The 141,824-nt window shown below is 52.0% G+C and overlaps 2 protein-coding genes across 2 annotated transcripts; one reads left to right on the forward strand and one right to left on the reverse strand.

Moving 5' to 3' along the window:
- Positions 1-2,389: 2,389 nt before the first annotated feature.
- On the forward strand, positions 2,390-115,751 carry ADAMTS14 (ADAM metallopeptidase with thrombospondin type 1 motif 14; the record flags this gene model as incomplete). The annotated part of the gene is made up of 24 exons (XM_082642868.1): positions 2,390-2,430; positions 2,988-3,102; positions 22,300-22,833; positions 24,482-24,970; positions 47,968-48,124; positions 53,595-53,785; positions 84,161-84,244; positions 84,948-85,095; positions 87,079-87,184; positions 88,900-89,043; positions 89,701-89,833; positions 91,251-91,364; positions 93,641-93,789; positions 95,721-95,896; positions 98,170-98,303; positions 98,666-98,789; positions 99,775-99,855; positions 103,304-103,467; positions 106,024-106,192; positions 106,641-106,773; positions 108,624-108,831; positions 111,654-111,783; positions 111,892-112,002; positions 113,726-115,751. The coding sequence occupies 24 exons, from the start codon at positions 2,390-2,392 to the stop codon at positions 114,217-114,219; spliced, it is 4,329 nt and encodes a 1,442-aa protein (XP_082498994.1). The 3' UTR covers positions 114,220-115,751.
- Positions 115,752-129,363: 13,612 nt separating this feature from the next.
- TBATA (thymus, brain and testes associated) lies at positions 129,364-141,708 on the reverse strand (the record flags this gene model as incomplete). Its single annotated transcript, XM_082610431.1, has 9 exons — positions 129,364-129,558; positions 130,932-130,984; positions 132,578-132,722; positions 133,525-133,606; positions 135,552-135,728; positions 136,890-136,969; positions 138,064-138,219; positions 140,168-140,403; positions 141,662-141,708. 9 exons carry the CDS (start codon positions 141,706-141,708, stop codon positions 129,473-129,475), a joined length of 1,062 nt encoding a protein of 353 aa, XP_082466557.1. The 3' UTR covers positions 129,364-129,472.
- Positions 141,709-141,824: the final 116 nt, after the last annotated feature.

Raw genomic sequence — 141,824 nt, forward strand, 5'->3', positions numbered from 1 at the left:
GGCAGTGTGTATGTGTTAATCCCAAACTCCTAATTTATCTTCCCCCCTGCCCCTTTCCCGTTTGGTAACCATAAGTTTTTGTTTTCTGTGTGTGTGTGAGTCCATTTCTGTTTTGTAAATAAGTTCATTTGTATCATTTTTTTTTAGATTCCACATATAAGTGATATCATATGATGTTTGTGTTTCTCTGTCTGACTTCACTTAGTACGATAATCTCTAGGTCCATCCACGTTGCTGCAAATTGCATTATTGTATTCTTTTTTATGGCTGAGTAATATTCCACTGTATATATGTACCACATCTTCTTTATCCATTCCTCTGTCAATGGACATTTAGGTTGCTTCCATGTCTTGGCTATTGTAAATAGTGCTGCAATGAACCTTGAGGTACATGTATCTTTTTGAATTAGAGTTTCCATCTTTTCTGGATATGGGCCCAGGAGTGGGGTTGCAGGTTCATATGGTAACTCCATTTTTAGTTTTTTAAGCAATGTCTGTACTGTTTTCCATAGTGGCTACACCAACTTACATTCCCACCAACAGTGTAGGAGGGTTCCCTTTTCTCCACACCCCCTCCAGCATTTATTATTTGTAGACTTTTTGATGTTAGCTATTCTGATCAGTGTGTACCAGCAGATTTTTTTGTTTGTCTTCATTTGGTTTGGGGAAGAGCTAAAAGATAGAATTTATCTTTAGGTTAAAGATGAAGCTTTGGTTAAAAATAAAAACCACTTTTGGGCTTCCCTGGTGGCGCAGTGGTTGAGAGTCCGCCTGCCGATGCAGGGGACATGGGTTTGTGCCCCGGTCCGGGAAGATTCCACATGCCGCGGAGCAGCTGGGCCTGTGAGCCATGGCCGCTGAGTCTGCGCATCTGGAGCCTGTGCTCCGCAACGGGAGAGGCCACAACAGTGAGAGGCCCGTGTACTGCAAAAAAAACAAAAAAACAAAACAAAAAAACAAAAAAACCACTTTAAAATGGGCCTTTGGAGAAGAGGAAGAGAATAGACAAGATCCTGAGGGGCCTTGGGGTCAAGCCTGTGGGTCTGAGGTAGGCAGTGAGAGACAGAGTTGTCTTCCCTGTGACTGGGTCCCACAAGAGTCTTCAGGGCCTGGCCTCTGGGGGTGGAGTGGGGACTGTGATTGTGTCCTGTTCCACCCAGGGTGGGTAACACGCAACATGTCAGCAAGCGGAGGACATCTGGGGATAGCGAGTCAGGAGCCTCTGTAGAGGTGGGCCGCCAGCAGACTCCACGGGCTTCAGATCCAGGGTCCCGTTGAAAGCGTTCTTTGCTGTGGCATAAGGCCCTCTTGAGGATTATAGGAAGGTTTTTGTTGAATGTCATAGTCGAGTGGCTGGTACACCTCTTTCTTCAATTTCCACCAAGAGAGAAATATACTCACGACAGGCATTTTTGTTATTCCTTGGAACCCCAGAGCAGCTTACTAATTTCAGAGGGACCCGGGACTTTTCCATGAGTAGACCCACCCGGAGAGGGTTATCAGGACTGAGGTGGGTGACAGGGAGGCCAGGACAGCTCTGTTTGGTTCCCAGTGCAGGATGGGGAGGATGGAAGGAAGGCCCCTAAGTGGTCTCAGGAGATTTGGGATTAGAGCAAAGTCAAGTTCATTGCAGCCCCTTCACTCCCTGAACAGCAAGGGGCTCTGAGCAGGACAGGCCGGGGCTGAGAGCCACCCAAAGCCCACATCACAGGATTCAGATACTTAGCAGCAGGCTGTCCTCATTCTCAGAGCCCAGAAGCTCTAAGAATAAACCCCGTGGTTCTCAGTGCCCAGCACAGCATCGGAGGGACCAGTTACGGGTTGTATAAGGATTCGTGAATTCACTGCCCAGCCAGGGCATCTGGGGAAAGCACCTTTACAGAGCACCTGGTGGAATAAAAAGCAGGGGAGGTCCCATCCCCATCCCACCTCCTCCCAGTAGCCCTTGATCTGCCCCATCAGTCACCTCCTATCCCTTTATTTCCCTGGACGAAGGGCCTCAGCGGAGCTGTGTCCCTTGCATTTCAGCTTCCTGGGAACCCAGATGTCTCTGGTTGCTCTTGGGGAAGGCAGCAGGCCCAGCCTTTTGGTGGGATGAGCCCTCCCCGCAAGCCCCACTGCAGTTCCTGAGAGCTCCCCCAAGACTTCCTGAGGGCTGTAGTGCAGGCACCCGGCTCCTCTCAGGTGTGGGGCACCAGTCACCTTGTGCACGAACTCCAGAGTCCCTTCACTGAGGGAACAGGTGTCTTTGACCTCCGACTTCTGTGCAGTAAGTTTGGGGTCACAAGAGCCAAGGTAGTCATCGTCCCAGCCAGAGTCCTGCACCCTCAGGTCCCCCCACACCATGGGCAGGGCGTGTCGTCCACCTGGGGTGATCGTTGTACCACACCATGCCGGTCCTCAACTCCTGGCCACCAAAGAAGACCTTCAGGTAGGCATCCGTGGCAGTGGTCCAGTCTCCCCACAGACCTGTCACCAGGAAGTTCATGACCTCCAGGCGGGCCAGCCCCCTCTGCTGGGACAGCAGTCCTGGCTGGTGGCCGCCGAGCCATGGCACATGCACTGGCACAGGTCACAGGGGCTCTTTCACTGTCCCCCCAAGGAGCCAGGAAAAACTTTGTGGAAGTAACATAGAAAATGGATATGGATGAGCCTATAGGTTTGACTTTGTTTAATGTTGCCCCCTGATTATGAAAGCAATACTTACTCATGTTGAAAGTTTGGAAAGTATAGAAAAATCATTTAAATAACATAGTAAATGCTCTCTCAGCCTAATTCTCCATCAGTATCACCAACCACATCACTGACCCCCTGTTAGTAAACTAGCACTGCGGGATCAGTCCTATCCCAGGAAGGCTCCCGTGAGGCATCCTGGGCGGCCTCTGCTCCCTGTCTCCGTCTCTATGCTTCTCATTGCAAATAGAACATTTGCTACTTTTCCCTCCTTCCCAGCATTACATTCTCCTTGACCTTTCCCCCACCCAGCAGGCCTCACCCCTGCAAGAAGCAACACTCCACCAAGTTTGTGCTGAAACTGTACTGGTTCTGGAACATTGGCCAACTTCCTCGGGAGTGTGGGAGAGCTGGATTTGGCCCTGGCCAGGTAACACTGGGAGCTGAAGCTCTAGGTGGGCCAGTTGGTGGGGGCCAAGGGCAGGTGCTGGAGAGAGCCCCACTGCAGGCATCGTGTCAGAGGGTGCAAGTGCCGTTGGGCCACAGAAAGTGCTATGTGTCCTCCAGGAAGGATCCCAAGTGCCATAGGCTGGTCACATCCATGGGCTCCCCCGCCAGCCACAAGCAGGGCAAATGGGCCGCAGTAGGAGGAGGATGCCTGGGAGGAGCTGTGGAGACAGGAGCACCAGCTCACATGGAGCTGAGCCCGAGAAGGAAGTATAAGAGCAGGTCTCTTCAGCTTCTCACCTCCTTCCCTCCTCAGCCTCTCCACACACGCTGACTCAGCCACACCTGCCCTCTTTCTAGCACCTCCACCTCCAGCACGGGCAGGTCTCCTTGGCAACAGTGGAGTGAGTGTGGGGTGTGAAGCAGGAGCTGAGAATGGCTTCTCTGAGGGTACTCAGGGGCTCTCTGGAAGGGAATAGGCCCCATTCTGAAGCCAGTGGCTCCTGGTCACTGTTAACTGAACTGAACTTGGGTCTGCTCGCCCGACATGAAGCAAAACCAATCTGCTGACACTGGGTTGTGGTGAAGGAAAGTGCAGTGTTTTTGCAGAGTGCCAAGCAAGGAGAATGGGCAGCTAATGCTCAAAAGACCCAACTACCTGATGGCTTGCAGGCAAGGGTTTCTATAGGCACATTAGGGGTGAGGGTTGCAGGGTACATGATCAGCTTGTGGACATTCTTCTGATTGGTTGGTGGTGAGATAACAGGGTGGTATTTCAGGAATCTCAATCATCAATTTTCTCGTTCCAGCCTGTCTGGGGTCTATGTTCTGGTGGTCGTCACACAGTTAACTTCTTCTACCTGGTGGGGGGGCGGGTCTTAGTTTCTGCAAAACAACTCAAGGATATGTGTTAGGATATTATCTATAGCCCTTGAGGAGGAACTAAGTGTCCTTGACTTTGTTTTATGGCTAAGCTATTATTATTTTGTTTTGTTTGACTGCTTTCCTTTGTTTTCCTCTAATTATTAACTGATTACGTTTGCTCTTTGGAACTCGGGGAATGCCTAGGAGGCTAAAGCTTTTCAAAATATAAGCAAGAAGCGGGGGACATGGGAGGTCTGACCCAAGAAGTTGCCCTCAGGGCCTGCTCAGTTTCATGACCAACCATCCCAGTTTGCCTAACAGGGACTTTGAATGCTACAACTGGAAAAGTCCTGGGCAAACCAGGATGAGTTGCTCACCCTTGTCACGCACCCAGCCAACGCTTAATCTGATCTGTGAGAAATAGGACAGAGGCCCTCTACATGCTGTAGACCCACCTGGCTCTGGCCCCACTGTGGTCCCTACATCTTTGGGACCTTGGGTGTTCTGTTGAATGGGTTCCAGTGCTGGCTCTCTGACCATGGGCCAGAACCTCTGTTTTCACATCTATAAACAGGAGTATTGATACCCACTTGCCCAGCGAAGCACACAGGATCATTGTGGATATGAAAGGACCTAGTGGAGACCTCTGACAGGTGACTGCTGGCATTGCGGTCGTCTTCACCCCTGTTCTCATTCTAGTGTAGGGAGCTTAGAAAACTGAGCCCAGCCTGTGGTCACCATGTCCTTACCCTGTTGCAGCTCTATTTACTTGCTCTGCTTCCAGGCCTTTCTGATGGAAGCACGTTTCTGGGCCATTTAATCATTGCCTCTCTCACCTGCACAGCTTAGTATAGTTTAAAAGGGCTTTCACATCCATGCACAATCTTATTTGGTAATTTCTCAATTTCTCATTTACAGAGCACAGAATATACCAAAGCCCCCAGACCTGTGTGTCTGAGTATTTTGTCATCTTCATTTAGAGCAAGAATACTAAATGCAGTCAGAATAACAGCTGACATTTGTCGAGTTCTTACGACGTGCCAGGCACTCTGCTAAGTACTTTGTATACAGTAACAGTCTGATAAACCAGCTCTGTGATTTTCCCACTTTACAGATGGGGAAACTGAGACTTGGTGGGGCAGTTGTTTAAGAAACATTCTGTAAATCACAGAGCTGGTAAGTGGCGAGCCAGCGTTGCTTATTTTCCTTAAGCCCTTTGGGATCCTGCATCTGACAGGGACAAACCAGGAGCAGTGCATGGAGTCCCCCTGCCACAGTATCTACTGCCCGAGTTGGGGGTATCAGGCTGCTGAGGCTGGAGAGACGATGGAAAGAAGGAGGTAGAGTTGGTCGATAGGGCACCCCCTGTTGGTGTGGGCACCCTGGGCAGGATGTTGGGGAACCTGGGTTGGAATATTAGAGCTTGTGTTCTCTTGCAGTGTGACTTTGGCCAATTCACCTACACTTTCTGCCTTCAGTTTTCCCACCAGAGAAATTGTGGGCATACTAGCGCTCATCATTCACAGCATTGCTACTTTGCGATAGCTTAGCCTTTCCCATGGGTTATCGGGTTAATCTTTGCAAGATCCCTCATGAGTGGGTACCTTTTTTCTTTTCATTTTACGGAGAAGGAAAGTGAGACACTTGAGAGGTGCAGTGACTTGTACCAGGTCACTCAGGTGGTTGGTTAGGCTTGGACCTGGGCTTGAACCTGGGTTAGTCTGGTTCCAGAGCCCAAAGTTTTAACCTCTGGGCTAAATTTGTAGAGCCCTCAGGTTCCTACCATCTGGATGAGATCTGGGTTCCACTGGGGCTTTCTGTCTTGTTAGGGTCAGGGAAGTAACATGGATCGCAGGAAGAAGTCCCAAGGGTAGGGGTCCTCTGTGGGCAGTCACATCTAAGTCAAAGGCTGCACCCCGGGGGGACCTCCGTATCAGTTTGCTGTGGTCCTGGAAGTCCCCACCCTGTCCCCAGCCTCCTTCCCTCTCCTGGACTCCAGTTACCTGGCTCTACCACCAGCCCTCACCTGTTTCGTCTTGGATTCTGCTTCTAGATGCTCTAGTCCAAGGCAGAGCTCAGCCAAGGGAAGAAAAGGATGTGGCTCACAGCTTGCTCTTGTATTTATGGAGGCAGGTAGCCTCTCCTGCTTAGCTTACAGGCTTGCATTGCCCCCACAGTATCTTTTGGGAGATGTCTATGGCCTTCTGTACAGAACTATCTCTTTGAGGATTTTTGCATAACAAATGGCCCTGCAAGGTGAAGATCTTATCTCTCCCCAAGGCAGAGGGCAGATTTTTTTGCTGTGCCCCCAGGGCAATGATTGGGCAGGCTTGCTAGTAGCCCCTTATAAGATTGGAATTTCCTAAACTCAGGGTTCCTCAGCTGTGACCTAAACCCACCGAGGGCATGGCATCCACCCAGGCCCGCCTCCAACTTGGTGGAACTTGGAGGCAAGGGAATGTGAAGTTCATGCTGCTAAGAATGCTGTGAGCCAAAGGTCCTTGATCTCCGACCCGGGAGTTTAGTGTCTTCTGTCAGGGAACTGGGGATTGGTGTACAAATAGGGTGACATCTCAGACCCTTCGCAGCTTCACAGGTTTGGTGACAAGGATGGGTGCTGCTGGAGACATGTCTTTCTGGAAGAGGAGAGGATAAGAGCCCGACAGAGGCAGCTGTTGGGGGGGGATATACCCCATGACGTGGTAGCAAGGGGTTTTGGGGGCATAAAGGTTCCCCCCTGTCCTTCCTGGTAATGAGGCTGTGGGGCTCGAGGGAGGAGGGAAGTGCGCTGCCCGCCTGTCACTTCGGCTGCTGTTTGCACTGCTGCAGCCAGGAGGAGGAGGAAGGACCAGGCGTCCCCGAGGCTGACAGACAGCGCTGGGTGGATCCAATCTGAGCCCAGGCTGTTGCAGGGCTGCTTGAAACCCAGAGCGCAGGATGGACCGCAGCTGTGGACATTTCTTCCGGTGACGGCTAAATCCACCTGCCTTCTGGGCCATTTGCCCCTTGACAGCGGTGCACCTTCCAAAAGCCGCTCCCTCGGGACTGAGGGAGGGCTCTCCCCCGGGTAAGGCAGTTAGGTCACCTGGTGTGGCTGCCTCCAGAGAGGGCTCATCTCTCAGCAGCTCTCCGGGCCATGGGGCTGCAGGGGTATGTGGACCTATTTTGATCACTCAGTGGAGGTCACTTGCTTCCGAGTAGGAGGAAGCTTCCTCTGGGCCAGCTGGAGCGGACTCAGGGAAGCACACGGCTCAGGAGCCCTGGTTTTGCAGTTTGTACTGTGCAGTCTAGTTTGTACTGTGCAATCTTAGCCTATTTCACATTTGGGTCTTCACTGTGTACCTCAATTCTCCCTGCACTTTGCTCTCTCCATGACCTTGTCTTCTGCGGCTCTCTACCGCTCCGCCCAAGGCTCAGCTCCACTGACCCTAAGTAACCATTCGGTGACTGAGTCAGGGGCCCTGGGAGGGATTTCTGGCCTGGTTCCCACCCACACAAGCCTCCCAGTTTCCAAGGCTGACTTGGCTAATTGATCTGGAGGCCTTGCCAAAAATCATATGCTGGAGGCTTGTGGAGCGTAAATGTGCACGGCTGGCTGTAGGGCTCAGCTGGCCTCAGCTGCTTGGAGTTATAAAAAGAACAGAAGTGCTGGTGGCGGTTGGGTGACTAATGGTGACCACTGGAGGTGTTGCCATCAGCTGTTGGATGAGATGGTGTGTATCCAGACTCACCGAGTTCCCAAGGCCTGAGTATCCCTGGAGCCTGATAGCCTTTCTCACCTTCCAGCCGGGGCTGTGGGGATTGTTTCTATCAAGAGCTTAATCAGTGCACAGAACTCAATCAGGCACACAGCTTGATCAGTACCCTGCAGTCTCCTGAGAGCTGGCTGTGGATCCAGCCCAGTTCCAGGCACCATGGGGAGCCATGTGCTATGAGGAACCATTATGAAGCTAACAGTTTGGTGAGAAATGATGTGCTTGCAGACCCTCCAGGAGCTTGGAGAGCGTGGATTTTGGAGTCTGATGAGCCGACTCCAAGTCCCAACTCTGCTGCTTACTTGAGCTGGTTATTAACTTCTCTGGACCTCAGTTTGTCTCATCTGTAAATGGGGACAATCCCTAACCCACGGGGATTAAATGAATCAAGGTGGTAAAATCAATTTTAACTTGACATTGGGTCCTAAGGGAAGGAGACGTTATCCTTGGCTGGGTCACACTTAGAACATCCAACCCCCCCTGCCCCCACCCCTGGCCGAAGGCTGAGCTGACCTAGCCCAGCCCTTAACAGCAGTCTGTGGTACCTGCACTTCGCTCCACAAATGTATCATTATCACTATTATTTAGTAACAGGAGATAGGAGAGCTTCTCTCCTTGGTGACTTTTTTTTTTTTTTTTTTTTTTTTTTCGCGGTACGCGGGCCTCTCACTGTTGTGGCCTCTCCCGTTGCGGAGCACAGGCTCCGGACGCGCAGGCTCAGCGGCCATGGCTCACGGGCCCAGCCGCTCCGCGGCATGTGGGATCTTCCCGGACCGGGACACAAACCCGTGTCCCCTGCATCGGCAGGCGGACTCTCAACCACTGCGCCACTAGGGAAGCCCCTTGGTGACCTTTTACTTAAGCCCGGGTCCATAAACCATGGTGGTGATGGTCATCTTGGGCACGCTGCAGGAGCCGGCGGGCTTTTCTTTGTGATTACCACCCTGCCAATGGGAGCCTGACCTGCAGCTCCCCACACTGGTGTCAGCGTAGATATTTTCTATCCTAATCTAATCCCTAATCCACACGCCCTTCATGGCAATGAGTTCAAACTCTTAGAGGAATCACTGAGCCCCCTGGAGAGAGTGGCTCACCCAGTATGGAGGCGTCCCCGAGGGGACCTTGATGCTGGTCCCTGAAACACACATCCATTGAGCACCTACTGGGTGCCAAGCTCTGGTGAGACAAAACCTGAGCCAAGAATGGCCCCTGTCCTTAAGAAGTTGATAAGAAATGCTTCAACAGGAAGTATGTGTCTTTCTCCGGACCACAACAGGAACCTCCTAACACTGCAGCAGACTTAAGAAACCACAAATGATTAATTGATGTATTCATTCGTTGATTCACCCAACATTTACAAAGCATTTACTGTGTTCCAGACTATATGCTAGGCAGTAAGTAAAGGTGGAATGAGACCTTTAGTTCACAGTTATTAAACAGATGGATGATTTCAGCACAGGAAGTCCTACGGACTTGTCCAAGGTATAGACGTGGAGCAGAAGAGGGAGTGATTGGATGATGTGCTGGCTGGGGGAGTGGGAGTAGTTCTATGTCTGGGAGCGTTTCTTGGAGGAGGTGACCACTGACAAAGGATTTGAAGGAAGAGTATTGGCCTGCCGGATGGAGTTCTGGGGCAGAGGCACCCGGGCTGAGGGATGCAAAGCCCTGGGGGCTGAGTCATGGATGGTCGGGGCTCAGAGGCACCACAGAGATGATCTCATCTACCCACTCCTGGTGCAGAGGGCAGCAGGGGCTGCCCAGAACTACCCAGTCAATCAGCAGCAGAGTTCGGACCAGAGCCTGGCTTCCTCACTTCCCAGCCAAGGTTTTTTTCTTGCTGAGCAAACGCTAGACATCACACAAAACATCATCTTCCCACTTGAATCACAAGCAGGTATGCGTTCAGGTCATCTGAATTTAGCTCAAAGTTTGTAAATGGAGAGCAGAGCTGGAGGGGGCTGACATTTACTGGGGTCTCTGCAGTGCTTTCCACCGTGCCCAGTACAGAGTTGACGCTCAATAAACGTCTGCAGCCTTCTCCATGGCTAGATGGCAGGTGACAGCCTCTCCCTCTTTTGGAGGTTGCACACATGACAGTTTTCGACTCACGATGACTTGAAGCTAGGGCTTATGAAAGCTCTGTGCACTGGAAGGCAAGAATTTCACAGGCAAAACGTGAGCACCTGGGTTGCCCTCAGTTTGAAAAGGGGCAGGTCATCCTGGAAATGAGTGAACGTAGATTCACCTCCAACCACTCTGCCCTTTGCGTGGTGCAGAGGGCAGGGTCTTCTAAGTCACTCAGGGCTTTCAGTTTTAGGGGCTAAGAAGGAAGCGGAAGTGCCAATAATATTATGCCTTCTCTGTGCTTGTTCTTAAAGAGCTTTCAGACATGGCTGGTGTAGTTTGTGTCTGTTCTTTTTTTTTCTTTTTTTTTTTTTTTTTGCGGTACGCGGGCCTCCCACTGTTGTGGCCTCTCCCGTTGCGGAGCACAGGCTTCGGATGCGCAGGCTCAGCGGCCATGGCTCACGGGCCCAGCCGCTCCGCGGCATGTGGGATCCTCCCGGACCGGGGCACGAACCCGTGTCCCCTGCATCGGCAGGCGGACTCTCAACCACTGCGCCACCAGGGAAGCCCTGTGTCTGTTCTTGATGGGAGACAGGTACTTGGAGTCTCATTATCCAGATTTAGAAAACTGAGGCTCAAAGAGGGGCGCAGCCCAGGGCAGCCTATTGGAGCAAAGTTGGCCTTGAGTAAAGAGAAGTCACCACCACCTGAATTGCATTTCAAAGACTCAGTTTCACCACCAGACTGCTACTCCACCGTGTTGACAATATATAGAAACCAAGTAGTGTTCTCTGTCCTTCTGAAGTATATCAAATATGTATATAAGGCAAATATCTTTTTCTGGACGATTTATTATTTATTTATTTATTGGCTGCGTTGTGTCTTAGTCGTGGCACGTGGGATCTTCATTGAGGCACGCGGGATCTTTCATCGCTGCATGTGGGTTTTTCTCTTCTCTAGTTGTGGCATGTGAGCTCCAGGGTGCGTGGGCTCTGTAGTTGTGGCATGCGGGTTCCAGAGTGCATGGGCTCTGTAGTTTGCGGCACGCGGGCTCTCTAGTTGAGGCATGGGAGCTCAGTAGTTGTGGCATGCGGGATCAGTTGCCCCACGGCATGTGGGATCTTAGTTCCCTGACCAGGGATCGAATCCACGTCCCCTGCATTGGAAGGCGGATTCTTTACCACTGGGCAACCAGGGGAGTCCCAAAGGTATATATCTTTATATTATAGTTTATATCGATACATAATTATATAACACATTATATAGTTACTAAAGTATGTATATTATATATAAAATGTGTTATACATTTATATGTCATAATATAAATATACATTTACTTATATTTATATACATTATATATAATATTTGTAATATACATTTATAGTATGTATTATATAAATTATATATTTAGATATAAACTATAACACAAAGATCTACATCTTAATATATGTATATCTGCTGTATTTCAGAAAGACAGACAATACTGTGATAAGCACCCCCTCCCACTATATCTTAACATTTTCACCCCTTCGGGCTCTAAACCCTCAAGTACCCAGTACCACAGTGTGAGTGAGGAATTTGAGAGCAGTTTTTACATCTCACTAGCTTTCCAAATCCTAACACTGCTCCTGCCCACTCATAGAAGCTTCTGGTGGCTGCCGAGAGCCCTCCGGATGGGCCAGAGCCCTGGACATGGCCTTTTAGGCACCTCAAGGTCGGATCCTGCCCACTTCTCTCCACCAGCCACAGGGCATGTCCTCCAGGAAGCATCTTCCATCGATTCACCTATAGGTTTGGAGTCCCTGCTCTGTGCCCTCAAGCACCTGTGCCTATGCCCCTCCCAGCAGGTCACCGCCACCACCGGAGCCCCCTTGTCTGTGACCCTCACTATGTTGCAGGAAAGAGAGTGAGGCTCAAGAGGATGGTCACGTCCCAGGTCTCAGCCGAGTCCCTGGGACAGCCACCAAGTGTGGGTCCTTGGCTTTGCGCAGGAAAGAATTCAAGAACGAGCCATAGTAAAGTGAAGGAAGGTTTATTTAGGGAGATAACACACTCCATAGACAGAGTGTGGGCCATCTCAGAAGGCGAGAGTGGCACCAGGGTATGGGGTTGTCAGTGTTTATAGGGGTGGGTAATTTCATTGACTAATGAGTGGGGGGAGTATTCCAGCTATTTTGGGGAAGGGGTGGAGATTTCCAGAAATTGGGCCACCACCCACTTTTTGACCTTTATGGTCGGCCTTGGGACTGTCATGGCACCTGTGGGTGTGTCATTTAGCTTGCTGATGTGTTACAGTGAGCGTATACTGAGGCTCAGGGTCTAGTGGAAGTTGACTCGTCTGCCATCTTGGACCTATTTGGTTCTTTTTTTAAAAATAAATTTATTTATTTATTCTTGGCTGCATTCAGTCTTCGTTGCTGCACACGGTCTTTCTTTCGTTGCGTCGAACAGGGGCTGCTCTTCGTTGCGGTGTGCAGGCTTCTCATTGCGGTGGCTTCTCTTGTTGCAGGGCACGGGCTCTAGGCACGCAGGCTTCAGTAGTTGCAGCACACAGGCTCAGTAGTTGTGGCTCGGGGGCTCTAGAGCGCAGGCTCAGTAGTTGTGGCGCGTGGGCTTAGTTGCTCCGTGGCATATGGGATCTTCGCAGACCAGGGATCAAACCCATGTCCCCTGCACTGGCAGGCGGATTCTTAACCACTGTGCCACCAGGGGAACCCGACCTACTTGGTTCTAATCAGTTTGTTTTGTCCTCGGGCTATGTCATTCTTTCATTCTTTTAAAGGTTGTGCCCTGCCCCCTTCCCTCCTGTTTCAACTAGACGGTGAGTGCAGAACACACAGACTGGTCTGCCACGGTCACCTCTGACTCCTGGTGTCCAGCACAGAGCTGCGACAGGGGCATGCCAGGAGTTTGTTAGATGTTGGCCACGAGTTGGAAGCCAGAGCAGGGAGAATCTGTGTCCTGGGAGTGAGGGGGCCACCCTGACCATTAGAGCCGCAGAGGGAGACAGGACCGGCTGTGGCATTTTGCTGAGTTGGCTCATTTTGGAAAGTTGGAATCAATCTGGGTTTCCCACATAGTAACCATTCACTGCCCTCCCTCCTTTCTCATAGAAACATGATTTGTTCATCTTCTTCAGAGCAGCTATGGCTGCATAGGAGGGCCTTGGCCCTTGTTGGGGACTGGCTGAGGAATGGGCTGAGGGAAATTCTGGACCCTGAGGGCAAACTGCTGCAAGGGGGCCTCTGGAAGCCTTTACCTTGTTCTTCAAAAGGGGCACAAGAAAATGCACAATTCTGTAGGACAAATGTCCTGGTTTCTTCAATCAAAAAATGGAGAGGAAAAAAAGAGGAGGAAATTGTTTAGATTAGGGGTCAGCAAACCTTCTCTGGAAAGACCAAGTAATACATATTTCAGTCTTTGTGGGCCATGCTGGCTCTGGAGAAACTACTCCACTCTCTTTGTAGTAAGAAATGAGCCAAAGAACATGAAAACAAGTGGATGTGGGTGGGAGTGTTTACAGGGCGGTCCTAGGTGTAGTTTGCCCACCCCTGGTTTAGATGAAAAGACTCTTCTGTGACACATCAGCCAAATGCAATGTGTGGACTTTGTTTGGACCCTGATTTGAACAAACCAAGTCTTAAAAACAAAAAAATTTGTGACAGTTGGGGCAATTTTAACAATGATGGGATATAAGATGATTTGAAGGAATTGTGGTTAATTTTGTTAGGTGTGACAGAGACATTATGGTTTTTGTTGTTGATGTTGTTTTGTTTTTGTTTTTAAAGAAGAGAGAGTCTTTATCTATTAACTACTGATACTAAGTGGGAGATAACGCCTGAGATTTGCTTTCAAATAACCCAGGGTGTGGAGGCGAGGAAGTAAAGAAAACAAGATCGGCCATGGGCTGATAATGATTGAAGCTGGGTTATGGGTGAAAGTGGGGAGAGGCTGGTCTTCATACTATTCTGTCTTCTTTTGTGTATGTATGAAAATTTGCATAGTAAAATTTTTTAAAAGTGGGGACAAGAAAGAACTCCCTCTTCATTGCCTCTGGTGATCTTCGCATCTGGTGAACATATGTTGCCTGGCACTAATGCAGCCATCTTGTGACTCAGAAGGGACAAGCCTGAGGATGAGACTAACCACCAAACATGGCAGAGTGGAAAGAGGAAGGAACTGGGGTGTCAGATGATTCTTTGGGTTGCCAAATTAACCAGGCCAGAATGGGCCTGCTTCAGTATTCCATATTACGTGGGGTATAAATTAAGCTATATTTAATTTTGTTGTTGTTACATGTAACTCAACTGATCTGGAGAAAGGAACAGAATGGAGGCCTGGCTCTTCCCTGCTACAGGGTGCCACCATGGCATCTGAGGGGACACCAGGATTGGAAGAAAGGCTTGTGAGAAATGGGTCCTTGCCAAATCTCTCCGAGTCCTTCTGTCATACCCAAGGGGCTCCAGGAAATGGAAGTGGTCTCTGCTTTCTGCCTACTGATGCCGAAAACTTGGCCTCTGTGCACTGGTGCCAAATCAAATCTCAGAGACAGAGTTTTGGGTTAAGTAGAAAAGAATAGGTTTATTGCTTGGACAGGCAAAGGGGGACACAGTGAGCTCATGCCCTCAAAATCTGTGTGTCCCAACCTGGGGGATTTGGTGCGGAGTTTTATAGCACTGGTTCAAAGGTGGGGTTGCTGCTAAGGATCAGGGTGTGTGCAGGGCCTGCATTCCTTTAATCTGGCCTCAGGTAGTCTCCTGATGAGCTTCTGTGGTTCTCGAGGTTATCAAACTGTGACCTTCTCTCTGGAATGAAGAATGCTTCATCAAGTACTATAGTTAACATCTTCCATTTGTTGGGGTTTTAGTTCTGCAGAAGAGCTCAAAGATACTGTTATGTGTATCCTTTGAGGTGGAACCAGGATCCTGCCCCAAGGCTGCACTATTGTTTCTTTCTTTTTTTCTTTAATAAATATATTTTTGAAAATTAATTAGTTAATTTTATTTTTTGGCTGCGTTGGGTCTTTGTTGCTGTGCGCGGGCTTTCTCTAGTTGCGGCGAGTGGGGGCTACTCTTCCTTGTGGTGTGTGGGCTTCTTATTGCGGTAGCTTCTCTTGTTGCAGAGCATGGGCTCTAGGTGTGTGGGCTTCAGTAGTTGTGGCACATGGGCTCAGTAGTTGTGGCTCATGGGCTCTAGAGCGCAGGCTCAGTAGTTGTGGTGCACGGGCTTAGTTACTCTGCAGCATGTGGGATCTTCCCAGCCTAGGGCTTAAACTCGTGTCCCCTGCATTGGCAGGCAGATTCATAACCACCACGCCACCAGGGAAGCCCTGCACTATTGTTTCTTGATTGCTCCTTCCTTGTCTCTGCATCCCCTCACTTCCCTGATTAGCAACCCGTTGAACCTGCCCTTTGGAACTCAGGGAATGTAATGGAGGCTGAAGCCTATTCCCTACAAACAAGAAACAGGGGACACAGGGTCCTGCTTGGTTTCACTACCTCTCTTGAACCCCAAAGGGCCAATGTCAGGGGCTGCACTGGACTTTGGCTAGAGGCATGCTGATATTGTAATTGTAGACCGACAGTTTGGGGAGAGGAAATGGCAGAAGCAGAGTTCCTGAAGGACAGCTGGCCTTTCTGGCATCCTTCCTTCCAAGGACAGGGAGACCTCCTCTCCCTGAACCCTCAACACACAGTAACCACAACCACAGAAGGTCTACACACAGGGCACGACAGCATTGTTTCTAACTGATCTCATGGTTCAGCTGGTCTCGGGGGTATCAGCTGTTCTGTAATGCATGACAAATCACTGTGGTTAACTTAGTCCATCCGGGTCTCCTAGATACGGTCATTAGACATTTGCCAAAAAATGTGCAGAGGGAATGCTGGGGGGAAAAGGGAGAAGGGTGATGTGGAGAAAGGCCGCAGCCACGGTCTATTGTTCCTCTGGATGTCCTGGAGCTCTGCCAAGGACTCAGAGTTCACATAAACTCAAGCTCAGGTTTTGGAGGCGGGATGGGAGGTGAGGGGGGGCAGCCATCAAAAAGGAACAGGTCACAAATCCTCAGTGAGTTTGTTCTCAGTCCCACTTTTGCCCCTATTTTCAAGGCTCTGCTTACAATAGTGATTCTTAAATAGGAGCATGCATCAGAATGCCCTGGAGGACTTGTTAAAATACAGATTACTGGGCCCCTCCTCTGAGTTCCTGATTAAGCAGGTCTGGGGAGGGGCTTGAGAATATGCATTGATGACAGACACTGAAGTGATGCCGATATTCTGTTGCTCCGGGAAACCCTGATTTGAGAACCACTGGCCTAGAACTTCTTGACAGGACAGTGGCTCTCAGGTATCAGGAAGAAGAGATCCAAACTTTTCTTCGTCTTCACTTTGGGCTGAGTTGGGAACCAATGATGAACGTCCAGAGAGGCCTGGTCCTGGGTGGGAGGAGCCTAGAGTGGTGATGCTCTAAGATCGCCTGACCAGGAACCAGGAGTCTTGGGGTATTATTTTGCTCCTGAGTGATCTCACTGTGTGGCCTTGAAAAGGTCACCTCTGCTCTCTGGGCCTCAGTTTAGCCCTTTATAAAATGAGCAGATGGCACTTTTCTGTATGTGTTATAGTTTTCACAACAAAAAGGTTTTTTGAAAATAAAAAGGAAGACAAAATGGACTAGGTGACCTCTAAGGGGATGAGGGTGGAGGAATCTCATGCAGGAACCTTGGTGTACAGAAGCTGGTGGGCTGGAATCCAACTTGGGAGTGAATATGACTGATATTAAGTAGCTGCAAGTACTGCCTGGGGCAGTCGCCTAACCTTGCAGAGCCTGGAAGGGGGATGAGGATACTCATGCCTAGGGCTGTTGTGGGAACTGATGCAAATATGCAAAGTGCCTGGTCAGTAAGTGGCTGCTGTGATGATTGCTTTGTTATTTTCAATATCTCTTCAAGAGTTGGGGGGGACACAAAGGCGACTCTTCTCCCCCATCTCTGCCTGACCGTGGAGCCTGTTGACCTTCTTGTTGATGATGGAATCAGAACTTGCAGGTATATGTCTCAGGTTTTCCCCTGGAACGATTATTCTGGGAAATGCTTAACTCCCCAAATTTTCTTTCTTCCTTTCTTCCTTTCTTTCTTCCTCCCTCCCTCCCTTCCTTCCTTCTTTCTTTTTTAAAAATTTTTATTAGAGGGCTTCCCTGGTGGCGCGGTGGTTGAGAGTCCGCCTGCCGATGCAGGGGACGCGGGTTCGTGCCCCGGTCTGGGAGGATCTCACGTGCCGCGGAGCGGCTGGGCCCGTGAGCCATGGCCGCTGACCCTGCGCGTCCGGAGCCTGTGCTCCGCAACGGGAGAGGCCACGACGGTGAGAGGCCCGCGTACCGCAAAAAACCAAAACAACAACAACAACAAAAATTTTTATTAGAATATAGTTGATTTACAATGTTTTGTTAGTTTCTGCTGTACAGCAAAGTGAATAGTTAGGCATATACATATATCCACTCTTTTCTGGTCATTACAGAGTATTCAGAAGAGTTCCCTGTGCTATACAGTAGGTCCTTATTAGTTATCTATCCTTATCTATCTATATATAGTAGTGCATATATGTCAATCCCAGTCTCCCACTTTATCCCTCCTCTCCACCCTTTCCCCCTTGGTAACCATAAGTTTGTTTTCTACATCTGTGACTCTATGTCTGTTTTGTAAATAAGTTCATTTGTATCATTTTTTTAGATTCCACATAAGCAATATCATATGATATTTGTCTTTCTCTGTCTGACTTGCTTCACTCAGTATGACAATGTCTAGGTCCATCCATTTTGCTGCAGATGACATTATTTCGTTCTTATTTATGGCTGAGTAGTATTCCATTGTATATTTGTACCACATCTTTACCCATTCATCTGTCGACGGACATTTAGGTTGCTTCCATGACCTGGCTATTGTAAATAGTGCTGCAGTGAACATTGGGGTGCATGTATCTTTTTGAATTATGGTTTTCTTTGGATATATGCCCAGGATTGGGATTGCAGGATCATATGGTAGTTCTATTTTTAGTTTTTTAAGGAAGCTCCATACTGTTCTCCATAATGATTGTACCCAAATTTTCTTTTCTTTTTTTTAACAGCTTTATTGAGATGTAATTCACATACCATAAAATTCATTCTTCCAAAGTGTACAATTCAGTGTTTTTAGTATAGTCACAGAATTATGCAGTCATCACTACTATCTGAATTTAGATCGAAGCCCCACAGCCATTAGCACTCACTCCCTATTCCTTTCCTCCCCAAGCCATGGCAGCCAGTAACCTAATTAGTATCTCTATAGATTTACCTATGCTAGGCAGTTTTTATAAATGGTTAACTCCCCTAATTTTCCGTGAACTTTTCCTTCTCCAGCTTCCATTCATTTGATTATTAGTTTAACTAATATTTATTGAGGGCCCACTAGGTGCCAAACACAGGACAGGCACTGGGGATACAATTTGGAAAAAAAATCCAGACAAGGTCCCTGCTCCCTGTGGAACTTATGGTCCGGGGGGGAAGCAGATGTTAATCTGTGAATCACACAAAATCAGGTGAAACTCAACAGTGAGAAGTACTGTGAAGGAGATGGACAGCGATGGTGTCCCTGGTTGGGAGGGCTGGACAGGCTTCAGGTAGTGACGACTAGAATGCTGTCCAAAGGGTGAGCAGGGATTGACTGGGTGAAGAGGCAGGATAGAGCATTCAGGGCAGAGTGGACAGCCTGTGCAAAGGCCCTGAGGCAAGATGAGCATGGTGCATACAAGAAGCTAGCCTGGAGGGCTGTGAGTGGGGGGACACGGAGGCAGGAAGGACAGCAGGACCACTCTGTGCAGAGCCTCATAGGCTGTGTTAGGGACTCTGGTCTTTATCCCAGGAGTAACAGAGCCTTTGGAGGTTTTAGAGCAAAGGCAGATACATGCTCTAAGGTGTGATTCAAAAATGTCCTCGGGGGCTTCCCTGGTGGCGCAGTGGTTGAGAATCTGCCTGCCGATGCAGGGGACGTGGGTTCGTGCCCCGGTCCGGGAAGATCCCGCATGCCGCGGAGCGGCTGGGCCCGTGAGCCATGGCCGCTGAGCCTGCGCGTCCGGAGCCTGTGCTCCGCAATGGGAGAGGCCACAACAGTGAGAGGCCCGCGTACCGCAAAAAAAAAAAAAAAAAAAATGTCCTCGGATGCAGTTGGAGAAGAGGTGTCAGGGGCCAGAGCTGGAGGGAGGATCTGTTAGGACAAACTTGCCATTGAAGGGATGCTGGTGACCTGGTGGGGCAGGGGACGCATTTGAGATGGAAGTAGCTGTATTTGGGGGTCCTTTGGAGTTGAGTACATAGGGCTTGGAGGTGAGTTGGTGACTAGGATGGCCTGGCTGTCTGGCTTCCTAACTGGGTGGATTGTATGGCTGTCACTGAGCTAAGGGGGAATTCCCTTTCTCCTCGCCTGAGTATGTCAGAGCCCAGAGGGTCACTGGTCACACCAGGAGATACAAGAAAGGAACGCTCTGTGTGTGTTTCAGGGTAACATGTAAAGCACAGCAGCTGGCACTCAACAAATGACAGCCACCTGCTGGGCCCCCAAGCTGTGACAAACCTATGCCACTACTGTGTTGTCTCCCCCATCCACATCCTGCCCAGGGACTTCCTGGCTTCTTGCTGCAGAGACCTGTCTCAGGCTGAGACTCTTACTTCCTTAGGGGCGTCTGTGACTCCCCCTGAGGTGGGGAGATTTTGCTGTCTCAACCTCAAACCCCCTCTTCCTCCTCTTGGAAGGTGGAGCAGGGGAGAGAAAGAGCTGGTGCTTGGGAGAGAGGCTGTGCTCCTGCAAGTGGGAGAGCAGGTACCTGGGTTCTGAAGCCAGGGGTTTAGTCTCACTCTAAACTAGCTGTGTGACCAGAGGCGAGCCCCCTCCCTCTCTAGACAGAACCTGTAAAGTGGGGTTGGGGCACTGGCTTGGAGACTGTCTCAGGGCACCTCCAGCTCCAGTCTCTGGGCTTTTGTCTGTGCTCAAAGGAGAATGCGCCAGTGGTCGGGGCTGCCTTCCTCCTCAGGGGGCGCTCACGGGTGACCCTCCTCCCGCATCTGGTGCGCACTTCTCCGTCCCTGTCTCTCCTGGTTGTCAGGCTTTCTCACGCACCTGTCATGTCTTCCAGGTGGTTGCCGACTGTGTGCAGTGCAAGCTGTTTGCATCTCCCCATCTCCTGCCAGGGCTTTGGACGGGAGGAGTGTTGGACAAGTGTTGGAGGGCTGTGAGCAAGAGAAACATCCAAGCCATTTTCCCCTTGCAGAATCTCAGGTGAGAGACTGGGAACCCAGAACCTCCCGTCGTCGGAGGCTTCCAGCAGATGCCAGGAGATTTCTTTGCTTTGGCTCCGATCATCTCCAGAAACAGGGCCGGCCATGCAGCCATTTCCTCCACCTTCTGGCCCAGGCTCTGAGCTCTGCTCTCATGTCCCCTCTTCCTAACAAAGGCTTCCTCAGTAGAAAAGAGCTTGGACATACAATATTTGCCAACAAAAGCAACCATTGTAGCCCCAGGGAAGGGGGTTGGGGTAGAGAGCCAGGGAAAGGTTTTGCTCTCTGCTTGCTGAGACTGGCTCCAGGGAAGGCCTCAGCCCACAGTTCATGAGTCAGGCTGCTGGGGTCCCAGCTGCAGTCTCTCCCTCTTGACTTACCAAGTCTAAGGCAGGAAGTATGGGGTGGAGTCTAGGGAGAGCATTGCAAGTTCCTCTGGGATGGCCCTGCAGAGGGAGAAAATTAGCAATCACATGCCATGACTTTTCCCTTCTGTCGCCACAGGGCCCCCACTCTGCAGCTGGGAAAACTGAGCCCCTGAGAAGGGAGGCAGGCCATTTAATCCTGAGCTCATCTGGTGGGTTTGCGGAGGGCCAGAAAGGAGACAGTTCACTGCCTCTCCTGAAAGTTCCCACTGACACGTGGACCCCTCACACTCTTGCTTCATCAGCCCTCACACACAAAACCACAGTCTGGCCCTTGACTTCACGGATCTTAAAGAACCAGAAAGAGGAGAAAGAGAACTCTGTTCTTGCCAAACTTAATGTAGATCTGTTTGGTGGTGCCATTTCAAATAATTGGATGCTCTGATGTTGCTTGGAATAGAACACACTCTGCATTTCCACAGGACTTTAAAGTTTACGTCTGTGACTCCTGTGATCCTCACCATTTCCGCTTTGATGGATGAGGTACTGCAGCCCAAAGAGGGAAATGACTTGCCCTTGGTCACTTGGTCTGTACTGGCAGTCTAGCCTACAACAGTCTCCTGACCCCTACCCTTGTCTCTCTCCCCTGCTCAGCACTAGATTCTGGGTCCTGATGGCAGCTCTGCTGCAGATGAGCTGTGTGACCTGGGACACATCATCTCAGCTCTCTGAACCTCCTTCATAAATGTACTGGCCCTCCAAAACCCTGATGTCATTTCATTCATTCCACAAGTGCTGCTTTTCAGGAGGCCCTGAGTCAGGTCCTGGAGCCATGAGGATGAAGATTCCAGCTGTCTGCCCACAAAGTGGGACCATATTCAGAGCCCAGGGAGGGTGTGGACTGGGAAACTTCACATAGAGAGAAGAGGGCAGGAACCCAAGTTCTTTTTCAGGGGACCCAGGGATTCCCAAGAGAAGTCTGGTCAGAGAATTTGCATCCACAAGTTGGCCACCCTTTAAGAAAGCCCTACAACAAAATGTCTGAACTCAAAAGAAAGATTAGGGGTCTTTATACACTTTACAGAAAGGTTCTTTACTCTGCAGTTCTTAAAAACAAAACAAACCAAAAAACCCAAAACTCCTTTCTCCAATTCCCACCTCTGGATTTACAGTGCATTCGAAAATTGTTACGAACACATTCATAGAGTAAAGCAGGAAAGGAAAGCAGGAGTTGGGCTGTTTGCCTGACTACTGAACGGGTCTCAGCAGCATTGCAAAACCAGCAGCCACTCTTATCTCTTAGACTCAGTTTTTCCCACCTTAGGCTGTGTGGTGGGTACATTGGTGCTAGGTGTGGAAGCAGAGAATGGTTATCATTTATTGAACCTTACTATGTGCTATAATTAACACCCATTTCACAGACGAGGAAACTGAGGCTCAGAGCTAGGATTTCAATCAGGTCTGGCTGACTGTAAAGCCAGGGATCTCGGCTCACCTTGCTCAGCCCTGCTCTTGACTAAGACACAGATCAGTCACTGCACTTGGGGGCCCAGGGAGCTGTGGTCTGCAAAATGGGTAGATTCAAGGGGCAGAAGATTACTGGGGGCATCAAGACCATTAGGAGAGAAAGGAGACACTCTCTTGGGGCGGGGGGTGGGGGTGGGGGTGGTGCTCACCATCTCCCCCTCCAAAGGCAGTGGGACATCCCATTGGCCCAGGAGCTCTGGAAACTGGGCCCTGCAGTCAAGTAAAGGGGGGTGGGGCGGAGGAGCCTAGGAAAGTAAGGGCCATCACTCCCGGGGAGCCCATGAGCCTGAGGGGACACTCGCCCAGGGCGCCCGAAGCCCCAGCTCGGGCTCCGCGTGGCACTTCCGATCCGCGCCCTGCGCCCCGCCCACGGGCGCTCTGCGCCCCCAGCTCCGACCCGCGCCCGGCCCCGCCCCGCCAGTGTGCCCACCCCCGGCCCGCCCCGCGGTCCACTTGCCCGGCTCCCGCAGCGTCCCGGAGCGTCAAGGCGCTGGCGGACTGGCCCGCCAGCAGTTGGCAGTGGGGGGGCGCTGGCGCGTCGGCCGCTCCGCTCTCCCGCCGGCAACCTCGGGCTCCCGGAGCCAGCGGTCCAGACGGCGGCGCCGCGCGGGGGGCCGGGATCGGGCGGCTGTAGGCTGCGAGGCGGGAGGCGGCGGAGGAAGCGGAGGCCGGCGGGAGCCCCGAGCGCGCCCCAGTCTCGCTCGCAGCCCGGAGCTCGCGGCTCGGCGCCCTCCCGGCCCGCGTGCCCGCGCGGCCACATGGCTCCTCTCCGCGCGCGGCTGTCCTGCCTGCTGCTCTTGCACTGTGCGCTCTGCGCCAACGCGGGCAGCAGGACCCCAGGTGCGTGCGGGTAGGGCGCGCAGGGGCGCGCGGGGTCCGGGGTGCACGCGGGTCAGGGTGGCCCGAGGGTGCCCGAGGAGCCCGGCAGTTTTCGAGCGGGTGGGAGGCTGTGCACACCCTGGGTCTGAGCTCTCTTTTCTTACCCCAGTGCCACCGACGCTGTCTGGGGATTTCTCTCCCTTTCTGGCACAAGACTAGGGAGAGACCTCAGGAGAGCACTTGAGGATAGGAGCCTTTTCTTAGGGGCTGTGTATCTGTCTCTTGGTCTCTGTGTTTCTCTCTCACTCTCTGTCTCTCGCTCCTGTGTGTCTTTCTCTCAGTGTCTTCTCTGTCTCCAGCTTGTATGCATGTGTGCACATATGTGTGTACGTATGTGCAAGTGTCTGTCACACACACAGAATCAGGCTGGCAGGTGGTTGCCCCACACCCCAGTGAACACCGGGCACTCACACTCTTGCACAGAAACACACATACATCCCTCTCCCCCAGCATTCTCACACTCTGTGCTGTGCAGACAGCCTCTCACACGCAGATCAGACACACTCCACCCTCACTTTGCAGTGTGCGGTGCCCTCCCGGTGGCTCTGAGTATGGGGAGGGGGCTCTGGTCATTTCCAGGCAGGGTGCCTGCTTGTCTTTGAGCTCTGTTCACGTACCCAACAGGATCCCCCTAGCTGAAGTCTTGGGGGTGTTCTGCTGCAAAGGGTAAAACCAGAGGGAAGTTCATCATCTCCCTCCCCGCCCTCCAATAACTGCCTTGGGCAGGAGGGATTTTCAGGGCACATCATTTTCTAGGTTTTATCAGTGCCGTGAAGGGGGCTGGGACACGAGATAGAGCTGTGTGGAAATGAAAATTCCTCCCTAACTCCTATCCATGAATCACTAGGCCTAGAAGCCAGGGAGCTGTCATTCCTGCCCTGCCTGGCTGGGCTTAGCGAGAGCTGTGTGAGGACGGGCTGCTGGCATGCAGCCTGGAGCATGGGGCCATGACCTCACACTTAATTCAGTCCGAGTGGGCAGGTCACCCCTGCGTCTACTTTTATTTTTGAAGATCTATATTTACCCAGCTTGGGGCTGGGCCATGTAGAAATCTCGGCAGCCACTGTGCTGCTTAAAAAAGTTTTCTTTCTAAACTTGGAAAAATGTGGAACCTGTATTCCCTCCCTTCCCTCTCCAGCTCCTCTTTTCTCCTTGACACGTGCCCAGGAGGCCCTGAGTTTCTAGGTGTGTTTGTTTTGCCAGCTGTGTTCCGGGAGCTTGGCGACGAGGGCCCTACCCTGGGGTGGGCTGGTGACTTCAGGGCACTGGGGAGTTTGGGCACATCCAGCCATCCCTCTTTGCCCTGGGGGCTTTCGGGGAATTTCCTCTGTAGTGCCCAAGGTTGGAAGGTTTGTTGCTAGAGTGACAGGACTCTGGCATCATTTGTTTCCCTCTGCCAGCTGTAACAAGGGCCTGGGGGCTATGGGGAGCAACGTGTGTCTAGCAGTTTACAAACTTGAACACCGATCATCCAAGTGCAGAGATCCAAGGGTTCTGGAAGCACTGGATGAGAAATAGATGAACTTGGGCTAAGGGGTTCCTCCAAGGTGACGGTCAAGGTTGCAGAGCCCTTCCTGCCCCCATGGGATTTCCAGCTTCCCCTGCTTAGCTCTGCCCAGACGGCACTGAACTAACTCTTTCTTCATTTCCAACAGAGTTGCGCTTCTCAAGAAAGCTCAGTGACTATGGTGTGACAGTGCCCTGCAGCACAGATTCTCAGGGACGCTTCCTCTCCCACGTGGTATCTGGGCCACCAGCAGCCTCCTCAGGGAGTACAGAGGTGGACAGACCACCCACACCACTGTCACACTCCGGTCACCTGCGGGTGGCTCGAAGCCCACTGCGCCCTAAAGGAGCGACCTTGCAGCCTGGCAGGGGGGGGCGCTCCTCCCTCTACTTCAACGTCACTGTTTCTGGGGAGGAACTGCACTTACACCTGCGGCCCAACCGGCGGCTGGTGGTGCCCGGAGCCTCAGTGGAGTGGCAGGAGGATTTTCGGGAGCTGTTCCGTCAGCCCTTGCAGAGGGAGTGTGTCTACACCGGGGGTGTCACGGGCATGCCAGGGGCAGCTGTCGCCATCAGCAACTGCGACGGATTGGTAAGGGACAAGGCTTTCATCAAGCAGCACCCCCCCATCCTCCCCCTTTCCTCCCCGTCCCCCTCACCGACATGGTTTTCTCCTTGGCTCCCATGTGTTTGGGATTCCTGTGGGCACAGCCTGCAGTCTGGGCCAAGTCAGGGGCTGCGCCGCTTTCCAGAGAGAGCCCTGTGTGCCCCTTTGGCCACCATACTGTGCCAACTGTAAAGTGGCCGAGATAGGATGGTACCTTATTCTGTTCATCCCCTCACCATCTACTGACACACCGGGACCACAGCTCACCTGTCAGGGGTCTGAGTGCAGACACATGCGGGCATGAGGAGGTCAGGCTCTGCTGGGGTTGAGCCCTGGCTGTGCCGCTCACGGGCCGTGTCACTTTGGATAAGTTACTTGCCCTCCTGTGGTCCTTTCTCTTACCCATGAAGTGGGATTTATTCATTCTGCACATACTTACTGTGCGCGCTCCACGTGCCAGTCGGGCGCTGGGAATGTGGCAGTGCCTGAGACAGACACAGTCCCCTGCCCTCCTGGAGCTGATGTGCTGGTGATGAAAATATGACCTACCTCACCAGGCAGCATGGCCAGTGGTTGGCACCTGCTTGGCACATGGTCAAGGCTGTCGGTTATTATTTTTACTGCTGTGTCCTTCCTGGCGGGGGGGGCGGGCAGCCTGATCCCAAAGTCAGCCTGCTCTTCTGTGGCTCTCTGATCTGAGTTCCCTTTCTCAGGACCTGCTCCCTCCTCCCAGGCACAGGGAACCCCCTGCTAGTTGGTTCCATGTTGCAAACCAGAAAGCCACAGGTGGCTTCTCTCCTTTTTTTTTTTTTTTTTTTTTTTTGCAGTACACGGGCCTCTCACTGTTGTGGCCTCTCCCGTTGCGGAGCACAGGCTCCGGATGCGCAGGCTCAGCAGCCATGGCTCACGGGCCCAGCCGCTCCGCGGCATGTGGGATCCTCCCGGACTGGGGCACGAGCCCGCATCTTCTGCATCGGCAGGCGGACTCTCAACCACTGCGCCACCAGGGAAGCCTGGCTTCTCTCCTTCTTGTGCTCAACTCAGGCTGGATCCCATTCCCCTTGCTGCCCTGTCTGCTGTGTATCAGGCCCTCGTGAGCCTGCGTGGCAGCTCCAGGGCCTTGATGGGCACTGTTTTCATGGCCTCTGCTTTGCCAGGCACAAGCTGATATGTCCAGGAAAGGACCTGCTTGCCCATCTGCCTTTGAGCTTTCAGAGAGGGATGAGTCAGATGGGGGGATGGTAAGGGGAGGGGTCTTTCCTTACCGGCAGGGCTGGGAACACTTCTTACCATCTTCCCATCCTTACGAGGTATCTTCCTGCTGAATGTCATGGCTGCCTTTGTCTAGACCAGGGTTTCTCAATCTTTTTTTCGTTATCATCCCCCTGAGGAGCCTTTTAGACATTTTTTCCCTAATTGCTCCCCAATGCAACCTTAATACCACAGCTATACTGAATATCTGTTTTTAAACTCTATGTATATCTGTGCTTTATATATGAAAAGAGTAAATTTTTTGCCTCCCAAAGAACAAATTTTTGCCCCATTGGAGGCACCAGAGCCCCCATTGAGAGGCATGGTCTAGGCAGTGGTTGGTTTTCAGAGTTGAGTGTGCACCACAATCACCTGGAATGCGAGCGTTCTGTGGAGCGGACTTTGAGGAACACAGATTGTACGGATAGCTGGAGAAGGCTGAGACCTTGTCCTGGTGCCAGGGTGAGCCTTGGCCGCCATCCCGCCCTGGCTCAGCAGTCCTGGGACTCTCCTCAGCCTGTGGCTAGCGCTATGCTGTGGCCACAAGTTTCGGTTGAAAATCCAAAGTGACGTGAGGAATCACCTAGAGATCCAGTGTCTGTGCAGATGGAGAGATAGAAAGCACCAGTGCACATCAGTGGCTTGGGCTGAATGACATGGTGACCTGAAGTCATCAGCCAAATGGGCTGTAAGCTGTTCAGTGACAGAGCTGTTCTCCCGTTTCCTCGACTACCTCCATAAATGTCCACGGGGGCCTAAACAAAGGCATGAATGGATGATCATCGCCATTAATAGGTAACTGCCCACACACTTTGCACCCTGGAAATCTTCTTATCATTGAACCAGCTCAGCAGACGTTGACAGGTGGTCACTGGATGCTCAGCTGATGTTGCTGACTTTTGGTGGCCTCTGAGTAAACGTTCTCATTGGCTATGTGACCTGGGCAAGTCACTTCCCCTCTCTGGGCTTTACTCTTCTCATTTGTCCAAAGAGGGGCTGCACTCACTCCTCCCTGGCAGACAGAAATCGATTCTATGTGACATTTGCAGAAGCTGGGTCAGGTCTCCGAGGCTCCATGGATGAGCTTCTGGAAGCCTGTTCTGTGGTGGAACTGAGGCTCCGGGAGTGGCTTGCCTGGTCCCTGCATTTGGTGAGAGGCAGAACTGGACCTCCTGGGCTGGGCCCCTGCTTGTGCCCTGGGCTCCAGAGTCCAGTCCCTAAGGCCAGTTCTCAGGGGTCTCCCTGACCTGGTCCCTGACAAGGACCACAGCCCAGCACAGAGGTTCCCTGTCCAGGGCAGGGATTTCCTCACCTCCAGCCCACTCCATGAGAGCAAGGGCTGTTCACTGTCACCCAGCTGAGCCACCTTTGGATTCAAAGGCCACAGTGCAGCCCTTCTGATGATAAGATTTAACTCTGCATCTTTATGTGGACTCTGGGTTTTAACCCCATCTTCTTCCACGTCTCAAATGCTGAAGTCATTCAGTCCCAAAAAATACGTACTGAGCACTGGCCATGGGCGAGGTCTACAGGGAGCTGTAAGAAAGTGAATGTGACATGAATAATAACAGCAACAGTCATGAGCCATAGCCATAGCCCAGGCACAGCACACATACTATCATGTGCATTCATTAACTTCATCCATCGTGTAAGTGGGGAAACTGAGTCATGGGGAGGAGGTGTGAAGATAATATCAATACATATAGCTTCTATTGGCACAGGACTTTTTAGTTTATAAAGCCTTTCAGTTGTATGAGGTGCGTACACAGATATTGTTGTAACCCTGCTTTGCAGAGAGTCAGGTCTCTGTCCTCAAGGAACTTGGGTGCTAAGCAGGGGGTACCCCACAAATAGTTTCAACAGTAACTTTTTGGTTTTCCGTAGCACAGCAGGGATGGCTACTCGGTAAATGGGAGTGATGATTATCTTTGTCTTAGAGAAGATAATATTTGAACTGGGTCTTGAAGGATGAATAGAAGTTTGTTGGGGCCAGAGGGTGGGTAGGGCGTTCTGGGCAGAGGAAAGAACTTGCCAGTGAGGGAGCACCATGCTGGACGGGGCTTGGGAGGTGATCCTAGAAGACACTGGGAAGGTGGGCCTTGGTCTGACCTTGAAGGAAGGGCAGGATAGGAGAGGGGGCCCAGGGCAGGGAAGCAGCAGTCTGTTATCTGAGAAGAGTCTGGGCTGGGAGTTGGGAGCCATGACTGTGTGACCCTGGGCAAGCTGCCCTCCTTCTCTGAGCCTCCCTTGCCTCCTGGGTGTATCATGGAGCCTGTAATGGGTGAGCTTAGAGCACCTTCTAGCTCTGGCATTGGTACTTTGTGACACAGGGCAGGCCTTGCTGGAGGAGCTTGAAGCCAGGCCACTGTAAACCTGTAGTTGACTGCCCCTTCCTGGCGGGTCCTGGGTCTGCTCCTGCCAGGCCTGGGCGGGGCTGCAGGTGCAGAAAGGAAAGACACCAGTCCTGAGCTTGGCCCTCATGGCTTAGCAGACCTTCCAGTTGGAAGACGGTCTGAACAAACCCTCCTCTGTGTGGACAGACTGCAGCCGTTTGGACTTTAGCTGCTCTGGTGAGGAGTGCTGTGTCTAAACTGATGGCTCGATCCTCCTTTCCAGCTGGAACCTGCAGTGGGAGCAGTGACCATTATCTCTTCCTCTTCTCCTGCCATCCCACAGAGTCAGTCACCATGGGCACCGGGACAGACACTGGGCGGGTTCTGTGCACGGCTGTTAATTCATGCCTGACACTGAGGAATGGGCACTTTATCTCACTTCCCACCTGCTCTGCTGGAAGGCCTGGTGTGTCATAGTTGGGGAGGGGGTCGGGGGGGGGACCAGGAATGAGGAAGCCAGGACCCCTGCCCTAGATGAGTCTGGAGGATAATGGGAAACCAGACATAAAAGCAGACAGATTACAATCCTGTGTGAGGCCGCAGCGGGACGAGCCGTTTGTTTTGGTTCGGGGATCCGGGAGGGCTCCTGGAGGAGGTGGCATTGGCTCCAAATTGTTCAGACATTATAAACATGAAAGAAAGTGCCGGGCCCGTGGCCAGCAGAGAGAACTGCTGACCCAGAGCTGGCTTGTGGGTGTTTCGGGGAAGGAAATAGGCGATGTGGGGAGGCCCAGTCCTACCTGCAGAATGTTTCCTCTGGGGTTGGGGGGAGCTGTCAGACACTGGGGTCCCAGATTGGGAATGCGCCCAGGCAGCAGTGGCAGCCTGCTGGTCTACTCTGCAGAGCCTCCCTTGGGGATCCCGGCCAATCAAAGTGGCAGTCCCCCCAATGCTCCTGTGACCCGAAACCTCAGGGCCTGTGGGCAGGGAGGGCCTGGGTCATCTCAGGTCCCCTGGCTGGGGCCAGATGCAGAACAGACTCTCTGCTAGCAGTTGTGGTTCTGAAGTCCTGAGAGGCACATGGAGGCCTGGGTGGGGGGCCACTACTTTGTGGGTCCTGGAGGGGTTGTGGGGTGCAGGAATGAGATCAGCAGAGTGGGACCCCTGCATACCATCAGGAGCCCAGGCTGCCAGCCTCCTGAAGGCCACTTGCCCCGCTTCTACCTCTGTCTCCCGGGCTCCTGGGCCTCGCTGCCCCTGCACTGGGGTCACGGGGGCTGGGAGGCGTCACATCCCCCCCTCTTTGCCCTCAGTGCCTCTGTGAGTCAGGGGCCTGGCGTGGAAGCAGCCGCACGTGTAAGATTTGTCACCATCTGGTTCTGTTTTCCACCCTCTGCAGAACGTGCATTTTTTTTTTTTTTTTTTGCTGTACGCGGGCCTCTCACTGCTGTGGCCTCTCCCGTTGCGGAGCACAGGCTCCGGACACACAGGCTCCGCGGCCATGGCTCGCGGGCCCAGCCGCTCCGCGGCATGTGGGATCTTCCGGGATCGGGGCACGAACCCGTGTCCCCTGCATCGGCAGGCGGACTCTCAATCACTGCGCCACCAGGGAAGCCCAGAACGTGCATTTTTAACGGGTTACAGAGTAGACCCCTGGCAGGCAGTATGGGGAGAGGGCAGGGGAGGCTGTGTCCCAGCTCTGCTTCCTATCCTCTGCCCAATGGTGTGCAAGGCCCAGCAGCTCTCTGAGCCTCAGTCCTTTTGTCTTTAAAATGGAATTAAGATGCCAGGTGGAGGGCCTGTGTGTTGAGACTGACAGTTTGAATGGCCCGGGGTTTCTCTGTGGGGTGATGAAACGTCCTAAAGTTGATTGCGGTGGTGTTTGCACAGCTCTATGCAGAGACAATACATTCTGCATTTTATTTTTTTTTAATTTAAAAAAGAAATGTTTTTTACTGGAGTAGACTTGATTTACAATGTGTTTCAGGTGTACAGCAAAGTGAATCAGTTATACATACACATATACAAACATTCTGCACTTTTAATGGGTGAAATGTACGGTACATGAATTATGTTTCAGTAAAGCTGTTACCGGTAGGGCCTGGCCCATAGAAAGCCCCGTGACAGGCATTTTTAGTCATAATTAGGAAACAGTCTAGGGTGGCAGAAATTGTGGGAGTCTCTCTACTCTAGTACAGACTAGCTGTGTGACCTTGACTAAGTTTCTAAATCTCTCTGTGCTTGGGATTCCTCATCTGTAAGGAGGAGAGAACAATCATCTATAGGGCTGTTCAGAGGATTAAATAAGAAAATGTGAAAAAGTGAAAGGTCTGGTATATGGTGGGGCCTTTAAAAATGGGGATTATTAATAGTAATATTTATTACTTTTTTATAGTAATTACTACAGTAATTACAGCTATCATTAATGGTGAGAAATACTAAAAGTATTGTTGGAGTCCCTTGTACTGCAACAGTACGTAGATTATCAGTGCTCTCTGATGTGAGCCCGAGGCCACCTCCGGTTCCCGGGCTGGCCAGGCCCTGCCTCCCCTCTGCTGTGGCAGCTTTCTCTGCAGAATGGGCCAAATGGTGCTTGCTCAGTGCACGGGAGTGTATTACGACTGGTCTGTAATAACCCCACATGCCTTCCAGGGCAGGAGGGTACTGAGAGGTGCCAAGTGGAGCATTCTGTTAACAATCTGTAGGCACCTTCCCCCAGCCAGGCCCTTGACCAGCTCCTGGGGGATGCAGGGTTGAAACTCACCCCTCTCTCCCTGTGCTTCAGAACCCATGGTTTAAAGAAGGCCGATATACACAGTAGATAGCATGAAACAAGACTGATCACACTAAACGTCAGTGTTGTGTAGGAATGCAGGGAAATGTAATGCACTTGGTAGGTGGCCTGGAGGTGGTGAGTACTGAGAAGGAGAGGTGCTCAGGGAAGGCTTCCCAGCAGAGGGGACATCTGGGCTGGGTATAAAAGCATCAATAGGAGCTTTTAAAGCCAAGAGCTAGGAATTTTAGGCATTCACAGGGAAGGAAATCCTTTGACTTTGCAGGATTCAGGAAATGGCAAGTCATCTCAGCTGCTCTCCACTGGAAAGGGGGGTGATGAAAATGTAGTTTGGAGGGCTTCCCTGGTGGCGCAGTGGTTGAGAGTCCGCCTGCCGATGCAGGGGACACGGGTTCGTGCCCCGATCCCGGAAGATCCCACATGCCGCGGAGCGGCTGGGCCCGCGAGCCATGGCCGCGGAGCCTGCGTGTCCGGAGCCTGTGCTCCGCAACGGGAGAGGCCACAGCAGTGAGAGGCCCGCGTACAGCAAAAAAAAAAAAAAAAAAAAAAAAGAAAATGTAGTTTGGAGAAGCTTTGCCTCACTGTGGACTTAGATTTGCCCCTGTGCCCATAGGGAGCCATGGGAGGTTTGTAAGCAGGAGTCATTTTAGTATTTGGGGAAGACGCTAATCTTTCCAGCTGCATGCTGGCGCAGTCCTATTGTAGCAGATTTGCCTGGGGCTCATCGGTGTCTGTACCAATATCTGTCCTTGCCCCGGGGTTGCTCCATGATGTCTAGGGAGTGAGTGGGCTTTCCTGGCAGCTCCTTGGCAAGCAACCAGCTCTGCCTTGCTGTCTGTGCCTGCCCTGGGATGTGGAGTGTGAGGCCTGGAGTTTCAGAGGTGCCCTCACCCAACTGCCCGGTAGGCCTGTCCCCATACGTCGTGGCCTGCGGGCTGCCTGCCCTTACACATCTGTGCCGATAACCCTGGGAGGGGCGGGGGATGTCTGGCCCCGCATTGGTGCAGAGCTCATTGCCTTGTTCCACCTGCCTCTCCAGCCCCGATGGTGGATCCTGCCCTGCAGACCCTCACCCCTCCCCAGCCAGCCTGGTGTGTTTGCACCTCACTTTGTAGCCCATGCCTTTGCTCATGCTGTTCACACCTCCCACGGTGTCTTCCCTTCCCTCTGCTTGAGGCATCCCCCATCTTGGCCACCCAGTTCCCAGAAGTCAGGAACTGTCTTAAATTTTTGCATTTCTCTGCATGCCTAGCACAGGGCTGGGTTCGGGGTACACAGGAAGTCGGGACTTCAGCTGCTTCTAGGAGCAGGGATTAGCGCAAGGGAAGAGGGCCAGGTACTAGGGGAGAGGTGGGACAGTGGCAAATTCCTCTTTAAAGGGAGTGCCAATCTGGTATCACATTTGAGAATTTTAAGAGAGAAATCAGAAATATGGATTTTTAAGCAAAGAGTTCTATTTTTAAGATAGTGTGTGGGCCCAATGCAGCAGGGCTCTTAGCTGGAGGCCTCAGCTTGCCAGTGAGCAGTGCAGGGGATGAGAGCTTGACCCCTGCAACCAAACTGCCTGGGTTGAAATCCCAGCCTTGGCTTTTTCATGCTGTGTGGCCTTGGGCAATTACTAAGCCTCTCTGTGCTTCAGTTTCCTCTTCTGCAAAGTGGGGATAATATTAGTCACTTCATAAGAGTTGTCATGTGTGCAAAGGGCTTTATTAGCACAGTACCCGATATGCTTCAACCATCGCTATTAAATGGTGTGGATTTATTGGATTTATTGGTTGAGTCCACCGGGTCTGAGGGGATGGGAGCAGGAAAGAAGACGAGAGGAAGTCTCGTTTTTTGCTTTACAACCCCAGAGTGGTCTCTGGGCCTTTAGCTGGGCAGGCAGAGCCCATTCCTCCCAACCTCCTCCAGGCCTGTTCATTTTTTTCTCAGGCTGCAACTTGCTTCTCACCCCCGTCTACATTCTTCCCCTGGAACATTCCCATTGGGCTCTCAAAGGGCAGGGTCTGAGCTTAGTCACCTGTGGGTCTCTCTGACCTCGGCACCTGCCACAGGGCAGGCCCTCAGGGGATGTTGGCTCCCTTTCAGAGGCGGCATAAAGCTCACATTTGCATCTTCTCACCTCTGTCAGATGGGGAGGGACAGCGGGCCTGTCCTCCTCTCTGTGGCTGTCTGTCTGCTCCTAGGCCAGCAATGGATGACACATGGCACTCGCCTCCTGCACGCCTGGCAAGCCCTGCAGGTCAGCTATGCACACTGCCCCTGAGTGCGTGTCCCAGTGTGTGCTCCAGGCACCCATGCACCCATGCCTGAGCCAGTGGGTGAGGCGAGACTGAATGCTTTCCTGCCCTCAGTGTGCCCTTTACTGGCGAGTTTCTGTCTCCAGAGCTCGCATCCTCTGCGAGGGTGCAACCTGCTTCATCACGTTTGCTATTCGGGTAACCCAGTTCCCTGAGAGGCCCTCAGTCCTTTGTAGAATTTATGTTTCTATAACGAAAACAAGAAATTGTCTTTTTGGAGAAAGAGGGAGCTTCTGACCTGCTACATCAGGGTGACTGTGGGTCTTTAGGTAGAAAGTGGCCTGCAGCCCTTCTTACACTTCATAGAGTATGTCCCCTGTGGTCACTTCCTGCTTGTGGGGCTGTGGTCTGGGGGCTGCAGGCATGGGCAGCAGTCAGCATGGGGTGCCTTGACCCCAACCAAATCCTAGGAGGCGGGAGCATGGGTTTTCCTGGGGAGATAGGCAGTGTGGGGAAACTGAGTGACTGTATCAGTTATCCACAGCTGTGAAACAGACCAGCCTAAAACTGCTGAACTTAAAACAACAGCATATTCTTTCCACAATTCTGTTGGTTGGCTGGGTGATTCCTCTGCCGGTTGCTGCCTGGACAGTTGGCGAGGCTGGAAGGTCCAGGCTGACCTCATTCACACATCCGGCATTGGTGCTGGCTGTTGGCTAGGCAGCCTCAGTTCTCCTGTCTGTGGCCTCACATCCTCCAGTAGGTAAGACCAGCTTCTTTCACAGCAGTCTCAGGGTAGCATTCCAAGAGGGTAAAAGTGGAAGCTGCAAGATCTCGTAAGGAAGATCTTCTAGTCTTGGAAGTTGCATAATGTTGCTTCTGTGCATTCTATTGGTCAAAGCGAGCCACAAGGCCGGACTAGATTTTCCAAGAGTGGAGGAATGGACCCTACCTCATTTCAAAGAGGCATGGGAGCAGAGACAGGAGGCATTGTTGCAGCCATCTTTGCAATCGTTCTCCCATACTGACCCTAGGCAAGTGGCTCGACCTCTCTGAGCCTCAGTTTCTGTATCTGTAAAGTGGGTGTTCCTACCTTGTAGTTTTGTTGATTAGAAGTCAGGCACTTAAAAGTGCGACCACAGTGTCCAGAACAATAAATGGTAGTATTTGCTGTTATTATTGTTGATCTCTTGGAATAAATATAGAAACTGAGGCAGGTTCCACAGTGGGTTTGTTTCCAGACCCCTGGACGCCCATTCTAGTGCTCTTGCTTCCCAGAAGGCCCCATCCCATCAGGGCCTCTGTCTGAGTGGCCAGGGTCTGGATCCTGGGTGGTTTTCTAGTCTTCGAGGCGGTCTGATCTTGCAGTTTCACTTCTCTGGTTTCCCCACGGCTGTGCCTTGCTGTCTGCTCTGGGTTAATAACTTATTTATGATATGGAATAGAAGCCAGACATCACCTCACTGCTGCTCCTTCCGAGCAGAGCCGGCCTCCCATTCCAGGGAGGGCTGGTCTAGGGGCTGGTTTTATTTTACTTCCCTGGCATCTTTGGGCTGGCTGGAGGGAGGGTGGCCTCTGGGCTGCTCCGTGGGCTGGTGAGTGGGGTGGGGGCTGTGCTTGCCTTCCACCTGCCTTCCAGCCTCAGTGCGGTCCAGGCCCAGGGCTGGGCTTTTGGTGAGGACCTGGGGAATTTCCGCATTCCCCGGACCCTGCAGTGGAAAGTTCCCAAATCATCCGCCAGGCCTGGCCTTCTGTTCTCAGCATGTGGGCCTTTTCCTGCCTTTAAAGCCTTGGAAACAACAAGAACAACAATAAGAAGAACAACAGCAGCAGTAATATTTGTAGGCTGCCTCATCCCTGGCAGCTCCAGGGAGCTCCGTATAAGCACAAATAACCCTCCTGTTACGAACACCTCCGGCGGTGAATCTCAGCTCAGCATCACTGCCAAAGTTCACCCTAACTCAGCTATGACTGGAAGAGGCTTTGGGGGCCTCTCGGTCCCCTTCTCACTTTCCAGACAAGGAAGCTGAGGCTCAGGTAAGGGAAAAGACTCACCCAGGTCACGCAGTGGGCGACTGTCAGGGCCAATGGGGTCCAGGTCCCTGACTCCCAGTCCCATGCTCCCCCCACAATTCCACGCAGCTTCTCCTGAGTTAGTAGACGGGAAGCGTTCCTCGAGGTCATAAACCCTGTAAGGCCAGGGCCTCGGTGGCCATGGCAACGACTTCAGAGCGCAAACACTGAAGGGATTAGTCCATCGGTTGCCTCGTGGGGGGCATCCTGGGAGTCCTTGGGCCTGGGTCCCCTGCAAGGTCCCCTCCCCCTGCAAGGGCGGACAGCCAACTTCTGCGGGTCATTGTCCTCCTGAAGACTGGGAAACCTGTTAAGAGAAAACAAATGCCAACCTCCCAGTGAGCAGGATTTGAAGCTCAAAGGAAACCTTCTGGTGCTTCTCAGCTCCAAGTCACCATTGCCGCTGTTTTATCCATTTTCAGAATTTTGCAGGGCAGTGGGTTGCCGTTATGCACACATCACTTGATATGGAACATTAAAACCCTGCACTCTCCTTTTCTTCTGCTTTCCATAGCACGGCTGAGGGGGCAGTAGATCAGACCCTTTTAGAGAAACCTCTGAATGTGGGAGTGTCTGTTAGGACCTGGTCGGTCTGAATGCAAACCCTGTTCCCAACGGGTTGCTTGAAACCCTTTGTCAGTTTTTGCTTTTAAACCAGCCAAATATTTATACCTTTGATCTGTCCAGAAAACATTCGTACCCCCAGGCCACCCCGCCCCACAGCAGAAGTTAATTTCCGTCCCTTGAGGTTGGCAGGAGCCCACACTCTGAATTAGCTCCTCCAGCCCAAAGAGGCCTTGTTGAGTGCTTGATATTTTGTCACCTCATAATTCACAGTCCCGAGGCTGTCCCCTAAACCACAGCCGTGTTTTGTGGGAGAGGACTCTCATTAAGGGTGGTATGCCCAAGGGGGTTCATTTTGGAGACTTGGACATGAGGATGTTGGCCGAAGGTGCCTGGTTCCGAAGTTGGTCCTGTGTTGTGGATCGGTACTTGTCCTCTTGTGGAGAAGCTCGCATCTGGAAGAGGGACAGACAGACATATGTGGGCGGGATAGAGCACCCGCCAGAACCACTGGGGGCGTGGAGGAGGGGGCGGTGATGGGGTGACATGTGAGCTGGGCTGGAAGGGCATCCCGCAGAACTCTCCGCAGGGCTCTCCGCAGGGCACAGGCATGGAGGCCCGCGTGCACAAGTGTGGCTTTCTAGCTAATGTGGTTTTGTCCACTTGTCCCCACTGTGCAGAGGAGGTCAGCGATGCCTGGAGGGGAATGTGTTGTCAGGACCCCCATGTGGGGTTAGACCTGGGCCGGGCACAGGAGTTCAGGCGTCTAGGTCCACTCATCTTTCCATTCTCCTGTGCTCACCTGCCTTCTGCAGGGCCCTCTGGGGGCAGGCTGATGTCAGGATGGATCAGAGGGGAGCCCTGGCTGGGATAAGTGACCTGCTGGGGGCCAGCCCTCCGCTGCAAGTAGGACCGGCCGCACCCTTTCCTGGAGCCACCCTACTGTCCTCTGGCTTGCTTCTGAGCTGTAGGGTTCAGGCCTTGAGGCGGGGAACCATTCCCCAGCTCAGGGCCTGGCAGCTACACCGCCTCCTGGCGTTTGAGGGCTGCTTCCTGTCTCCTTCTCTTGAAGCCTCCGCTGCTGCCAGGACTTTGGGCCAAGCAGGGAGCCAGGTGGAGCTCCCAGCCCAAGCTTGGTGGGCCGTCCATGGTGGTGACTGAGGGGGGAAGCCTCAGAGCCACTTGGCTCCTGGGCGTAGGGAATGGAAATTAATGGTGGCTGCCAGCTGGGCAAGGTCTGCCCTTGACTCTGGCTGGGCTCCAGGGTGGGGACTTGCAGCACAGTGGGACTCTCTGAGCACCTGCATGTGAGGCCCTGCCCTGCCGCTGGGCCAGGACCCCTGTCACTGGGCAGGGAGGGGTGTCATAAAAAGCAAACAACCTTCCTGTAAGAACATTTGCCAAGCCTGAAGAAGAGCTGCAGGAAGATCTAAGCAACTCTGTTCCCTGCAGAGCCAGAGGATAGACTCGGTCGCCACCTGCAGCAGCAGGAGCAGCGTAGAGATGTCGCTGTTAATCGTCCTCACTCTCTGCACTGTGGGCTCCCAGCTGGGAGGGCTGTGACATCATTGACTGGCCACTGGCCGCCCAGTAGATCACAGCCTCCCTCCCCGCCTCTCGGACCCACCCAGCTCAGGGCAATTTTGGCGAATTACGCTTCACTCACAGTGGAGTGGCACCTTAAGGGCAGGGGGTGGCTAGGTTCTAAGATAGCACCTAAGGCACAGATCACGTGTGGTCCAGGTGATCCTTGGTCATGCTCAGCCCGGGGAGATGCTCACAGTGTAAGAGGTGTGCAGTCACCCGGTCTGTCCGGACTCGCCTTCCCCACCCCCGCCCCCCCTTGGTCAGGGTGTATACTCATTGTCCTCTTGTCCCCTCTCTTTCTTGCCCATTTCCTGTATTATGACAGACTAATTCTGGTCGAACACCTGATGCTGATACTGCTCTCTTTGTGAAACATGGATGATCACTTAAACATTCCATTTAGTACCATTACATCATTTGGGAGCTTCTATAATTGAGACCAGGGGTTCCTAGCCCTGGGTGCACGTGAGAATCACCTGGGTAGCTTTGAGACTATACTGATGCTCGCCGCCCCCCCACCACCACCGCCCCATCTCCTTAGATGTGATTCATTTGTCTGGGGTGTGGCCTGGGCGTCAGCCAGTCTGCAGATTCCCCAGGTGATCCTAATGGACATCTACGGGTAAGACCCACTGCTGTAGCCTCCTGGAAAAGTCTACTTTGTGTTTGACAGAAAAGTTGGGGGACCAGGAGAGCCAGTCCGAAGAAGGAAAGAAAGGAAAAGGCCACACACCTGCTGTGGGCCAGGCCTCAACAGGGGGCATGTCCCCTCCATTACATCATTTCATTTCGTTTCAGGCATGGAAACTGAGGCTTGGAGAGTGTCACCCAGCTGGGAAGGGTCCAGGCTGGGACAGAGCCACAGGTATTTCACTCCCAAGTGTAGCTGCTGCATCACTTTGCAGGGAGGTTGGATGACAGAAAAGGAGGGTTACGTTGGGTTTGTTTCCTTCTTTTAAACTTTGTTTTAAAGTCATTGTTATACAATTTTTTCTTGCTCATTGTAGCAGGCAGACATTCTGTGCAGAATCAGGTTTTCTTTTCAGATAGGGGGATCATAGAAAAGTTAGAAAACACCTAAATGTTTAAAGAGAAGGAAATTGCCTACAAGTTCACACCCAGGTGGTGCATTTTCACCAACCTTTGGTTTGCCCATGTTCTTTTACAATTCCTGTGAATCAGTCTTTTCTTGGTAGGGACTTTTCCCTTTAAGGATGCTTAACCACTGGTACTTTTTTCTCAGGGATTTCTTCCCGTGTACAGACGGGATCTGAGCAAGTCAAAGCCAGGTCACAGTGGAGCCAGGACTTAGGGGCAAACCATCCATGGCTCCAGAATGTTGCTCCCAGCACTCCCTTCATGAACCACTGGCACACTTTGAATTTTGGTTGTGATCATCATGGCAGCAAACTCGGACACTTACACGGTCCTTGCTGCCAGCTCTCGGTGCTCTATGTATGTTTCTCCGAGCAACCCACAAGATCAGCGCCCTTATAACCTGAAGCACAGGAATGTTTAGTAACTTGTCCAAGATTCCGTGGTTTGAGAGTAGCAGGACCCAGGGATTCTGGCTTTAGAGTCTCTGCATTTACCCAGCACAAGCCCCATGCTGCTTCTCCCCGAGAAGGATCTTTGCTACAAATGGGCTGGGCCCACCAAGGCCCCAGTAGCCTTTCACCCAGCACCTCCCAGGGTATGGGGCCTGCAGAGGTCATGACCCTGGGAAGTGGGCGGAGCCAGCAAGCATTCATCCCAGGTAAGTGCCTCCAGCTGGTGGAGGCTCTCCCATTTCCTGTGCTTCGTCTGAGCCTCAGGGCCTTCTGGGACTTCCGCTGCGCCCGTGTGGGGCGTGCGTTGCCCTTTGAGGACAAACCTGGCGGTTCTCGGCTCCATCCTCCGAGGGCTCCTTTCTCCTGCCTGTCCCCAAGGCTGCAGCTCGGCATGAATCAGCTTTCAGACTCTCCTTGGCTTGGGCCCAGGCCTTGGCAGCCCAGCCTCCAGCAGAGCTCCTGTGGCTTGGGGCTTCCACATCAGGTTTGAATTATGTGGAATCTCAGCGTCCGCAGGCTTTCATCCCAGCCGTGCTGACTCACGCTTCCATGGTAGCGGGCAGCCTGCGCGCCTCATGCATGTGTGTCGTCTGAGTGCATGTGTGTTGTCTGCCTGCTTGTGTGTTGTCTGTGTGTGTGTCATCCCTTTGTGTGTCATCTGGGTGCATGTGTGTCTCTTGTTCCTGTGCATATGTGTCATCTCTGTGCCTATCTCTTATCTCCCGGTGTGTTTGTCATCTAACAGCTTTATTGAGATGCACATACCATGTAAGTCACCCATTTAGAGTGTACGATTCAGTGGATTTTTATTATATGCCCAGAGTTGTGTAATTATCACCATGTTCAATTTTAGAACATTTTCACTATCTCAGAAAGAAGCTCTGTGGCCTTTAGCTATCGCCGCCCCCTCTCTCCACCCCCTCTCGCCACCCCCGGCTGGGATCCATTACTCCAGCCCCCGGCAACCACTAATCTATCTTCTGTCTCTATTAGATTGCCCTATTCTAGAGTTTCAAATGAATGGAATTGTATAATATGTGGCCTTTTGTGACTGGCTTCTTTCACTTAGCATAATGTTTTCAAGATTCACCTGTGTTGTAGTATTTTTCAGCATTTCTTTGTTATGGCTAAATAACATTCCATTGTATGGATACACTACATTTTGTTTATCCATTCATCTGCCGATGGGCATTTGGGTTGTTTCCACTTCTTGGCTGCTGTAAGTAATGTTGCAGTGAACATTTGTGTAAAGTTTTTTATGTAGACTTATGTTTTCATTTCTCTTGAGTTTATACCAAGTGGAATTGCTGGCTCATATGGAAACTCTGTTTAATATTTTGTGGAACTGCCAGACTGTTTTCCTAAGTAGCTGCATCATTTTACATTCCCACCAGCAATGTATGAGGGTTCCAATTTCTCCACATCCCTGTCAACACTTGTTAGTGTCTGACATTTTGATTCTAGCCATCCTTGTGGGTATGAGGGGTATCTCATTGTGGTTTTGATTTGCATTTCCCTAATGACTGATGATGTTGAGCACCTTTTCATGTGCTTATTGGCCGTTTGTATATCTTCCTTGGAGAAATGTTTACTCAGATTCTTTCCCCATTTTTAAATTGGGTTGTCTTCTTCTTATTGAGCAGTAAGAGTTCTTTACCTATATTAGATGCAAGTCCCTCACTAGGAGATCAGAGGCTGGTTTCATATCTTTTTGCACACCACCCCCCAAGCCCAGCACGCAGTAGATGCTTCGTAGAGACCTACTGAGAGAGAGAACGATGGTCTCAGGCTATGGGGGCATATGGGGTGGCACTGGCCCCCTCACGTTCGTCGTGAATCAGAGGCACTGGCCCAGGATGATCCCTCAGAGGGTCTGGTCCCTGCAGGTTATGTTGGGTGTGTCTTTCAGTTGAACTGACTTAACAGAACCACTGGGGAGGTGGAAGAACTTGAAAAAAACCTAACCCCTGGGCCCACCCCTCCCTTTGATTTTTGGCTTGAGTAACTGGGAAAAAGATAGTGTCATTTGCTGAGATGGGGGAGGCATGGGGAGGAGGAGTAGGTCTGCTTTAAAGTTTGCGGTGCCCAGCGGAAGCCCAGGGTCTCTATCAAGGAGACCGTTGGACAGTCTTACATGGAATTTCGGGAGGGGTCAGAGCTGAGGATGTAATTTTGGAGTTACCTGCAAATACATAATCCCCATAGGATCAGGAGAAATCCCCAGGGAGCATGTGTGTGTGGCTGGAGGAGCTGAGTGAGACCAGGACAAAGAAGTGATTTCTGGCTCTGGCCACATGAGGTCACAGGTGAGTGTGATGAGAGCAGTTTCCAGGAAGTGGTGGTTCTAGAAGCCCCTGTGGTGTGGATAGAGGCGAGGCATGGAGGTGCAGGCGGTGAGTGTGGACAACTCTTTCCACTGTGGAGGGAAGCAGAGACCCTGGCAGTAGCTGGACAGGGCTGGGAGGGAATTTCACAGATGGGAGGTCCTCAAGTGCACTTATCAATACATGTCAACGATTCCAAGGGAGACCAGTGGGCACCGTGTGCGTTTCTCCATCAGTGTGCAGACGTGGAGTGGGTGGCGGCTTGGGTTGAACCACGGCAGAGGCTTCTCTGGGAGAGCAGGATGGAGGGAAAGGCAGGAGAGAGTTATGGGTGTTTGCACAAGAATTATTATGTGTCTGGATCGAGAAGTCCAAGGTGGTGAGAGGAGAAGTGAGGACCTGGAGGGGGGATTGACAGTGGTGAAGTGGTGGGGCCATGTGTTGGATGTCTTGATGAAGTTTAATTGTAGCTGGAGCCAGCGTGCTAGAGTTAGGTGAGCAGGATGGTGGGGGGAGAGAAGGAGACACCCGCAGTCAGGGTTTCTGAGGTTGTAGCAGGTGATGTGATCTCGGAGTCAGCCTGGCTGGCAGTGGCTGGGGATAGAAGTAGGTGGCTCTGTTGGGGACGAGCCTAGTGGAAGCCACTTCTGATTCTCATGGCATTCCCAGTGTGTGCATCATCCAGCCTCCACTTGCTGGATTTACTTTTGTTTCCTCCAGTGGAACAGTTTCAATCTGAATTTGCTGGAAGCCTAGAACCTGAGACAGCATAGCTGGCAGTAAAACCCTCGTAATGGAATTTCCAGAACAAGTTCAGGCCAGAGAATGCACTCTCCTTGGGAGGTGGCAGGATGGTAGGGTTGGGGGTGGCCTGCTCTGCTTTCCCTGCTGCGGGGAGGCCCCACATAGGCCGGCCTTGGAAGGAGAAGGAAGGGGAGACCTGGCCCATACCTCAGCTGGCTCCACTGCGGCCGCCATCTTGAAATGGGCCCTCCTTCTGGGCATTTGACAAAGGTTGGCCAATCTGAGGGGGCAGCAAGGGGGCTCGGGATTCCCCTTTCCCAGACCCAGGCTGGGTCCTTGCTTATTGTCTCTGCACCTGACTCAGCACAGATGGACCCCTGTCCTTGTCCAAGTCTGGACTTCTGCACTGTCCAAGGTGTCCTTTGGGATCTCGATCTCTGGCCTCCCTGATCTGTTTGTTGGCTCATTTTACCTGTGCCTCCCAGTTTACATGCAAGTACATGCAATTTTAGAATAAACATGTTTATATATACACATTCCCACATACATACGAATTTCAAAATAGTATGACTTCAGTTATCTGCTGAAATATTTGGGACCTCACCCTGATGACAGACAGCTGCTGGTAACCAACTGAACTCTTCAATTATGACCCACGGCAGGACACAGGTGATTTCTAAGGCAGCAGTCACCTACCCTGTCGTCACCTGTCTCCTTCAGGTGCCCTGGAATTACACTCTGGATTTGGGTTTTTTTCCTGAGGGGAAGCTGGACTGGAAAACCTTAGTTAGCATGGCCTGAAGGCCTCTGGATGAAGCCGCAGAAGAAGCTGTCACCTTTGCAACCAAAACAGTGTCACAGCCATGTTGGAAAATTCAAACAGGCCCCTCCCTCAGCCACACACCTTCCAGGAAAGAGTCCTCAGGAGCAGCCGTATTAAAGGGTCTAGAGCAGGGCCAAGGGGGCCAGGCTTGCCCACTGGTGGGTTTCCATTTGGAGAAATTACCTGAAGACCTATATAGTATGTGGCTCAATTAGATATAAACAGCTATTTGTTGTTGTTTTTATTGCACGAAGGATCTTTCTGGAATATATTTCCTACTTATTTACTGTTTCCAGAAGAATAAGTTATGGGTGAAAACAGATACAGCTGACATTTATTTTCCATTCCACCAGAACTTATTTTCTCCCCCTTTCTTGATTTCTTATACAGAAATTTGATTTGATTTTAGTGCTTAAAATTAGCCACCACTTGTCAGAAATATAAACATCTCATAAATTGAGAGACGGGAGTAATTTGGTGAGGAGGCAGAGAGCCAGAAGGTTCCCGTTGCCAGTCTGTCTGCCCTGAGCGGTGCCTGGTTTCCTGGCCAGGGCAGCGCTGGAGGGGAGCGTGGGCCAAACCTTTCCTGGTGCAGACGGGGAAACGGAGAGCCGCGGGGAGGAACTGGCCCAGGCCGCCTCCTGATCTGGTGGCCGGGCCTGCCTTGCCATCCCTTCTCCAGGAGGAGGGTCTCAGAGGCCAAGAGGGAACCCAGACGTGGCCCAGAACTGCCGAGGCCTGGACGTGATGCCCTAAATAGATGAGGGTGATCACTAGGGAGGTTCTGATCTGGATGCCAGTGAGGGGGTGGGGTGGAGGTGGGGCTGGTGGGATCTGCAGTTACAAAGAGGTTTGAAACGTATTTCCTAGTTTTAAAACTTATTTCCTAGCCCTTGCATATGACAGGGCTTGGGTCTTTGCCCTAAACAGTTCACTGGGTGGAAAAATAGAGGTTCTTTGAACTCTTCCCTGGGGAGAGGGCTGAGGGTATGGGGGCTAGACCAGTCCCAGGAATCCCAGGGCTTCCATGTCTGGTAGAGGAGAACTGGTGTGTGCAGTGAGAATCCTTTCAGGTGTGTGCGTGGAGGGTGGTCACCAGGCAGTGGGAGGGGTCTGCTCTTCCTAAGGCTGTGTGCTGAAGCCTTGCTCTGCAAGGCCAGACCAGAGGCCCAGGGACTTGCAGTCGGGACTACGAAAGAATGCTCCAAGTGGGCCCCCAGGGCAGGAGCAGGGCCCGAGTGGCCTGAGGTAATAGAGCCTAGTGTTTAAGAGCCACGCAGAGCTGGGCTATTGTTCTAGTGCTGTCCCTTACTTGCTGGGTGACTCTGGGCAAGTTACTTAACCATTCTGAACCTCTGTTTCCTCATCCATGAGATGAGTCTAATATTAGTGCCTATTTCATAGGGTTGTCATAAAGATGAATTAAGATGTGTAAATGTAAGTAGCAGGTACTGTTATTAATAGCAGTGGTAATAAGACTGTTCATAAAGGGTGGAATGTAGAGAAGTGTGTTTCAACTCAGGAAGCCATTATGAGTGACACAGAATAGGTTATATCTTGAGAGAGGGAGCTCCCTGTCACTGGAGGCATCCAAGCAAATGTCAGAGGTCCGCTGACTGGGGATGTTGTCAGGGTATTGAAGCCTCAGACTGGGGCAGGCATGGCCATCTTGAAAGGGAGGGGTGGGCTGGAAGGTAGTACCTTGCAGCCCAGCCCTATGCTGTGCGCATCATTCTGGAACCTGCATCCCTCATGTGAGGCACTGAGGTCTGGTGGCCACAGGGACCCAGTGGGTGATGAGGCAGGGAATGCCAGATTCTGAAGAATCCTCCTGTGTAGTGGGTTAACCAAGTCCCAGAAGTGGGGAGGCTGTGATCAAGTGACCCAGTGTCGGGGGCGGCGGGCGGTAGCTGAATGGAGTCTCCTGCCCCCTGGTCTGGAGAATTCTCCTCTGCCGGGCTGTTTGCAGAGCTGTGATGGGCAGAAAGAAACAGAGAAGCTACAGCCCTCAGTGAGCCTGGGTTTGTGTGAGTTTGGCCTGGATGAAGCACAGGTTGTCTGACTTGTGCTGTGAAGGTCTCTTTTTTTGCTTGGTCCAGGGGGGCTTCGGTGGGGTGGCAACAGTGCCCTTGGGTATCAGACAGGGGTACACAAGTTGGGATGGGATGGATGGGCGTGAGGCTCGGCAGAGAGTCTCTCTTGGCAGCCGAGCTGCACTAGCTTTGGGGGGAATGTCCTGGGCCCTCCCATCCTGCAGCCCTGTGTACCCTGGAAGACGGCTTCCTTCGGCGGGCTCTGCGGGTCCGCAGTGGCAGAGGCCCTTCGACTTGGCCATCACTTATGCAGGTTTGGCTCAGCCTCTGCCCATGAGCCTGAATGCCTCCCCAGCCCCACACTGCCCTTCCTGCTTCCACACCTGTGCCTGGGTCCCCTACCTGCTGTGCCCTTTCCAGCTCACGTAGGTTTCTTTTGCTACCCTGTCAGTTTCTCCCTTCTTCCGATGCACTGATTACCCTGCCGCTGGCTGTGGAGGTCGAGCGGAGACTGCCAGTCCCAGGGTGACCATGTGACTCAGGCCGGACCAACCACAGTCTCCCTTGGGCTGTTCCAGATGGGACTATGCAAGGAAAGCCTGCTTGTCTGTGGTGTCAGAGCCGAGATGTGCCTCTAAGAACATAGCCTTGTCCGGGAGAATGAAGCTGATGCAGAGCGGCCCATGAGGAGGGTGGAGAGGGAGCCGAGGGCACTGGGCCCCTCACTTCCAGTGCCTGCACCTGCCATGGCTTGTCCAGGGGCCAACACGCTCCACTTTGGTCCAAGGGGGTTTAAGTTGAATTTCTGCCCGTTACAACCGAGAGCCTGATGGATACCTGTCCCTCAGGTATATCCGCAGGTGCGCCAAGCCCAACAATTTGGATGCCCTCTGCTCCTCTGTGGGCCCCTCCATCCAGACAATGAGCAACTCACAGCCAGAGGCTGGGCCTTATTTATCTGTTTCTCCCTGCCCTGGGCACATGGCAGGTGCAAAAGTAAAAAAAAGAAAACGCTCTAAATGCAAGGATCAGTGCTTAATATAGAGTTTGATATTGTCATTTTAGTAAGCAGACCAGAACTTTTGCAGACAATTGAGTGTCACCTGATAAAATGGTTACCTTGGGAAACACCAAAGTTATTCGGGTAATGCTGGCTATTTTCCCTAGAACGTTTTTTGGCCTCCTGATTGGAGCAGAAGGCCATCTTGGATTTGATCCAAAATGGTGTTTGCAGTTTGATGGAGAGACATAGCAGGAAGGGACAGGAAGAAGACGGGCTGCTGCTGGGAGTTCCGTGTTGTGTGCTCAGGAAGCCTTGAAGGGGGTTCCCTAAGAAGCCAGCTCAAAGCAGGCTGAGGTGGGACAATTGGTGGAATTTTGTTGCGCACAGTAGTGGCTGCTTTAAAAAGAGGCAGCTCCTATTCAAATGGGAAGGTCTATAAAAATGGTTCCTTCATTCCCTGCTTTGTGTTCACAGCTGCGTTCCCAGTGTCTGGCTCAGGGCTGGTATGTAGTAGGCACTCCAAAGATATTTGTTGAATGAGTGAAGGAATTCAACAAGTATATATCTTTTAAGGATTGCCTCCTATTTTCCAGGCACCATGATGGGTGTCTCTTACTGCTTTATAGAGCTGATGTGTGGGTGGTAGGTAGGGGACCTGTACCACATCTATTCACACACATCCAGTTATATGTTTCATTGGCCCCTGTGAATATTGCCTTCATTGGGACCTAATAACATGTTGGCTGGGCTTGGCCAAGGTTATATATATATATATATATTTTTTTTTTTTTTTTCGCAGTATGCGGGCCTCTCACTGTTGTGGCCTCTCCCGTTGCGGAGCACAGGCTCCGGATGCGCAGGCCCAGCGGCCATGGCTCACGGGCCCAGCCGCTCCGCGGCATATGGGATCCTCCCAGACCGGGGCACGAACCCGTATCCCCTGCATTGGCAGGCGGACTCTCAACCACTGCGCCACCAGGGAGGCCCCAAGGTTATATTTTTATGTTTTTATTTCCAAGGCCAACACTTGATTTTTTTTTTTTTTTTTAAGGGCCTGTTTTGATGCAGGCGAAAAATTAGAGTAAAAACAGAGCACACACTCCTGGGGCACTGTCCTGGCTCGTTTATCGTCAGCAAACATGAGCTGCCTTCCCTGGTGTGTATGCACACATGCTTTAAATCTGAAATAACAGCGCTTTGTACTGGAGTTGGGGTCCAGTGCCCACCTTACGTAGGGATAATTAACCTTTACTGATAGGACTTTCCCTTCTTGTCTGTCTGTAGATAAAGGCAAATCCGCAGGATAGTGATAGTGCTTTGGGGTGCTTTGGTGTGTGTGCCTAGTCCTTGTGACAGTGACCTGCCATTTTAAGCACTGGAACCCTTTGTTTAAGTGAAATGTTACGTGGAACCCCATGAGTGTACAACACAGTGGAAGTGGATCTGCTCTGCTTGCAATGGGCATGGGAGCCCTTGCTTGGCCCCCTGACACCCCCTCCCATGTCCCTGCTGGCATCCCAGGGCCCCCCAAGCCCCTAGAGGAAGAGTCTGTACTCGTTTAGTCACACTCGTTTGCAGTCGCACACACTCACCCGTTCTGCCGTGTGTTCACATCTCTTCTCTCTCCCCCTCTTTCCTCCTGCTCCCTGTGCCCCTGGTTCAGGCGGGCCTCATCCGCACAGACAGCACTGACTACTTCATTGAGCCCCTGGAGCGGGGGCAGCAGGAGACGGAGGCCAGCGGGAGGATGCACGTGGTGTACCGCCGGGAAGTCGTCCAGCAGGCGTGGACAGAGCCTCTCGGGGACCTTCACAATGAAGGTAGGCTGTGGGCGGGGCCCCCAGCTCTACCTCCGTCCGCACCTCCGGGGTGTTTTTAGGTAACTTCTGGCCTGAACTTCTCAACTCCTGGCCTCAGTCTTCTCAGCTGTGTAATGGGACTGGGCCATGTAGACCTACTGCACCAGCAGAGAAATGCCACTGGGTTTTAGGGGCTACCATAACAGGCTGGAGTTGGGGGCCAGAAGGGTACTTGAGTCTCCTGAACTGTAGTCCTTGGGACTCCAGAGTCTCTGAGGGGCTCAGTGTCGCTTTGCAAGGCTGTTTCTCTGCCAAGGCAAGAGGTGAAATGGCTGCAGTTAGCTCTTCCCCGCCCCCCCGCCCCGGGAAAATCATCTCAGCCCCTGGGAACCACGGGAAGGAGGTTCTTAGGGCACTTCTAGGGAGACTGCCTGGGGTCAGGCCACCAGGGTCAGCTCTGTCCAACAGACCATTTAAAAATCCTACCTCCACCACTGTCTACTGTGTGACCCCAACAAGTTACTTAACATCTCTGAGCCTCTTTTTCTAATCTGTAAAGTGGGGGCGATCATTGTTACCTCTAAGGCTGTGTGTATTATAGTGTGTATAGAAATCCCCGCATGGAGCTTAGCACGTTGTAGGTGTTTGATGAATGGTTGCTCTTATCACGTTCTTGTTATTAAGGTAACTGCTGCCATGTTAGGGTGAGAGCCCTGAGAGGGGCGTCTCTGCACCCCAGTGACCAGCACCGGAGCCTGTACCCCGCCCTGCACGCCTACTCAGGACACGTGGTTAAGTGAATGAAGGAGTGGATGCAACCTGTGCTGGTCCTGGGCCCGTGCTGACTTCATAGTCTGACTGAGCTTTGTCTCGAAGCCCCTTTGGCCACTAAGACATGAGACCCTGGGTGGAATCTGGCCATGAGTGACCACACCCTCCTGCCTGGGCCCTGGCAGTGTTGGGCCCAGTGTGAAGGAATGCCTGGAAACCAGTTGTCCCCACATATAATGCCTCCTCTGAAGCCCCAGCTGCTCTCCCCGTTGCTCATAGTGATGCTGCACTTATGTTGCGATGGTGGAGGGCTCTGCAGGCCTGGTGGCGGGGGTGGGGTGGGGGGTGAGCTGAGGGACTGGGCGGAGCCTCGGGGGGGGCTGGGGAGGGTTTCAGGAGCAGATGGTGACCATTCCCACCACCATGGCTGAGAGGAATGACAGATCTCCCTCGGGCTCCATTTTATCTGAGGCCAGTTCTGAATCGTAAGACCATAAGTCCTCCCTTCTAGGGAGAGACCTTGGGGAAGTCCTACTCTAGGGCTGTGAGCCTGGAACCGGCCACACAGTCCACCACCACGGTCGTTGGCTGGGAGGCCGAGACTGCTGAGCTCAGGGTGCGGTTCAGACTCTAATGCTGCTTTGACTCCCTTTCATCAGGCTGCCTGGCTGAACCTCCTGTGGGCCTGTGGGTGGTGTCATGCCCTTGGCCCATGTGGGTCCTTCCTTAGAAAGACAAGGGTGATAGGGGACTTTCTTGAAAACCTGTGACTCACTCACTCTGTTAATTTAAGGCCAGCATTGCATCTGAGCCCAGTTTGTGAAGTGTTTCTGGATGTGGCTGTCTCCATTTAACATCTTGGTTAAGATGAAAGGTTTGACCTTGGAGGCTGTGCCCTGGACGTTCCCATGCTCCTAATGCTGTCCTTTCCTCAGTCCTGCTCTGTAGCCGCCTTCCCACCATCCAGGTCCCTGGGACCTGGATGCCAACAGGCCATATGTGCCTGTTGCCAGAGTTCTGGCTCCTCGGCTGGGGGCCGGGGCTGCCAGACGCCAGGGCAGCTCATCCCCTGGCCAGGCTGGGGCTTAAGGTTGCTGCTGCTTTTTTTTAATCGAGAGAAAATCCATTTTAACATATACAATTCAGTTTGAGTTTTTTTTTTTTTTACTATAATCACAATTTTGTGGGACCATCACCATTATCTAATTCTAGAACACTTTGATCACTCCCATAAAAAACTTGATACCCATGAATTAGCTGTCACTCCCGTTTTCCTTTCCTCAGGCCCCTGGCAACCACCAATCGATCTTCTCTCTCTAGAGACTTGTCTCTTCTGGACCTCCCCTATATGTGGAATCATACAGTCTGTGGCCTTTGTGACTGGCTTTCTTTCACTTAGCATGTAGGGTTCATCCGTGTTGGAGCACGTATCAGTACTTTACTCCTTTTCATGGCAGGGTAGTAGTCCATCCTGTGGAGAGACCACATTTTGTTTATCTGTTCTTCTGTTGGTGGACATTTGGGTTGTTTCCATTTTTTGGCTATTATGATAATGCTGCTATGAACATACTTGTACAAGGTTTTGTGTGAACATATGTTTTCAATTCTTTTGCATATATACCTAAGAGTGGATTGCTAGGTCCTATGACTACACTGTGTTTAACTTTTGGGGGAACTGCCAAACTGTTTTTCAAAGCAGCTGCACCATTTTACATTCTCACGGGGCTTCTTGGGTGGGCTCATTGAAAGTTCCCAGTGACCTGCTGCCCTCACCCCTCCTCACTTTGAGGATTCCCTATATCTGGGCCGAAGGATGAGAGACACATAAAAGAGGGTGTGACTGGAACATCTCCAGGCTCTATAGCTGATGTTAGCAGGCCCTCCCCAATGCCTGTTACTGTTTTTGTTGAGAGAGAAACCTGGGTGGACCTGGTTAGGGTGTGATAATGGGGAGTGGCAGGTCTGGGTTTACATTCTGGCCTTTTGCCATCAACTTGCTGCATGACCTGAGATGAGTCAGGTAACCTCTCTGAGCCTCCCTTTGACAGGCCTGGCAGGGAGAGCTGTGAGGGGTCAAGTTCCCCGTTTCACTTGCAGTGCTGAAACCTCCGGGCACTGCTCATGTGTTGTAAGTGGCTGTTATGATTCTACTCACTCCATGGAGAGAGCCCTTGCCCCTCCTCCTCCCCTCCTGGGGGTCTTCTCCCCTCCCAGGAATTTCTCTCTGGGCTGCTGTACTCACTGTTGGACTCAGACAGCAGGGCCACCAGGAGCTCTGGTGCAGTGTCACCTGCAGAGAGAGAGGCATTGGCCTCAGGGGCAGTGAGGGTGGACACCAGCCTGAGCCCTGCTCACCAGGCTGTGCATTGCATTGTTCAGAGGGCCGGCTGCCCATTTCTGGTTTCTCCACTAGGCCAGTGACCATACATTCTCCCAACTCTTTTTTTTTCCCATAAATTTATTTATTTATTTATTTATGGCTGCGTTTGGGTCTTTGTTGCTGCGCGCAGGCTTTCTCTAGTTGCAGCGAGCAGGGGTTACTCTTTGTTGCGGTGCACGGGCTTCTCATTGCGGTGGCTTCTCTTGTTGCGGAGCACAGGCTCTAGGCGCGCGGGCTTCAGTAGTTGTGATGCACGGGCTTAGTTGCTCCGTGGCATGTGGGATCTTCCCAGGCCAGGGCTCAAACCCATGCCCCCTGCATTGGCAGGCAGATTCTTAACCACTGCACCACCAGGGAAGCCCGGCATGCGGAGTCTTAGCTGTGGCATGCAGACTCTTAGTTGCAGCATGCATGTAGGATCTAGTTCCCCAACCAGGGATTGAACCCGGGCCCCCTGTACTGGGAGCGCAGAGTCTTACCCACTGGACCACCAGGGAAGTCCCCATTTTCCCAACTCTTAAATCTAGTGCTTTCCTTCCTTTGCACGATAGCATTACTAACCAAAGGGCAAACAGAAACAGTGACATGGAGCCCTGTGCTGCCCTGTTGCCCCGTGCTCAGATTTCAGCCCCTGAAGTACCCATGTGCATGGAGGCTTAGAGGCAGAACTTGGGTGTCTGTTGATTTCATTCCTGAGGGTCACCCACACTGTGGGCGGGGTCTCCTTATACTCACAATAGATGCTGCAGGCGCAGCTCCCCCTGCTCGGGGGCCCTGTGTTCCCCACGTTCCAGCAGGTTGTCTCCTGCTCTCCGCCAGCCAGTTCCGATATGCCCTTCTCCAGAAGCCTTCCCCAGCTCCCCAGTCCCGGTGTGGGTCTCGGTGTGGAAGCCTGCCCTAGTCAGTCCTACTGTAGCCCTTGACGTTACTCTATTGATACCATCTGGTTTCTTATCTGTCACCTGCACTAGGCAGGGGGACTCAAGGACAGGGCCCTGCCTTCATCACCCACCCACCCTCAACCCTTCTAGGAAGTGTGGGGACCCTCCTGCAGCCACACCTCTGGATACACGCTGGGATTATAGTGGTGGCATCTTTACAGCCTCAGCCCCTGGCCCAGTCTTGGGGGTGGGGGGTTCTCAAATAATGGTGGATAAATGAATAGTCTTAGAAATCAGTGCACACGTATCAGAGCTTCAGGGTAGGATGGCAGGAAAGTCATTAAGTTCAGTTGAAGTTTTCTTGAGGGACCTCAGCTTCCTGTCCTGCTTTCATAGCTTTCCCTATGGTGTCCTCATGCACCCTCACTCCACCGCCCCAACAGATGTTGCTCCAGTCCTTATTCAGGCTATGGTGTAAATGACTGATAACTGCTTGAGGTGTTACCTTTCTAAGTAGCAGTATGTTTCAAAGCAAGGCCTTTGGATTCAGACAGACATGGACACACTACTTTGAACCTTAGTTTGTTTGCCTGTATAATGGGGTCGATAACCTGACAGAGTTGTTGTAAGGACTGGATTGGATTGGATTAGATTAAGGGTCAGAAACTAAGGTCCGTGGGCCAAATGTGGCCTACCACTTGTTTTTGTAAATAAAGTTTTATTGGGTCCTAGATAGGCTCATTTGTTGATGTATTGTCTGTAGCTGCTTTTATGCTCCAACAGTCGAATTGAGGAGCTGAGATGGAGACCGGAAGGCCCACAAAACCTAAAATATTTACTATCTGATCCTTTACAGAAAAAGTTCGACAACTCCTAGATAACATCATACAAGTTAATAAATGCTGGTTAAAGAAATCAATATTTTGCTTTCATCCAAAAGGCCAAAGCTGTGATGGTGAAATTTGGAGTTGCTGGCAGTGACTGGGAGGGATTTGAGGGGCACAGGGCATGCTCCGGGGGTCCCTTAAATGCCCCGCATAGGCCACGGTAACATCACAATTTTTTTCCTTTATTTAGATGTTTATACCCAGTGCCACCCTTGATTTCTACAGCAAGCTTGTGGGGCAAGAGATCAAGGATTATCCTTCTCCATGTCACAGCAGGGGTGGGGAGCCTGGAGCAGCAGCAGGGCTTGGGCTAGGGTGCACAGGGAGATGGGACCGAGTAGGAACTGGAACCCGGGCCAGTTCTCTCCTCTCTGCTCTTCATTGCCTCAGAGACTCGCCGTGTCCTCATGCCAGGGAAAGGGCTCATGCCCACCAGTTACCTGGTATGGCACAAACCCTCATGCTGCCTTGGCTTTCAGAGGCAGGGAAAGGGGCACACGTGACGTGGGCGGCGTCACGGTGACAGTCCCTTATGTGGGTTTGACCTCGGTTTCTTCCCGTCCCGGTTCTAGCTTTTGGCCTGGGTGACCTTCCCAACCTGCTGGGCCTGGTGGGGGACCGGTTGGGAGAAGCAGAGCGGAAGCGGCGACATGCCAAGCCGGGCAGCTACAGCATGGAGGTGCTGCTGGCGGTGGACGACTCGGTGGTGCGCTTCCACGGGAAGGAGCACGTGCAGAACTACGTCCTCACCCTCATGAACATCGTGAGTGTCCCCGAGGCCCGGGGCTGGGGGCAGGGGCTGGGGTGGGGGTCACCGGCGCTGGTCTGATGGACAGTTTCTCCTGGGCCTGCTGTTTTCTGGGTAGACTTGGGGAAGTCACACTGCCTGCTCCTTAGTCTAGCTGGACAGCAATTTCCATGGTGAGATGGGCCTGAGCAGGCATGACATCCATCCCAGGCCTCAGCCTGGTCTCAGCTGTGCATGCCTGTGCTGAGGTGCCTCCAGGCAAACCAGAGCCCATGGCCGGTGGCTTCTGGGCTTGGACACATTCAGAGCCTGGGTCAGGCATGGCCGGGGGCCTCACTTGCCTTAGAGTTGAAGGGATTTCCCTGAGATTCATCATCTGGAGAAAGTGCCCAATCCCAGGCTGGGGAGACTGGCTAGTGAGCTGTCCATTTGCTAGGGGGGATCCCAGGCCACCAGGGTGGGCCTTGGGTGTTCACAGAGATCAGACGGGCAGGGAAAATGAGGGTCATGGGCAAATTTTGAGACTGTGAAGCAGAGAGGCCATGCACTGTCCAAAGTGGGTGGTCACTGCTCAGCTGCCACTGGAGGCTCTCATGCTGAGATGCGGGGCTCTTGTCACAGAAAGGCCAGTTTTTTAAAGAAAAGTCAGAAATGCAGACAGTTTTGTTTTTTTAAAAAAAACTTTTTATATGGAAAATTTAAATTGAGGTATCTAAGTGAAACACCCAATTTTTAAAAATGCTAAAATAAAAAAAACCCACTGTGAATGCTGAATAAAACCTATTTACACACCACATTTGGCCTGTGGGCTACCGTTGGGCACCTCTGACCTAAAGGGGCAGAGACGAGGGAGACCAGGGGAAAGGAGGGTGAAAGCGTCAGGGGTGGGCTTGCACTGTTTCTCTTCCGGCAAGAGGCCTTTGTCAGAGGTGCCTGCGGCTGTGGCTCCGGGAGGATGGGGACCGGTCTAGGCGCAAGTGGGACCTATGGTGGAAACTGCTCAGGCCTCGGCCGGATGCTGGGGAGACACAGCAGGACCTCAGGCCCTCCATTATGAAGCCAGGTGGAGGGGTGATGTGGGGGTCAGGCCCCAGCTCAGAATACTAGGGTGCTGTGGAGTTGAGGCAGGAGGAGGCAAGCACCCCATCAACAGGAGACAACAGGGCAGGGCCTTCAGCTTGGAGTCTGCAGGAGACCCAGCTCGACGGCTCATCGTAAACATTCATCCGGAACATAAGAGCTGAGAAGGAAGATATATATACATGGTGGGACCTCTTTATGTTTTATTTTATTTAAAAAATTTTTTATTGGAGTATAGTTGATTTACAATGTTGAGTTAGTTTCAGGTGTATAGCAAAGTGAATCAGTTATACGTGTACAAATATCCACTCTTTTTTAGATTCTTTTCCCACATAGGCAATCACAGAATATTGAGTAGAGTTCCCCGTGCTATACAGTAGGTCCTTATTAGTTATCTATTTTATATATAGTAGTGTGTATATATCAACCCCATTCTCCCAATTTATCCCTCCCTCCCCCTTCCCCCCTGTTAACCATAAGTTTGTTTTCTACATCTGTGACTCAATTTCTGTTTTGTAAATAAGTTCATTTGTACCAGGTGGGGCCTCTTTAGAAAGCCAAAGTTTCCAGCCCCTGCATGGGCCTCCACTGGCCTTAAGGTTAGGGTCCTCTGACCTGAGGCCTGTAAGAAAGATGGCTGGCTGCATTCTCATGCAGACCAAAAGGTGACTGCAGGCGGGCCAGGGCTGCGGTAGGATCAACTTACATTCAGTCTAACATGCAAGGTTCTTGGAGGCTGTGACGGACGGACGTGCAGCCAATCACAATGATCACAGTACTGCGTGGGGAGGAACGCTAGTGGATTGGCCAAGAGCGTGGGCTTTGAAATCAACCAGCCTGGCTCCGCCCCTTCCTGTCTTTTGACCTTGGGGGCAAGTGAAAACCCCAAAACACCAACCCTCTCGAGTGTCCCATTTTTGGGTGCTTCAGGTCTTATTTGCGGCATGTGGGTTCTTTCATTGTGGCACGCGGACTTCTGTCTAGTTGTGGCGCGTGGGCTCTAGAGCGCATGGGCTCTGTCGTTGCGGCACGCAGGCTCTCTAGTTGATGCGCACGGGCTTAGTTGCCCCGTGGCATGTGGGATCTTAGTTCCCCGACCAGGGGTCGAACTTGCGTCCCCTGCATTGGAAGGTGGATTCTTTACCACTGGACCACCAGGGAAGTCCCTCCCCACTTTTAAAACAGCATTACCTGGGGACTTGCCTGGGTGATCCAGTGGTTGGGACTTCACTTTCCAGTGCAGGTGGTGTGGGTTCGATCCCTGGTCGGGGAGCTAAGATCCCACATGACTCGTTGCCAAAAAACCAAAACGTAAAACAGAAGTAATATTGTAACAAACTCAACAAAGACTTTAAAAATGGTCCACGTTAAAAACAAAAACAAAAACAAACAAACAAAAAAAACCCCAAATAGAACAAAAAACCCCCAGCACTACCAATACTTACTATGCAAGGGTTTGGGGAGATTAAATGAGGCGCATAGCACATAGCACGGTACCTCGCGTGGCATAAGCTCCCAGTAAGTAGTTGGTGACAGTAATATGGCTTTCGTGAGGGAAGTGGTAACACATTTCTGGGACCTAAACAGTTGATGAGCAGAAGTGTCAACTCCGTGGTCATGCCAATCCCCCTGGCAACATTTGTAGGAAACTAAAATAGCGTGGTGCTGCCTGTACTGTCTGGGGTCCATAATCCAGCCACACGGGAGGCAAGGTGGCTCTTAGGAGGGCATGCAGCCAGCCCCTTGTAAGCTGTGTGGCCTTAGGCAAGGGACCTGTATTCTTTGGAATGTGTGGCTTGTAAGTGATGGAAAACGAATTCAAACTACATTAAGAAAAACAGGGCTAAAGGAAATGGACCAGGTTGTGGAAGGGACAGGATGGAGCTGGTTGTAAGTGTAATTGGTACTAGAGGCTTACATGGACTCTGTTTTTAGGTTCCCTTCTCTCTGTGTGACATCCTAATTCTCTTTGACCAACATCTCTACAAGACAGATTCTGGCTATTAGCATCATGAAGCTCTTTTTTTTTTTCCAGTTTTTTTGTTAAAGTATAGTTGATTTACAATGTTGTGTTAATTTCTGCTGTACAGCAAAGTGATTCAGTTATATGTATATGTACATTCTTTTTTTAAATATTCTTTTCCATTGTGATTTATCATAGGATATTGAATATAGTTCTCTGTGCTAGACAGTAGGACCTTGTTGTTTATCCATCCTATATATAAAAGCTTACATCTGCTCACCCCAACCTCCCACTCCATCCCTCCCCCAGCCCCCTCCCCCTTGGCAACCACCAGTCTGTTCTCTAAGTCCGCGATTCTGTTTCTGTTTCATAGATAGGTTCATTTGTGCCATATTTTACATTCCACATAGAAGTGATATCATATGGTATTTGTCTTTCTCTTTCTGACTTACTTCGCTTAGTATGATCATCTCTAGTTGTATCCATGTTGCTGCAAATGGCATTATTTCGTTCTTTTTTATGGCTGAGTAGTATTCCATTGTATATATGTACCACATTTTCTTTATCCATTCATCGATCCATGGACATTTAGGTTGTTTCCATGTCTTGGCTATTGTGAATAGTGCTGGTATAAACATAGGGGTACCTGTATCTTTTTGAATTAGAGTTTTGTCTGGATATATGCTCAGGAGAGGGATTGCTGGATCATATGGTAGCACTATTTTTAGTTTTCTGAGGAACCTCCATACTGTTTTCCACAGTGACTGCACCAACTTACATTCCCACAAAGAGTGTAGGAGGGTTCCCTTTTCTCCACACCCTCTCCAGCATTTATTGTTTTGTAGACTTTTAAAGAATTTTTATTTATTTTATTTTATTTTATTTATTTTTGGCTGTGTTGGGTCTTCATTGCCGCACTCAGGCTTTCTCTAGTTGCGGCGAGCGGGAGCTACTCTTCGTTGAGGTGCACGGGCTTCTCATTTCGGTGGCTCCTCCTGTTGCAGAGCACGGGCTCTAGGCGCACGGGCTTCAGTAGTTGTGGCTCACAGGCTTTAGAGCGCAGGCTCAGTAGTTGTGGCACACAGGCCTAGCTGCTCTGCAGCATGTGGGATCTTCCTGGGCCAGAGATTGAACCCATGTCCCCTGCATTGGCAGGTAGATTCCTAACCACTGGGCCACCAGGAAAGCCCTGTAGACTTTTTAATCATGGCCATTCTGACCAGTGTAAGGTGGTGCCTCATGGTAGTTTTGATTTACATTTCTCTAATAATTAGTGATGTTGAGCATCTTTTCAGTGAAGCTGACTCTTATTGCCATAGCTCCCTGGCCAGAGACAAAAGAAGTTTCCCCTCAAGTTCCCAGGCAAAAGTTCCTGGGGCTGGACTCTGATTGGTCTAAGTTTGGGTCACATGACCACACTTTGGACCAATCAGTATATGCTGGAGAAGGAGATAGAGTTTTCCAAAGGAGGAGAGGAACTGGACATAGGCATGGTCACTGGAGAAATTGTTCTGAGCTCACCAGACACCCCAATCTGTGTCTGTTATACTATTTAATCCCTGAGAGCCTCCGTTTTTCAAAATGGTGTCTGCCCTTGGGTTGAATATGTGTAAAGTATTTAGCACACACCTGGCACATAGAGAGTACTCAAGCAATGTGTTCTGCATTCTTATAGATGTATTGTCTTTGTGTGTGTGTATATGTGGTTCTATGTCAAAGTCTCTGAAGGTGGGGTCCTTGAGGGTGAGAACTTTGACTTAGGCCTTTTTGAAACCCAACAGCACACAGCATAGGTGTCTAGTACAGCACCTGATAGGTGATCGGTAAATGTGGAAGTGAACGGTGTCTATGGGAGAAGCTGGGAGCCTGCGTGGGAAAAGGGGAAAACAGCAGATTTCTGTCTACAATGCGAGCATTAAGGAAAGGTCAGGGGTAGAAATCAGCTCCAACTACAGGAGCCCCAGGGAGGGGAGGGGTGCCAGAAAGTCTGCCCCTTGCCACCTCTTTGCTTGGATACTAATTCTTTTATCCCTGAAGTAGCATGTGTTTTGCCACTCAGAAAGCAAAAGCTACCATGTGCAGCCATTTGAGAAAGAGAGGGAGGGCGGGAGGGAGGGAGGGTGACTCTGCCTATGAACACACCCACCTCACTGGAGCACTTGACCGCCCACCCAGACTCTATAAATCGCTAGCCCAACCTAAGACCACACAGCTGAGTACTAATCCCATTAATGGCAGAGCCAGGTTGGCCCCTGGAGCCAGCAAGTGGAGAACAGGAGGGAGAGCGGGACAGGGGCAGGGGGCAGGGGAGACCTTAGGAAGTCCTCGGTGTTGGGACCCTCGGTCCTGAATCCTGAAGACCCCAGGAATGTGAGCTGGGCTCTATTCACAGCCCCAGAGTTTGCTAAAAGATAATTCTCAGAAAAAGGTAAAATCATGACTCTTCACACAGAAATAAAAGCAGGCGCTGTGTTAAAGATTTTACTCTACTCACTGATCAGTGAGGGAACCAGACAGATGTTACAAGCCGTTCAAAAGAGAACCCAAAGAACAGAGACATTTATAGATCAGGAATTTTGAAACGAAAACGTGCAAATAGAGACAAAATTGACTTTTTCACAGCGTGGAAGGGAAGACAGAATTTACATGTCTGTAGACAAGAGTTTTGCATTGCTATCCGTTACCTAACACCGCTCTCAGTTGTAAAGTAGCTTCTGTAGCATCAGATTCAGATAAGGCCAATAGGTGTGCTGTGGACAGTGCATAATTTTCATGGAAGTACACATTCTTTTTTTTTTTTTTTTTTTTTTTTTTTGCGGTACACGGGCCTTTCACTGTTGTGGCCTCCCCCGTTACGGAGCACAGGCTCCGGACGCACAGGCTCAGCGGCCATGGCTCACGGGCCCAGCCGCTCCGCGGCATCTGGGATCTTCCCAGACCGGGGCACAAACCCATGTCCCCTGCATCAGCAGGCAGACTCTCAACCACTGCGCCACCAGGGAAGCCCGGAAGTACACATTTTTATTCCCTGAATTTGCGGCCTGGACTAGGTCGCATGTAGAGAGCCCTTTCCATGGATGGCAGGGAGTCTGGTGGCACATCTGACTTATGGGCTGCATCCTCCCTCCTGGAGCTAGAGAAGTGGCAGATCCCCTCAGGACACAAGGGCACACCCTGGATTCTGGCTGTGTGAGAGGACTAAGCAACTAAATGGTGGGACCCCCCCCCCAATACCTCCCCAAGAGCTGACCTGCCAATGCCCCTCCCTTTCTGGATTCTGGTTGGGGAGTAAGGTGTGGAGAGAAGGCCTAGAGTTAGGAGTGCTTGAGAGTGGGTAGTCTGAGGAAGACCAAAGAGCTCTCTTTTCTTGGGCCACATGCTCCATTCTCTCTCCCATCTCTCAGAGAAAGCTTCCTGTCTGGGCCCCTGCATTAAGGATTGTGTTGCTCAGCTTCTCTTTAAATGTCTCTTGGTTGGACTGAAGTGTGAGCACGGCAGCAGGTTCTGGAAGGGTAGAACAGACTTGCTGGAGCCCCGCTCCCCAGCTGGCCTCAACCCAGTCTGGGCTGTCATTCATTCATTTGTTCAGAGCCAGGTGCTACGCTGCCTCAGTGGGCCTCCCCTATGCTAGGCATTTGGCAAGATGGGGGTGGGTGTGATCTGGGCTCTTATGGTCATAAGTGACAGAGACCCAGCTCACACTAGCTTCAGCCAAAGAAGGGATTTATGGGACAGGGCAGCTCCAGGGACTCGGGCCTCGGGTCCATTAGGATGCTCTCTCCTTTCCTCCCTGCTTGTCTGCTTGGTGATATAAGCCAACAGGAGCCCCGCTTTCTCTCCATGGCAGGAGACAGCACCACTGTCAGCCCCAGATTCCCACACTGCCTGCTCTTAGGACCCAAAGGCAAAGGGATCCTTCCTGCCCTCCTAGGGAGGATTAGCCTGGGTTGGGTCACATGGTCATCCTGGACTAATTGCTGTGATTGGAGCGTTGGCTTGGGCCCCCAGGTGGAGTCTACTGCTGCGAATGCAGTCAGGTGGAGCAGTATCTGTTCCTAGAAATCAAGCAGTGAAGCATGCAGAGAGAAGAATAGCTTCCACAGTGGAGGGCTCAGAAAGAGTGGAAAATGTATGTAGTCCCTTCCCTCAGAGCACGTAAACTGTTGTATGTCCACAAACAATTGCAAACTGGGAACTTCCCTGGTGGTCCAGTGGTTAGGACTCCACACTTCCACTGCAGGGGGCCCAGGTTTGATCCCTGGTCAGGGAACTAAGATCCTGCATGCTGCACGGCACGGCCAAAAAAAATAAATTAAAAATAAATAAATAAGACACCATAGTGAAAGCCTTCATTTATTCATTAAAAATACATTAAAAAAAAATTGCAAATTACATACTTTTAGAAGTCATTAGGTTTTTTTTGTTTTTTGTTTTTTTGCGGTACGCGGGCCTCTCACTCTTGTGGCCTCTCCCGTTGCGGAGCACAGGCTCCGGACGCGCAGGCTCAGTGGCCATGGCTCACGGGCCCAGCTGCTCCGCGGCATGTGGGATCTTCCCGGACCGGGGCACGAACCCGTGTCCCCTGCATCGGCAGGCGGACTCTCAACAACTGCACCACCAGGGAAGCCCTAGAATCATTTTTGAGCAACCACCGGGAGCCAGGCTCTTTATAAACATGACCTCGTTTACTCAAGTCTCCCAGTAACCCTGTGAGAGGTCTGAGTATCCCTGATGTCCTTACACAGAAACCGAGGCGCAGAGAGCTGACTGTAACTTTTTGGTCTTCCATCTGGTCAGGTACGGGGCTGAGATCTGAGTGACACTCTGTTGACTTCAGAGCCACCCTCTTCCCACGGCCTCTGCAGAGGTCTGTAGCCTCAGCCAAGTGGTGCTATCCATGGCTGGTGACCCAGATGTCAGGGAAGGAACAACTTTTCCTCTACCCTCTTAGGTTTAGTACCTGGAGACATGCAATTTAAACTGACAAAAGACAGATTAGCAAGAGAAAAAGAAAGTTTGTTTACGTATGCAATGTGCATGTCCTTGCAAGTGCTCAGTGATGAGTAACTCACAAAAGGGTGGTTAGAATTTGGGGCTTATATGCCTAACTTAATAAATGGATGAGAGGGAAGAAGAGGCTCTATGGGAAGGGCAAATAGGTTTCTTTAGGAAAGATAAATGGGCTTTAGGAGAACAACTGGGAAATAAGAAAGTTTGTGATAATATATGTTTATGCAGGTGCAAGTGGGCTTTCTGCCTTTTTTTTTTTTTTTAATGACCATGAAATTCCCCTGGGGAGGGGCTTTATAGTAGCTCATTTTCCCAGAAGTTGCTGCTTTGTCAGAGGAGGGAATTTCTGAGATGGTTGCTTTCTGCATCTGTTGAATCTCAAATGTCTTCGGCTTAAAATATTTATACCAACTCTGCAGTTCTGAGTGGGTCCCCACACAGGCCAGGAGTGGGACCCTGGGAGTGACCCCAGGAAGTGAGTGATTATATATGTGTGTGTCCTGGAGGGACCAGGGCCCTGTGCCAGTCCCTGAGGTCCCCACTTAGGGTAGAAACCCACATGTTGTGGGTTATGCGCCACTGTATGCCCTTGGCAAGGCCCCTACGGGACACACACCACTGAAGACCGTGCCAGGAGGGCCTGCTTTGGAGGCCTATTTCCATAGTCTTGGTTCTACCTTCCTTCTCACAACCTACCAGAAAGTAGGTGAGGAGGAGAGTAAATGTCTTCTCAGAGGTTCTGGAGGGCTGTCTGAGGCTGGTTCCTTGCTCACTGCTGCCTTGCCCTTGTGGGTGTGGGAACAGAGGTGTGCAGCCGAGACAGAGCTTCCCTCGAGGGCTTGTTCCTCTGGGGAAGAGAGGCTCACAGCACTGAGATGGGCCACGCCTAAGGAGCTGCTGCCTTGCAAACCTGCGGCTGCCCCAGGGGGAAAGTGAGGGTTTGGGGTTCTGACTTTCCCAGGTGCAGTGGACAGCCAGCCAGAGTTCCTCCTGTGGCAGTGAGTGGAGGGGCTGCCCACACCCCCTCCCTCCCAAGGGACCAGCAGTACATCCTGTCCATTGTGTGGGAACTTGTATTTGGCTGGAATGCTTGAAGCGCTAATTCCCTCAGGGATTCCACGAAACCGGTAAAAAGGGTGTCCCTTTGCTCTTCCCTCGCAGCACCTGCCTGCCCGTGACCGTTTCTGATCCCGGTTTCCGGGGCCAGGGCTGGCCTGCTGGGATCAGAGAGAGATCTGGTTCCCAGGATGGATGGTCTCATTGTGCTAACCCAGGGAGGAGGGGACAAAGCCCTTAGTGGAACTCGGAATGATCTGATCAGGCCATCAGGCCCCAGTCACTGCAGCTCTCAGGGGCATTTTGCCTCTCACTTTACTTTTGCATTAACCTGGGCATGTGCTATAAATATTCATGCAGCTCCAGATGGTGGGCAAGGACTCCTCAGCACTCTCTCACATGCTGCTGGGCCCTGGATGGACTTGGCTTTCCAAGCTGTTCCTCGCTTTACCCATCTGTAGTGGGTCTCTTTCCTTAAGGCTTCTTCAAATCTCAGGGCAAGGGAACCATTTAAAAAATTTTTTTATTGGAGTATAGTTGATTTACAATGTTGTGTTAGTTCCAGGTGTACAGCAAAGTGAATCAGTTATACATATACATATATTCATTCTTTTTCAGACTCTTTTCCCATATAGGTTATTACAGAATATTGAGTAGAGTTCCCTGTGCTATACAGTAGGTCCTTGTTGGTTATCTATTTTATATATAGTAGTGTATGTATGTTAATCCCAAGCTCCTAATTTATCCCTCCCCTCCACGTTTCCCCTTTGGTAACTATAAGTTTGTTTTTGAAATCTGTGAGTCTGTTTCTGTTTTATAAATAAGTTCATATACATCATTTTTTAAAACTAGATTCCACATGAGTGATATCATATGATATTTGTCTTTCTCTGTCTGACTTCACTTAGTATGATAATCTCTGGGTCCATCCATGTTGCTGCAAATAGCATTTTTTTCATTCTTTTTTATGGTTGAGTAATATTTCTTTGTATATATGTACCACATCTTCTGTATCCATTTCTCTGTCAGTGGACATTTAGGTTGCTTCCATGACCTGGCTATTGTACATAGTGCTGCAGTGAACATTGGGGTGCATGTATCTTTTGAATTATGGTTTTCTTCAGACATATGCCCAGGAGTGGGATTGCTGGGTCATATGGTAGTTCTGTTTTTAGTTTTTTAAGGAACCTCCATACTGTTCTCCATAGTAGTTGTACCACTTTACATTCCCACCAACAGTATAAGAGGGTTCACTTTTCTCCACACCCTCTCCAGCATTTATTGTTTGTAGGCTTTTTGATGATAGCCATTCTGACATATGTGAGGTGATACCTCATTGTAGTTTTGATTTGCATTTCTCTGATAATTAGTGACGTTGAGCATCTTTTCATGTGCTTTTTGGCCATCTGTATGTCTTCTTTGGAGAAATGTCTATTTACTTATTTTTAATTTTTTTGGCCATACTGCACGGCTTGCAAGACCTTAGTTCCCTGACCAGGGATTGAACCTGTAGCCGCTGCAGTGGAAGTATGGAGTCCTAACCACTGAACCACCAGGGAATTCCCAAGGAATGTCTATTTAGATCCTCTGCCCATTTTTTGATTGGGTTGTTTGTTTTTTTCTGACATAGAGCTGCATGAGCTGTTTGTATATTTTGAAGATTAATCCCTTGTCGGTTGCTTTGTTTGCAAATATTTTCTCCCATTCTGTGGGTTGTCTTTTTGTTTAGTTTATGGTTTCCTTGCTGTGCAAAAGATTTTAAGTTAAATTAGGTCCCATTTGTTTATTTTTATTTTCATTACTCTAGGAGGTGGGTCGAAAAAGATATTGCTGTGATTTATGTCAAAGAGTGTTCTGCCTATGTTTTCCTCTAAGAGTTTTACAGTGTCTGGCCTTACATTTAGGTCTTTGATCCATTTTGAGTTTATTTTTGTGTGTGGTGTTAGAGAATGTTCTTTTTTTTTAAATTAATTAATTTATTTATTTTTGGCTGTGTTGGGTCCTCATTGCTGCATGCGGGCCCCCTCCACTTGTGGTGGGTGGGGGCCACTCCTCGTCACGGTTCACAGGCTTCTCATTGTGGTGGCCTCTCCTTTTGCGGATCATGGGCTCCAGGAGTGTGAGGTTCAATAGTTGTGGCTTGTGGGCTCCAGGGAGCAGGCCCAGCAGCTGTGGCGCAGGCCTGCAGCTGCTCTGCGGCATGTGTGATCCTCCCGGACCAGGAATCGAACCTGTGTCCCCTGCATTGGCAGGCAGACTTCAAACTACTGCACCACCAGGGAAACCCAGAGAATGTTCTAATTTCATTCTTTTACATGTATCTGCCCAGTTTTCCCAGCACCACTTATTGAAGAGACTGTCTTTTCTCCATTGTATATTCTTGCCTCCTTTGTCATAGATTAATTGACCTTAGGTGTGTGTGTTTATTTCTGGGTTTTCTATCCTGTTCCATTGATCTATATTTCTGTTTTTGCGCCAGTACCATACTGTTTTGATGACTGTAGCTTTGTAGTATAGTCTGAAGTCAGGGAGCCAGATTCCTCCGGCTCCCTTTTTCTTTCTCAGGATTGCTTTGGCCAAGGGAAACATTTGAAGCATAAGGGGCAATTTTCAGCATTTAGTGAGTGCCTGGTATGTACCTAGTATGACAGACAGACTCCTGTTCTAGGGGACCTTTGAGGGCAGTGCTGAAGGAGGCGGTATCCCTGTGGACTTGGGGAGAGAGGAGAGCTTTCTGGAGGAGGTTGATGCTGAGCTAACCTTGGCGAGGAGGGGTCTGGCAAGGTGAAGAGCATACAGGCCAAGCGTGGTGGCAGTCAGGCAGCACAGCCCTGGTGTGCAAGGGAGGTGACAGAGGCCTGCAGAGAACTCTCGGTAGTATAGCTGTGGCAGGATGGTCCATCAGGCAATAGTGTGGGCTCTTGAGTGGAGAGAATGCATGAAGAACATTGCCTGATGGTGGCACCCAGGTGGATTGAGGGCAGGAGAGGATGGATGCCAGAGGCCAGCTGAGGCTGTGATGGCGCAGCAGAAAGACCCAGGATGCAGGGACTCTGAACTATCCTGAATATCTCAAATATCACAGTGTCATTCCAGTACCTACCGCATGTCAGGAACAGAGCTGAGGACTTTACAGGCAGGCTCCTTGACTCCTCACTGCTGCCTTATGCAGGCAACGTTCTGCGGCTCTGAGAAGCTAAGTGGCTTGCTCAGAATCTACACAGCTAACAAGTGGCAGAGCTGGGATTTGAACTCATACCTGTCTGATTCCAAAGTTTTCACTTTCCTTCCACTACTGCTGTGGCAGAACTTGAAGAGGGAGAAGGAGGGTCACCGGAATCCCGGCCCGGGAGGTGGAAAGAATGTTGCCCCTTTGCAGGAGGCGCCTCTTCCTGAGATGGGTCTCCCTAGCAGAGTCAGGATCCTGAAGCTTCACGCTGGGGCACGTTTCCTGCTCGTGGCTCCTGGCTGTGGCCAGGCCTGCTGGTGCCGGCAGGAGCCCTCTCCTTGCCTGGGGTGACGCACCGAATCTTCTCTGGGATGAAGAATCCCTTTGATGTGAGGACATGGGGATCCTCCTCAGGCCTGGAGCCAAGGCAGAGGGAGGTGAGAAGAGCAAAGAGGCCCTTTCATTGGTCCTCACCAAGCCAGCCTGCAGCCGGACCCCTCTTGGCATCCCACCTGTCTGGGTGGTAGACCCTTTGCCCACCCTGCTCCTTACCTGCCCCACTCGGCTGACACTACGAAGGTGTTGAGAACCTCTTAGATGGCCTGCTAGGAAAAGCTTGGCTCCCCTTCTAGATCCAGGAGGTTTGGCTGTCAGACCTGGACCTTGGTGGCCTCAGCCTGGGAGCGTGGCTTTCTGTTGTCACTAAATGTGTTAGATATTCATCATAATAGCTGGTTTGGAACACCATGAAAACTGCTTTCCTGCTGACAGAGTGTTGCTTTGCCAGACCTCTTCCTTTCGGGGATATGTGAGCAGTTCAGCCTCCCTGCTCACTGGAAGAATGCAAACCCCCCTCCTCCCTCTTCTTTTGGTCCTTTCTCTTTTTTTGTGTCTCCCCTAGAAACTTTCCACTGCTTTCGTGGCACTCAGAGGCCACCCCCCAAAAAAGGAAGAGCAAAAATTCATTTACTTTAAGGTAGTGTTTCTTAACCGGCAGCAATTTTCCTCCCCAGGGGACACTTGGGAAGGTTTGGAGATATATCTTGGTTGTCACAGCTGGAGGGGTTGGGGTGCTTCTGGCGTCTAATGAGAGGGGCTCAGGGATGCTGCCAAACACCTTCCAGGGCACAGGACGCCCCCACGAGAGAGAATCATCCGTGTCAAAGTGTCCCTCGTGATCACGTGTGACCCCCGCCCTAAGGTATAAGCTCCTGAGTTCCCTGGCAGTCTGGTGGTTAGACTCAGTGCTTTCACTGCCAAGAGCCCGGGTTCAATCCCTGGTCGGGGCACTAAGATCCCGTAAGCCACGTGGCACGGGCCAAACAAAAAAAAAGGTATAAGCTCCTGTTACCCCACGCAAGTGAGCCCACCGGGAAGAGAACAGGCCCGGTGCTGGGATTCCCGGCAGGCATTCCTGGCAGGAGAGCCGTGATAACAAGCAGCACCCTTTCGGGGGTGAAGAGAGCCTGACAGCTCCCCAAGGGCTCTCGTATCCGGCTTCTCCCTCGCAGGTATGGAGGTCAGACTCTTGACTGCTTCTAGGGTGATCTCATGGGCCGCTCCTCAGCCGCCGAAGTGGGAGGTATAAGTTTTAAACTAACTAACCGTTGCTCTTGGTTGAGCGCAGGCTGTGTACCAGGCCCTGTTCCAAACGCTTGACCTCTGCCTCGCCTGCTGTCCCCAGGCCTCCACAGGCTCAGAGGAGGGTCGGCGCAGGGCGAGGTCATGCGCAGAGCATGGGTCTTTCCAGGCCCGCTCACTGCCTCTCTTCACACACAAGCAGGCTGACCTGGGCTGTAACTGCTCCTGCATTTTGGAAATAGGTCACGGGGGATAAATGCTGAGTATTGTGGACTCATGAAAGGGACTCTGTTGGGCTGGGAGGCCTGGCCCTGAGCACTCTGGAACCAGGCTGCACGAACAGCCCGGGTGTGAGGTGGGCTGAGTGGCCGGGCCCAGGAGGACGGCATGGGCCAGCCTGCAGGCTCTGGGAGCCCCAGGGGCAGCCGCACCTGAAGAGGTGTGCTGGTTAGAGGCCGCTTAAAGTGCCAGCCTGTAGCCCACACCAGCCTGTGACTGAACTCGTGGGGAGGGGATGGAATAGGTGAGCCTGTGGCAGCTGAGAAAGGAACCGGGAGATTCAGCACCACCCAGAGAGCAGCCTCACATTCAAGATCTCACTGGTGACCTCAAAGGCAGGGCCTGCCAACGTGGCATATAAGTCAGCATGGCTCCCTGGTGAGGCCTCAGTGTCCCAGCCCAGGGCACAGCAGGGCCCGGCTCTGGCTCCTTCATGGGTCAGCGCCTGAGGGCCTGGGGAGAGCAGGGACCCCAGGCTGTAGGCAGCAGTATATTGCTGACAGACATCCGCACGTGTGCATGCAGGCACATGTACAGTACATGTGTTTACACACGTGCATATACATATGCCCACATCTATCCGTGTCACATGGATACATGCACATGTGCACACACAGATGAGTTCAGACATGTGTGAACGCACATTTACCACATTTCATGAAATCTAAGACCCCATCAATCGTCAGATGCTCCGTTATTTCATAGACTCGAGAAAGAGAAAAAATGTTACCGATTAAATTCTGATATGATGTTTTCTTATCACTTAGCATTTGTATTTGTACTTATTGGAAGAGCTCTTTAGCCTTGTTTAGGCTTAGATTTTGATCATATATTACTCTTGTATGTATACAGATGTGACAAAGTGAGTAACTAAGGTATTCCCATAACTTCCTCACATTCAGAGTATTACTTGTCCAAATCACTTTCAGCATAGAGTCATCAAGATCTGTGCTTTTCCACACAGTATTGTCCCCTGTGCCATCAGGAGCCTGGGTGATGATGCAGGAACGCTCCTCTCTTCCTCTGAGATGTCATCCAATCCATGGACACCCATACTGCAAGCTTCCATGCGATGCCTTCTTGATCCTTACTGAAAGTGGCAGTGGAGGTTTTTAGACACCCATGATTCACATTCCTTCCTCAGATGGTCCCTAGACGGTTCATCGCCTGAAATGTTGAGGGATTGCGGTATCCTGTGAAGCCACCAGGAATAACAAGAGGGTCTTGCTTGCACAGGCAGTGGCAACACACCTGAACTGCCACCTGGCCCCCTGCAGTCATGAACAAGGGGAAGGAAGAGCGTCCTGGCCTCATGAGATGCAGGGTGCATTGGAGCACCTGGTCTGCAGGGGCGCCGTGTGCCGTGTTGCTAGAAGGGTCAGGGATTGGGGACAGTAGGACTGGCCCCAGAGCCCAGTATTGAGAAAGGGCCAGAGGAGTCATTGTAGCCATTCCCCGACCTTCAAGCAACGCTGCCCGCATTCTGTTCAAGTTCAGAGGCACTCAGTGACCAGGGAAGGCACATGAGTGGGGGCTGTGCTTGAACGCCACCTGTGGTTGCTGTCCCTAGACGAGCACTTCCATCACTTTGGGCCAGCTTTTCTGGCCATGAAAACAGAGATAACATACCATGCTCCTTGGAGCTCCTTAGAGGAGTGGCTGACTGTAGAGCTGGGGCAGGGAGTGCCCAAGATGAACGTCTTGTAATGTCAGAAAGTAAGGAAGTGCCCCCCCAAGACCCCCCAAGCCCAAAACGATAGGAGTGTGTTAAAAGGACAGGAGCCAACTGAAAGAGCTAAAGCTGGGACAATTTGAGCAATAAAATAAATAATGAGGTATTGGATTATAACCCAGAGTATAAAATAAATATCCACGAGTCCATACTGATAAATGAATGATTGAATACATAAATAAATGGGGAAGAAGAAACAAATCTCTGCAGAAGAATTTCAAATAACTGACGTAGGTCCGTTGCCCTCAAGGAGGTGGATTTTAACTCCCCGCTCCTGAAGTGGGGGGCTGTGCATAGTGACATCCTTCTAAAGAGCAGAGCATGGAAGCCAGGGCCGGGTGGCGGGGGGAGGTAGTAACTTTACAGTGGGGGAACCTGGCAAGCAGCCTCTCTTGCAGGTGATCAAGGTCAACATCACCAATGATGTTATGTTGGTAGCACGCACTCCTTTTATTTTTGTTTTTTTTGGCCACGCCGCATGGCATGCGGAATCTTAGTTTCCTGACCAGGGGTCGAACCCGCACCCCCTGCAGTGGAAGCGCGGAGTCTTAACCACTGGACCTCCAGGGAAGTCCCATAGCACGCACTCTTGACACGATGTGATGAGGGCGCTCACCTCTGTGTTCTTCCTCCCTAAACCCATAACCTCAGTCTAACCATGAGGAAAACATCAGACATACCCAAATTGAAGGACGGCCTGCAAAATACATAACCAGTATTCCTCGAAACTGTTTAGGTCATCAAAACCCAGGAAAGTCTGAGGGCCATCAGAGAGGATAAACAGCCTGGAGCAGTCGAAGGAGACAGGATAACTAAATGTAATGTGCTGACCCAGATGCGATCTCATAGCCAAAAAACGGGACAATACCCCTACATTAGGGGAATCTGAAAAAATATGGCCTTTACTAAGTACTAATGTGTCCGTATTGGTTCATGCATTGTGACAAATGTACCATGGTAATGGCAGATATTAATAACAGGGAACTCTATACTATCCTCGCTGCTTTTCTGAAAATCTAAAGCTAAAATTGAAAGTATATTGATTAAAAAGGAAAGAAGAGCAATGACTTCCTTGAGAGCAGGTTGCTGGGAGGATTCTGGGAGGTGATGCTGGGAGGTGTGGGCTGTGCCAGCCCTTAGGTGGCAGTGAGTACCCTCTCCTGTTTGAGTGAGGGGCGGGCTTAAGACCCCAGGGTCTGGCTTTCTCTGCACTGCCCCTCCCTGTGGAGCCCTGCTGAACCCGGCTGCCAAGCAGTAGGTGGACATTCTGCTCCGTAGCCCCTCAGAAGCAACATTCCCTAGGGAGTGAGGGAACTTGGGGTTGGTGGGGGACCATTCTCTGCTGGAAGCAAGAAGGAGAAGCCCATCTTGGCTTGGTCCGGAAGGGAAGGCTGCCAGCTGCCCTCGCATGGGCTCCCCCGGGCCTAGCTCTCCCCCGCCAGCCGTGGGTTGAAACCTGGGCATTGCTGCTGCAGGTGCCCAGAGATTCTGATCCTCCCTTTGGGCAGGAGAACAGATTCAGAACTCCCACCCCAGTAGATCCCCCTTCCCTTCTTCCTGCTCCCTGGGCTTGACCACAAGGCCCCCGGGAGGCCTGGCCACACAGGGTTACAGGAGAAGAGGGAAAGGGTTCTTATAACAATCCCTGACTGGCCGAGTTGCTGTTCACTGGACATGGAACCCCACTCCCCTCATCTTCTCTTCCAGGCCAGAGAAAGCCCACCCCAGCCAGCCTGCCACAGAAGCTGGTTCTGGAGAGCAGCTGTGTGTAGTGGCTAAGACTCATAGAGAGCTGAGTTCAAATCCCAGCCCTCCCACTTTCCAGCTGGGTAGCCTTGGGCAAGTTACTTAACCTCTCTGAGCCTCGGATTTCTCACATATGAAACAAGAATAGGTCCTCCCTCCATAAGATTGCATGAGGTTGCATTAAAGCCCTCAGCACAGTGCCTGGTACACTGTAGGTGTTCAGTGACTAGCAGTCACCCTCCAACCCTAGTGCTCTCTAGCCATCCTCTCGCTTCTGCTGTTTCGTCTCCCCTTGGCCAGAGGGAGTCCTGACCTGTGCTTGTTCTTCTGATACACAGCCAAGAGCCATCCCAGGCCAATATGTTATGTGGAACTCTAACCTGGGTCGGGGGGTCTTAGTCTTGAACTTGGCTGAGGTCGGGGGAGCAGGGAGACCAGACACAGTGTTCTTTTCTGCCCCATGGGTGTGTCTTGCAGCAATCATGCTTTTTCCCACAACCATTGGAAGCAATTCTTGATCTCCCCTGAGCTGGCGAGCTGGCCTCACCTCTGGCATTTGGGAGACAGCCGTGGCAGGCAGAGGCTGACAGAGCCAGGCCTTGAGTGCACAGCCAGGCTGGAGCCTGTCAGGGAGCAGCTCTGTGTTTATTCCAGAGGGCTGGGGTTCTGGGTCTCTCAGGCAGCCTCATCTCCTTGCTGGGGCACCAGTTCAGGGCTGTAGGTGGAACCCATGTGCCCACAGCCTCTCTGGTTCTGCTGGACACGGCAGCCCTGTACAGCCCCCTCCTTGGCCTGTGCAGAGTGTCAGCGTAGCTCCAGCTGAATCAAAGCCACTGAGGTCCCCACTCAAGGGCTAATAAGGGTGTGTACAGATGAGCCAGGGCCCCAGAGACAGACCAGACTCCTGGAGTGACAGGGCCAACCCTACTTTTGTGGGGGCAGAATATGGGAGAAAATTTAACTGCTTCATTTTCATTATCCTTATTTAACATAAGAAGATACCAGACTATCTCATTGTGGAACCCTGCTCGTATCACAGGCTCAAAACTATACATGCATTCTCGTATTTAGGCTGCCTTCCATCTTCCTTACCTGCAGATCCTTTAGTGGGTCCGTGTGCCAGTCACAGTTTTCTTTCACTCGATAATGTCTTTATTTCATTATGGTTCTTAAAAGATGGTTTGCTGGGTCCAGGATTCTAGGTTGATGGCTTCTTTCTGTTTGTTTGTTTGTTTTTTTTTGGTACGCGGGCCTCTCACTGTTGTGGCCTCTCCCGTTGCAGAGCACAGGCTCCGGACGCGCAGGCTCAGCGGCCATGGCTCACGGGCCCAGCCGCTCCGCGGCATGTGGGATCTTCCCGGACCGGGGCACGAGCCCGTGTCCCCTGCATCGGCAGGCGGACTCTCAACCACTGCGCCACCAAGGAAGCCCTGATGGCTTCTTTGTCATGGTGCTTTGATGGTGTTACTTCAGGGTCTCCCTTGTTACTGTTGAAAACCTACTCCCAACGCAATGGTCCTTCCTTGGTGAGTAATCTGTCTTCTGTCTTGCTGCCTGTAAGACATTCTCTTTGACTGATGTGAGCTTAGAGAGGAGTCCCTGGGAGTCCGTCGTGACCATCTGTCTCCAGGAATGGAGCCGATGCGCTCAATGAAACTTCAAGAGGGAGACTTGAGGCCAGATGGGGACGTGGACAGGAAGGCCGAATGGGGCTCATGGCACAGAGAGCTTTCTAATGGCCGAGAGTGCCCTGTTGCTGGAGGTGTGCGGGCATGGGCTGGGAAGAAACTCCCCGTCACGTGGGGATTGGCCTCAGTTACATTGACTGCCAGTGACCTTGGGGCTCTCTTGGTGGCTCCACACGGTTCCCGCGTTCCTCTCTCCTGCATCAAGCCTCTGCCCATCCCCAGAGGGTCAATGACCTTCTCAGTCAAGGATCATTCTGGCTCCTCCAGTAAGACCTGTCTGACCCTCCTTCCCACAAGCACCCTCTTCCTCTCCCCTGACCCCCGGGGTGGGGCACGAGGGGTCTGCGCCACAGAGATTAATACACCAGTGACCGGAAGCCTGTGGTGTCCAGATTATTTCAGAGCGCTGAGTGGTCTCTCCAGATGGTATGTCCCTTTCTGCTTGCTCAGTATTTGCATCTGGGCCAGTTACCTGGGAGTGGGAGTCGGTGTCAGGAGGCCCCACTCAACCCCCTACCTGTACTGGACACTTAGGCTCTGATTCTTCCTCCTGCTCAGAGAGCAGCAGCCCCCTTTCCAGTTCTGTGAGGACCTCCCAGCGTCCCTGCCTGGAGATGCAGTGTAGAGCAGGGGTAACTGCGGCCCTTGAAGAGTGGCTTTGGCCGGCGGAGTGTGGGACAGAAATGAGTAATGTGGCAGGATTCTGGCAGCAATCTGCCTGGTCCACTTTGGAGACAGAGGAGAGCAGGAAGGCAATGGCCTGGGTACTCTAGATGACCAGAGGCCCTGCAGATGCCCCGCCCATGTACCCAGTGACTGCTTCCTTCCCCTGCCCTGGGGTCACTGGTGGGTTTACACATGTATACAAGGTGTAAAGATGTGGCTGTGTGGAGCATGCATTGCTTGTGACCCCGTCCTTGGTCTGCACTCTTACAGGGCACCATCAGGGAGGTCTGAGACGCTGGCCACACCCTTGTGTAGAAGGAAGGCCATGTACTGGTGTTGGAGGGGCTGAAATGTTGGGCTTATTTGAGTCATCCTACTGCAGATGGAGTGTCGGTTCAGTGGGTCAGCAAAGAGTACTCAGGTTGGAATTCTGTGAGGGAGAAAATGTGTGCATGTTCTCCTAGGATGAGGCGGGGCAGGCGGGTGGAGAAGGACATCATCTATTTATGCATTTGGCCACTTTGCTCCCATGATGTCTTTGCTCCTGCAGGAGAGGGGAGGAGGGTGGAGGGAGGTGCTCCCACCCATCGGACTTGCCACTGTTATGTGTGATGGGGTTTGTGGGGCCTGCTGTCCCCCAGCAGGCACTGGTCTCTGGTCTCAGTTGGGGTCAGACATGGGTGCCAGGCAGGCCCTTGGGGGAAGCCTGGTGCTGGCTGCTCTGGAGTCTGCACGCTCATGGGTTGGGGCAGCTGCCAGGTGTGGGAGAGTAGACTGGGCCTCTGTTCTTGTGTCCCAGGAGGGGTGCATCAACACAGGAGCAGACCTCTGGTCCCCCTGCTGGCCTTCCCCTCCCCATGGGACTCTCATATGTAGGGTTGGCCACACTGTCCCTCTCCATTGGGTAGACAGCAGTCCCTTTGTGGGTTGTAGGCTGGTTCCTTTGCTCATGAGCTGAAGGGCGTGGAAAGGTGAAATGGTGAGAACAGGGTCATGCATGAATCTCCATCCCCGCTCCCGGGAAGCCATGTGGGCAGGAGTCAGAGGCTGGTTCCACTTCTGCCTCCATCATTGACCGTGCCTGTGGGCCTCTCTGCCTGTGGGGCTCACTCATAATCCCCAGATGTTGAGTTGGCATGAGCATCCACGTGCCAGCCTCACGACAGCCATTATGATCCCCAGTCTACAGAAACAGAGGTTCTAAGGAGTTACCTGATGTGCCCCAAGGCATCCAGATCCTAAGAGGCAAGGCTGGGGTTTGAACCCAGGACTCTGGCTCCTGGCAGCTACACTGCTGTGTACTGACACTGACTTGCTGACCACGTCATTTCTCCTCCTGGACAAGTCACTTCTCCTAGGGGAGTAGTTACGTAAGTGATGGCCCATCACCTGTAGACATTTAGAGGTGATGCTTTTAAATCCACAGAATGATGCTTCAGGAAATAAGAAAAATACAAACAGTATATTCAGCATGATTCCAATTTTGTAAAAAATCACACACACACACACACACGCACACGGCAGGAAGCCGTGTTAACCATAGTTATTATATATCTGGCTAATATATAATAGGAGACAACTTTTTTCTTTTCATAACTTGGGAGCTTTTTTTTTTTAATTGAAGTATAGTTGATTTACAATGTTGTGTTAATTTCTGCTGTTCAGCGAAGTGATTCAGTTATACATACATACATTCATTTTTAATATTCTTTCCCATTATGGTTTATCATAGGAAACTCAGTATAGTTCTCTGTGCTATGCAGTAGGACCTTGTCGTTTATCCATTCCATATATAATAGCTTACACCTGCTAACACCAACCTCCCAGTTCATCCCTCCCCCAACCCCCTCCCCCTTGGAAACTACAAGTCTGTTCTCTGTATCTGTGAGTCTGTTTCTGTTTCTGTTTCATAGATAGGTTCATTTGTGTTGTATTTTAGATTCCATATATAAGTAATATCATATGGTATTTGTCTTTCTCTTTCTGACATACCTCACTTAGTATGGTAATCTCTAGTTGCATTCATGTTGCTGCAAATGGCGTTATTTTGTTCTTTTTTATAGCTGAGTAGTATTCCATTGTATATATGTACCACATCTTCTCTATCCATTCATGTGTCGATGGACAGTTAGTTGTTTCCACATCTTGGCTATTGTGAATAGTGCCTCTGTGAACATAGGGGTGCATGTATCTTTTTGGATTAGAGTTTTGTCTGGATATATGCCAAGGAATGAGATTGCTGGATCATATGTAATTCTATTTTTAGTTTTCTGAGGAACCTCCATACTGTTTTCCACAGTGGCTGCACCAACTTACATTCCCACCAACAGTGTAGGAGGGTTCCCTTTTCTCCACACCTGCTCCAACATTTATTGTTTCTAGACTTTTTTTTTTTTTTTTTTTTTTTTCTTTTTGCGGTATGCGGGCCTCTCACTGCTGTGGCCTCTCCCGTTGCGGAGCACAGGCTCCGGACGCGCAGGCCCAGCGGCCATGGCTCACGGGCCCAGCCGCTCCGCGGCATATGGGATCCTCCCAGACCGGGGCACGAACCCGTATCCCCTGCATCGGCAGGCGGACTCTCAACCACTGCGCCACCAGGGAGGCCCTGTTTCTAGACTTTTTAATGATGGCCATTCTGACTGGTGTGAAGTGGTACCTCTTTGTAGTTTTGAATTGCATTTCTCTAATAATTAGCTATGTTGAGCATGTTTTCATGTGCCTGTCGGCTATTTGTATTTCTTCTTTGGAGAAATGTCTATTTAGGTCTTCTGCCCATATTTCTATTGGGTTGTTTGTTTTTTTGTTGTTGAGTTGTATGAGCTGTTTGTATATTTTGGAAATTAAGCCCTGTCGGTCATATTGTTTGCAAATATTTTCTCCCATTCTGTAGGTTGTCTTTTCATTTTTTTATGGTTTCATTTGCTGTGCAAAAGCTTGTAAGTTTGACTAGGTTCCATTTGTTTATTTTTGCTTTTATTTGTATTGCCTGGGGAGACTGACCTAAGAAAAACATTGCTATGATTTATGTTAGAGAATGTTTTGCCTAGGATCTCTTCTAGGAGTTTTATGGCGTCATGTCTTATGTTTAAATCTTTAAGCCATTTTGAGTTTATTTTTGTGTATGGTGTGAGGGTGTGTTCTAACTTCATTGATTTACATGCAGCTGTCCAGCTTTCCCAACTCCACTTGCTGAAGAGACTCTTTTTCCCATTGTATATTCTTGCCTCCTTTGTTGAAGATTAATTGACCATAGGTGTGTGGGTTTATTTCTGGGTTCTCTGTTCTGTTCCACTGATCCATATGTCTGTTTTTGTGCCAATACCATGCTGTTTTGATTACTGTAGCTTTGTAGTATTGTCTGGAGTCTGGGAGGGTTATGCCTTCTGCTTTGTTCTTTTTCTTCACGATTGCTTTGGCAATTTTGGGTCTTTTATGGTTCCATATAAGTTTTAGGGTTATTTATTCTAGTTCTGTGAAAAATGTCATGTGTAATTTGATAGGGATCGCATTAAAAATCTGTAGATTGCTTTGGGTAGTATGGCCATTTTAACAATATTAATTCTTCCTATACAAGAGCATAGATGTCTTTCCGTTTCTTTGAATCATCTTCAGTTTCCTTTATTAATGATTTATAGTTGTCAGCATATAAGTCTTTCACCTCCTTGGTCAGGTTTATTCCTAAGTATTTTATTTTGGGGGTTGTGATTTTGAAAGGTATTGTTTTTTTACATTCCTTTTCTGATATTTCATTGTTAGTGTAAAGAAATGGAACCAATTTCTGTATGTTAATCTTGGATCCTGCTACCTTGCTGAATTCATTTATCAGTTCTAGTAGTTTTTGTGTGGAGTCTTTAGAGTTGTCTCTATATAGAATCATGTCATCTGCCTATAATGACAATTTTACCTCTTCCCTTCCAACTTGGATACCTTTTATTTCTTTTTCTTGTCTGATTGCTGTGGCTAGGATTTCCAATACTATGTTGAACAGAAGAGGTGAGAGTGGACATCCTTGTCTTGTTCCAGATTTTAGTGGGAAGGCTATCAGCTTGTCACCATTGAGTATTATATTGGCTGTGGGTTTGTCATAAATAGCTTTTATTATATTGAGATATGTTCCCTCTGTAGCCACTTTGGTAAGAATTTTTATCATAAATGGATGTTGAATTTTGTCAAATGCTTTTTCTGCATCTATTGAGATGATCATGTGGTTTTTGTCTTTTCTTTTGTTTATGTGATGTATCATATTGACTGATTTACATATGTTGAACAATCCTTTTGAACTCGGGATGAATCACACTTGGTCGTGGTGTGTGATTATTTTTATGTGTTGTTGGATTCGGTTTGCTAATTTTTTTTTTTTTTTTTTTTTTTGCGGTACGCGGGCCTCTCACTGTTGTGGCCTCTCCTGTTGCGGAGCACAGGCTCTGGACGCACAGCCTCAGCAGCCATGGCTCACGAGCCCAGCCGCTCCGTGGCATGTGGGATCCTCCCGGACCGGGGCACGAACCCGTGTCCCCTGCATTGGCAGGCAGACTCCCAACCACTGCGCCACCAGGGAAGCCTGGTTTGTTAATATTTTGTTGAGACTTTTCGCATCTATATTCACCAACGATATTGGCCTGTAATTTTCTTTTTTGGTGGTGTCTTTGTCTGGTTTTGGTATCAGGGTGATGGTGGCTTCATAGAATGTCTTTAGGAGTGTTCCCTCCTCTTCAATTGTTTGGAAGAGTTTGAGAAGGATCAGTATAAATTCTTTTTTGTATGTTTGGTAGAATTCGCCTATGAAACCATCTAGTCCTGGACTTTTATTTGTAGGGAATTTTTAAATTATGGATTCTATTTCAGCTCTAGTGATTGGTCTGTTCAAATTATCTGTTTCTTCTTGGTTCAGTTTTGGTGAGCTGTATGTTTCTAGATCCTTGTCCATTTCTTCTAGGTTGTCAAATTTGTTGACATATAAATTTTTGTAGTATTCCCTTAGGGTTTTTTGTATTTCTGTGGTATTCATTGTTATGTCTCTGTTTTCATTTCTTATTTTATTTATTTGGGTTCTCTCTCTTTTCTTCTTGGTGAACCTGGCCAGAGGTTTGTCAGTCTTCTTTACCCTTTCAAAGAACGAGCTCTTGGCTTTATTGATTTTTTCTATTTAAAAAAAAAATCTTTATTTATTTATTTATTTGGTTGTGCTGGGTCTTAGTTGCGGCAGGTGCATTCCTTAGTTGTGGCCCGCAGGCTCCTTAGTTGTGGCTCGTGGGCTCCTTAGTTGCGGCATGCATGTGGGATCTAGTTTCCTGACCAGGGATCGAACCTGGGCCCCCTGCATTGGGAGCGCGGAGTCTTAACCACTGCGCCACCAGGAAAGTCCCTCTATTGTTTTTTAAATCTATTTTATTTATTTCCCCCCTGATCTTTATTATTTCCTTCCTTCTGCTGACTTTAGGTTTTGTTTGTTCTTCTCTTTCTAATTCTTTTTTTTAAAATAAATTTATTTATTTTTGGCTGAGTTGGGTCTTTGTTGCTGTGCGTGGGCTTTCTCTAGTTGCGGCGAGTGGGGGCTACTCTTCGTTGCAGTGCGCAGTCTTCTCATTATGGTGGCTTCTCTTGCTGTGGAGCACGGGCTCTAGGTGTGCAGGCTTCAGTAGTTGTGGCTCGCGGGCTCTAGAGCGCAGGCTCAGTAGTTGTGGTGCCCGGGCATATTTGCTCCGCGGCATGTGGGATCTTCCCAGACCAGGGCTCGAACCTGTGTCCCCTGCATTGGCAGGCAGATTCTTAACCACTGTGCCACCAGGGAAGCCCTCGTTCTAATTCTTTTAAGTGGTAGTTTAGGTTGTTTATTTGAGATTTTTCTTGTTTTTTGAGGAAGGCCTGTATCACTATGAACTTCCCTCTAAGAACTGCTTTTGCAGCATCCCATAGATTTTGTATGGTTGTGTTTTCATTGTCATTTGTCTCAAGGTGTTTTTTAATTTCCTCTTTGATTTCATTGTTGACCCATTGGTTTTTTAGTAGCATGTTGTTTAGTTTCCGTGTAATTGTTTTTTTCTCGTTTCTTTTTTTGTGGTTGATTTCTAGTTTCATGCTGTTGTGGTCAGAAAAGATGCTTGAGATAATTTCTATATTCTTAAATTTGTTGAGGCTTGTTTTATGCCCTAGTATATGGTCAATCCTAGAGAATGTTCCATGTGCACTTGAAAAGAATGTGTATTCTGGTTATTTTGGATGTAATGTCCTGAAAATATCAATTAAGTCTTAACTGTTCTGTTGTATCATTTAGGATCTCTGTTGCCTTATTGATTGTCTAGAAGATCTGTCCATTGATATGAGTGTGGTGTTAAAGTCTCCTCTTATTATTGTATTCTTGTCAGTTTCCCCCTTTATGTCTATTAGTATTTGTTTTATTTATTTGGGTGCTCCTACATTAGGTGCATTAATGTTGACAAGTGTAAAATCCTCTTCTTGTATTGATCCTTTTATCATTATATAGTGTCCTTCTTTACCTTTCTTTATGGCCTGTATTTTAAAGTCTATTTTGTCTGATATGGGTACTGTGACCCCCCACTTTCTTTTCATTTCTGTTTGCATGAAATATCTTTTTCCATCCCCTCACTTTCAGTCTATGTGTGTCCTTAGCCCTAAAGTGGGTCTTTTGTAGGTAACATATTGTAGGCTCTTGCTTATTTATTTATTTTTTTATCCAATCTGCCACTCTGTGTCTTTTGATTGGAGCATTTAGTCCATTGACATTTAAGGTACTTTTGAATAGATATGTATTTATTGCCATGTTAACCTTGTTTTCCTGTTGATTTTATATTTCTTCTCTGTCCCTTTCTTTTTCTTTTTGTTTTTCCTTTTGTTGCTTGATGATTTTCTTTTGTGTTATGCTTATGTTCTCTTCTTTTTGTTTTTTGTGAATCTCTTGTATGTTTTTGATTTGTGGTTACCCTGTTTTTCAAGTATGTTAACCCCATCCTGTTTCTACTTGCCTTAGACTGGTAATCATATAGACTCAAACACATTCTAGGAAATGAAAAAAAATCTACATTTTCTTACTCTCCTCCCCTACTTTTCATGATTTTGATGTCCTTTTACATCTTTGTGTTCATCCTTTTGCTATTCATTGTGGTTATCATCACTTTCACAGAGATTTTTTGATTTGTTTTTTAATCTGTGGACTGGTTTATTTAGGTGATTTGCTTTCCAATTGTGATTTTCTCTTTCCTATATATTCTTACTTCTTTTCTATTTAGAGATGACCTTTCAATATTTCCTTCAGGATAGGTTTTGTATTTCTGTATTCTTTTAGTTTTTGCTTCTCTGAGAAATACTTTATCTCTCCTTGTATTCTAAATGACAGTCTTGCTGGTTAGAGTATCCTAGGTTGCAGATTTTTCCCTTTCAGGACTTTGAATATATCATGCCGCTCTTCTCTGGCCTGCAATGTTTCTGTAGAGAAATCAGCTGATACCCTTATGGGGGTTCCCTTGTAATTAACTCTTTGTTTTTCTCTTGATGGCTTTAGAACCCTCTCTTTAACTTTGTCATTTTTCTTATAATATGTCTTGGTGTACGTGTGTTTGGGTTTATCTTGTTTGGGACCCTCTGTGCTTCCTGTACCTGGATATCTGTTTCCTTCTTTAAGTTTGGGAAGTTTTCAGCCATAATTTCTTCAAATACATTTTCAATCCCCTTTTGTCTTTCTTCCCCTTCTGGAATCCCTATTATGCATAGATTGGCACACTTTATAATATCCTATAGGATATTATATTATCCCATAGGATATTATCACATATCCCATATGCATAGATTGGCACGCTTTATATTTTTCCTTTATATTATCCCATAGGTGGATTGGCACACTTTATATTATCCTATAATATATTATCCCATATAATATATTATCATATATTGCTTTCATTTTTTTTTCATTTGACTTTCTGTCTGCTATCCTGATTGGGTGATTTCCATTGTTCTATCTTCCAGGGCACTTATTCATTCTTCTGCATAATTTATTCTGCTATTCATTACCTTCAGTTGTCTTTTCGTCTTGGCAAATGAGTTTTCTAATTTTTCTTGGTTCCCTTTTATAGTTTCTAGTTCCTTTTTACAGTACTCTGCATTTCTGTCGACAGCCTTTCTTAATTCCTTCAGTATTTTCATTATCTCCTTTTTGAAATCGGTGTCTATTAGAGTGAAGAGGTCTGTTTCATTGTTCGTTCCTTCAGGTGAATTCCCTTGGTCTTTCAACTGGGAGTGGTTCCTTTGCTTCTTCATTTTACTTATATTTCTCTTAATTCTGTGAGTTTAGGAGAAACAATTATCTACTGTGGTCTTGGAGGGCTATTTATATGTGGGAGTGTCCCTGTGTAGCTTGTGTGGGTTTAATATTTTTGGTGCGAGGGCTGTTTTTAGTATGGATGCATGTTGCCTCTTTCCTCAGCGTGTGCTGGCCGTTATCCCCTTGATATAGGGTGTGCCGATGCAGTGGCTGGTGCCTGGTCATGGGGTTATTGGCAGCGGTGGCAGCTCACGTGCACACTTGGAGCACACCGTGGGAGCAGAGGCAGCTCGCCACTGCTCCTGGAGCCCGTGTAGGCAGTGTCCTGCTGCCTGAGAGCTCACACAGGGAAAAAGGCTGGAATTGCTATTGGTCCTCCCCTTGCCCACACACACACCGCCCACACAGTGGTGCTTGGCCTCTAAGGCGGCCCAGGCTTCCTCTGTGTACACCCCCAATTGTGGTTGCACCAGACCCCAGCCCCTCAGGGTGTTCCCACGCAGCCCACCCTAGTCCTCTCCCCAGTCTGATCTCTGAAGCCCAAGCTTCCACACCCAGCCCCCGTCCACACTGGTGGCCACGTGTCTCAGGCTGGGGAGTGCAGAGCAATGGCACTGACCATCTGTGCGGGTTTCTCTGCATTCTAGCTGCTGCATACCCGTTGCTGAGTTCTCCTCCGAGGCTCCGAAGCCCCACTCTGTCCCTGCTGATCTCCCCACCAGTGAGGGGACTCCTCAGGTGCAGGAACATTTCCTCTTTGACAGCTCCCTCCCAGGGGCACAGGTCCTGTTCTGATTCCTTTTTCACTTTCCTTTTTTTTTTTTTTCCTTTTTTCTTTTGTCCTACCCAGTTGCATGGAGATTTTCTTGCTCTTTCAGAGCTCTGAGCTCTTCTGCCAGCGTTCAGTAAATATTCTATGAGAATCATTCCACATATAGATGTATTTTAGATGTATCTGTGGGAGGAGGTGAGCTTCACTTCTTACTATTCGGCCATCTTGATCGCCTCTGACTTTTTTCTTTTACTTTTTTGGGGTATTTTTCAGAGTTTTTAGAGTGAAATACTTTATATTCAGGAATAAAAGTTATTTAAAACAAAAAAGATGGGGCTTCCCTGGTGGTGCAGTGGTTGAGAGTCCGCCTGCTGATTCAGGGGACACGGGTTCGTGCCCCAGTCCGGGAAGAGCCCACATGCCACGGAGCGGCTGGGCCCGTGAGCCATGGCCGCTGAGCCTGCACGTCCGGACCCTGTGCTCCTCAATGGGAGAGGCCACAACAGTAAGAGGCCCGCGTACCGCAAAAAAAAAAAAAAAGATGGACTTGTCCAGTGGGACCACTCAGGAGATAGGCATCTTCAGGCGTGGGTGAACTGCCTGTCCTTGGGGGTGGGCAGGCAGAGGCAGTGTCCATCTGTTATGGGCACAGTTCCGGGACTTCCTGAACAGGGGAGTGGCTGGGGGCTGCGTTCTTCGATGAACTGTGCCATGACTGCCCCAAAGGTCCCTGAGCCTGTGGGAGAAGGGAATAATCCAGTGCACTGCTCCTCTCCTCAGACTTGACCGTTCCTGAGCATCACTGGGGATCTTGTTCTAACTCAGACTCTGACTCAGGAGGTGGGCCCAAGACTCTGCATTTTTAACGAGCTTCAGGTGATGGTGCTGCTGCTGGTCCAAGGCCCTAGAGCCACTTTCCTCCTGAATTTGCCCTGGAGGAGTGCCCAGGTACTGCAGAGCAGACCGGTGATTCCAGAGGCAATTGGAAAGGTACACAGGGCTGTGAGGATGAGTGACCTGAGCTGGGTGACATTTCTCGAAGGACTCTTCAGAGATATAAAAAGACAAGATTCCATCCGAGTTGTTGGGTTTGAGACCAGGTCCCCTCATGCTTTGGCTTCGTGGAAAGAGCTCAGTGTTGGAATTTGGTGGGCCAGGATTTGAAAACCAGTTGTGCAGCTTGTTAGCTGCGTATCCTTGGGCAGGTCATCTTGCCTCCCTCTGCCTCAGTTTCTTCATCTGAGGATAGGAATGCCTGCCAGATAAAGCCATGGTAAGGATGAAGCAGGATAACATGTCAGATACCTCGCATGCAGTGGGCCTTTAATGAACTTTTGCTTCCCCTAACACCACATGCTCATCTCTTCTTGAAGGTGGATGAGATTTACCACGATGAGTCCCTGGGGGTCCACATAAACATCGCCCTTGTCCGCTTGATCATGGTTGGCTACCGACAGGTAAACCCCCGTGTCAACAGGCAGTGTTTGAGGGAGAAGGGGTGGGGGGCCAGAGCATCAGACCAGCTAAGGTATCGGGGAGGGATAACAGCATCTAGGAAACATTTTGTTTCCAAAATTAGAACCCCAAAACCATTAGAATTGAGGTTTCAGTGGCGGAGGCATCTGGGGTTGGTAAGCGGGGACTTATGAATTCCCTCCAATCAGGTAAATGGACAGTCCTCAACCTGTACAGCTGGAGGTCCTGCTCCATGAATCGATGGGGAAAATGGGGCTTGGGGGGGGCCAGTGACCGAGACAAGTCCTGCTAGGGTTGTGGCCGGGGGTTCGGGACTCTGTTGCTTGTTTTCCCCCATATGGGAGTAAAAACAGAACTCTCCTCTAGGGGCTGTTGTGGAGATTAATGACAATGAATGCATAGAGGAGATGCTCAGTACAACACCTGCCTGTGGGTTACTTGAGGAATTAGCAATAATGTGAGTTCTCAGCAGACAGGTGCCCCAGCACAGGGCTTGGCACAGGAACGTTCCCTAAAACGGAACGGGGCTGTGTGCCAGTGGCAGCTGGAGCCGGGACAGTGGTGACCTTGGGGTAGGCCCTGCTGTCCTGCGGGCCTCGGTGTCCCCTGCTGCTGGGAGCACAGCGCAGGGTGCCTGCTGCAGTCTGTGGGCTCTGACCGGCACTCTGCTCTCTGGCCCCCCAGTCCCTGAGCCTGATCGAGCGTGGGAACCCTTCTCGCAGCCTGGAGCAGGTGTGTCGCTGGGCGCACTCTCAGCAGCGCCAGGACCCCGGCCACGCGGAGCACCATGACCACGTCGTCTTCCTCACCCGGCAGGACTTTGGGCCCTCAGGTACGCAAGGTACTGTATTTGCCGTGGCCAGGTGTGTGCAGCTGCAGGGCAGAGGCCAAGGCTGTCTCTGGGGCCAGGTCTTCTGGCAACAAAAAGATCCTTGGGACTTTGGAGACAGGACCTGGCTGGACAGGTAGGCGAGCTTTGGAATGGTTTCTCAGGGGCCAGGGGAACTGAAAGGGCCCCGCTCTGGTCCCTGCTGCCTTGGTTGAGCCTGCAGGTCGCTGTGAGTCAGGCCCTAGGCCCTGTGATCACCATCCTGGAGCCTGGCTGCTCGAAGACCTCAGTGATCTTCAAGATGCTTCTGCCCACATTGGATCCTTCTGTCCTCACTGCAGGCCGCGGGGCACCTAGGGCGGGGCTGGTGTGGACTTCAGAAAGGAAGGCCCTGCTCTACCCGCAGATCCATGCCTCTCCAGCCTAGTGATCCAAACTCATTCATCTCCTGAGATTTCTCCCAATGGGAGAAATAGTAGTATTTGCCTTCCTCCATTCCCGGGCTGCTAAGAGGGCTGAGGGATACATCCAATGTCTGTGACAGAGGATGGCTGAAAGCGCTCTGCAGACATAGGAAGCTTTGATCACCCCCAGGTTTCTGTATGGGGAAACCAAGGCACAGAGTGGCAATGAGGCTTGCCTAGGCCTCACAGCAGAGAGGAGACAAAGCTGAAACTCAGACTGGATCTCCAAGCTCCAAGTTGAGGGCTTTGTAGTGTTTTCTGGTTTGATGCTAGAAGAGAGTCAGCCTCTACTAGAAGGACTTCTTGTCTGAATCCCTGAAGCCCCAAAGGCAGGCTTGTACGCACACAAACAGATTTACACACGTACATGCATACAGACACACGCATGTACAGACACATGCATACTCATGCACAGACACACATGTGCAGACACACAGACACATGTGCAAACAGACACACATACACGTGTGTACTTGCATGCCCTGTAGAGCACATCCAGACCTCCAGGACAATCGGGACCCAAGAAGCCTTCTCATCACAGCTTCTCATTACACCCCAAAACCATCTCAAATAAGAGAGGATTTCAGCAATTCTGAAGACAGGGAATAGCTATCTGGTCATGGTTGGCTGAAAGCCCGAGACAGGGAGCGCTCTCTACCATCCTCACCTCCTCAGATGTCTTCCCCAGCCCAGGCTGCCCTCCCAGCTGATTACAGGCCCTGGGGAGGCGGGGAAGCAGACCCCATAGATCACGGGCCTCACACACAAAGCTGCTTACTCAGTGCCACGGGCCAGCCCCCTGCACTGCCTGCGGCTCCTGAGGCCTGCGCAGCTGTGTCTGCACCTTGCCCGTGTCCTCCCTTCCCCCTGCCCGCCCCCCACCTCGCCAGAGTCTCTCACCTGTCCTCCAGGCCCAGCTCTAGGCCCCCGTAAGTCATTCCCTGGTCCCGCTCAACCCCTTCGGTCAGAGCCCTTCCCTCCAGCCACCCCACACACCCCTCTGTGCTCCTTGAACTCCGGCCCTGCAGGCCCACACCTAGGCTGACCTCATGACCCCTAGTCTCCCTGCTAAGCCATCTGCCCCTCTGGTGTGTGGGTGTGCTGGGGGGCTGCAGGCTCGCGCCTGTTTTCCCTGTAGTCTCTAACACGGTGCCACCTGCTACCCTGTGTAGACACATTTGGAGCTTGTTTGTTGACTCACCAGCGGACTCACTGGCTGGAGGGATGCAGCTCGGAAGTGGAAGTTGGCTGTATGCAGGCTCGGGGCCGACAGGCACAGAGAGCTGCAGGCCAGGAGGGAGGGCGGGAAGCCTTAGGATGTGGGGGCAGCTTGGCCCAGGAGCTGTACTGTGGGTGCATACACACGGGGGGTGCGTTGGAAGGATCCTTCTTCCTCCAGGGACCCTCCGGTGGTGACCAGGTCTGGACGTCCCTGCGGTGGCTGGCTCGGCACAGACCTCGTCAAGTCCTACCTCACCTGCACGTGACTTCTCTCTCTGCCCTCTCTCCCTCTCCCTGGCAGGGTACGCGCCTGTTACTGGCATGTGCCACCCCCTGAGAAGCTGTGCCCTTAACCATGAAGATGGCTTCTCCTCGGCCTTCGTGGTGGCCCACGAGACCGGCCACGTGTAAGTGGCACCGAGGGGCGAGCTGTGCCTTGAGCTCTGCGGAGGTCTGTGGGTGTGGGAGGCTTCGCCCCAGTTGGGACTCCCTTCCCAGTGTCCAGGAGATGCCAGAGGAGCTGCCCCGATGGGGAGGGAGCCCTGGGGCCCAGACAGCAATTCTGGGCCTGCCTTGGGCCCAGCCCCAAATCCAGGGCCTTGGGAGGCCAGATGTGGCCCTGCCTCTGGCAGGCCAGTAGCAGTGTCGCCTTATAGGCAGTGCTCTCCTCTCTGGGTGGCCTCTATCCCTCCATCTCAGCCACGCCTCAAGGCCCTCCCAGTGCTCCACGATGGAGCCCTGGCCTGAGTCCATCATAAACAGGGGCACTTAGACCCAGGCCTCGGGCCAAGCAGGTGGCAGGCTTGTGTGATCCTCGGGCCCGGACTTGGTTTAGAGCATGTTCATTCATTCATTCAACCAGTATTTCTTGAGCACCTGCGGTGTGCCAGGGCCTGTTCTAGAAATAGGGCTGCGGTGGAGAACGGGACAGAAAAGCACATAAGAAGCTACGTGCTGGGAGAAAACAAATAATCCACCATCCAGTGTCTGGTGGTGACATATACCTGTCACAGTCACATCTCCTGGCCTTGTCTGTCCACAAGGGCAGAGCTACGGGACCCGCCCCCAGCTTGCCCGCCCCCAGCCCACACGCAGAGTAAGGGCTGTTTTCTGCAGCTAGAAGGTCATGGGAAGGAGAGCAGTGGGCCAGTCCCGAGGGCGAGCCTGCCATCCGTGGTTGGCCATGCCCCTCTCTGCATCTGCCTGCCCCTGCGATTTCATCCCAGCCCTGCCCCTCACTGGATGGGTAGCACCTCCTCTCTGGGGCCTCCGTTTCCTCATCTGCAACACGGAGGCTGACACCAGAGAAACCTCTGAGGGCCCTTCCTGCCCTGGCAGCCAATGCTTCCACATATTCTGGAGCCAGGAGTTTGTCTTCCTGTATGTGGGGAGCAGAGTGTGTCCACTCTTCACTCACAGAGCCCCTCCCTATAGAGAGACAAGGTCAAGCTTAGAGGCCCATGTGTCTGTCTAGTGGTCAAGGCCAGATGCAGGCGCCTGGGAGTGTTTAAGAATTTAGAACCTTTGGGCTTTGGTGTTAAATGCTAACTATACAGAGCAAACTTTTACATTTAAACTATCATCACGACAGGTAGGTACCACACACAAAGCTCTGTGCTGGGTACCGCGGGGTCTAGGAGAAGCTAAAGAGGCTGGCACCCAGGGAGGGCACAGTAAGGGAGGTCGAACTGAACAGAATGAAACTGGTCCTTGCATGTGAGACCTTGGGTCTGGAGGGAAGACAGTGCATGGCGTGTGAGTTGTTAATGGTGGTACAGGTGTTCCCTGCTGGGGGAGGGCAGCCCACAGGGACGGCGGCCAGGAAAGGTGTCCTGGGGCCAGAGTGGGGCTGGAGCTGACCTCGGAAACTGTGAGGACGTGGGTAGGGTTTGAGGAGGGGGCAGGAGGGCAGAATGAGTCCAGCCCCATTGGGGGGCCAGGCGGGGTCTCAGCTTCCATCCAGAGGGGTGGCCCTCTCCACTGCATGGTGGGGAAACTGAGGCCAAAAGTCACAGTCTGAAGCCCGGTCAGGGCAGGGCCTCAGGCCCGCCTGCTCATCTCTCCAGGGGTGGGCTCCCTGGACATGACTGAGGGCTCCCCTCTGTCCTCCCCCACCCTCTAGGCTCGGCATGGAGCACGATGGTCAGGGGAACGGCTGCGCGGATGAGACCAGCCTGGGCAGCGTCATGGCGCCCCTGGTGCAGGCTGCCTTCCACCGCTTCCACTGGTCCCACTGCAGCAAGCTGGAACTCAGCCGCTACCTCCCGTAGGTCACCTCCACCCTCTGGGCCCGGATGGGGAGCAAGCGGCCTGCCACTCCGTCTCCCCCAAGTCATCTCCCCTCCTAACACCACCCTACTCCTGACACATGCTCAATTCTGGGTTTGCTGGTCAGCTCCTGGGGCTCCGGGGACGTGGAGGCCCAGGACAAACATTAGACTCAGGAGCTCAAGGCCGAGAATGGGTGCAGAGAGGATTTGGGTGGGACGGGTGCCGGCAGAGATACTGTCTCTAACCTCATGCAGCAGCCGGCCAGCACCCAGTGTACGTCCTGCACGGCGGGCTGACTTGTCTTCTTCTCTCAGTGCAGTGAGCCCTCAAATTGTCCACGAGCCAACCCTTAGTCTGGGCCATGATGTGTCTTTGTAATGCGGGCAAAACAGGCCCCGTAAGAAAGCCACAAGCTGAGTGCCTAACCGCAGTCCTGGGTGCCCTTGCCCTGGAGCTCCCAGACATGGTCGTGGGTGGAAGCGAGGGGAGGGCAGGGCAGCCCATCCTCCCTGGACAACACAGCTCCTGGCAGGGGGCAGCGGGGGCGGATTCCTGCAGGCCTTCCTTGCTTGGTTAACACCCCCTCCTCTGGGAAGGGAGAGCTTGGAAATTCCTGTCCCTGCCCGGCTCACCTCCCTGCCTCTGCCGGCAGCTCCTATGACTGCCTCCTTGATGATCCCTTTGCACCTGCCTGGCCCCGGCCCCCGGAGCTGCCCGGCATTGACTACTCAATGGACGAGCAATGCCGCTTTGACTTTGGCACTGGGTACCACACCTGCTCAGCGGTGAGTTCCCACGGCCTCTGCCAGCTGGATGCCAGGTCAGGTCCTCCTGGGATGCAGGCTGGTCATTCACAGAGCACCTTAGCCCAGGCAGGGTGACCAGGGCCCAGGCCCTGCCACTTTCTGCCTTATCCTCGCCCCACGCAGTCCCACAGAGGGGTGGGGGGCCAGCGTGTGTGGTGGCTGGAGAATGCCTGGGAAGATGGGAACAGAGAGGGTGGGCCACCGCTGGGATCCTGGCTGGGCTGGTCACCGGGGGAGTTTATCTGTCAGGTGGCCCATGTGTCAGATCAGGTGCTGGACTCTGGCCTGGTGTAGAAATACTTGCCACCCTCTGCTCTTTGGGCATGTGGCAGGATGTTTTGGGCAGACTTCCCACACTGGTAAAGCTCTCCTGTGCCCCATATAACCTCTCTCCAGGGGGTCAATTGCATGCTTCCCCAACCCTCCCCCACCCCCATCCCGTACTTGAGGAGATAGATACAAGGGAACAGAGCCCTGTCCCTACTCTGCAGGACAGGGCAGGGGAGAGCCTGGAGCCTGGCGACCAGCTAGAGCCACCTAGGAGAGAATTGAACAGCTGCTCACCAGGGCCCAGGTGGAGGCTCAGAGACGTGGACATCCCAGGGCAGGGAGCTCTCTGAGGGGTCAGGCCTTGGTGCCTCGAGTACCTCAAACCACCCGCATCCAGGAACGCAACCCCCTCCTCAGCTCTACAGGACCAGAAGGCCCTGTGTGTGGCCACCTTGCCCACTGCCCAGGCCACACTGGAACACCTGGTCTCTACTTTGGGAGTGGAGAAACGGCTGGGATATGGGATTTCAGTGCCCAGATGCTGTGTTTGTAGGACACTAGTCTGGCCAGCAGGGGATGATAGGAGAGAAAAGGAAATTGGGGCTTTCCTGGACAGTCTGAAACAGAAGGGTGCCAACCTCTGGTGTGGCTGGGTGAGATTAGAGGGAGGTGGGAGTCCTGACCTTGTCTGGGTGCTGCAGGGTCTGGGCTAGACTGGCAGCCCTCTCAAAGCCCCCCACATGCACAGAGCTCAGTGGGTATCAGTGGACCCAGCCTCCCCAGAGCCTCAAACCCTGGTCCCTGCTCAGTCAGAGTGGCCTCTGCAAAGGCAGGGAGGGAGGCCTGGGGAGGGAGACCAGAGGCGTGTGGGCTGTGGCTGGTGCCTTCTCTTCGGTGCCCTGTTGGAGAGAGGAGGTGTCGCCGAGGCCAGTGGCGCTTGGGGTGGGGTCGAGCTTGTGTGCGCGCGGGGCTCTGGCTGGATGGGCCCCTCCTGCCCCCCTTGCAGTGTTCTGGCCCCAATGCCCACCACACCCTCCCCTCGCTCTGTCACTGTCCTTTGCCCCCCGGACAACTCGTCAGAGCTGGGGAGCTAGTCCGGCCCAGTGACCCTGAACTTGCCGCGCAGTTCAGGACCTACGAGGCCTGCAAGCAGCTGTGGTGCAGCCACCCTGACAACCCTTACTTCTGCAAGACCAAGAAGGGGCCCCCGCTGGACGGGACGGAGTGCGCGCCAGGCAAGGTACCTGCAGACCGGGGGCTGCAGCAGGAGTGCCTTCCCGGGGTGCAGGCCCCACGGGAGACCCGCCTTGCCTCTGAGTGTGGATATGAATGTGTGGCAGGGGGCTGGGGGAGGGCTGAGGACAGGAGCCAGCCTCGCGTGTGGGCAGATGGGCAGGGAGTCCTCGTAAGAACTGACACACACGCCCTCTCCTCTCGGGCACCACAGTCCTTGGCTTCTACAGCAGCAGAGTCTGGCCTTGTCTCCCAGCCCATCGGCAGGAATGCTTACTGCCATTTGAGGAGAATGCAGCCCAGGCAGGTTAGGGAACTTGTGGAGGTCAGACAGAGGGTGATTGGCTGAGAAGGGGTGAAGGGAAGATTCCAGGTGTTCTGCCTCCTCCCCCCACCCACCATGCTGTTTCTTGCCCCTCCCTCCCAAACCTGCCCTTTCATGTACTTCCTGGGGTGTGTTTGTACCCTCTTGTGTGTGTGGGTGTCAGGAGGACCCCGGATCTGAGAGCCCTGAGCTGAGGTCTGAAACCCACCTCTGCTCTATTGCTGGCCCTGCCCACACCCCCATCTCTGTGTGGTGACCTTGGGCCATTCTTTGACCCCTGCTGAGCCCTGACCAAGCATCCTTCCCACTCCTCAGGTTGTTGTGAAGTTGTGAGTCGTGTCAAAGCAAATGAGAGGGCTGGGAAGAGGCACGGTGCTGCCCCCAGCAGCCTGTCCTCTGCCCTTCACCCTCTGCCCTCATCTGTTCTTCCCATTCTCATCTATAAACGGTCCGTCCCTTCACAGATGTGTGGGGCTTCCCATGGCCTTGTACAGGCCCTGTGGGCTCCAAACCCGGAGGGCTATTATCCTGGAGCCTCGGGTCTACCTGCTCCAGGTGTGTTCGAGTTTCCAGGCCCTCTCCTATCACAATTTCACAAAAGAGTTAATCAGTGGCTCTCAGTTTTGTCTGCATATTAGAACCATCTGGGGAGCTTTAAAATCCCCCACACCCCAGAACAGGGAGTGACTGCAAATGGGCACAAGATATCTCTTACAATGGTGGAAATGTTCCAAAATTGGATTGTGGTGATGGTTGCCAAATGCTGTAAATTTATGAAAAGTCATTGAATTGTACCCTTGAAATGAGTGAAGTTTATGGCCTGTAAATTTCAGTTGACCCTTGAATAACACAGGTTAGGACTGCATGGGTCTGCTTATATGCGGGTTTTTTTTTTTCAACAGTAAATACCACAATACTACCAATCTGTGGTTGGTTGAATCTGTGGATGCAGACCATGGATATGGAGGACCGACTATAAGTTATATGTAGATTTTCAACTGCAGAGGGCAGGAACCCCTAACCCCTGAGTTGTTCAATGGTAAACTGTATAGTGCTTCTTTTAAAAATTACCACTTCTTTTAAAAATCCCTACCTCTAGAGAGTCTGACTCAGTCTGGGGTGAAGCTGAGGCATCCAGAGTTCTTAAATGTTCCCCGAGTGACTCCAAGGCTGAGAACTACTGAGTTATCTCTTGAAAAAGACCCAGAGAGCTTTGCTGTATTTCTTACCTATGGCCCTACAGGAAAAGGGAAGGGGGTTGACTTTGGTTGAGCCCTCCTTTGTGCCCGGCCTTGTGCTGAGGGCTTTGTAAGTGTTGCTGCCTTCAATTCTTGGAACAGTCCCATTTAACAGGCAAGTACACTGAGGCTCAGCAAGGTGAAGCTATGCCAAAACCACACATAGCTAGTAGTGGCCGAGCTGGGATTCAAACCCAGGCCTCTGCATGGATGGACCTCCCGGGTGGCTGGCTTCCCTCCCATGAACATACCTGCCTCGGGCCCCTGGATGGTGATTTCAAGGCACAGAGCCAAGATCAACTCCAGATTGTGTGGGAAGATTGTGTCTTCTCTCCCTTATCAGCCCTTTGTTTCTCTGGGGGTGGTAAACCAAATAACTGCACAGTTATTGTCATCATTAATAATACCATCTGCCGTTTTTGGAGGGCTGTGTGTGCCAGGTGTTATTGAATGCTCACAGCAGCCCTGTGGGCAGGTGCTGTTATCCCCAGGGTACAGTTGAGGAATAGGGTCAGAAAGGGGGGCCCTTTGTTGAAGGTCCCTCAGCGCATGGTAGGGGTGGGATTCTGTGTGACCCTGAGGCTCGTGCTCTTAACGTTCCTTTTTCTGGGCTCGCCCGTGGTGCCTGCCAGCTGTGCCGTGTGCCCGGTTGGGCACTTTCTATGACAGGCTAGGCAGCAGTGGCCCTAGGGTGACCTCGCACCCTCTGCTCCATCCCAGTGGTGCTTCAAAGGTCACTGCATCTGGAAGTCGCCGGAGCAGACTTATGGCCAGGATGGAGGCTGGAGCTCCTGGACTAAGTTCGGGTCATGTTCGCGGTCGTGTGGGGGCGGGGTTCGATCCCGTAGCCGGAGCTGTGACAATCCCCCGTGAGTGCACTTGGCTGAGGTGGGCAGGGCAGGGGCCTGAGGGGGTTGGAGAGGGAGTCGCTGGGGGGCAGGGCACAAGAAAGAAGGTCCCCTGCAGGTGGCTGTGTACGTATTCCAATGGGTGACGGCCCAGAATTGTTGGGGGCGCCAGATCACTTCCACCTGGGTCTGACATCTCCCTTTGTGTCTGACTGACATCTGAGAATGGGTCCGAACCAATGATTCTCAGATTCTCGTCTGCGGAGAAGCTGGGTGGGCCCAGGGCTTGGCCAGTTGAACAAGCCCTCCTGTGACCCTCATCCTCTAGCTAAACTTTGAGAAAACACTGATCTAAATGTTCACTAGCCATGTCTTGGGAGGATACATTCCCCAAGTCTGTTTCCTACTACCTGAAGCAAAACTTCCTTCAATTTTTCTTAACTTATCTCTTTCTAACATCAAGTCCCCCCCTCACTACCCCCTACCCATATGTCCGCATTCTGGGGGAATAATCTCTTTCTCCCATTTATCCCCTCTATGGGGACCCCCTCCCATGGTTTTGGAACCTCTGAGCACCAGCTTTCTATGGCCTCCGTCTCCCAAGCTGAAGCAGCCTGCTTAGCACAGCTTCATGAGAGATGGGGGCTGGCTGGGGCCGGCCGTGTGGGTCGGCTGTCTCCACATTCAGGGATTCTGCGCCTCTGTGGGGCAGGGCCGGTCCCACGCCTCATAGTGCTGAGCCATGCGATGGAGACCTCAGCATGGCAGGGTCCTAGGATCACAGAGGCTCGGTGGTGGTCACCCTCCCTCCAGCATCCTCAGGAGCGGTCCTTCATACTCTGCTGTGTACAGGGATGGGACGCTCCGTGCCCCCTGGAGCAGCCTGTTCCTGTGTACTGACCCTTTACAAATATGAGCCAAAATGAACAGCCTTGTAACTTCAACCTGGTGGGGGTATGAAAGCCAGGTTAAAGAAAGGCACGGTGATGCCCACTCTGGATAGACCACCTCCCAGTCATGACAGATAGTTATCCCCATTTATTGAACTCGTCTATGGTAATAACGATTTTTATTTTATGAGGCTTAAATGAAGTATAATCTATGCACTCTTGGCACCATGCCCAGCGCAGATTAATAAAGGACAGCTGCTGTTATAATTGCTCCAGTGTATGGAGCACTTTCTCTGTGCCAGGTGGGGTGCTAAGGACTTCCATGCATAAACCCATGTAATCCTCCTGACATCTCTGAGCAGAGTTCCAGTAACCTTGTTCACTTGGGTACTTTGTATCCATAATCTTACCGGATCCTTTTAATTTAATGGGGAAGAGAATACAGATTTAAATACCTTTTTAAAATTTATTCTTCACAGACACACCAGGAGGTAGGTAAAATAAGAGGTGTTATGGTCCCTCCTTTAAAGCAGAAGTTAAGGCACAGCAAGACTTGGGGTTAGATTTAGCCAGGTCTTCTTACTCCAAATCCAAGTCTCTTTTACCACTCCTTAGTTTATTATGATATGAAATGGAAGTGGATGCAAATAGGAGCAGTTGAGTCATTTATTGAGGGCCTGCCGTATGTCAGGAGCTGTGTAACGGCTGAAAGAATATACGAAGATGAATCAGATTGATTTCTCTTCTAGCCCAGTTGGAGGGGGTTAGTCATTCCCTCCTGTCTTCCTCCCTCTCCCTCCCCCCATCTTTTGCCCCCTTTCTTTTGTTCATTCTCTCCTCTCCCCCATCACACACACACACAATAGGTGGCATATGCCTGAAGCGACCAAAAGGCTCTGAGCTCAGCAGTCCTCACAGTGGGGGTTCCTCTCTAGTTTGTAAGTTAGTGGAGCCCCTTTTTATGCTACTCTAAAAGGCTGGGCTACCCCAGGTCACCATGTGGGAAGCCTGCCCCCACACCCAGCCTTTCCAGCCAGCACGGTCTCTCTGCGCTCGCCCCAGCCCAGCCTATGGAGGCCGCCTGTGCTCGGGTCCCACGTTCCAGTACCAGGTCTGCAACGGCGAGGAGTGTCCGGGGCCCTACGAGGACTTCCGGGCCCAGCAGTGCGCCAAGCGCAACTCCTATTACGTCCACCAGAACGCCAAGCACAGCTGGATCCCCTACGAGCCGGACGACGGTGAGTGGAGCCCTGCTCCCCACGCCCACCCCGTGGCCTTGGGCATCTGCTGGGTCCATGTCTTCCCAGGCAGGGCTTCCCATGCCTGGCCCACCAGTGAAGGTGGAGGGACAGTGGTGGCACCAAAAGGGATATTGCAGTCAGCAAGTTTGCCATACGCCTTTGTGCAGGCCTTTGCACTGTGTGCGTTGGGGGAGCCACAATCCTCATCACAACCATCCTTGATTTGTATGCTTATGCTGACTGTTTTCTGTCAGATGCAAGGACAGTGTCTTGAGCAAGGGTTACTTGGCCCAGAGGTACCGGCTGGCAGCAGTGCTGGCTGTCGGGGTTGGTGCCTTTCGGACATGTCCTTACCTGTGCGGAAGGCCCGGTACAGGTGTGGGTGCCCCTTGCTTTGCATAACCGGGATCCTGAGAAGCTTTGTCCTATTACATACCATGTTTTTAGGTTTTACTGATTGTGCTACTGTTTCAGTAGTTAATGAAAATGATTTGAAAGTCAGGCTGATGGGAGTCTGTGGAATCCTCCTACTGACCCCCTACAGGCTACCCTGGACACAGGTCTCAGGACTCGAGCGGAGGGTCTGAATTCTGGGGCCAAGCCAGTGCCTATCTGTTTTGGAGCATTTCTAGTGATGGCTCTCGCAGCGGCAGAGAGAACCCAGTGAAGGGCTGGATTCATGCCTTCAGGCTGGAAGGGCCTTTAACAGTCCTCTCAGTCTACTTTCCCCTGCTGGCCTCTCCATGGTCCTTCCATAGCCTGATGCTTACCCCCTACCATGTAGCCCTCGGCATCAACACGGCGCCGATCAGAATGGCCTTTCCTGAGCCCAGGGCCACCTCTTCGTAGCCCTGGTTCCAGAGTATCAATTGCAAGACCCTCCATCTTCAGCTCACATTTAGAATGACAGTCTTCAAGTTGGAAGGGACCTTGGAGGCCTGTGTATTGCCCGCCAGTGCACAGACCCCTCCAGAACATGCTTGTAGGGAGTGTCTTCTCCCTGCTTAGACTCCTCCTAGCCTGGGGAGCTCACCACTCCCGTGCCACTGTCGGCTGGCTTCCAGGGCTGCCCAGAAACCCACCTGCCTGGGGTGTACTGGTCAGGGTCCTGCCTGTCTTCGGGAGGGATGCAACGCCCCACCCCTTAGCCCCTGGTCCAGGTCCCACCAGGAATATGACTCCCCCTCTGCATGAAATCCAAAGTAGTATTGGATGTTGTGGCTCTGGACTTGAGTCCTGAGTGCTGGGACTTGAGTCCTGAGTCACCAGGTATCCTGGGAGCCCAGGGATGAGGAGCAGGGAGCCAGATGGTTCCTTACAAATTTTGCTTTGGAAGCCTTGCACATCCATCCAGACCCACACAAGCTGCTGCAACACAGGGTGGAGAAGGGCTGCAAGGCCAATGGGGCAGCTGGACTTTGGGTTTTCCCAGGACTTTTAGACAAATTCCAGGAAGTTAGCTAAGCCCCAACCTCCCTTTTTCTAAGAAACACAGCAAGTGTTTATATGTTCTCTGGAACCTACTTTTGTAGGACGTTAATAGCCTTGATTTGATTGTTAGAACTAGAAAGGATCTCCCTCCTTCCCTCACTGCTGCTCCATTTTGTAAACCCAAACACAGACCACTGTTCTGCCTTACTTTCATGCAGCCTTCTAATATTCACAAGCATGGTAAGATTCACCATCATATGTGTGACTGGGGATGTGTATGTAGAGGTCAGAGCAGGACTCAAGCCAGACTGCCTGGGTTAGAATCCTGGCAATGCCACTTACTGGGTGGCTGTATGGCCTTGAGCAAATTCCTTAACCTCTCTGGTCCTTGGTTTCCTCCTCTGTAATGCTACTTCCTTGGGGTTATTGAGAGGCTTAACTTAGTTAATTCACGAAAAGCATTTAAAGTTGTACAGTAAGAATGTATAAAGGTTTTAGAAGTCTGGCACATAGTAAGCTTTCATTAAGTGTCGGCTTATTATTATTGTTATTATTATTGTTTTATCACTTGATGTTTCTTAACAACGTGATGTGGCATTTTAGTGACCAGGTGTAATAAATAAGGAACTGAGGCTCAGAGAGGTCAGATGATTTGCCCAAGGTCACATGGCTCAGAAGTGACACAGCAAGGATTTTAAGCCCAGCTCCACACCTAGTTCTCCCCCCATTGCCCAGAGCTGGCCCCTGGAGCTTCCTGTTCGGGCCATGTGTTAATGTCGGTCTAGGCCAACCCACCTTCTCCGAGCCCAGTTGGGTCAGTGTGGTCCCTTTCCCCACAGACGCCCAGAAGTGTGAGCTGATCTGCCAGTCAGAGGACACAGGGGACGTGGTCTTCATGAACCAGGTGGTCCATGACGGGACTCGCTGCAGCTACCGGGACCCGTACAGCATCTGTGCCCGCGGCGAGTGCGTGGTAGGTGCTCCCCTCCTGGCCGCCCACCCTCTGCCTGCCCCGGGAGACTGGAGGGCTGCACTACCTCCTTCTGCTCCCTGGGAAGACAGGCATCGCCTCCCCTTCCTCACCCATGACACCCCTTGGTCCTCAACATGCCCCTGGGATGCTGGAAAGGGGTTACTGCCAGCCCCATTCAAGGGGAGAGGCGTGGCCAGGTTTAAGACCTTGCCCATGTCACACGGCGAGTCCAAGAATGCCTCTTGGTCCAGGGTCCTCTCCTGTCAGTGCCTGGGGACTGAGGAGGGGGCCAGGGGCTGCCGACCTGGGGGTGGTGGTGGGGCATGGAAGCCTCTTCCCTCTGACCCCATCTCTGGCTTTAGCCCGTCGGCTGTGACAAGGAGGTGGGGTCCATGAAGGCAGATGACAAGTGTGGGGTCTGTGGCGGCGACAACTCCCACTGCAGGACTGTGAAGGGGACTCTGGGCAAGGCCTCCAAGCAGGCAGGTGAGCAGGTTAGGGCTGGGGGACGACCAGGAGGTGCTGGGGTTCCTGCCCAGCTAGCGTCCCTAGAGCCCGAACCATCCCTTAGGTGGGCCCTCCCTCCTTGAGCTGGGCCACAGTTCGGGGGGGCGGGGAGGGGGTGCCCTGGAGCCTGTCTCAGACCACAGCTGCCCCCGGCTGTGGTCTCTCATCTTGCAGGCATGCTGCGCCTGCGCTTGGGCTCAGGAGCTCAGAAGCATTTCCTGCTTGGCACTGTGTTGTCCTAGGAACTCAGCCATCTCTTTGGCCTGGGGCTGTTGGTGGGAGTGAGGGTCCAGACAGATCTGTAGATGAGGCCCAGGCTGGACTGGTAATTTCCTTTTTGCTCTTCTCTCTCACTTTTTTTTTTTTTTTTTAAACTGAAGCGCTTCCTGCTTTGAACTCCTGGTGCCTTAGAGTTCCTTGACTTCCCTCCCCACCTCCAATCTGGACACACTTGCTGTTGAAAAGGGCCAGATATTAGTCCTTTACACTTTAGTATGAACTAGATTCATTTCCCCTTGGGGAGTGTTTCAGCTTTGCCATGCCTCTCCTTGTTGGGGGAGAGTTGATTGCTCTGAGAAAGGTTAGTTTTCAGGCCTCGGATTGGGAGGATCACGGGGGCCCCCCATGCTGGATCTTCATGGCCTATTTCATCGAAATCCCTACAGTGGCTTAAAATGTGAGAAGAAAGAGGGGAGGGAAAGTCAGGAGAGAAAAGCAGGGTCAAGAAAGTGGCAAATAATAGGAACTAACACACACACAGAGCCCAGTAGTATTTATAGAGCATCTTAAGCTGTATGAACTGTGATCCTCTCAGCACCTTATGGAGAAGGGCCCATTCCTATTTTACAGACAAGGAAACTGAGGTTCCTGGGTATCTGTGAGGAGAGGGGGTGATGGGGGATGCTGGCAGTGGGGCTACCAGCTCAGGATGCTCATGGTTTTTCTGGATCCTCCTCTGTGGCAGGAGCTCTCAAGCTGGTGCAGATCCCAGCAGGTGCCAGGCACATCCAGGTTGAGGAGCTGGAGAAGATCCCCCACCACATTGGTGAGTGCCAGGGTGCCAGGAGATGGGCAGCCAGGCCCCGGGACCTGCCCTCGGGTGTGGGGGGAGCTGGGAGGACAGAGGAGAGGATTCTAATGCAGAGGGCATTTCATGAGTTCGAATAATGGGAGAGAACCCTTTTTTTTTTTTTGCGGTAGGCGGGCCTCTCACTGCTGTGGCCTCTCCCGTTGCGGAGCACAGGCTCCGGATGCACAGGCCCAGAGGCCATGGCTCACGGGCCCAGCCGCTCCGCGGCATGTGGGATCTTCCTGGACCGGGGCACGAACCTGTGTCCCCTGCATCAGCAGGCGGACTCTCAACCACTGAGCCACCAGGGAAGCCCGAGAGAACACTTTTTTATTGATTGATTGATTTTTATTCATGTTGAAATGGGAACCTGCTCCATGGTTCAAATATCAGAAGGTATGAAAGGAGATCCAGTGAAGATTCCCACCCCCCCCAGCCCACAGGCCCCATGGGCAGATTTCTTTCAGGGGTGATGAAAATGTTCTGGAATTAGACAGTGGTGATGATTGCACAGTCACTGAATTGCATACTTTGAAAGGCAGAATGGTTTGGTTTGTGAAGTATACCTCAATTTAAAACACGTAAGCATGGTTTGGAGGAGGCTCCTGGCGAGCAGGTGGGCAGAAGGCTGCTGCCCGCACGTTGGGCTGTGGCTGGGTTCCCCCACACTCGTCTGTGCTCAGGCTCCTTACTGAGGGCATGTGGGCTGTGATGTCACTGGGCCTCAGCCTGTCACAGAGGCTGCTCTTACCCACTGTGCCCACCAAGTCACCCTGCTTATCACCAGCTCATCATAAACACGAACCCCAAACCTAACATCTCTGGGCAAGCTTGTATATTACAAAAGTGCTGACTTTTCATATTTTTAGGTTATTATTAAAATAATACAAAACATTTTTAAAGTCTCCTGGAGAACTTGCACTCCTTGGAGAATACATCTGCATTAGCACAGCTGTAAAAATTCCTAACCTGCTCTGGAGGGCACCTGAGTGTAGTCCAAGCAGGCATAAGGCACAAGGGGAAACTGACACGCAGAGTGGCTTGTGGGCCCTCTGTGTGCCCTCACTCACTTGCGGGGTGAGCCAGTCTGGGCCTGGGTCTCCCATCTTCTACCCTGTGCCCCTGCCAGCTGCTCCTCTGCACGGGGAGTGTGAGACGGGAGGGCTTTGGCTTGGCCACCTCCCTGCCCACTTGCCTGTCTGGCTGTGGAGAATTACGCCTGCACGGGGGCAAGGAGAGAAGGTCATTTACCCCTGGAAGAGGATGGTTGCTTACAGACACTCCTCCTACTGCACCCCTACAGATGATTCCATAATGTCAGCAGCCCCTTGGGCCCCTGGCCAGCCCCTTCCACCCACGTTCCCCCAAACCCGCTCAGATGTCCAGCCCTTCCAAGGAGCTAGATGGGCTTGTAGGCAGCAGATGGGCTTCCCTGGAGGTCGGGGCAGAGGCTCCTAGCCCCTGTGGCAGGCTCTGGGCGGGCACACTTGCTGTGTGTTTATGGGGTGAGGGTTAGAGCTTTCCAGGAGCCTGCAGGGGAGGGAAGCAGAACTGAGACCTGTCGTCGGCACAGGTTGTGTGATTATACGTGTGTGAGATCTGCAGCAGCCCTGGTGTAAATGTGCAGAATGTGTATGTGGGAGTGAGTGTGTGTGTGCCCGTGTGTGTGCACACGTGCGCTAACAGGGTATGTACTCTCTGGAGAAGCCTGGGACAGGTGGCAGCCTTGGCAGTGAAGCCCAAGGCCCTGTCCAAATGTGTGAGGCGCTCCTGGAATTTGGGGTCATGGACTCTGAAAGGAAGTGAAGGGAAGACAAGCCGTGCTGTTAATATCCACCGTGTGTGGGGCTTTGAGCTGGCACTTTTCATTCGTTATCTCGTTGGAGCCTCATGATAACCCTCTTGTTATCCCATTTTGCAGTTGAGGAAATTGAGGCTCCGAGAAGTTAAAAGAGTTGCTGGAGGTACCGAGTGGGTCAGTGGTAGGACCTGGGCTCAGAGCTGGTAGGAGGTGGTGGAGATTCCAGCCCACCACCCCCAGGAAGGCGGGGTGTACATCCAGGGACCAGGGACAGCAGTGGTCGTGAGCTGTGGAGGCAGACAAGGGCCTGAGGCGATGCTCAGCTCTAGCCTGGAGGGTCTGGTGATTCTGGGGGCTGGCAGAGATCAGGTCGTGGGAAAGGAGGGGGCGTCTCTCCTCCCTCTCAGCAGGGAGGCTGGCCCTCCGGAGAGCTGGGCTACCAGCCTCTGTGTGTCCAGGACAAACCCTTGCCCCTCTCAGGGCCTCTGATTCCCCATCTGGATTAATAACAGCACCAACCTCAGGATGCATGTGAGGATCCCACTGAGGAGGGAGCAGAGTGAACAGCATGTGGTTCATGCCCTGGATCCTTAGCTCTTCTATTATAATTACACCAGCTGGGGACACCCTGAGGCTCCAGAGCCTTTGCCATCCCCACCTGGCTGGGGGCTCGGGTCCCACGGTGCAGCCATTCTCTGACCCCTGATGCCTCCCGGGTGAATGAGGCTGTGACTTGGGGGCCTTTGCTGGGGTGTCTACAGCTACACACCTTCTGCCCGCCGGTCACCCAGCGCCTTTCAGTTACAAGTTGTGAGTTACTCGCTGACTGGGACTTTAAGGGGGAAAAATGGACAGATATTTTTTATACTCCTGCTCTGTGCCAGGCCCTGTGCTGGGCCAAGGACACTGAGATGGAGGAGATACACTGACAGGCTATGGGAGAGACAGGACATCTGTAACTGTAACAGTGCTAAAAGTCAGGTGCTGATTTGATGACAGTAATAGTGCCTACCATTTATTAAGTGCCAATTGCATGCCATGTACTCTGCCTAGTTCTTTATATATATGAACTCCTTTAATTGTCCCAAGAGCCCCATGGCAGGGTAGGTGGGCAAGGGATACTGCGATTATCCTCGTGGGGCAGCAGCCCTATGAGCTAGGTAGAATTATCATTCCCATTTTACAGATGGTAAAACTGAGGCAACACAGGGAGGCTAAGTAACTTTCCCAGATCAATCTGGCTCCAGAGCCTGTACTCTTAGCCGCTATGCTCTGCTGTCGAAGTTGTAGGGAGGGCAAATCCCTGAGGACTGGACAATCAAAGAAGGCTTCCTGGAGGAGGGGAGAATTGTGCTGAGCCTTAAATGTGGGTGGAGATTAGTCAGGCAGGAAGAAGGGGAGACAAGGTGAGAGGAATGGTGTGCGCCAGGGTCCAGAGGCAGGGGTGCTATGTGGGGGCAGTGGGATGATCCATCCGACTGGAGAAAGGCTCAGGTGGGAAGGAGTGACAGGTGGGCAGGGAGCCCCTAGGGGCCCACTGGGACGGCCTTGAAACCCCTGAGGTGTGGCTGGTGCTCCTGTGGAGGGGAATAGAAATCTGTGTGACCCTCTCCCCATGGCCAGCGGTGAAGAACCAGGTCACAGGCAGCTTCATCCTCAACCCCAAGGGCAAGGAAGCCACGAGCCGGACCTTCACTGCAATGGGCCTGGAGTGGGAGTACGCGGTGGAGGATGCCAAGGAGAGCCTCAAGACCAGTGGGCCCCTGCCAGAAGCCATTGCCATCCTGGTGAGTCACCACCCTGCATGGTGGCCCCTGCCCACCCCCGCTTGCTGCCTCAGCCCAATCCCCTAGCTCACCATCTCTGCTGCTGAGCCAACGCAGGCCTGGTGGAAATCCTCCTGTTCTGGTGTCTTCAGGAGCCTGGGCAAGGCCAAGATGCCCTCTGTGCTTCGAGGCTGGCAGGATGGCAAGTGAGGAGGAAAAAAGAAATGGTTGTCTCACTGTCTGATCAGAGATGCCTCACACAGGGAGTCTGTTCTCCTTAACACAGGGTCAGAAATAGGGCCCAGGAGGAGCTGGAGGGACCTGGGTTGGCTCCCCCGCCGTTCTGCCATCATCCAGTATCCAGTTGCATTATGGCCTTGCCAGCAAGTGAGTCCAGGAGTCCAGTGGCCTGTGGCCCAGGGGTGCTGTCTGGCACTGCCAGCCTCCTGAGAGGGGGTTGGGGCCACTGTCCCAGCTGAGGTCCACCTCTGCCCACACCCCCTCTTCCTAGACCATAAGCCAGGGCTTATGGAGCAGGGATTGTTAACTCAGGAGACCAGACCGGGAGGGGCTCTGTTGGCGCTGGCTGGTGGCAGGGAGACCTTCTACAGGCTTTGTTCCTGGTGCTACCCTCATTAGTCAGGGAGGTCCTAGAGGGCAGGGTCTGAAGCCTATTGATGCCAGCATATTAATTCAATCCAGCATGTGCTTTCTACTCACCCTGTATTTGTTGTCCACCCATACACCCATGGCAGATTGATTTTCAATGAGAGCACCAAGGTCATTCAGTGGGAAAGAAGAATCTCCTCAACTAATGGTGCTGGGACCACTGGATATGCACATGCAGAAGAAGGAAGTTAGACCCCTGCCTCACACCATATACCCATATCAGCTCAAGATAGATCAAGGCCCCAAGTACAAGAGCTAAAACCGTAGAACTCTTGGAGAAAAGAGAGGGATAAATCTCATGATCTTGGATTCTTAGATATGATACCAAAAGCATGAGCAACAACAAGAAAAAAGAGATAAATTGGTCTTCATGGAAATTGAAAGCTTTTGTACATCAAAAAAGACGTTTTTAAGAAAGAAGATAACCTGAACAGACTGGGAGAAAATATTGGCAATCCTATATCTGATAAGAGTCTCTATTGTAGACCATCTTCTAGAGTCAGGCAGTGTGGGTGCTCTGGTGAGCAGGACAGACCAGCACACATGGTTCCTGCCTTCACTGGAACTTAGGTGTGTGGGAAGGAGAATCACCGATGGGCACACAGGCTGTTCTCAGGCCTGGCACACAGTAGCTGCTTAGTTTGAGTTTTTTTTGTTTTTGTTTTTTTAAACATCTTTATTAGAGTATAATTGCTTTACAATGGTGTGTCAGTTTCTGCTTTATAACAAAGTGAATCAGTTATACATATACATATGTTCCCATATCTCTTCCCTCTTGCATCTCCCTCCCTCCCACCCTCCCTATCCCACCCCTCTAGGTGGTCACAAAGCACAGAGCTGATCTCTCTGTGCTATGCAGCTGCTTCCCACTAGCTATCTGTTTTACGTTTGGTAGTGTATATATGTCCATGCCACTCTCTCACTTTGTCACAGCTTACCCTTCCCCCTCCCCGTATCCTCAAGTCCATTCTCTAGTAGGTCTGCATCTTTATTCCCGTCTTGCCCCTAGGTTCTGACCATTTTCTTTTTTTTTCTTTTCTTTTTTTTTAGATTCCATATGTATGTGTTAGCATACGGTATTTGTTTTTCTCTTTCTGACTTACTTCACTCTTTATGACAGTCTCTAGGTCCATCCACCTCACTACAAATAAGTCAGTTTCATTCCTTTTTATGGCTGAGTAATATTCCATTGTATATATGTGCCACATCTTCTTTATCCATTCATCCGATGATGGACACTTAGGTTGTTTCCAGCTCCGGGCTATTGTGAATAGAGCTGCAATGAACATTTTGGTACATGACTCTTTTTGACTTATGGTTTTCTCAGGGTATATGCCCAGTAGTGGGATTGCTGGGTCGTATGGTAGTTCTATTTGTAGTTTTTTAAGGGACCTCCATACTGTTCTCCATAGTGGCTGTATCAATTTACATTCTCACCAACAGTGCAAGAGGGTTCCCTTTTCTCCACACCCTCTCCAGCATTTATTGTTTGTAGATTTTTTGATGATGGCCATTCTGACCGGTGTGAGATGATATCTCATTGTAGTTTTGATTTGCATTTCTCTAATGATGAATGATGTTGAGTATTCTTTCATGTGTTTGTTGGAAATCTGTATATCTTCTTTGGAGAGGTGTCTATTTAGGTCTTGGGTTGGATTTTTGGATTGGGTTGTTTGTTTTTTTGCTATTGAGCTGCGTGAGTTGCTTGTATTAGCCTCAGTTTTGCCACGTGGCTACAGATCTGAAAGGCCTCGCCAGTGCGTGCTCAGTGCTGCCCCCTCCTGGCTATCACTGGTTCTGCTTCTGACCCCACATCCTCCCCCTTGACCCCTCCTCCCCGGTCCCCCTATGCTGGCCTTGCTTCCCTGCTCGCCAGTCCTTTGCCACCTCGTCTGTCTTTCCCTTCAGGTGCTCCCCCCAGCTGAGGGCGGCCCCCGCAGCAGCCTGGCCTACAAGTACGTCATCCACGAGGACCTGCTGCCCCTTATCGGGAGCAACAACGTGCTCCTGGAGGAGGCGGACACCTACGAGTGGGCACTCAAGAACTGGGCACCCTGCACCAAGGCCTGCGGAGGAGGTACTGGCTTGCCTGACTGCAGACGCCTTGTGGGAGGAGCGGGAGGCGTCGGGGGCCTGACATCGTCTCCACTTGGCGTGTCCCCGGCTCGTGCCTCCGTTTCTTCTTGAAGGTCTCTGGGGTGTGGCAGGGTGCCTGGGCAGGGCCTTGGGGCTGGGCTGGGTATACTAGAGCAGTATCCGGGGCAGGACCTCTGCCCCGTAAGGGCTCACCAGCTGCGCGCAGAGACAGCAGCCCACGTCCCCACCTGTGCTACACCAGTGACACCTGAGATGCGCTGGTCAGGGAAGGCTTCTTCCGAAAGTGACTTGGGGAGGGGAAGGTGCAAAGGCACAGAGGGAGGGGGGATTGGCTGCAGTCTCTCCAGAGCTCACTGTCCCTGAGGCTCTGGGCAGGACAGTGGGGGCCTGGTGAGACTGACCCCCACGGCAGGCTGTCCTCCCTTCAGGGATCCAGTTCACCAAGTACGGCTGCCGGCGCCGGCGAGACCACCACATGGTCCAGCGGCACCTGTGCGACCACAGGAAGAGGCCCAAGCCCATCCGCCGGCGCTGCAACCAGCACCCGTGTGCCCAGCCTGCGTGAGTGCTTCTGGGGGAGGGACGAGGAGGCTGACCGCAGACCCTCTCTCTGCCCTGACGTCAGGATGAGGGGCGGGTGAGCCTGCTTCCGCCAGCGCTGGAGGGTGGAGGCACGTAGCCCCTGCAGCCGGGACTTCCTGAGCAGAGAGCATCCAGACGCGAGCCTCTGCCCACGGCCCGCGCTGCCTTCCTTGCCCGTCCATCCCCTCTGGGATTTCTGCATTAACTTTCACTCCCAGAAGGAGGAAGGTGCTGCCTTTGTTCTGCCCCTCCCAGCATTATTTTACAGATGGGGAAGCTGAGGCCCGATCTGGGGACACAGCTTTCCCTCAATGATCCAGGGGGGCCATGCCGGTGAAGAGGATTGCAGTGTTTCCAGGCCCTAGGCCAGGATGCTGTCTACCAGTTCCTCCCTGCCCAGTCATCTGGGGCCCAGGGATGCGGTCTGGCCTTCCATCCCCCAGCTGTGGTCTAGCCCTTGATTGGGATTCCCTGGCCTGAGGACACAGGCTCTTTTTGAGCCCAAGGTCATGTTCTTGGGGTTACTTGGAGGTGGCTTTGGGGAGAGGAGAGAGCTATAATTTGTGGAGGATCGATGTCTGGTCTCTGGGCCTGTTGCCCAGCTTGTCCTCAGCCCCAGCAGGCTTCTCTAGTGGCTCCCAGGTAGGGCCGAGGGTGGCCGGCCAGTAGGAAACTATGAAGAGCTGAGTCCATCCTCCTGCCTCCCAGAAGTCCTCCCAGGGTTGGGGGGTTCCAACTCAGCCTTGCTGATCCACAGCAGCCCTGCTCCCACAGGGTAGAGGGACCTCAGAGCCAAGGTGGGAGCTGCTGACCGGTGCTAGAGGCTGCCATGGCCTCCCTGTGCCCGGCCCAGGCCACGATCCCCAGCCCCCTGGCTCTCCATGGTTCTTTTTTATGCGTGACTTTTTATTCAGGCCACTTTGCCCACAAACATCTGTGATCACAGAGCATGCGGGGCTAACTCTGCCATGACCCCTAGCAGGTCACCCCACCCCGGGCTTGTCTCCTTATCTGTAAAATGCCAAATGAAGTTTCGGGGCTTTTTGTTTTGTTTGTTAAGGGAAGGGGTTGGCTAAAGCCGTTGTTTACTAAATGATGCCTCAGGAAACAGAGGGGGGTGGGAGTTGGCGGCTGCCCCTCCCCTCCACCCCACCAGAGCAGTTTTGCTTTTGTCTAACTCTTCCAGTGGGCGCCTGCTTAAGATGCTGCTGGAAGTTGCTCTGTGGCTAAAAGACACTTGGAGACTAGCGGCTTAGCTGATCAGCACCAAAGCTCTGCAGGCACTGACATTGATAATAATAGTGCCTGCACGTATGACATGCCTACTGCATGCCATGCACTCTGCCATGTGCTTTACGTATACAGGTCCTTTCATTGTCCCAAGAGCCCCATGGTAGGGGCTTGTACTGCAAGCTGTGGTTTTCATCTGTTTTTTGCTCGGCTGAATGTCAGCACCTAGGACAGTGCCTGCACATGATAGACACGCAAATATTTATGAAGTGTTGAAAGAATCCTGATGTAAAGATGGGGTAACTGAGGCTTAGAGGGGTTAATAGCTTGTCCAAGGACCTGCAGGGAGTCAGGATTTAAATATGCATTATACCCCTTTTTCAGATGAGGAAACAGAGGAGAGAATACGTGACCTCCCTAAGGCCACACACCTGACAGCTGCAGAGCCACATGGATGGTTGGCTTGGCCCCCAAACATTCTGAAGCCCAAACCGTCTCTGTGGCTCCTGCCTTTGGTGGCTCAGCGAGTGGGAGTGGCCCTGGGAGGAAATGTCCCATAGTCCCGCCTTTCCTCCACCTTTCTCCCTGTCTGTCTCCAGGTGGGTGACGGAGGAGTGGGGCGCCTGCAGCCGGAGTTGTGGGAAGCTGGGGGTGCAGACTCGGGGAGTGCAGTGCCTGCTGCCCCTCTCCAACGGTACCCACAAGGCCATGCCGGCCAAGGCCTGCCCCGGGGACCGGCCCGAGGCCCGCCGGCCCTGCCACCGCGTGCCCTGTCCAGCCCAGTGGCGGACGGGAGCCTGGTCCCAGGTGAGCTGTCCTCAGGGCGTGGGAGGGGCTGGGCCGACAGGCACCTTCCTTGCAAAGTCAAGGAAGAGGAGGGTCTGGGTGGAGGAGCTGCAGAGAGATCTGGTGCTCCCTGCAGGCGGAGTGTTTCTGGCTGAATTCCTCTCCCCACATCTGATCTGATTTTTCTCAAAACTAAGTCCAACGGTATGCTGGGCCATGGTTTTGGGCTTGGCCTTTATATTCATTCACTATCAGCTTTTACCTTCACAGAGTTAGGAGGCCTGGGCTAATATCCCTTTGTTACAGATGAGCAAATTGAAAGACACTCTTGTATTAAGAAATATTTACTGGGACTCCCCTGGCTCTCCAGTGGTTAAGACTCTGCACTTCCAATGCAGGGGGCATGGGTTCCATCCCTGGTTGGGAAACTAAGGTGCCAACTACGTTCCAGGTACACTGTACTAAGAATGCCTGGAACCCATTACCAACCAGACAGACCTGATTCTTGTCCTCGTGGGGCTTACAGTCCAGTGAGGGAGATATAAGAGACAAGTACCAATAACAAAAGCATTTACAGGTTGCAGTTGGAGCTGAGCAGAAGTAAACAGGGTAACATATCAGAGAGGGCCTCTCTGAGGAGGTGACATTTGAGCTGAGACCTGAGGTGTGAGCCATATGAAGACCCTGTGGCAAGAACAACCTTGCCATGTTCCAGAAAGCTAAAGGACATTGGGACTAGAGCTTAATGAGAGGGGCAGGGGTTACACGACATCTTCAGAGAGTGGGCAGGGGGTCAAATCCTGCAGGGCTTTATGAGGAGTTAGAGTTATATAAGAGCAGTGGGAAACTTGAAAGGTTTTAACGTGTATGTCACCAGCTCTGATTTCAGGTTTAAAGATCACTCTGGCAGCTCTGTAGCAAGTTCATTGCTGGGAGGCCAGGGAAGAAAAAGGCAAACAGTAAGAAGGTTGTGGAATAGTCCAGGGGCCAGAGGGAAGTTTTTTCAGGTTTGGGGTTTTCTCTTAAAAATTTGTTTGATGTGAACCTTGGAGACATTATGTAGAGTGAAGTAAGCCAGACACCAAATGACAAATACTGTATGATTCCACATATGTGAGATACCTAGAGCAGTCAAATTCATAGAGAGAGAAAGTAGAAGTGTGGTTGCCAGGGACCAGGGGAGAGGGGAATGGGAAGTTAATGTTTAATGGGCACAGAGTTTCAGTTTGGGAAGAAGAAACAGTTCTAGAGATGGATGGTGGTGATGGTTACACAGTAATGTGAATTTACTTAGTGCCACTGAACTGTACACTTAAAAATGGTTACGATGTACATTTTATGATCTGTATATTTGTTTACAATTTTTAAAACCTCATTTGATCATGGAAATAAGCACAATGATGTTTATTGTAATAGCAGAGTATCAGGAAATATTCTAAATATCCATCCATAGGAAATTGGACCCCCCCAAAAAAACCCCACAGTCTATTCATGTAATAAAATACTATACAGCAAGGAAAATGAATAAGCTTGAACTGTACTTATCAATGTAGATAAACCTCAGAAAAATAGGTGAGAAAAAGCACTGAAGTATGAAGAAAAAAGCACTACCAATGGGGATACCATTTACTTAAAGTTTAAGAAGGCACAACACAGTATTTGAAAATGCGCCAGAATACTGATTTATTAAAGTTGCTAGTGGGGGTGTTTGAACAGGTGTTCATGACCAACTTCCTCATACCTTCCTGTAGGCTTGAAATATTGCATAATACAGAGTATTTTAAATAACTAAAAATCCCCACACAACCTGTGCAGATTTTATATTCTTCTCCATAATATATAGCTTTATTTGTTTGAATATAAACCAGAAAGACTGCTGGTCCATAAAGGGCCCCTTACATAAAGCAGAGAGGCGACAGCTGGTGGAAGTTAGTTGCCCCTGTAAGATGGGCAGAGCATTCCAGAGCTATTGCTGTTTGTAATTATTCCTCCTGGGAAGATGAGCCGTCTTTGTCCTGCTGTTCTGTGTGGCATGTGACCCTTGTGTCTCCCTTGCTCATCACCTGCCCTGGTATGGGAAGTGGACCTTTGCAAGTCCTTCCCATCCCGCTAGGAGAGGCTGTGCTCAGTGCCTACAAACCCAGTGACCTGGTCACGTGGGGCACCCTTGCTTTTCCTGAAGCCACCCCACCCCTTTATCCGAGCATGTGGGTTCCAGGGCATGATGTGTGTGGCAGCCCTTTCAAATGGCCTTCTGTTCCTTGTACCCACACCTTTCCCTCTTAGAGAAGAAGACACTTTTGAGCATGTCTCTCTCTACAAGCTGAGTGTTGGAAACAAAGTCATTGAATGTCAGAGCTAGAGGGGTCCGTGGTGACCCCATCCCCCAGCTCTCTCAGCTTAGCAGTTGTTACAGTCTGGGTTCCTACATCCCCTTAACAAGGTATCATCAAGTGCATGGACCTGCCTCAGGTCCCTTGGGCTAGTGGATGGCAGCAGGGTGATACACAGAATATTTAAGGACCCAGGCACAGGCCAGACAGAGTGGACACAAGCAGTAGTGCCGGAATGGGGTCCCACAGGCCCCCTCCAGATGGTGGGAAGGTTCAGGGGGTTCCAAGATCAGGGCAGTGGCTCTTTCCCACCTGGTACAGGAGTATTTGACAGCTGCTGTGCTGTCCTGGAGAGGTTGTTGAGAGCAGTCCTTGCATGTCCCTCTGGTCCAGCAGAGACTTGGCACCCTTCTCTGTCCCCTTTCTGTCCTGGGCGCTGGCTGGACTTCGGAGCTCACCGCCTCCTTCCTCTGTCTCTCCACACCCCCTGCCCCCGTCTCCCCACGGCAGTGCTCCGTCACTTGCGGAGAGGGCGTCCAGCTGCGGCAGGTGGTGTGCCGGGCCAACGCCAGCAGTCTGGGGCATTGTGAGGGGGACAAGCCGGACACGGTCCAGGTCTGCAGCCTGCCTGCCTGCGGAGGTGAGCCGGGTAGGATGGGGGGCCAGCCCAGCTCCTTTGGCCTAGACCTGAGGCCCAGCTTGGCTGGCTTCCCAGCCCAAATACTAGAGCTGCTTTTCCCCCTCACAGGAAATCTCCAGAACTCCACAGTGAGGGCTGACGTCCGGGAACTCGTGACCCCAGAGGGGGAGTGGGTGCCACAATCTGGGCCCCTAGATCCCATCAACAAGATATCATCAAGTAAGCGTATCTCTGGACCCCACCCCCTCCCCAGTCTTCCAGTGTTCGCGGCATCGTGGGCGTGGGCCGTGCAGTGGAGTGGACCCAGCTTCCAGGCTGTCCACGTGATCTTAGCCTCTTGGAGCCTTGGATTCCTCAGCTGTGAGGTGGGGATGATACTTATATTGGTCCATGACTCCTTATCTGCAGTTCCAAAATAGTGAAAGCTGCAAGTGTCTCCCTAAATTTGGTGCAGACTCACTGGGAAGCAAAATCTGAACTGAACTAACGAGAGATTAGTTATTGTTTTGCTACGGAAACATTGCCGATTTGGTTGCAAGGTGACCTCCAGTCTCCACTGTGGACATTATATAATGTGAATACATTGAATATTACTCTTCTAACCTCAAACGTTCTGAATTATGAACCATATCTGGTTCCAAGATTTTTGGATAAGCAGTTGTAGTTCTGAGCTCTCTTTATAGGGCTGTTGAGAGAATTAAATGAGATAATGCATGCATTCCTGCTTAGCAGTCAGCCAACAACTAATACAGTAGCAGTCATTTCTCTCTGCTTCATGATCAGGAGCCCAGCAGCTCACCCTCTCATCTTGCCATCCATCCACCCATCCATCTAACCACCCACATCCATCCATTAATAAATATTAACTAAGCACCTATTACATACCAGGCTCTATGTTCTGTGCTTCCTTCCTAGGTTCCTTCTCTGCTTCCCTTTCTTACCTTCCCAAGGACCAGGGTCTGACAAGATGAGTAGCAGAAAGATCCCAGACCCAAACTCCTAGTTAGAGGATCAATCGGCTGTGTGACCTTGTACAAATTCGTGAAACTCTCTGAGCTCGGCGACCTCATCTGTAAAATAGAGGGGTCTGATTAAACGTCCTCAGAGGCGCTTCTGGCTCCAGTCTTGCTGCTGCTCTGCTCTTGTGCTGAGGCTCAGGCTGTTCAAGTGCTAGGGTTTCCTTTCCTCTTCCTCTGGGAGCAAAGGGGAGCTCTGATTCTGACCCTAGAATTCTAGCGCCATCTAGAGGCCACTGGCTTTCCATTTTCTCTAGTCTCTCTCCTGTTCCCCTAAGCCAGCACCCTACCTTTTCTCTCTTCTCTTTCTCTCCCTCCCTCTCTCTCTCTCCCCCTCCTCTCCTCTTCCCTGTCCCCCTCCTTTCCTCTTTCCCTGGCAAAAATTAATAGAAAGCAAAGCTCCTGCCTTCACATTGTCTGGAGAGACCTACCTGAAGTTGTCACAGAAATGCAAAAACATTTTTAGATGACATTTGAACAAAAGCAAACAAAACTAATATAATGAGCACCCCTCTATGCCAGGAACTTTACAAATGCTATTTACAATAATAATAATATTATTCATTGGTAAATGTCAGCATTATCCCCATTTCACAGAAGAAACTGAGAGTCGGAGAGTTTAAATGACTTGGCCGAAGCCTTGCAGCTTTTAAGTGATAGAGCCTTGATCGGAACCTAGATCTGCTTGATTCCAAATTTATTGGTGGGGGGCTTACTGTTCCAAATGCGTGCTCACCAGGGGCAGGATGTTTAAGCTGCTTGTCACAGTGTGAGTAACCCGGGCATCTGCCTGGCCCTGGCCAGAGTGGATCGGACTCCTTTGGGTTGATTGGGAGGTGGTGAGGGCGGGAGATGGAGGGCTGAGTGGGAGTTGTAACCTGGCTGATGGGCGTCCTCCAGCATCGGTCCTTGTGCTGTGTGTGCAGCGGAGCCCTGTGTGGAGGACAGGTCCATCTTCTGCCAGATGGAAGTGCTTGATCGCTACTGCTCCATCCCCGGCTACCACCGGCTGTGCTGTGAGTCCTGTACCACGAAGGCCTCGGGCCCTGACGCGAGCCCGGACCCCAGCCTGGCCTCACCACCACCCTTCTCCACTCCTGGGAGCCCCTTCCGAGGATCCAAGGGCCCTCCAGAGGCTGTGGAGCCCACTGTGGGACCAGCGGGATCAGACGACCATCAGCATGGCCGACCCACACAGCTCCCAGGACCTCTGGGCACAAGCTCCCCAGTGAGCCAGCGCCGCTTTGCTGCCCAGAAGCTGAACCCTACAGTATTCTGGGGCACTTCCCCTAGTGCCCCCCGGGGACTGCCCTGGGGCTGGGCTGGGGCCCCTACACCAGTCTCTGAAGATAAAGGGCAGCTCAGGGAAGACCCGAAACATCCAGGCACCAGCCTTCCCACCACCTCCCCGGTGACATGAGCCTTGCCTTGCCCACCCCACCAGTCAAGTTTACACCCTCTGTGCTGCCCCAGCCATCCCGGCTCAGAGGACACACAGCGGGGCCCGGGCAAGCACGGACTGCCTTTTAAATTATTTGCCTTCTTATTGTTCTAGTTTGGGGCTGTGACACTTTTCACCCCATGAAGTGGGTCTATGAGGAAGAAAAAGATCAGGGAAAGCCCTAACCGGAGATACCTCAGCAAGCAGCCCAGGTGACCGAATCGAACCTCTCAGGGGCTCCTGTCTGTCTCTCCTTCCAGGACAGAGGGCCAGCTAACTCCCCCCAACACACACACACACACACAGCCACCGGGCCTCACACCGCCTCCCTTTGCCAGAAATCGTGGGGACCCCTGTGGAGGCCCCGTGTACCAGGCTCCTCTGCCAAGAGGGGCAGAGCAGGGCCGGGGAAGGCCGGGGGAGCCCTCACAGGGTGGTCCAAGAGGAAGTGGGCTGGGGCCGAATGTGGTCGTGAGGCTCCGGCTGCAGGGCTAGTGTGCGCGGGAGGCCAGTTCATCTCAGACCCAGCTCTTCACAGCGAGAGCTCCAGACAGCTCCTCTGACCACGGCCAAAGGGCAGAGTCCACCTTGCAATTGCTGGCTGGAGGGCCATGTTGGTGGCCACCTCTGTCCCTGAAGATGGCACTTCCTATTACTTCTGGTGCCTCCAGTTTACAGGTGGGCCTTTTAACCTCACAGGCCCCCCTGAGAAGGGGGCTCTGGACACTCTGGAACATGGGTCCTCATCATCCAGGGGGTTCCCAGCTGGTGCTAGGCCCCCTGGCTGGACCAGAACGGCAACTGTGGTCATCACTCCAGCGCGTGAAGAGAGCACAGCCTGGAAGGTGACTTTGTGGGGCACAGAGGAGACGTGAGTTCTCAGGCTGAGCCCTGTCAATCATTGCCCTCTACCAAAGACCACTCCTGCTGGAGTCAGGCGTCTTCTTCTCCCACCTGGCTTAAGCTGGGCCAGAGGTCCACTTGTGGTACTGGGTGCGGGTGCGGGGGTGACCAGGCTCCAGGGCTGAGGACCAGAGTCCACTCATAGCCAGGTCCTGGGGATGACAAGGGCCAAGTGCCCCTGGTCAGGACGTGAGCCTCTGCCCCTCGTGCAGGTGGGGAGGAGACAGCACTGTGGGGCCTCAGCTGCACCCACGTTACCTCCAAGGGCAGGTAACTTCCCTGGGCCCTCTGGCTCTCAGGAAGCTGCCCGGTTCCCAAGACCTCTCCCAGGGGTTCTCACTCTGAGTCATGCAGAGGGTCTCCCAGACTCCTCAGCAGGCCGTAGAGGTGCTGGCTAGTTCTTCTGTTCCCAGGGCAAGGGGGCCACTTTGAGCCAGGCTAGAGGAATAGGAGCAGTGGGTCCCAGGTGGCAACCCCCGGAGAATGGAAGCCCTAGAGGGGCTCCCCAGGTGCCCTCTCCACCCGCTGCCTGGCCCCTCCCAGCAAGGCTGGGGCACACACTGAACCATTCCTGCGCGACCCAGCCTGCCTATGTTAAGTGCCTTGGAGATCCAGATCCTTACAATTTTATGTATTTATTAACATTGTCCTTGGTGTTTGTTTTGGACCCCAGAACGTTGTGCGGTGTTTTTCTTTTTCTCTCTGTTTTAGTGGAAAGGGCCAGCAAAGCCAGAGCTCTAATGTGCTGGGCTGGTAAGATGATTGGGGTTGGGGGTGGACAGGGAGGGCACAGAGCCACGAGAGGACTCGGCCCCCCGCCTCCCCGCCACGGCCCCGCTTGCTCTGGGGCTCCTCTGAGCATCACCTCAGGGTGGAGAGGCAAGAACGGGCCTGGGGGCCTGGGGGTCCTACTTAGGCTCCTCCACCAAGTAGCTGTGTGGCCTTGGGCAAGTCACCATCCAGAACTTGGTCCAAAGGGTGGAAGCACCTGGGAGGTAATTTGGCGGTCGGCATAGGGAAGGACGTTCTAATGAACTTTCAAACACACAGGGGGTGTCTCCCTTGGAAGGTGGTGAGCGCTCTTTCCCTGGAAAAGTCCGTGCAGGATGTGGATGCCAGACAGGAGGTGGAAGGAATGTGATGTATCTTACTGGGCAGGGAGGGCCAACATGCAAGGTGCTGTATAATTTCAAACTACCCCTTGCCCATAACAGACATCATTAATCCTTACCACACCCTTTCAATGAGTGTATCACAGGCCCCTCCCTGACATTTGTGGGGCCCAGGGCAAGAGGAGACCCCCGTCCAGGGACCTCACACGCCTGTGTGTGTCTAGGCCTCAAGTCCAAGCTCCATTTACATCCCTGTGCAAACAGCTTCCCCTTGGAAACTGCCCCTTCTAAACAGCCACCACTTGGGCCTAGGGGTGCCTACATGGTGACCCAGTCTCACCGTAGGGGGACTGACCTAGAGAGATGCTACCACAGGCCCTAGATTTGGGACTGTTCAGGCGGGGCATTCTGTGGGCCGTTGTACTCAGAGTGTAGCCTGCAAGGAGGGAGATCATGGACCCTGGGTGGGCACATGCCCTTGGTGCAGTGCAGTCCTTGCCATGGTGGGTAGTTTGGGTGGAGTGGGGCCCTCTAAGAGCCCCAGCACCCCAGCTCTGACAGCAGCCCTGGCACATTTCATGGGGCAGGGATAACCACGGAAACACATGCCGATGCTTCCCCATCTCTTGCCCGTGACAGACATTGCCAATCCATCAGTGCATTCTCCCCCAAGAGTCCTTCACATAGGGCTCCAGGTACTGACCTCTGATCAACTGCCATCAGCAGGACAAGGAATCCTAATAAATAGGATAATACTTGGCTGTCTGTGCCAGTCATGCAGATGTCAGGGTGATCATAAATGGAAACATCTTTGGTTTTGATGAGGCTTCCAGCAACAGGGAAATAACGTCCTTGGGGGCACAAAACCAGACATACAAACAGCAACCACCACCACAGACGCTTACAGCATTGCTTTTGGTAGTTCTGCCATGTGCTGCCTGAATTGTCATAGTAAGTAATGAGCTGTGACTCAGGGAAGCCTCAGCTGGTGGGTGGCCCTGATGAAGTGCAGAGGATTGGGAAGCAGTTAAGTAAGAGGGTTTTTATCTTCTTTCCCACAATTTAAAGTATTATAACTAACAAGGCTACATAATTTTTTTTTGTATGAGAAAACCAGGTTTATCTGCTGTTGTCAATTCTAGAACATTGAAAACAACAAGATCATAGATTTAAAAAAAAAAAAAAAAAAAGGACAGCTCATCTGGCCGTGCCACAGGAGTGGGCCAGAGTCAGGGTTTGGGCTCCTCTAAGCCCCCAGGCCTCCACCTGTGGAATCCTTCCCTTTTTCCAGTCTCCCAGTGGCCCTCCCATCCCCGAGGGGATTGTGGCCTTGGAAGCCCAGGCCACGGCCCTGACCAAAAGTTACCTACACCCTACTTAGGATGCAGAACGCTACAAAAAGATATCAGTCCTACCCTAACGATGAGAAGAAGCTAATAATCTACAAAGTCATACCTCTTAGCCCCAGGTGGATTAAATTTCAGAGGGTGACAAGTCCCTAGAAGAGAGAGGGCCCATGCACTCTTCCACCTCTGGCAGAACATGGAAGAGCATGGAAGAGAGTGGTCAACAGAGAAGCAGAAAATGCAACTGAAATTTTAACAGATTTTTAAAGGTTAGGGTGACAATTTGGAATCATGGGGAGCCCCGTGCGCAGGGGAGTCTACACCTACTCATCCCCTCTTATCCGCAGGCCTCCTCTGGATGCACACGAGAAATATCTGGGGCAGGGCAGGAGAGCCTCGACAGCATCCCCTGGGGCTCCAACCAAGTTTGAGAGTGCAAATTAAGAAAACAATACCTGTTCACAGTGCATCAGGGCATAAAATGCCTGTACATGAAAAACTATAATGCCTTGCTGAGAGAAACATAAGAATATCTAAAAGAAACCTCAATATTGTTAAGATGTCAAATTCTCCCCAAAATGATCTATAAATTTAATGTTATTCCACTCAAAATTCCAGCAGACTGGGTGTTTTTTAGAAATTGGCAAACTGATGATAAAATTTTTATGGCAATTAAGATCTAGAATATCCAAAACAATTCTGAAAAAGAACGAAGTGGGAGGATTTACACTCCCTGATTTCTAGGCTTACTGTGAAGCTATAGTAACCAAGACAGTAAGGCTTTGGTGTAAGAATAGACGCACAGAACAATGGAACAGAATAGAAAATCCAGAAGTAAACTCACACGACCATGGTTAGTTATCAACAAAGTGCCAAGGTAGTTCAATCAGGACAGGATAGTCTTCTCAATAAATGATGCTGGAAAAATGGAAGATCCGCATGGAAAAAAATAAATCTCAACTTTAACCTCATATCATGTGTGAAAATTGACTCAGTCAAAATGGATAATCAACTTAAAGGTAAGAACTAAAACCATAAAACTTACCGAGGAAAAACATTTTTAAAAATCTTTGTGACCTTGGGTTAGACAAAGATGGCACTAAAAGTATAAGCCATGGAAGAAAAGCTTGACAAATTGGACTTGGTCAAGACTGAAAACTACTCTTCAAAAGACAGTGGTGAAAAAATGAGAAGGCAAAAAGAAAAAAACGAAACCCCACAAGCTGGGAGAAGATATTTTCACATCATATATCTGATATTGGACTTGTATCCAGAATATATAAAGAGTTCTTAACCCTCCCGCCAAAGAATGGACAAAAGATTTGGACACTTTACTAAAGATATACAGTGACAAATAGATACAGGAAAAGATGCTCAACATCATTGGTTATTAGGGAAAGGCCAATTAAAACCACAAAGAGATCCTACTTCCTACCCATTAGAACAGCTAAAAGTAACAAGATTGACCACATTGAGTATTGGGAGGATGCTGGGCAACTGGAACTCTCATACATTTGGGTGGAGATGCAAAGTGGTAGAGCCGCTTAGGAAAACGCTTGGACTGCTTCTCACAAAGCTGAACAATACACTTACCTACAACTCAGCAACGACTGCGCTAAGTACTCACACAAGGGAAATGAAAACTTTCGTCCACAAAGCAACCTGTATGCAAATGTCCATTAACAACTTTATTCAAAATAGCCTTCAACTGGAAACAACCCAAACGTATAGCAAATAGTGAATGGATAAGTAAACTGTGGCGTATCCATACAACGGACGGAATACTACTCAACGATAAAAAGGCGTGAGCCACTCACTTGTACATGCATGCATCAACATGCACAGATATTCACAGCGTTCTGCGAAGTGAAAGAGCCAGGCCCCAAAAGACTACACACCAGGTGAGTCCCTTCACAGGAGAAGATAAAACCCTGAGGACAGAAAACTAGTTGCCAGGGCTGGGGGTAGGATGGAGACTGGGAGTGAGCATGAGGGAACTTTGTGGAGAGCTGGAGATGCTCTGTACCTTGATTCTGGTGGTGGTTACACACATTTGTCACACACATTTTCCTGTGTGCAAATTATATCTCAGTTAAAAAAAATAATTTTTAATCACATAACCAGAGTAATGGGAGACCTCTGTCACCCAAGATCTCTGTGAAAACGCCGCACTGTTTTCCTGGGGAAAACTGCTCCCCTCCCCCAATTGGACAGGGATTCTTTTGACTCCCAGCATCACCATTTACCAACTGGGTGGAATTGGAAAAGTTATTTTACCTCTCTGATCCTTAGACTCTCATCTGTAAAATGGGCATACTTTTTCCCTATCAGAATTGCTGATCACTCCTTGAGCTGCTGAGTGCAGCGTCTCTGCCTCCCTAGGCTGTAGGCTGCTGGAGGAGAGGCATGATTCTTTTCTTATTTGTATCTTTCTCTCTCCACCCCCTGCCTCCCAAAAGGCCTCAGCAGAGGCCTCCGGGACTCCTGGCTGCGTGCTGCTGGAAGAAACGTGCACAGACAGCCAGAGGCACCCCGGCAAACCCTCCGCTGCTGGGCAAAGGCCCTGTTCCTGCTGCCAGGACTCCCTGGGAGGGGACGGCCACCAGGGCTGGCGGTGCCTCATTGCTCCCGGAGAGGTGGAGGCAGCAGGGCGCCCGCCAAGCTCAGAGCCCCCCTGGGACAAGCTCAGGCAGGCAGGGGGCCTGGCTCCACACCAGCTCTTGGACCTACATGCAGCCTGCCTGGCCACCACCTCCCTTCCAGCCTCAGCTCCCTTATTTGCAAAATGGGAATATGGAACGACTCACAAGGTTAGTTTAGAGCAAAGGAGAAAGTGTCTATGAAAGTGCTTAGCAAGTGAGGAATTACTATTGTTCCTAAAAACCTGATGATGAATAATAACATTAAAGAGATCTGGGGTGGGGGGGGCAGTTCAGTTCTGCCTCACAGGGGCCCTGCCAGAAGCCATCCAGTGGCTTCCATTGCCCTTAGGGAGAAGGCCAAAATCCTTCCCGCAGCTGCCGAGGCCCTGCCGGTCTTCCTCAGGGGATGTTTCTCCAACCTCTGCTTCAGAGAATTTGGTGCACTTGTGAGTTGATCTCCGTGGTGACTGAATAAGGCCTGTCTGCCCCCTAGACCATGAGCCCATGATGGCGGGACTTGCCCTTAATAAATGCAGCATTTGCAGGATAAACAGGGATGCACAGAGGTGGTGGGTTCCCTGCTTCCCTTCAAAGTCCCACAGGGCTCCCTAGATTCTTCCTGGGGACTGGGCCCTGGAAACCAAGAGGCAGCTGGAAGCCAGGAGAGGGGGTGAGCAGCCCGCTGGGCCTTGTAGCTGGAGGTCGTGTCTCCTAGGAGGAGCCTATCACTGGCTGGATCGGTAAGAGGACACTTAGGCCTTCAGTTCATACAAGATTAGCAGCAGGAGAATGTGTAGAAACGTCTGACCCCCTTGTGCAAATGGGGAAACTGAGGCCCAGAGAGACCAAATGACTATGCCCGAACCACACCAGTGGCGGCAGCATCCAGGCCAGGAGTTAGGATTTGCTTGTGCTCATGCAGTATGTTCCTGACAGATCTCACATCTCCTCTTAGGCCAGTGGTTTCCCACCCTCTGTTCCATCTAAGCTCCAGGTGTTACCATGTGGGTTGGGGGGAGCATAGGCCCTGGTGAGGGAGACGATGGGGGCTCGGAAGCCTCCTGTGGAAAAGAGCAGAGACCAGATTGCCTGGCTTCCAGTTCTGACTCCATCACTCACTGTGTGATCTTTGGCGAGTTACTTAACCTCTCTGAGCCTCAGTTTCTTCATCTATAAAATGGAAACAATACATATTTCACAGGATTAGTGTGAGGATTAAGTGGTTTATTTTTGCATGTGTTGCATATGTATCTGTGGTACGTGAAAAGCCTTTAGGAGAGTGCATGCACGTGCCAAGTGCTACGTACGTGTTAGCTGCCATTTCCGTCCTATTGCTCCCTTCCCCAGCTATTCCTACAGCCTCTCAAGGGGAGAGTGGTGGTGAGGGTCCTATACAGCGGATGCAGGGGGTCTGGGGATGGCTGAGGGGACAGGACTGTCTCCAGCATTCTGTCCTGCTCCGGGCTACTGAAGTTCAGGAAGTCCGTGTGCGGCCAGGGAGACTCTGAGCGGAGGTGGCCACGTCCCCCAGGGAGGGCTGGGGGTGGGCGCAGGCCAGGTCACACTGTGGAGGCTGAGAGGGTAGGAGGAGGGTGCAGCTGAGAGAGGCTTTCAGCCACGCAGGGATGCTGGGTGGGCACCCATCCCAGGCAAAGGGAGCTGGAGGAGTTCATCCATCTCTGGGCAGTTGGGTGAGCCCTTAGTAACACCCCTTGGGGGGATGCTGATTCAAGGCAAGGGTCCCCTAGTACAAAGACTGCCGAAGGCTGGGGGCGATGGTTTGTGAGCAAGGGTATTACCTGGGGGCTTCTGTGAGAGCTGAGTGGGAGGTGGCAGTGGGCGGAGAGAGATGGGGGAAGCGGGGAGTGGTCGTTGAATGCCAGGTGCTAACAGCAGAGCTCTTCCCTGGGACCCACACAACTCCTGCAAAATCTCCAGAAATCCCAAATGCTCATGATGACTGGATTCCTCCTGACGGTTTGCGCAGGAGTCAAATGCTGCATCTGGGTTGGTATGAGGGGCAGAGCTGGGGCCACAGGCAGTGAGCCCCCAAGTCTCTTATGTTTGCAGGAGCCCCAGAAATCTTCAAACTATGGGAACTGGGAGGATTCAAGGATTTCTCACCTGGAATGCCATGGGCAGGGGGATGGAGGGTCACAGAGCCACAGGGGACTAAATACTGGGCAGGAGCCCTGAACCAGGAGCCTGGGATGATATTTTCTGCTAATATATACTGTACTTGGGTCTGACACTGGCATTGGGCCAGTTTGCAAGGTGCTTTCACTAAATGATCTCATTCTGTGTTTCATTATTCCACCTTACAGTTGTGGCCACTGATGCACTGAGAATAAAGGGATCTGTCCAAGGGAGCCATCCAGAGCTGGAAGGTGAGCCCCAATGGGGGTTCAGCCCCAGAGCGTCTGGGCCCTTGTCCCTAGGAGGCCGGTGAGTGAAGGGACTTAGCCCCAAGTCCCCGGGCCAGGCCGAGAGAGGCGAGGGGCATTTTCTGGGTAAGTGGTGAGGAGAGGGGGTGCTTCCCGCCTGCAGCCCCTCCAGCTAGCTCCCCAGGTTCCCGGGGCACCCTCTGCTGGGGGGGTGTGGAGCTGGGTGGGGGAGAAGAGGGATGTTAGGGGCAGCCTTGCACCCTGGGTCGGGAGGGCTGGGGCTCCAGGGTGCGTGGGTTCCACCTCGCTGTCCTGGGGAAGGATGTTCCTCCTGTGGCCCCTTGACCTTCCCACCCACAGCGGGCACTGCCAGGCTGGCACGAGGCTTCCACCAGGCTGCGGGGTAATAAATCTCACGCTTCCCTGAGGCCCGAATTGCAGGACTGCACTTTATCTCAGCGTTGTGCTGTAGGAAAGAAAAAAAATCTTTGGGATTCAAATGTATGAAAGTCTCGTCCTGTTCTAAACGTAACTAGGGGAGCTCACTAAAGACATCTCAGGAGGCTTTGATAGAGCAATCACCACTGACAAAAGAAATGTCACTGAAAGCAGATGACTGGAGCCACTCTTACCTTCTAAGTGAGCAGCAGAATTTGTATCACCGAGTAAGTGGGTCTGCGCTGCTGGGGGCGCTGAGAAAAGTGAGGCTGCATAAGGGGCCCCTTGTAACCGTGGAGAGCACCCTTAATGCGGAGAGAAAATGGTTGTGGAGACGGGGTGGGGGGAGCCACAAAGACAGAGATGGCAGCGGGGGCAGGTGGGAGCGGCTGGGGGCTTTTTAGGATGCAATTTGCCTAATACGTCTAATACTTAATTGTTCTGGCGTGGCTGTCCCCTCAGTCCTTTGGGAACGTCCAAATTAAGGGCTTTGCATGAGTCAGGATTTTTGTTTATTTCGGTGGGAATTGAGAGAACTGAACTGATGCATGGGTGAAGATAAAGGAGTGAGCACAGCCCTGGAAATCAGAGCTCAGCAGGCAGTCCCTCCCACGCACACACACACTCTGGGAAGTCACAGAAACACTGAGGAGGGCACCAAACTCTGCGCAGAGATTCTAGCCACTTGAGGACCTCAAGGGGCAGGAACCCCACGCTGACGTGTGGGTTTCAGTAGAGAAACCGCCTCTGCTTTAGCAACTTTGTTGACATGGCACGTATTTGTGTTGGGATAGCTGGGGTAGTGCCCATCTGCAAGCGTACCCCACTTCTCTCCCATGGAGTCAGAGCCTGTCTGGACTTGGGAGGAGCCTGAAAATTTTCTGGACCCTCAACTTTACAGAATGGGGAGATGCGCCCAGGGAGGAAGTACGTACATTCTCAGGGTCACACAGTGGGCTATGGCAGAGCTAGGTGGCTCCTTTTTTCAAGTGGGTCTCAAACCCAGAGTGAGGAAGAGGCTGGAGTGGCAGGAGCAGGAGAGACACACCGAGGGCAGGGAGGCGACAGGGCCTGGCTGGTGATGGGAGTGGGGGAGCTGGCCAGCCACTGCCAGGGTTTCCCGCAGGCTCTGCCCGGAGGTGCCTGGGGGAGCTGGGCAGGAACGAAGAGACCAGCTCTGGATGTTGCCTGGAGGGAGAAGGGCAGAGAGAAGGCACCCATCGCACACCCACAGTCCCTAGCCCCGCTCTACGACCCCACCGGTCAGCAGAGGATGATGTTCCTCCCTGGGGAGGTGGGTCGCAGCCGGCAGAGTCCCCTCCACCACCATCACTCGGACCCCACGTCGGGGAAGCCCAAATGCTGAGCTCCTGGGTGAGTCCTCACCGTCTGCTCAGAGCCCCTGCCCCACCAGCCTATTCTAGGCCTGGAATCTCTGGTTCTGGTGGGGCAGCACCCACCTGGAGGTGTCTCTGGCCCCCACCGTAAAGGGAGAGTAAAGGGAGAGGGAAAGAGTGTGGTCCTTCTGGGCCCCCGCACCTCATGGGTCAGGCCCCACCAAGGCCAGGGCGGCTGAGGCTCCAGGGCTGCCAGCACCCACCAAACAAACACCAGAGCCCAGCCTCAGTGAGTCATGGGGAAGGGTGCAGAGAATGGGCGGGGGCATCCTTGGAGGGCTGGCATGGGCATGGATGAGACGCTTACATAGCCTGTCCAAGTCCTAGGGAGCTGTGAGGATGGAATGACCCATTCTCTCTCCCTTCTACCCAAATGGTAGCTCACAAGGACATGAAAAGAGGACTTTGGTCTCCCTTCCTGCAGCCAGAGAATCTTAGAATAAGGAAATCCTAGAATTTTTGAATCATAGAATCCTAGGAATACTTGATATTGGGATTCTAGGAATAACTGAAGCATAAGATTTTAAAACACATTTTAATGCACCTTGCTCTTGTATTTACCATCGTATCTTAGAGAATGAGAAAATATGTTAAAAAAATACTAGTAGTTTTCTTTGGGGTCTCGACTCTATTTTTTTTTAAACATCTTTATTGGAGTATAATTGTTTTACAATGGTGTGTTAGTTTCTGCTCTATAACAAAGTGAATCAGTTATACATATACATATGTTCCCATATCTCTTCCCTCTTGTGTCTCCCTCCCTCCCTCCCACCCTCCCTATCCCACCCAACAATATGCATGTATTTAATATCACTGAACTGTATGCTTAACAATGGGTAAAATAGTAAGCTTTATGTTAAAAGTGCATAAAAATCAACAATTCGATTAAGAAATAATTTTATTGTCTCATATAATGGGGAAGGATGGGGAAGAATTAGGACCATCAGGTGTGACTGAATCCACAGCTTTGTCTCTTGGAGCAATGATGACCAATGATGGTGTCATCTCAAAAGCCAACATTCCTTCCCAGCCAACAAAACAATCCCAAGGGTGGACTATGGTTGGCCTGGTTTGGGTCACATGCTTATCCAATCCTTGAACCAGTCACTGTGCCCAGGAATGGGGCACTCTGGTTGGACGGAGCTAAGTTTCAGGCCCACCTGGAAGGGGGTGGGGGCATCTGGGCAAACCCAACAATGGCTTTCACAGTGCCTAAGGAGACTGGATCCCAAGGAGGACCTAGAGCCATAGGAGAGAAGATTGGAAGGGAAAATCTGTCCTCATGCTTCAGGCAGGCAGAGAAGCAGAGGGTAATGAGAAGAGAAATTCCAGGGCCTGAGCCAAGGAAAATTTAGAAGTGACCCAGGAGTGGTCATGGGGTCCTGACACCCAGCAGAAGTCACCTTGATGCCCAAAAGGGGGCCCAGACAGGGTGTGCTGCTAAGCAGGGCACAGAAGCTCTTCAAAGCCAAGCAGAGCTTACAGGCCACAGCCCAGTAACCAGCCCGGCCTCCAACCTGCACAGGATCTGAGGTCAAGATGGCCCTGAGGTCAAGATGGCCCTGTGCAGGTGACGAGGAAGGCAGGCCAGACACCACTTGCATTTCCAGGAAGGCCAGTGACGACTCTGGCCAGTGTTTTGTGAGATGTCTGGAACATTCCAATTCTCCCAGCTGGCTGTCCCCCTGGGGTTCAGCAGTGACTCCCTTAAAACATGGAGAAAGGATGCAGGCCTGTTGGAGGACTTTAAAGAGAGCCAAGGAGTCACAGCAAACCCTGCCGAACTCCATATCTAAGAGATGGAAGAAGAGGAACCAGAAGGAAGAGAGGGTGAAGTGGCTGGAAGTGAGAGAAGGGTCCAATTCTCTGTCTGGAGACAAGTGGGACTTGGGGTGATCCTGCAAGATGGCAGCTGGCAGAAAGTAAAGGGCACTGACAGAGGAGCCCACAGCCTTGAGTTTGAATCCACTGCTTATGGGCTGTGTAAATTTTGATGTTGCTTCTGCTCTGAGCCTTGGATTTTCCACCTATAAAACCTACTTTATGGGTGGCTGTGAGCATTGAATGAGGTCAGATCATCCCATGCAACCATAGGTTAGCCATCTGTGTTTTTGCAATATGGTAGTTTCCCATTCCCATTTGCATAGCACATGTTTATTTCCACAGTGTTTCTATGTGCACATGATTCAATTCAGTCCCCTTATCTTTCTCCTAACAGACTGCAGAACTGCTGAGAAAGATCTCATCTGTTCACAATCTACCCTCAAAATACACAGGTAAGAAGCCAGGCCTGAAACATCTTGTCTTTCAATGCAGTGACAATGGGTACAAAAGCCAGGCAGTGACACAAGCATTTTGCAGGGAGTTGCAAAAGGAAACACGAGATGGAGAAAGCAAAATAAATAGATTTGAAGGATGGGCTAAGGAACTTTAAAGAGAGGTATGCTCCAGGGAATAAGAAATGTATGAGAATCTGCAGGGGCAGATATTAATCTCATGGCAATTTTTCCTGAAAAATTAGAGGAGGGATAGAAGGATTACCTAAGGACCCAGGGCTTTTGTGCCAAGAAGTATGATATATTTTGGAAACAGATAGGTTTTAGAACTTTTCACTGTCTGGATTTCAAAAAATTATTCATAATGGAGTAGGGGTATACTCTTGTAACCACAGCTGCCAAGGGGCAAGGACCCTATTCCATGAACAGTCCTTCTGTTCAGCTCAGCCCCTAAATGAGGTTAGACGGCAAGGTAGAGCTGGAGGGTTTGGGAACAGAGGCTGGAGGAGCTGAACTGCTGCATCGATTAAAAAAATAAATGTGCGAGGACATTCTGAGACATGCTACAACATGGATGAGCCTTGAGGACACCATGCTACGCTACGTAAGCCAGGTACAGAAGGATAATGTGTAAGACTGTATGATTCCACTAATATGGTGGACCTAGAGTTGTCAGATTCAGAGACAGAAAGTGGAATGCCAGGGACTGGGAAATGGTGGGGGGAATGGGAAATTATTAATGGGTTTCAGGGTTTCAGCTTTGCAAAATGAAAAGAGTTCTGGAGATGCATGGTGGTAATAGCACACAATGTGAATGTAGTTAATGACACTGATGTGTACACTTCAAAGTGGTTTAAATGGTTAATTTTGTGTTCTGTGTATTTTACAAGAAAAAAATTGGAAAAAATTAAAATAGCGTGGGCTTTCTGGGGGCAAACTGGTGGCAGGGTTGAGGACAGGGCAGGGGAAGTTCAGCGAGATGGCAAGGGGCACAGGTTTTTGTTTGGTTTGGTTTGGTTTGGTTTTTTTGACCACACCACACGGCATGCGGGGTCCTAGTTCCCTGACCAGGGATCTAACCTGTGCCCCCTGCAGTGGAAGCGCGGAGCCCTAACCGCTGGACCGCCAGGGAACTCCCAGGGCATAGTTGTTGTTGTTTTTATAAATTTTATTTATTTATTTATTTATTTTTGGCTGTGTTGGGTCTTCGTTGCTGCGCGCGGGCTTTCTCTAGTTGAGGCGAGCGGGGGCTACTCTTCGTTGCGGTGCGCGGGCTTCTCATTGCAGTGGCTTCTCTCGTCGCGGAGCATGGGCTCTAGGTACACGGGCTTCAGTAGTTGTGGCTCACGGCTCAGTTGTGGCTACTGAGCACAGGCTCAGTAGTGGCACACGAGCTTAGTTGCTCCGCAGCATGTGGGATCTTCCTGGACCAGGGATCGAACCCGTGTCCCCTGCATTGGCAGGTGGATTCTCAACCACTGTGCCACCAGGGAAGCCCCAGGGCATAGTTGTTATACGCGATGCTGCCACCTGGGAAACATCCCCCGTGGAAGAGTGGCCAAGGACTTTGAAAAACAAGGTGATCTAATATTGACCATGAAGCTGTTTGCTGGGTTCACAGAAAATCCCCATCCAGCCCCTGATCTTGATCGAAGCCTGCCGTGCACAAGTTTTGTGTGAAAGGGGTCATATGAATTGACGTGGGGGAATGGGGGCAGTGCTGGAAGTATAGAGTGGAGCCACAATCCGTGGACTGAACTGAGTCAATAGAAGTAGGAGCTCAGAGCCATAGGTGGCCATGAAATTGTAAATACTCAATGCCGACCTCCCCACCCCATCCCAAGCAATTTGCAGAAATCTCAAGGAAGACATTGGATTTTCCAGAGGGTCAAAGTCATCTTCTCTATATCTTAAAGGATAGAGACACCCCAGTTGCATCTGGGTCACATTTATATAATGTCCCTTTCCTTCTTGATCTTGCCAACCACCATTTTCCTAACCATATGCTCTTCAGGAATGTAACCACAACTTTTGGTGAGGGTTGCTGTTCGTAAGGCAGCAGAGTACAGCAGATAGGAGCAGGGATTCTAGATCCAGACATGTTGCGTTTGGATCCTGGTTGTCACTTACTGTGTGGCCTTGGACAAGCTAATTCACCTTTCTGAGCCTCACTCAGTTTATTCATCTATAAAATGGGAGTGATTCTCTACCTCATAGAGCTTTGGGGAACATCAAACACAGTACCATATATAAAATACGTACAACAATTCACATAGTGTTCTATGTGAACTAGCTGGTACCTAAGTCCTGCCTCAGTGCCTGGTAGGAACTCAATAATTGGTATGGATCAGTATTGTAAAGTGGCCTGTGAGTTCCCACCCTCTGCTCTTATCTACCCAGAACCCTGGGAGACTTGGCTCAGGGATGAGCAGAGCCCCATCTACCGCCTGCCCTTCAGTCCTCCAGAACCTAACAGAACCAGGGGAGCCCCACATGGGGAGGCTTTCTCCAAGGGAGTCAGGATGGTTTGGTACAGCTCATCCCCCCTCCTGGAGCAAACTACCCAAGCACAGACCTCCTGGTAGGAGAGCGGAACTGTCCTCTTAAGGGGAAGACAGTATTTTAATAGGCTCCATGTGATAGGAAAGCCGGTATTGCTGTTGAGGAGGTGCGGGCCGAATCTTTGAACTCAGGGGCTCTTCTTGAGCGAGGTGGGCAAAGTGGTGCGAACTCCTCAGCCCTCTGCCTTTGGCTTTGCCGCCTTCTCTTCTGGGTTCTGGCTGGAGTGCACGCAAAGAACTTGTGCTTTCCCAGTGTTCTCTGTGTGTGAGGGGGAACACAGCAGGTAGGAGAGCGTGAGGGGCCAGGCCCCTACCTGGGAGCTGCCCAGGAGATCTGGGGAGACCCCTTCTCCCCGCCAGGCCCTGGTGGGTGTGTGCGTGCCTGGGCCAGGCCAGGCTTCCGCTCGGGCTCTCCTGGCAACCTGGGAGGGGTTGACTCCCTTCCCCCAGCCTCACCACCCTCTTCTACATCCAGGTCACAGATGTCTGAGCGGTACCTACTCTGTGTCAGACACGCTGCCTGGCACACAGGACTCTTTACAGTCTAGTGGGGGAGAACAGTGTACATCGAGAATACCTGTCCTCTCCTCTCCCCTCCAACCTTCCTTCCCCTTCCCCCGCACCCCGCTCTGGTCTAAGGTACCCCCTCCTCCCTGGTCTCCCTCATCCCCTCTGGGACCCTACAGTCTATTCTCTACACAGCAGCCAGAGGGGTCCCACCACACCCTGCTGAGAACCCTCCAGTGAACCCCATGCTCTCTTTATGAGACCACATGCCTGGCCTTTCCCACAGGCCGGCTCTGCCCACCTATCTCATTCCTTACCACTGTCCCCAACCCACAAGGCTCCGGCCACCCTGGCCTGCCTGCTCTTTCACCAACACACCTGGCAGGTGGAAGCCCTGCTCGCAGGCTCTCCCTTGACCCAGAGAGGGCTGGATCCTTCCTGCCTTTTGGCTCAAGGGGCCCTCTCCCCACCCTGCCAGTCCTCCTGATTCTGCCAATCGCCCTGTCATTTTCCTTAGGGCACCCATCTGCCTCAGGTGTCTTTGTGGTCTGCACTCCTCTCCCTAGGATGAAGCTCCATGGCAGCAGGAACTCGTCTCCAAATTCTCCCCCAGTGATCCCAGAAGCTAGCACTTAGGTACTAATTAAGGATCTGCTGAACGAATGAGTGGATGGATGGATGGATGGATGAAATGAGCTGCTTCTTTTTTTTTTTTTTAATTTATTTCTTTAGTTATTTTATTTTATTTTTGGCTGCGTTGGCTCTTCGTTGCTTTGCTCGGGCTTTCTCTAGTTGCGGCAAGTGGGGGCCACTCCTCATCGCGGTGCGCAGGCCTGTCACTATCGCGGCCTCTCGTTGCGGAGCACAGGCTCCAGACGCGCAGGCTCAGCATTTGTGGCTCACGGGGCCAGTTGCTCCGCGGCATGTGGGATCCTCCCAGACCAGGGCTCGAACCCGTGTCCCCTGCATCGGCAGGCAGACTCTCAACCACTGCGCCACCAGGGAAGCCCAATGAGCTGCTTCTTTGGGCAGGGCCCCATCTCCAGGGGGTCCTTGTATCCCCTGAGGAATCTAGCCATGGTGGGCCTCTGTGAGCCCCCAGTGACCTGCTGTGTGGACTCTTACCTGGTTTTTCGCATTTTGATAGAGGTGGTGTCTTCGTCTTCTTCAGGGATTGGCTAAAACCAACACAAGGAGAGGCTGGGAAGGTCAGGCTGGAGCCATGCAGCCAGCCGAGTGGCAGGGTGGGCAGGGAGGTGGCGAAGGTGCCCCAGAGAGAGGCAAGAGCCACCCCTCCTGAGAGCCAGCAGGTGTCTGTCCAGGGATGGCCCCACCCCAAGCAGGACCCCAACAACTGTGACTCCATCGCCCGCTGTGGCCACAGGGAACCAAGACCCTTCTGTAATGAGCTGTAGAGAGGTCACTGCACCTGCCCTCCCTTGGCCTGCTGCTTCCCTGCAGACGGGAAGACTTCCTGTGTGAGTGGAGAAGACAGAAACCCTGCTTCCCTAATGAATTACTGAGGAGCATGGATAACATTCATATCTTGTACTGACTTTGCACTCAGCAAGCTTTTTGATGCACCCGATGTAATTTTTCCTCCCTATGATTCCAGGAGAGGGTATTTTGAGAAGGTGAACAGAGGCTCACAGATGGGAGGTGGCTTGCCTAAGGTCACAGTGAAGCTGCCTTACCACTGTGCCACCCCTGGTCTCAAAGTGGAAAAGAAAACCAAGTCCAGGGCCAGAACAAGCACCCACACCTTCAGCACATCCAAGCCAGCACAGCACGCCGCCCCCTTCTCACCAATCAGCCCACCCGCGCTCCAGCCACTCCCAAATTTAACATTCCCTAACGCTTCCCATTTCTGACTTCCACTCCTGACTTTCCCCACCCTCTCATTTGCTTGTTCAAATCCTATCCATCCCAGCAGTGTCCCCAGGCACTATCAGACATACTTAGGGGACTGTTGGAAATACACATCTCCGCGTTCACCCCCACCCTACTGTGTGACAATCTCTAGGCATCTGTCTTTTCAATAAGCTCCCTGGTGAATCTGAGCGCTGCTGGGCTTGGAAGTCAGATAAGCCTAAGTCTGAGCCCCAGCTTTTCTGCTGCCCAGCTGCGTGATTTGGGGCTGTCATTCAACTGTTCCTGAGCCTCAGTTTTCTCATCTGTAAAATGGAGGTAATACTGCCTCCATGGGTGGCTGTATGGACTAGAAATGTGTTAAACACCCAGCGGTGTCAGGCAAACATAGTGGGCACTCAGGATTGCTGGTCCCATGGCTGACACTCAGGACCCACTCCCCCGCTGTGTGCAGACTTCCCTCATCTTCCCTTTCCCCAGCTCATCATTAATCCTTCTCTCCAGCCATGCAGAGGACTTAATACCAGCATAAAGGTACTTCTGCCTGCCTTGTGTCACCATTCCTTCTCTGCTTGTGTCTTCCCAAAGACCAAGAGCTCCTGGAGAGATAGATGGGGCTTACCCAGCCCTGTCTTGCTATAACTGACACAGGTCACCCCCTCAGCATCCCCACAGCTGGCCCCTGGAGTCTGGTCTGGCAGAGTAAGCTTTCAAGCCGCATAGGTAGAACTGGGGGGCGGGGTCCAGGGGAGAGCACGGGCCTCTTCCTCCAGGACAGGCTTAGGCAGCCCAGGCTCTGGCCAGCACCGGGCTCCCTCCTCTGGCCTCCACTGGCCTCACCTGGGAGGACAGGTGGCTGAATGTTAGGGAGGAGAGGGGCAGCTGAGGGGTGCGAAGCCCACCTGTAGGGTAGCTGTTGCCTCTCTTGAAGTGGTTCTTGAATTTCCTGGAGCTGGTTCAGGAGTTTTTCTGCTGGGATGGAGACTAGGGCCTGGGGAAGGAGCTGAGCCACTGCTGTCTGTAGGAGGCCTAGTGCCACGTCTTTCTCTGTAAGCACAGGTGGGGGAGAATCCTCAGGGGCAAGACCTCGGCCCCCATCCTGCCGCTAGGTGGGAAAGTCAGGGAGCAGGGCCTCCAGCTCTCCTGCCCAGTGGGACCAGACGGCTCTCTCTAACCATCTCACATTCTGTCCTCGGGGGCCCGTGGGGAAGGCCACACTTCTCTGGCCCCTGTGTGTGCAGCGTGCCTCGGCCTTCCACACCTCTCTCGAGTGTACCTGGTTCTTGGTCCACCTGCCACCACGCCCCCTGGCCCCCTGGGAAGCCTGCTGGGGACCCGCCCTCCCCCCCCCTCCACTCTCCCGTCCAATCAGTTCTCTGACTCTCATCATTCCTCACCCTCCCACTTAGATACACCCTCCACCTCCCGCCCCAGTGAGTATGTGTACGTCCATTTACGTGTTCATGTGCATGTGTGTGTGTGCTCTTATGTACGTGCATTTGCATCTCTGTGCATGTGCGTTTCCCACAGTGGTAGATTAAAGGCCGAGTCTGCTAAGTATGGTCTTTGAATGTCTCCCTCCCAGGGGCCGAGGCCTGCGGTCAGTGTGGAGGAGGGGGTCCCCTCTAAGGAGCAGGGTCCTGGAAACCCTGCTGAGGAATGTGGAGGAGGGAGCAGTGACATCGTCTAGCTGGAAGAGATTAGTTTGGGGCTCCAAAAAGGAGGAGAGGCCCCCGTGTAAGGCCCTGGGGTGGGAGCCGAGTGACACCTGAGTCCTGCAGAAACAGTGGACACAGCCCTCAGCGGTCTCCACTCAGATGAGGTTCTGGGCCCGGGACTGTGTCCTCACCCTTGGGGGGTGCGTAGAGTAGCCAGAACTGGATAGCATTCAAGGAGTCTGTTTGCAGGATTTGAGAAAGCAGCTCCAGGATCTGTGGGCAGGAGGACAGGCCGGGGTCAGCTTGGCTGGACAGCGTGTTGTAGCTGGCTGCACAGCTGCCTCCCCCGTGAAGTGGTCTCCCAGAGCCCTTGCTTGGCTAGACGGGTCCCCACGATGGTCCCTGCCTCCCCTCTGCATGGGACTTTACACTTTGTAGAAAGCCTTCTCTGCCTACAGCCCTGGAGGAAGATTCTTAACCTCCCACTGGGCAGATGAGGCATCTGAGGCCTCGAGAGAGGAGGACACCTCGCAGAATCACCTCAGAATCAGACACCTGGACCCCTCATCCCTGAGCCCTACTTGGGCTGGTTGTACCCCAAAGTCCCTCACTGGGAAGGCAGGGTCAGGGCTGGCCCGTCAGCTCCTCAGAGACGCACCGAGTCCCGAATGCTTGGGTCCTTGGTGTGGGGATTTCAGGGACCCCATGGGCCTCCCTTCCCTGAAGTTCCCAAGTTCAGAGATAGGAGATGTTAGCAAAGAGGTGGGGTGATCCCCGTGGGCGGCCTGAGGGTCGGAGTCAGCTGGTTCTGTGCCCTGCTCGGCCGGGGGCTCCTTCCCGCCCAGAGCCGTGTGCTCTTCGCTCCCAGCCGCCTTCTCAGCCTTCTCAGCCTCCGGCATCTTTGCTACTTCAGGGCCCTTTCCCCACAGCGTCCTCCAGTCAGGGATCATCGGCGAGACATCCAGCTGTGTCTTGGAAGGGCGATGGGGGCTCCCTAGGCCAGGCTGCTGCTGGCGGCTGTGCCTGTGTGGAGCTGGGGCCCACGGGGGGAGGCGGAGCCCCCGGCGTCCTAGGAAAGCGGGGTTCCCTCAGCGCTTGGTGGTCAGTCTCCCCAGGACCCGAGGGGCGCTGTCAGTGCCCAGCAGGTCTGCCTCATCCCTCGCAGAGTGGGAGCTGGGCCGGGCCTCTCCCCAGGTCTGTGACTGCTAGGCTGCCCACCCTCACCCCCGGGTACCCGCCCCCTGAGGTGACCCCCGCCCCCATCTGCCCGGGGTCCCTCTCCATTCTCCGCATCCAACTTACCTGCCCTGTGCCCCCTCCCCACAGGACCTGAGGACCTACTTCCAGGGAAGGTGAGGCCGCCCTATGGTGGAGAAAGCACTGTGTTCTAGTCCCTGCTATGCTGCTCCCTCTCCGGGGACCTGGGCCATGGGCTGTCACCCGGCAGGGCCTCAGCCTCCCCATCTGTGGAATGGGGTCCTGTCTGCTCTATCTATTCCCTGAACTGTCGTAAGGCTCCAAGGGGACTGCGTGCTTTAAAGCACTGGTCACAGGGAAGGTGTCAGGATGCTGTCATGGTCTGGCCTCTCCTGGAGAACGTGTGTGCCTTTGAACAGAGACTCTCACTGCCTCGCCCACCAGCACGACCCCTGCGTGCCTCTCAGGCCCCCATGGGACACTCGAACACGGAGGAGGGGGCTTTATGCTTCGCTGCAACACAGACCAGATGGCTCCAGGCTGTGGGGAGGTGGCTGCAATCAGCCTTGCAGGCTGCCGGGGGCAGCATGCTGGGCGTGGTGAGGACACGCCAGGCAGGGCCTCCACCTCCAGGCTTCTCATTCCACCGCCGTGGCTCCCTTCACTAACACGTCCGGTGCCGCAGCTGGACCAGACCTTGTGACAACGTGTCCGTGCTCCCAGTTTGGCTGAATCATGGAACTAAGGTCCCGAGAGGGAAAAGGACTTAGAGAGGGAAAGGCTCAGACGGAAAGCTAGAGGCAGCTGGGGATTGGAATCCAGGCTTCTGACTCCCAGGTCTGGGGTTTTCGAGCTTCATGGTCTCAGGCACAAGGCTCCCTGGGAGAAGCCAGGCTTGAAAGCAGTTTTCAAGGGTCCTAGTTGGATCCCTGTGAGCCTGGGAGCAGGTACCACCATGTTCTCTGCCCTCAGACTAGGGCCTCTGTAGGGTCCACAGCCCCCAACCTTCCCAGCGCCTCACCAGCAACTCCTGATCCTGTAGGATGAAGGTCTGGTCTCCTCCATCTCTGCTCGCAGGGTGGTTTCGTATGCCCTGGTGGGAGTGGCGGCGGGCCATGGCCCGGGTGGAAGCAGGGATGAGCCTACCAGTCTCTGCTGAGTACTTTGCCCCCTTCTCCCGCTGAGGCTCCTCCTTCTGCTGAGAAAAAAGCAGCCAGAGACTTTAGGCAGAGAGGGAGAAAGAGGAGAAAGCAGAGGGGACAAGGGGGAAAAGAAGAGGAGGAGGCCAGGGACCCAGGATATCAACCAGGCCAGCCCCACCCTGTCCTAGACCCCTCTTGCCAGTGGGGCGGCCCTTCCATTATAGCTATTGCTCTTCCTGCTGGAATTTCATTGAATGTTGGCTCCCCACCATGGTTCTCGGGTGGTCCTTGTACTTCTTCTTGGGTAAGCCCTCCCTATGCCCCTCCCCCCAGCCCATCAGAGATTTGAAAACAGTATCCTGCCTTGGTGTAGGATACTGTCCCCCACAGCTTGCCATCCTTTCTTTGCCCTGGGAAACCTTCCTGAGCCAGGCCTGTGGGCACAAGGCCTAGGACCTCCTGCCCCTGGAACTCCAGTTAAGACTGGTAGTATCCTTCTCCCCATTTTAAAGATAAGAAAACTGAGACCCAGACAGCTTAGCTGAGTTGCCCTGAGTGTCACAGCGAGTTAGCTGCAGAGCAGGGACGAGAACTCTGTTGCCCAAGAAAAGGGCAGGACCAGACTCAGCCACAAAGGTCTGGGCCTGTCCTAGGACCAATTTCAACCACCTTCAAGCTGCCTCCCACTTGTCTTTATTGGTTTAACAGCAAATAGCACCCAGGAGGCCACCCCCGTTCTGTCTGAAATTCTTCAGGGATTTTCCACTCCTTCTCAGATTAGACACGAAACTAAGTTCATAAATGAGAAACAAGCTGATCTTGCCTACGTCCAAAGTCAGCCCTTCTCCCACCTTCTCCCTCACTGCTGCCCACTTGTACCCTGTTCTTTAGCCTTCTGGTCTCTAAAGATGCCCTGCATTTTCCAGCTTGTGAGCCTTTATGCTGTGTGCCTCCACTAGGTATGCCTCTCCCCATCTGCTTCTAAACTATGAGCCCTTCTTGGATTTCTCCACCTGGTACGTTCTGTCCTCTGAACCCTCACTGGGACCCTCTCCCTTGGGTTGAATTCATGGGCCCCTTCCCCTGTGCCAACAGTAGCGCCTCTCAGGAAGGCTCGCTCTACGCTGATCTGCTGGAAGCCACGTGGGAGGGATTTAGTTACAAAGGAGTGAGTCCATTTCATCTCCTCTCAGACAGCTGCTTTGTTCTGCACCCACCTCCTTGCTCTTCAGCTCATTCTCCTTGGTGAAGACGGCCACCCGGGAAGCCAGGTCTTTCAACTCCTTCTTCCAGGCCTCTGGAAGGAGGGGACGAGATCCGGCCAACTGATATCTGGGGCTCTCCTCCTTGCCCTCCCTGTACACTGGGGGTGGGGAGGACTGTAGGTGCCCCTCTCCTCCCCGTCTTCCTGCCCTGCATCTTAAAGGGAAGGGTAGTTTCACAGGGGAGGTGGTGCCCTTGAGGGATGGAGTAGGAATCACACCACTGGTGGGTTGGTGGGTGTGGTGGCTACTGATGTTGGTGTCCTAGCCTGTGGCTTTACTGGGAGATGCTGGAGAACGTTTGGCTACATGTACCAAGATGTTTGTGATTTAGTCTAGCTTTGCCTCTTTTCTTTTTATTTTTTGCTTTACGTGGACCTCTCACTGTTGTGGCCTCTCCCATTGCGGAGCACAGGCTCCAGACGCGCAGGCTCAGCGGCCATGGCTCACGGGCCCAGCCGCTCCGCGGCATGTGGGATCTTCCCGGACCGGGGTATGAACCCGTGTCCCCTGCATCGGCAGGCGGACTCTCAACCACTGCGCCACCAGGGAAGCCCTAGCTTTGCCTCTTTTAGGAGCCCAAAGCCAGGACAGAGATTCAGTCGATATGCTGGGGCAGTGACTCCTGGCGAGGCTAGTGACGAGCACTGCAGCAAGCCTTCCAAGCCCCTCCGCCCCTCCCCCGGCATCCTCCCCGCCCTTAAGGGAAAGGGAAAGGCTTGGCAGAGCAGAGGCCTCTGAAACGCTGCCCTCCCCCTCCGCCCCCCAACACACTATCGATGGCTGATTGTTCTGATTGGCTGGTGCCTGAGCACACAGGTTATGAAATACAGTATTTCCAATGCTGTTCCTGGCTAGAGCAGTAAGTCACATGACTGTTGCCCAAATCTGCTTGTCCTCTGCTTGTTATGACTCCTCAGACACATCAAAGCCAAGCAGGGGTGCATTTCTGAGGACCTGGGGTTGGGGAGTAATGCAAATGCAGCTGCCTGAGGAAATAAGGAAAACAGTGGGGTTCCCCACCAGACCCCACTGACCTAAGAGCAATGGCCCTTTCCTTCTCAGGCACCCACCCAAACCAGGCACAGGTATAACCCCAAGGTAGAGGGGCTGTGGCCCAAGTACCCACCAGAAGCAAGCCAGGGATCCCGATTGGACTGCGGGTCTCCAATGGGGGCCGAGATGGTGGGCATCCCGATCAGAGAGCGGGGTAAGAGTGTGGCTTGAGGTGAGGCGGCCAGAGAGGACTTGTCCCTGACAACACAGACAGGCTTCCCGGTGAGATCTGTGAAGGTGAGAGGCTGTGGAAAGGGGGGCCTGAGTGGACCCCAAGAACTCCGGGGGGCTGGGAGGAGGCTGGTGATCAGGGGCAGCACTTGGCCCACTTCTTCCAGTAACCACAAGCCCCAGAGATGGCGAGAGCTGGGAGGGCCTCTGTAACCACTGCGACCTTACCCCTGGGGACACTTAGAATGGCAGCGAAAGGATGTGCTCAGGGTCACGCAGTGAGTCAGGCAGAGGTCAGACAGGAACCCGGGCTTCCTGAGACCCTAGTCCTGGGGTCCTTTCGGTGTTCTATGACAGGGCGGTGAAGTGCAAGTGTGAGCACACAGAGGCAGGCAGCTTAAAGAAGGGGATGTGGGGACGGGGGCATTAAGCCACAGTTTGTGATGAGAGGGGCCTGGACTCAGGTCACAGAGAGAGACCCTCTGGATAAAACTTCATGCCATCTGTCAGGCTTGCTGGGCTGAGTGCATGGCAGCCTGGAGGTGGTAAGAGACATTTACACGTGAGGACCCTCTGGTCTAAGGTTTGTGTGATGTCACAGCATCATTAGTTAAGCTCTGGGGAACAGCGTGGTTAGGACTTACCGTGGGTGCTCACTCTGTCTTCCTGAACACTTTCCTTGGGTGCCAGGACCCCTCACTCTCCTGGGTCCTCCTAGCTCACCAGCCGCTCGGCTACTGCTTCCTCTTCATATCCTCAACCCCTTAGCCTTGGGGTCCCCAGGTTCGTGCCAGGTTCTCATCCCCTGCATCTACATGGTCCCCTGATGATCCCATCCAGCATGCCACTTCAAATACCACCGCCATCTGAGCGGCTCTCACGTTGGCATCTCTGCCCCAAATGGACCTGACTGCCTACTCGATACCTCCCCTCGGACTTCTAAGAGGCATCGCACATGTTGCATCTCCCACGTCCCAGACCAAACCCCTGACCCTCCCCACCCTCCACTGGCCCCTTCTGTGGGCTCCCCTGTCTCAGCCAGTGCGACTCCAGTTTTCCAGTTACTCAGGCCAAACACCTGGGAGTCAGGCTGCCTCCTCTCCCCTCTCGTACTCTGTTTTGAATCTATCAGCAAATCCCGTTGGCCTTACCTTCTGTATATCTCTAGAGCAGGGACACTAACTCCTCCACTGCTACCTCCCCAGTCCAAGCCACCATCCATTCAAAAGCCAGTAGATCCCTTCTGCTACTTCTTTGCTCTCAACCTTCCAGTGGCTCCCGTCTGACTAAGTGAGAGGGCTTAAGGGTGACCACGGTGAGCTCCAAGGCCCAAGCGATGTGCGCCCGGCTGCCTCTCTGTTGCGTCTCCTTTCTCCCCACTCCTGACTCTGCTCCAGCCACACTGACTTCCTTGCTGTTTCTCCAACAGAGCCAGGATGCTCTTGCCTCAGGGCCTCTGTCCTTGCTGTTCCCTCTGCCCGGGACACTCTTCCCCTGAGATCTACATGGGTCATGCCCTGTCTTCCTTTATTCTTTGCTCAGATGTCATGCTTTTGGTCAGGCCTCCCCGTATAGCCTTGGCACTTACCACATCTGACACCTTATCTACTTCCTATTCTACCCCACCAAAGAGTCGGCTCCGTGAGGGCAGGGACTGTCTGTCTCGCTCACTCTCATAACCCCAGGACCTAAAAAACTGCTTGACCCATAGTTCGCACTCATTAGATATTTGGTGGATGAATAGCTGAGTGGATGAAATGGCCTGAGTTAGACAGGAGAGTGCAGCTCTGCAGGAGAAACTTCCTCCCTTTCTCTGATTTGTAAAATGGGAGAATCGGCAATGACGTAAATCCTGTAGGGCTCGGCAGTCTGCCCTTGGACCCCCGCACCCTGCCCCTGACTCAGGTCGCGTATTGGCTCGGCCAAGCGCGGGCTGGGTCCTCCATTTCCAGCACGCCTTCCCCTGTCCCCACCTCCGGCCAGGCTCTGGCCTCCCCCAGCCCTACCTTGGATGTGGGTCACGTGCTGGGGCTGGGGGTGGAGCCAGGAGAAGAAGGGGTGATGGCTGAGGTGGCCGAAGCGGTGGGCACCGGGAGTTTGGGGCTTGGAGGTCCTCAGTGCCTCTCGGATCAGCTTGAAATCCACGATCCCTGGGATCATCAGTTCTTTCTGTGGCCCGCCGTCCGCGTGGCTCCTTGGCCTGCACCCTGACTTCTTCTCGGGTTTTGGCTCAGCCCTTGGCCTGAAGGAGAGGGTCAGGGAGAAGCAAATGGAGCCCCCTGGCAGCGGTGCCCACCTGAGCTTATTAGAATCCATTCCTGAGATGCTCTGAAATCTGGTTTCCGGGATTTCACCGCCACCCCCGTGACACCAAAGCTGACCCTCCCCCAGGGTTCTTTCCCAGCCATGCCATCCAGCCCCAGGGACCCTTCTGTCTCCCTACTATGCCTGAGCAGGGAGCCAGGACCCCAGTTTTCTCTCAGAAACCATTTCTAAAGCCAGAAAGAGAAGCCATAGACCCACCTACTCATCCAAATACCTGGACTGGAGCAAAGGTACATTATATACACCTCCAGGGCCAGGAGGCTGACCCTAGCATGGGCCTCTCCCCAAGCCAAACTGTTGGCAGCCCAAGAGAAGCCAGCTATAGGCTGTCACCTTCCCCCCCTTGCCCTCAGGGGAAGTTTTGGCCCAGACTCAGCGTCCAGGGGCCAAAGCTGGCGCCAAGGCCAGATTAGGCCAGTGAGTCCTTTTCCCGTGGGGGCCCCTCCTGGGAGATGCAGAGGTGACAGGGCGGCTATCAGGGCTGCGTCGCTGCAGGGAAGCCTCAAGCTTTGCTTCGCTTCGCTGGAGACAAGCGTCTCAGGTTCTCTGTCTTCCACCCGCACCCCTTCCCTCTCCTGAGGACGCTGTGCTTCTGCCCCTGGAGGAGGCGATGGAGTAGGTCCAGCGAGGATCCAAGGTGGGCTGCTGTCCGCCAGGGGCCTGGTGGGACCACCTGCCTGCTCACTGTCTGCTTTCCCTTCCAGTGGTCCTGGCTGAAGGGAATCCCTCTGGAGGAGTATAGATGGACTCTGGATATGCTAAGCAAGGCGTTTTGCCCCGGGACCCTCTGCGGATCTCGCTGACCAGGCCCCTGAGGTTCCTGTTCCATCCTCGATTCACCTGTAAGGGGTCTGGGACTTAAAGAAATAAAGCAAACCTTCTCTGAAAGTTGCTGTTAGCTGGCCTCCCCTACCCCCAACTAACAGAAGAAGTCAGCCCCTGAAAACCCCTGGAACTTCTGTGTTCCTGCCCCCTGCCTGTGACTCTCTCCCTACCCAGGAGGGGCCCTGCTGGTGATTTTGCTAACTCAGGCCTGAGAACCCACTGGGGGCCTGGCTGCTGGCAGTGGAAGGTGATCTCCACTTGGACCCTCAGTTTGCTGAGTTCTTTTGTCTTCTGCCCACCCCGGCCCCCTCCACCTCCTTGGTCAGCAGGGAAGGCATTTGGGACCTTACCTCGTCAGTGGATGCTCTGCCAATTGGGTCCTCACTTCTGTAGCCATTGTAAGGCATCTAACAGAGTAAAGACCGGTGAATTTAATACTAGTGTTGAAGATGGATAACAGGAACTCTTGTTGACTGGTAGTAGGAGTGTAAACCGGAACAGACTTTAGTGGAA

This window comes from Mesoplodon mirus (genome assembly GCF_964341445.2).
Source record: "Mesoplodon mirus genome assembly, chromosome: 2".
Taxonomy (NCBI): domain Eukaryota; kingdom Metazoa; phylum Chordata; class Mammalia; order Artiodactyla; family Ziphiidae; genus Mesoplodon; species Mesoplodon mirus.